This window comes from Ictidomys tridecemlineatus, chromosome 5 (genome assembly GCF_052094955.1).
Source record: "Ictidomys tridecemlineatus isolate mIctTri1 chromosome 5, mIctTri1.hap1, whole genome shotgun sequence".
In the NCBI taxonomy this organism is placed as follows: domain Eukaryota; kingdom Metazoa; phylum Chordata; class Mammalia; order Rodentia; family Sciuridae; genus Ictidomys; species Ictidomys tridecemlineatus.
Window position 1 is genome coordinate 106,413,549 of NC_135481.1, and position 144,179 is coordinate 106,557,727.

The following is a 144,179-nucleotide window of genomic DNA, read 5'->3' on the forward strand; positions in this document are numbered from 1 at the left end:
CTACAGCTACCACCCAGTTAATCCATTCAAGTGGATTAATACAGTGATTAGGTTAAGCCTCACCTAACCTGACTGTTTCACCTTTGAACAGTCTTGCATTGTTCACACATACTTTTTTTTTTTTTTGTAGGGCAGGGGCACCTCATCTAAACTATCATAAGGGACTACATTATTATGTATTCATTTATCCTTGATTACCTTTTAATGACCCAGTCTATAGTTAAAGCCAGTTTGGGGATTAAGGCTTCAACATATTAATTCTGGAGAGATGTAATTCAACTCATAGTAAATGATAAATATCAAGTTTCACATTCAAGACAACCCACTGTTTTCATGGATTTTGTAAGCTAACTCCAGCAAGCTTCTGTAAAAATTTATGTTATACATATGGATGAACAATTATGCTTGACATATAAAACATCCTCTTCTCAAATAATGAAACCAGCTATGAGATAAGCAACCAGTTTTATTTACTTACAACTCTGAGGAAAAACACTTCATAGACATTAGTATACAATAGTTTTTACTTATGTGTAGCAATCAGAAAGCTATAAAACTTGTTTTGGGTTCTTAAGACAACAGTCCAGTGCAAGCATGTAAGAATCTGAGCAAAGAAGAATGTGTACACAAGCCATAAGATAATTCAAGGTTTAATTACATAACTGATAAGAGTGATTTTTAATCTCTCAGTCTTGCATAACCAATGAGAATGGTTGTTCTTGTTCTCACAGGGAAAGGAGGAAAACCAAAAGGTAGTTTAATGTGTAGGTTACCCAAGGAGTGGTAAGAAAACTGGGGTATTTATCTTTCTGTCTCTCAAAGTGGAAGGCTGTTTCTAAAATAGTAGTGACCTGGAAATTCTGACCATCCTTCACATTGGTCTTGCAGGCTGGAGGAGCCAGAAAACATAGTCAGACAGAGAGACACAGGAATCCATAGATATGTTTGAGAAACTTCTCCAAGACCAATAGCACATAGAAACTGAGAAGGCACAGCATTTGCTGTAGCATTGAAGGAGAGTTCTAAATCAGTTTGTAAAAAAAAAAAAAAAGAGCCCTTATATTTAATTATAGACTCAAATTTTGCCTTATCTATATGTACAATTTGTGAAAATAAAATGTAATAATTTAGGATAAGTGAGAAATTATTTTATAATAATCACAGAACCAGATAGAATGTTACTGCTTTTAAAATTTATGCCCTGGTCACTGTTAAACAAGTTGTCACATATGCAACAGAACAAAACCATTCTTTAATATACTCATCATAACATGATGACATCTGCGTTTTACCCAGTAACGTTCTTGTTAGAAGCCTAAAACATTACACATGCCAAAACACAGTCCCAGACCATATTTTAATGCTGGATCACATTGTCATAATGTAAGTTGAGGCAGAAACTAAACATTAGTTTTCTGTGCTTTTTATTTTTTTTCCTTTTTTTTTGAATTGTTATAGTTTATTAATCCTCAAGAAAAACTTGCACAATCATCACAGAAGTCATCTCAGAACCTCTCCTCCTTTCACTTTTCCCAGCACCCATAGTTGTCTTCTCAGTCTCCCTCTTCATTTTGTTTTGTGTTCCTTTCACTCTTTTGTTGAAGTCTTAACTTCTCATACAGGCCCCTTTTTTCCTGTCTATGTCTGGTTTTATTTTTCTTTGCATGATCCAAGGAATCATGAATCATGCAAAGTCAGTTGTCTTGCCACCTCCAAATGGGTTCTGAATCCAAACACAAAGATGACATCGGGTGTGGTCTTTCATCTTTTGTCTCCATTTTTTTTTCTGAATTTCGGTCTTAGGTACTGTTGCCTTCCCAGGCTGAAGGCCACCAGTGACTATTTGTTTCCTCTGAGGTAGTCAGTTGGTTCTGAACTTTCCAGTCCACATCATTCCTGGGTCATTCATGACGGTCCTTCCTCAGCAAACAGGAAGAAAAAGACCTCATGCTTTAAAAGTACATGTTTACAGGTTAACTAGTGTTAGGAACTTTGATTTACCATTCCAAAATGTGAGTGGATTTTTCTTCGCTCCATTTAAAAGGGTCTGGAGAATGGTGTTTTAGAAACCAGAGAGGGGAAAAAAAATGAGATAAATTATATACATATTTTTTTTAAAAAAGAAGCATCAACAACAAAGAGAAGAATTCTTTCTAATCTTTTTCAGATCTTGAAATAGAACTTAAAAATCTAAAATACCATGCAGAGCTGAAAAGCATCAACATATGAAAAACAGAAGTGCATTGATTATAATTATTGGTATTGTTGTTCACGGAATACAGTTCTGATCTGGATTAATTACATGGAGATTTCAGACAGTGAAATCTGTGAGATAACAATATGAGAAAATGTCAGTGGAACAGCACGTGGCAGAACAGCCTGTGTGATCACACACAGCAGACATTCCATAGACGTGTGCTACATAAATATTTCCCAGGTTGCTCTGGACAGCAGTAATGTAAAATTTGAAAATCAGGTTTAGATTATATGCGTGTGGAAAAAAAAGTAGTGAATCAAGCCAAGTATTCAGAATCAGGGCACAAAAGGCAAAAGTTCCAGATAAGTAACACCCAGTTACAATAATGAGGTTTTGGACAAAAAGGTATAACAAAGAAACAAATAAATACATTTTGCAAAAGTCTTATAAATAAAACAAACCTATAAAAATAAAATGTTACCTAGTGGGAAAGTGGGTCAATTTCCTGTCAATGCAAAAACTAACATGAAAGACTAGATCATAATGCGGAATGGAAGTTCAAAGGGAAATAGAAGGAAAATCTGAAAAATTCTAAATTCACATGATTCTAAGTATTTGTCCGAAGCTCACATACAATCACAACTCCTTTTTTTTGAGAAAATATTCAAATTCATAACTCTCACTAAAATTAAAAACTGTTCTACATCACTAAGACTTGAAATAGATTGAAGAATCAACCAAAGGCAGAGTTACTAAGAGAAAACAAATATCCACCTCAAATATACTCTTTCCCGAAATGGGAGACATTGAGTAGAAATTTTTTTAAAAAATCACAAAATCATTTTCCATATAAACATGTGGCATACTACACTCTTCAGATACTCTGCAAAAGTGTATTTTTAAGGTCATAAAAAAGAGGAGTTTGGAGCACTAATGACAAAAAAATACATAAGAAGTATTAGTTATTCATCATGTATTCATTATATCATTTATCTTAATTTCTGTACTTGAAGAAAACCCCCTAAAACCATTATGTAAATGTTTTTCATGGGTCTGTACATGCTACATAGTAAAGCTGATCAGCTTATAGACCCAAGTTATGAACAATTTCAAGATCTTAATTTTTTGAATGGCTTGTACTTGATTGTTTTAAGACCTGTCTCAATTTTTCTCATTTTTAAATTTTCATTTGAGAATACTTTAACCATACATTAAGGTACATTTCAGTGTAATACAATTACTCCTTACATTTAGTTTCAACATATATTAATATTTTTACAGTCTTGTTTTATCTTTCTCTTTTTTTGCTTTTAAAAATCATCGGGTTATATTGTTAATATTTCACAAAAACAGACAACCACCATGTAACGGATAATGTTATGGGCCAACTTAGATGATCCATGGGGTGTTCATGTGTCTGGTATAATATTATTTATGGTGTGTCTATAAGGATGCTTCTGGAAGGCATTAGCATTTCAGGGTAGATAGAGTGTAGTATATTGCCCTCCTCAATCTGAGTTGGCATTACCCTAAATTTTGAAAGTTGAAATGGAAGAAAAGTTAGAGGAAAGTCCAATTCCGTCTGCCTGAGTGCTTGAGTTGGAACATTTGTCTCTCCTGTAGATACTCATTGTAATCATACCTGAGCTAAAATCTTTATCTTGGGTTTTCTGGCTTTCTGGCCCTGGGACTATATACAATTAGGTGTCTTGTGGGTTCCCAACTTGTACATGACATATGGTAGGACTTCTTGTCCTCCATAATCATGTGAGCCTATATATATGTATTTATGTTGTTTTAGTCAGCTTTTTCACTGCTGCAACTGACATATCTGACCAGAATAATTTTAAGGGAGGAAAAGTTTATTTGAGGGCTCACGATTTCAGATGTCTCAGTCCATAGAAAGCCGGCTCCATTCCTCTGGGCTCCAGTCGAAGCAGAACATGCTGAACATGGCAGAGTGAAGCACCTCACATCAAGATCAGGAAACAGAGAGAGACTCCACTTGCCAGATACAAATATATACCCCAAAGCCAAGCCCAAATCCCTTCCACTTCAGTTACCAGTTAATCCCATCAGGGATAAATTCACTGATTGGCTAAAGACTCTCATAACCCAATCATTTTTTTCTATGAACATTCTTGCATTATCTCACACATGAGCTTTTGGGGGACACCTCATATCTAAACTATAATATATGTATATGTTTATATACATAGATATATATGTGTTTGTGTGTGTGTATATGCACACCTATATAATTAATTTTTCTGGAGAACCATGGCTGATACATACATTAAATAAATATTTAGTTTAATCAATTATTAAAAACTAGCCACCTTTCTACCATTACTCATATCAGGATAGAAAAACCATGCAGTCATATTATTTGCTTTCCATATACTTCTTCCCCAAAAGAAATCCCTTCCTCCTAAGAGAAGCCATTTTCCATTTCCATAAATTGAAATATAATGACGTTTTTGCTTCTCTTTAAAATTTTATCATCAAGTTTTAACATTTTTGTTTTAGGTTTGTGTATTTCTAAAATATGGACTTAGATCTCTTTTAACATGTAGAGTATTATTTTTCCTTTGCAAAATAAAAAAATAATGAAGGGAACCACAGACTCTTCATTCTGTGGAGTTTTTCATGATTTTGTATTTTTCTCATTGCACTTCCAAGTTATATAGTATATAGCACAGACCACTGAAAAGGTCTAGAAATAATGCTAAGCCAGTAGCATTAAGGAACATTACTATCACTCAAATTATAATCTTGGAAGGTCATTTTAAACAAAATGACCCAGGCATCTGTAAAAAAATGAATAACTTTAACTTATGGTAATGAAGTATACAAGATGATCTTGAGCTAACTTTTGTTACTAAATTCCCAAGCAGCTACTGAGTACCACTAGACTGGCATAAACAGACTTCAGAGTCAACCTGAAATGTCTCTATGGAATTATATGAACATCTGCATAGATAATAATTCCAATAGATTTAAATCCATCAAATCTTCAAATTACATGAGTTCATGCTGCAACCTACTCCCCCAAAACCCCAATCAACAAACAAAATTTAGTGGATCCCTTTGAAATATGGTATAAAACCAACATTTTATTTTCACACTCAAAAATGAAAACAAAAAAAAACATCCTTTCTAAATGAATTGCACAATTCATAACCCTTCAGTAAATGTGAGGAAGTTCCTATTTTTAAAAGCACTTCAAAAATTGGAAGAAAAAGTTTCATTTGCAATAGGTTGCTTTGAGCATCAATAGTTCTAACCACCCACAAAACAGACAAAGAGACTCTGCATGCCACAGGATAAAGAATTCGCCATCTGTGAAATAGGCTTGTGAAAAAGGACTAAACCTCAATAATGATTAAGCATCTAGATTTAAAAGGTAAGTTACTGGGAATATTTAGGGCAGAGAAACATTCTTAATGCCGAAGAGCTGCCTCTTTGATGAAGACCCATCATTATCTTTGAATACTTTATCATAATGTCTTTAATATGAACTAATAATGACTTTCTTTTAGGGGATATTTTCAACAAACATAATACTTTGTTTCCTTTATACAAGTGATTTCATAGGCTACAATCCTCATGGAATGGCAATACATCCTCTAGGTGTGGTTGTAATGTAGCTAGCTCCATTGCTTCATCAGCTGTATTACTCACCAGCCCTTCAAAATGTTCTATTTGAATTAGTGCCATGTCTCAATGATAAATTACAACAGGTCATGGACCTCTGGAATCATACTTTATTAGTGGAAACTATGAATATTAAGTTAACAGATTTAATTGGTCTGATTTAATATCTGCTATAGTGATAAAGCAAAGGAAACCTGGTGTGAGAGTCTTGACCTCTCTTCTACCAAAATTTGTATTTGTCAGTCAGTGCAGATCATTGTCAATTAATCTCATGGACATGAAAGAAAAAGGAATAGGTTTCTCAAAATTGTCTATTTATAGATACATATTTTGTAGTGAATCAAAATTTTGGCTTAACCAGGTTTTTCCTAGTGCATTCATGCTGTTTGCTCTCTGTATCCACACAACCAAAAATGTAATCTTTAGTCTTTCTTTTAAAAAGACTAAATAATTAAAATAAAAATAAAGACTAAATAATACAAATAAAAATGATAATTATGATAATTTTAGGATCTGTATTCCAAAGTATGCAAAGTTATTATTCATAAGGAAAGATTTTATGATTTGTAAGAGCCAGTATTGCACACTAAAATTTTTAAGTTTTAAAGGAATAGAGGCATAAACATTTACACAGAATGAAAATATTAAAAAGAGTCATCTCAACTTCTTTCCTGTCTTAGTTTAGAAAAAGATGATGCAATCATATTTCAAACAAAGTCAATAGCTACATAAAATTTTATCCACAGGAACTGAGAAGATATCTTAATAATGAGCTATTTTTTATAAAAGTCAATGACAAATATACTTCATCTAGTGTAATGACCATTATCTTATAAATCCACAAATAAAACAAATTCTTCTTATTTAAAATATTAAGTAGGTGAACTATTATATAAAAACATATTAAGCTTGACACTTCTAATATTTAAATAACAAAAGAAAAATTCTAATTCTAATTTGTTTAAATTTAAATGCCAAAGAGCACTAGATAAAATTTTAAAAACAAAGGAGGAATTTCGTTCATGAAGGCCTAAGCAAAAATTATTTTTCTGGCAAGAAATACAAAATTGGAGGCTGTAGGGAATAACATTGACTAAATTATATTGCTACATAGTGTGCATGTATGACTAGGTAATAATGAATTCCACTATGATACATAAAATAAAATATACAAAAAATGGAAACTTTTTTGTCATTTTGACAGACAAGTACACTCATTCATACACACATTTACACACACACACACACACACACACACACATATACACATACAGCTATAAGACACACACAAAATTGTGACATTTCTAGGAAAACATGAAAACCCAGGTTTTAGAAAGGATGGAAATCAGGGAAGTGCTAGCCACTTTAACAAAAATTATAGGATATTCTTTTGGGAATCTTGCTCATCTGTGCAAATCCTTCTGTCTTCATATGCATTTTCATATGCCAGAGGGAATCTGATTGACTGTGGCTTACCACTTGATTTTCCTTTTTTAATGAAGGAGGTATTTCTTCTCTAATTAACAATTTAAAGAGCAGAGTATCATGATGCAAATGGTATACCATGTGCTCAACCTAACATGATGGATGTAATACACTCTAGATCCACATTGGAGACTCAGAGGTAGTTTTCCAGACGAAAAAAGTCATAATTTGATCAAATAGATTCTAAGAATTTTCATTAATAAAACTTCATTATGTATCCATCTTTATTTTTTCCCCATTGTACATTATCAAGCCCAAAATATATTGGCAATTATATCACATTGTCTTAACTTTTCATCTCTACATCTCCTTTCATTCAAAATGAGTTTCTCAACAAGTGTGACAAGAGTTCACATTCCTTTGTATTTTCACACCTGAAAGAACGCCATGTGACTATTAACCTTGGTAAATATATCTTTAATGAGTGACACCAATTTGTTATAAAATAAGAAAAATAAATAATAAGAACTAATTAAAAAACATTTTTAGTCATAGATGACACAATACCTTTTTTAATTTTATTTTTATATGGTATTGAGGATCAAACCCAGTGCTTCACATGTGTGAGGCAATCACTCTACCTCTGAGCTGCAACCCCAGCCCACTAAGAATTAATTTTAAGGTCTACTGTGATACAGTATTTAAGTACATACACCATTTCAGGTGTTCTTTTTGCATTAACTAACCACTCCATGGGTATTTGTGCTAGTGTTGTAACTTGTTTCAACCAATGGAATATGAAACAAATACTGCTTTCTTACTTCTTCCAAAGCTAAGTTATTGAAAAGATACCACTTCAAAGTTCTTTCTCCCTTTTGTGACACTTGCTTTGGTCACTATCCCATATCTTGTCAGGAAGACCAGGCCTAGGAACAGGACATCCATGCATAATCCTGGAACCAGCTCCAACCATGTCTCAGCTAACTGTCAAGCAAGAGCAAATGAGTCCAGCAAGCCATTTTGAGTCCTCCAGCCACATCCCCAGACATTGTGGAAGATATAAAATCATCACTAAACTGTTCTGAGTGTATTACCAAAGAAACCCCCAAAACTAATGAATTAGCCATTTACGTCACGAAGTTTATGATATTTTTTTACAATAATCAATAAATCCATCTATACTTGTAGGAAGATATTTATATAAATATTAAATATTAGGTAAATTTGTGTATCACCATGATTGTGCACATTAACTGGTAGAAAAAAGTTATAAAATATATGTAAAGCTCAAAAAGAAAGAAATTAATTACTAAGTAAATTGTAGGAACCCTTTAAAGATTAAGGAATTTTCTTGTGTTTGAGGCAATACATCTAATTACTATATGCATCTCTCTTGAGGTTCATGTGTTTTTTGTTGTTGTGGGATCCAATTATGTCTTTCTTGTATTCATTCATTTTTCCCTACCCACCTGGGCCATATAAAGTACACTATAATTGATTTCATACAACAACAGTTGAACTATTGCAGACTTATGCATATCCAATCTGACCTATCCTATTCTATCTAAAACACGCCTACTTCTTTAAAAGAAATCATCTTTTATCTGTGATCTACTCCTGTTATTTCATTAAAGATGCTATGACTTGGAGTTTTAAAAAAGTATTAAGTCTGTGTAATATATTATATTGAATGTTTACAAGATGAACTGACTGTTATGGTTTGGATCTAGAATTTTCCCAAAGGTTCAGATGAAGACATTGTCTCCAGTACAGCAATGTTCAGAGGGAGGGCTTTGAACAAATGATTGAATCATAAGAACCCTGGCCTTGGTGGACTAATTAATGGATTCATAGTTGGATAGAATTATTGCAGAAACCGTAGAAGGTAGAAACTGTAGGAAGTAGAAACTTGTTGGATGTATCAGGTCACAGGGCAGATGCCCTTAGAAGGTGTATATTGTCCTTAGTCCCTTCCTTGAGGACTCTTTGTTTCTGGTTCCTGGCTGCCAAGATGTGAGCATATTTTGTTTGACACATTTTATTGCTAGTAAATCCCAGGTTGGTTCCTGATGTCCACAGCTTCCTTTATGAAGTATTTACAAATAGTCTTAAACATGCCTTTCTGGTATCTCTCAAGGGATCAGGGTGTCTTACACATAGTTTAACAAATACGTGTGTGTGTGTGAGTGTGCATATATATGTGTTTGTGAAACATATACATACACACAAACACATATATGTGTATATGCATGTTTTAGCTTTCATAGGCCTCTGTGATTTTCGACCATCACTAAAAAATCAGTAGGGATGAAAGATTATATTGTAAAATCTCCCCACACTGTGGATTGTCATTTAAATTTACTCAGTGATTTGAATTCACACAGAGCATTTAAATGCTTTTTATTAATTTCTTCTCACATATTGTGTTTTAATAATATTCTTTTTAATACTTGTTTTAGCATAATAGTATGCACTCCAAATACATTCCAAATGCATAAGATCATTACACTAATAAATTTAAATTTCATTTAAAAATATCTTAAAAATGGATATGACATTTGCTGTTAAGTTATGAAGACTATCTGAAGAATTAATGGAAATTTTAGTGTTACCATTTGAGACATCCCTAACCTTTATTCACATTTTAAAGAATATTTCTGTACTTTTTAATCTTACAGTTACTGATATTAAATATGAAGACAACTTTAACACAAGAAAACATTATTAAATCTTTTTGAGCAAAATTCTACTTGACTGCTGAGTTTAATTTCATTTAAAATCTTAAAATGCAAAATTCAGTTGGAATTAAGGACTCAGTAAAGAGAATTCGCTCAATGGATCAAACAGATTACTTGTAAACATAGGCTTTCAATTTTCCAAATTTTCCATAATGCAATGGAATACTTCTGTTTTATTTCTTGTGTTATATATAAACATGAAGACTCCATTTATTGTGCTGGGTTACCCATCACCACCAACGGAAAGCCATGCATTAATTGATGTTATTTCTTTTAATCTTTCAAGTCTCATTCTAAGAAGGGATTCTAAACATTTAAAGAATTTTGCCACAAGCCCATATCTTGGCACATAATGGTTGATCAATGAAAATGGATGGATTAATCAGTGAGCATATTCACAGGAAACAATCCCCCAATGTGAAGAGTGAAATGTGTATGGGAAGTTCTTTGGTAACCTACTATATAACAATACTGATCCAAAGTTACAAATAGCTAATTCCTTATAGAATACACCAAACATCCGGAATGCAAATGGTGACATCTCCATTGTGTTTAATTTTGTGATTTAAAAAGACTTTAACAATCCACTGTTACAACTTATATGGTCACAAAACATTAATGATCTTCGATATACCAAGCAAATGTTTTTAATCATAATTGTCGTGCATCAAATTCACAGCCAGAATCCCCAAGATCAAAAAAAAAATTTGCACAATACAAATAATAACTTAAAATATACATACACACACATACACACACTCTCACACACACTTCTTACAGAACTGTGCTTGGGGAAACTCCATTTGTTGAGTGCCACTGAAGGCATATTTTGCTAAACTGCTGCTCCAGGTATTTTTGTTTGGAAAATCTATCACAGTAGGGCACAGCTGTTTATTGGATGAGCAGAAAAGAAAGATATGCTTGTGGCAACCAGAAAGGTTTAAGGTCTTTCAAGTTGTATAAAATGGACCTGCAGAAACGTTTAAGTGTTCTCAGGATGAAAAGTTTTGGAGCTGAAATGTGATATCAAACCAGTTGCAAAAAGTGTACAGCAGCCATCTCTTGAGGTCAAACCTGGTACCCAGATAATGCAAGAAAGCTTCAGGATACATAGCTTGTTGGTCTTGTCCCATATCGCCGCATAATCTGATCATGTGTGAATTTCACAAAAGATTCATACTGTTCTGCTAGTTTGGTGTTGAGGATTTGCTCATACTCCTCCCGAATTTTATCTTCATAGTCTTTTAAAAGCCTCTCACATATTATTCCAACTTGTCGAAGGGTAAAGGTGGGCTGGTCCTTCTTCATCCAGGAGGAACCTGGAGAACTAGGTGCTGTGAGTGCTGAGGAGTGAGGCTGGCTTTCTGAAGTACAAGCTTCACTCTGATTGAGAACAACTTCCAAATGTCTCCACCTCTGATAACGACTATATTCTTGCTTTATGTTCTGAAAAATTTGCTCGGGAGTTGGAAGGCACGCTGCTGGGCGGGGCGGGCTGCTGGAGAGTTGGCGGCGGCTCCGCGTCCAATTGTAACAGTGGATTGTTTTATGTGTAGGTATTATTGTTAAATACAGGGAGTGTTTCCAGGCACAGAATACGAATCATAAGTTAGGATGGACATTAGATGTGATTATGATGATATAGCAAAAGTCTTCGGTCCTAGATCTGCAAATGTGTTTTAAGAAGTTAGAACAAACTGGAGACAGGCCATTGACACATGGACTCTATCTAGTTGTGTTAGGAAAAAAAAAAAAATCTTTGACTCCAAGCCTTAAAATACCCCGTGGAGTCGCCGCTCACCTCATTCATACAATCAAAGAGCTCCCTGGACACTGAACCTCTAAAGGGAAACAGTCTCCTGGAGCAGAAGCATTGGGGTTTGCTCGGGAGCATAGTATAGGTGAGCAAGGGACTGGGCCAGGCCCCTGCAGCACTGCTACTTGGGAGGAACCACTTCACCTTTGTATTAGTTATTAAAAATACAATTCAGATTCTTTGGTCAGGTTCCCCCAAATTCTTCTGAGGTGTCCATGTTCAACTGCTTGAGCTTTGTTTTGGCAACCCCCTACCTGAAGTTGCTTATAGGCTGTTCTTCACCTCGTTTCCAAGGCTGCAGAGCAGAAAGTAGCCTCTGTTTTGAGGAGGTGGAGTTAAGTATACATTTATTTTTTTACTGTGACTTGTTCAGGACCACATTTTACAAAATACCTTGTTTCCTTTATTGTTTCTGGAAAGGAAAGTTCTATTAAAATTGTTTTAGTTTGAACATAGAATAGTTTTTTTAATTATGGCTTGTTTTGAAAATTTTTGAGTTTAATTCAAATGTATGCCAATACCTTCCAAAGTAAGGTAATATTCAGAGACAGTTGTTCTGATCAGATGGCTTAGAGAAATTTTTGGAATATTCACATTCGAAGGTTCCTCATTAATGAATGTCTGACTTAAATCTAACCAAAAACTGCAACATTATTCTTTGTACATTTTCATTATATAGTGTTAACAAGCTTAGTTGCAAATAAAATACTTAAGCTAAAAAAAGATAAAATAAAAAAAATAAAAAGACTTTAACATGAATGACAGTAGGCAGCATCTCATTGATATTTCCTAAATTTGTGCTATTAACAGGTGAACTGGCATATTCAGATAATGTGACAGTGCAGTCTCAAATAAAGGGTCAGCCAGCTTGTCCTGGCAAGGACCATGATACAACAAGGCTGCCTTGTAGTGGAACTCACTGTTCTCCTATACGCTAGAATATCTACATATGACAGGCTATTTGGTATTGCCGTAAAATATACATTGTGGTAAAATTTAAAAAGAGAGAAAAAGCAAAATGAAAGGAAGAGAGGGAAGTGAGCGAAGGCATGGGGATGGGTTGGAAAGGGAGAATTGAGAAGAAAAGGGGAGAAAGGAAGTAAGGAGAGGTAAGCTGAACATCATGGGGAAGGCTGCTCAGGTCATGTCAGGGTCAGGAAGCAGAGGGAAACAGAGAGAAGAGGCTGCAGGTAAGATACAGTCTCTTCCAGGGCAGATGCCCAGGGACCTACCTCCTTCAGTTATGCCCCGAGTCCCCGTAGTTACCACTCAGTCAGTCTGTTCAACCTAGGATGGAATAAGACCTAGCTCTCAAAATCCAATCATTTTGTCTCTTAACATTCCCACATCTACAGGACCTTTGGGGGAGGATATCTCATTCAAACAATAACATACCATTCAAAATTGTTATATTGTATATGAACTCAGATGATTTCTATATTTCCATCAAGAACTCTATGTCCCATCCCTCCATACATGACCTTAAATTGTAGGAGTTGATATCTTAACCATTGCAAAAGAAGACATAGAAATGTGTAGTGGATTGTGTTTTCTTTTTCATTAGGGTTTTTGGAGGATTGCCAATCTGCAACATTTGATATGTAGTCTTGCTTTAATAGAATTGAGTATGTTAGATGAACTTACACATATCTCTACTCAACCTATCAATAGATAAGTGGTGGTTAGTGTGGAAGACTTTAATGTAGAATAATTCCCTCTTATCAATAGGACATTTATTCCAAAAACCCCAGAGGATACCTAAAACCATGGATAGTACCAAACCCCATATATACTGTTTTCTCCTATATATACCAACCTATGATAAAGCTTAATTTGTAAGTTAGACACAGTACAGATTAATAACAATGATTAATAATAAAATGGAAATATATCAGTTTGTTATGTGAATGTGGTCTCTTTTTTCTCTCTCAAAATACGGATTTTGGTTGTTTTTGGAGAGTATATGCACACTGTATCTGGTTTTATCATGTTCTCTTCAGCGTTGCTGTGTAGTACCACAGTCCATCTATACTTCCATGTTCTATGATCTAATGATTCCTTTGGAGTTTTGTGAATGGTGGTTCAATTGGGCATATTTTCATAGAATGGCCTGGTTTTATCACAACTGAACATTTTTTGGGTCATATCTTTTCTTTTTTATTTCATTTTATTTAATTTATGTATTTATTTATTTTGGTATAGGAGATTGAACACAGGGGTGCTTAGCTACTTTCTAAATATTTTATTTAGAAACAGGATCTCACTTAGTTGCTTAGGGCCTCACTAAGTTGCTGGGACTGGCTTTGAAATTCACAATCCTTCAGCCTCATTCTCCTGAGCTACTTGGATTATAGGTATGCACCACTGTGCCAGGCAGAATAGATGGTATCTTTCCTTGTTAATCAACTTTTTTAACACTGCCAGAAATGTGGTATCAACTTCATCAGCAAATGAATGTTTTTTAATAATCATTTGGTTTTTCAATCCATACCTGTTTTTAAATACATGCAATCATTTTTTACAATAAATATTAGTAAGTACCTTGGTGTTATTCACTTTAGAGGATCTGTGGCTAAAGTCTTCATTGTAAACTAAATTTTTTTTTACACAAAATATTGCCATCAATTGAAAAATGTTTTCTGTTCATGCAGTTCACCCACAAATTCAATTCTTCTTCTATCTTAACTAAGCATTTGTTATGGTTCTGATGTGAGGAATCTCCCCAAAAGCTCATGTGTGAGAATCCAAGAAGGTGTAGAGGTGAAATGAATGGGTTATTCAAGCCTTAACCAAGTCAGTGAATTAATCCCTAATAAAGACTAACTGAGTAGTAACTGAAGGCAAGTAAGGTGTGATTGGAGGAGGTGGGCCCTGGGGGCATGGCTTTGTGGTACATATTTTGTATCTGACGAATGAAGTTCCTATCTGTTCCTGGGTCACCATGTGAGCTGCTTCTCTCTGCCACCTTCTTCCAATTTGATGTTCAGCCTCACCTGAATCCCTGAGGAGTTGAGCCACCTGTCTATGAACAGAGACCAGAAGCCCCCAAATAAACTTTCCTCTGCTAATTGTTCTTATCAGATCTTTTAGTCACAGTAGAGATGATAACTTTTGCATTTTTGCGGTACAATAGCAAAACTACCAAACATTTCTCTTTTCTTCATCACAGTTTCATAAACAGAAGATTAGCCTAACTGTAGATAACAACAACTTCAGAATAAGATATTTTTTTTCATGCCTCATTCAGTGAAGAACTTTTATTTTTCCACTTAAAGGAAGAACATTATGCTGCCCTTTTGTTTATCTAAATTGCCAGCATCTTGACTTAGTACCCTAAGTCATTATACAATAAAATAAAGGTCACTTGAACACAAACACCATAATATAGTGACAATGGATCTGGTAACAAAGACACTAACTAGGTGACTAAAATACAGCTAGCATACACAGTGTGGATACACTTGATGTTTCACATCATACATAGGACAGAAGCCAGAAAAAATTTTATCATCATACTCAGAGTAATGCATAATTTAACACTTTATTCATGGAGGTTTCTATGTAATATATTTTGGACAATAGTTGACCACAGGTAACTAAGCTGCATGATATGGAAGATTACAGTACATTTAAGTAAAATAGGTTATATATGTGTGTGTGTGAGAGGTAAGTAGAATATATATACACCTACATACATATATATTCATTTGCTATGTATCTAGTATTAAGAACACATTCAACACATATAACAGAAAAATCCAAATAATAAATATTATTTCCTTTCAAAAAAGGTTTGAAATAGCTACTCCATTTCAAAACTATCAGAGCATATATATTAGGGGCTTAAGCTCTGCATCTTTTCCTGCTTTATCATCCTTAGTACTTACATATTTAAAGTCAACTTAAAGTAATATAGTTCCTAGAGTCTTGGGAAACAGGTTTACTTCCTAAGAACAAAAAGAAAGAAGAAAGTAGAGTTAAAAGCCAGGCATAGCTGTGCATTCCTGTAATCCCAGCTACTCAGGAGGCTGAGACAGGAGGACGCTAAGTTCAAAGCCAGTTTTAGCAACTTAGTGAAACCCCTATCTCAAAATAAAATGATAAAAAGGGACTGGAGATGTAGATCCCTGGTAAAGCACCTTTGGATTCATTTTTCAGAACAAAAAAATATGAAAAATGTGATACAGAGAATGGATAAGTTGTCTACAACTCAATTATTTTTTTTTTAAATTTGAAGTAAAATTTACTTGAAATGTAATGAAATGTGGAGATTTGAATTTGTACAACTTCTTGAGCTCTGACACATGCAGAATATAAAACTATGGCTCCAAATACGAAATAGAGTATTTCTATCACTTCTTATAGTTTTCGAATGCTCTCTCTGCATCCATTTTTACGCCTGAATAGAGAACATCGTCCTCACTTCTTACTTTGTAGATTTAACTCAAAGTAAATTTTAGAGTTTCACATAAATTGTATCATATAGTAGGTATAAAGTATTTGGGTTTTTTTTATGTGTGTTGCATTTATTATCAGCATATTGCTTGTAAATACTGAAGTAGTTTTTCATTATATAAATATACCATGATGATAATCAGCATTTGGATTGTTTACATTTGTGGGCTATTATGAATAAAGTTGCAAAAAACATTTATCAACAAAGTTTTTTGTAGACATTTGGGTAAAAACCTAAGATTGGAATTGACAATCACAGTATATTTAATTTTATAAAAACTGCTAGTTTTCCAAAGTGATAGTAATATTTTATATTCCCATTTTACAATATACCCAGTGTTGCATATTCTTGCTTATATGTGGTTTGGAAAGTTTTAAAATTATACTTATGGCAGTATGACTCTCATAGTGATTTTAATTCCCATTTCCCTGATAATGTGATAGTAACTCTTATTCAACTTTTTTGTAAAGTGCTAGTCAATCTTTTGCAAGTTTTAAACTGATCTATTTGTACATTGAATTTCAGAATTTTGTAGTTATTTATGTTTTGTGGAATGAGCTTTGTTAGCAATGACAATTTCAAATACATTTTTAATAATATCTTTTAATTTTTAAGAAATTTAAGTTTGTAAGGCTAATGTAGTCTGTTCTAAACAAGCTTTGCTCATCACAAAATTATAAAACAGTTGTTCTATATTTCCTGTTGGAAGCTTTAGTCTTTACATATAGCTATTTTAGAATTCATTTGTCAAATTCTATAAAAAACAAAGTGTCTACTAGGATTTTATTGGGATTTACTTGAATCTGGTATCAATTTGGGGAATACTGACCTCTTAACAGCATTAAATTTTCCAATCAGCATATACCCAGCATATATCTTCATTTTTGTAGATCTTTAAAAATTTTTTCTCAACAATATATGTGCAACCAAGTATTAAGGAAGTTTTTTTTGTTCATTACCATGAGTTTGGCAATCATTAGGAGGGCCTCAGGCAGCTACCCTGACCACTTCCTGTCCAAGAATTGCACATAGGCAAACTAATCAGTGACAAGAATAACTCCAGGAAACAATGACCTTTGTTCTTGAGTGTTGAAGACCTGAAAAAAAGATGATAGGAACAGATGTGCATCTTCTGGCCCACCCACTGTAAGAAGGCACCAGCCAGTCCGTGAACACCCAATTGCCTAAGTAAGCACTCCTAATTTAGCTTCCCAGCAATACTGTCTTTGTGAGAGGAGTCCTACATCTTCTTGATCAGTCAGCTTTTATATTAACTTACTAAAACAAATTGTAGACTATGATTTTTGAATTTAAATTTTGGTCTTTGCATTTTGGTTAAATTGAATAAAGAGTTCTGCTAATTAGATTGAATTGTCCATGAGTGGGTAAACTAGAAATATTTTTTTTTTTAAATACTAGGCTAAAGAGAACAGATTTGAATATATTAAATGTACATGTGAATAAAGTAGTGGTGATTCTAAAGAATTCCAAGGATACCTACATGCAGTGGGAGATTACAGAGGTAATTATACATAGTATGCATATTTCTATGATGAATGGATATATGATTTAAGAACTAAAGCCAAGAAACTATTTGGGTCATGATTTATTTCACTCACCAATGACATAATATTTTTTAGAAATAAATTATTAATTTAATTATTTGCAAAGTGGAGTTGATGAGAGATAAAAGATGGTTGAAGGACCTGTAATGTCTTGTTGTAGCACTTGTGGGGAGTGCTTGTTAGCAAGGCCACCTGGGATGTAATTTCCTGATCTGTGTAATTGTGCTTAGAATATAGCTTAAATTATCCAAATGATCTCACATTGTGTGTGCTAAAGTACTTTGTGATGAAAATGGAAAAATTCGCCACCAAGTAGCTACCTATGTTCAAGTCCTGTCAAAGTCAGGTTGATCCACTCTGTTTTCCATTCCAAAGCTCAGTCCACCAACAGTAGCAAGATTTGAGATGTCAACCCATCTCCCACAGACTGTGGAATGAAATTTTACAAAGAGAAATTGAAACTGAGCATTAAGGATATATATATATATATATATATATATATATATATATATATATATATATATATAAATTTTTTCATTACCATAAGTATGATACTCAATAAGAGGGCCTGGTGCAGTCCCCCTCTCTTCTCTGTCTTAGAAATTTAATCAGTAAAAAGAATAACATGAGAAAATGATGACCTTTTTTCTTTAGAGATATAAAACTGAAACAAGGTGTGAGGATCACATGTGCATCATCTGGCCCACCCTCTTTGAGAAAGCACCCACCCACCCACCATCCTGCAATTCCCCATCACCCACTGTGAGAAGATGCCCACCCATTTGGGAATGCCCATCATCCACCTATATAAACCTCTTCTAAATTAGCTTCCTGGAAAGATGGACTTTGAGACAAAAGTCTTTCATCTTATCAACCATCTTTCCTTTCCAATAAAGTCAGCTTCCTGGCCTCTACCCCTTTGCTCTCAATTTCATTAGTCTGTAGTGTGGCCAGAAACCAGACTTGGGTCCAGTTACAACACATGTAGCATTTTAGTGTATGAAAATTGCATATGTATTTTGTCAAATGTATTGATATTCTTTAGGGATATCGGTTTTTATAGTTTAATTTTCTTGAAATGTTAGAAATATATTTTTATGACTCATTTTCTAAAAATGTTCACTTAAGATTGGATTGTTTTTCCTTAAATGTTTAATAGAATTTACTATTGAAGTCATAAAGACCCTGGATGTTTTGCTCTGAGATTTTGAATTATAAATTCCATTTATTTAATGACAATAATAAAGTTTTTCTATTTTTATCAATATCAATTTGAACAGATTTTCATCTTCAAGAATTTTTTTCCATTCTTTCTATGCTGTTGAATGAATTGCCACAAAGCTGTTTATAATATTTCCTTACAGACATTTAAATGTCCTTTGCCTCTCTAGTGATATCTTTCATTTCTAAAATTACTGGTAATTTGCTCTCTCTTTCTTATCTGTCTACTCCAGTTTAATACTACATTAACAATTTTGAAAAAGAACCAAACACTTATCTTTAAAAGGTTTTGTGTGTTTTTATATTTGTTTGTTTGATTACTTTAACAGGCCATTAAATTATCTTGGGGCCCTTTTGATGCCTGTCATTCATGGCTTTATTTTTTTAGGGCTAATGTAATCTATCACAATTTTCTCCTTTGTCCTTAATCAAAATGCCTGGCATTTATGATATGTCCACTGAAAGCCTGAGCTTCTCACAGAGTTCTCTATTTTCTGGCTGGGCCAGAATTCTGATGCCTCTGAGTCCTTTGCATCCTTTGGTGTCTCTACTTCGAACTCCACGGGGCCTATTCTCTGCTAAGCCCCATCCTGTTCATGCAGTAAATACCTTGGCTATGGACATACTCTGAACTTCCATGAAGACCCCTAGGCCTGCTCCTCTGCAGCGCTCTCCTCTCTGATACACTCCACCGACATTGAACACTTCAGCAGGTTGAAATCCCAGTTTCTGTTTCCACAGCTCAGCGAGCTACCTGAACTCCACTCTCTGCACCAAGATGAATTAAGAGCCCTACCCAGAGCTCCTGGGAAAATGCAGTCACCATCTTCTGTACTTCTTGTCTCTGAAAGATGACACTCCTGCTTTTCCTACTGTTCAAATCATTATAATTAAAATGAAGTCTGTCTGATAAATTTAAGAAAATATATATATCAGTTTGTGGTAGAAACGTTTTAGAGTTTCCAGTAGTCAGAGGGCAAGTCCAGAATCCACCGCTCAGCCATGGCCATAATAGACAACTCTGAAATGTTTTTTTTTTTTTTAAAGAGCTTTCCCAGAAGCACCAACTACAGCTTGTGCTTTCACATAACTAACCTCTCCTATCTGAGATGTAAATTTTTGCTTCAAATTTGACAGCCTATATTTCCCACTCCAAGATTATGTAAGACAAGCTCATGTATTTCATTATTTTTTCCCTTTCTGTGTAATTTATCATGAATCTGTTGTTTGCAACTACCTGTCTTTGCTTGAGAGACATTTCTAGCACTCCCAAAATGTTCTCTTCTAATACACTTGATATATTTAAGCATTATAAAATCCCATCAGACAATTTCTTTGTAATGTTTAACTCAATTAAGTATAATATATTTCCATCTTTTCCAATGATGCTACATAAATTTAATAAATGACATACACAATGTTCAATAAACTTATGGTACTAAAAATGCTACTCCTATATCAATAAAAGTTATAGCAAGAGAACAACACTGAATCTTCTTTAGAGTATGATAGGTAACAATTAAGCAAAAGTCTATTTTATTTGATTCATCTGTCTACTTTTACATAAATTTTATCAAAATAGGAGGACATGTCTTTTCTTCCTTACTGAATTTTAAATATTCTCCCCTTGTTTAGTAAAGGTAACAATGACTCTGTTGATGTGTGTAAAATCATGTATAAAATCCAATCACTAGAAATATCTAATATGCCACTGCCTGCCCAGCACTGAACACATTTCCACTGTTACAAAGATAAATTTTTTTAAAGTTAGTTTCTCTACTCCTTTTTAAAGAAATAAAAATGAATTTATAGTAAAAAAGTCTGTTTTAGTTAGTTTGCTTGTTTGTTTGTTTGTTTTGGTAACATGGATTGAACCCAGAGGTACTTAAATGCTGAACCACATCCCCAGCCTTTTAATTTTTCTTTTCTTTTCTTTTTTTTAAAATTTTTTTTGAGACAGGGTCTTGCTAAGTTGCTTAGGGTCTTGTTAAAAGTCTGTTTCTATTTCTATTCATCATAACAGTTACCATGAGAAAATAACTTTGAAAGGCCAAGATTGAGTATTATCAAATAAAACACCAGCTATTGTCACTTTATAGGGTTGATGTAAAAATCATATGAGGTAATATATAACATGTGAGGTCATTTGCAGAAAAGAAAAATACTTTTGATTGATTGGGTGTGTGTTATAGTGGCTGGCTCTGAGTTTTTCAATTTACATACATGTAATCTTAGCTTCATCATAATTCCTTCCTGAATACAAGAGGAGAATATGCCTAATAGAGATGGATTTATGCTGCCTTTGCCGTTTTTGTAATTTGCTATTGCAAAGAAACTTGGTATTAATATCTCCACAATAGGGGATGTTATAAATTTTGACTATCCACTCTGGGGGGAAAAGCTATGATATCATAATAAACTATAATTGTAAGTAATCCCTTTGAATATTCTTAGAAAACTGCCTATAATTACACAAAAGATCATAAGGCGCCTTGGGGCCTTTTACCAGCTGTTTCCTGTCATCATGTCAGTCCTTGGAATTAGAAAATTTTAGATTCGGATAGATTTGATCAGACAGGGGTATAGTGAAATAAATGTAGATTTTGATAGAGTTTTTCAGTGGTGACATGATGAATGTCATCCTTGCTATAAGATCTCTCCCAATTAGATTCCAGATAAAGTGTGACAGGTGAACTCAACTTACTGTGCTACAGCCCAACAATATATTTGAAAAGCATAATGTCTTTCCCAAATTGTATTTGATTTAAATATAAATTGAGAATAAAAAACAGTATTATTCCGAAAGTAATGAAAAATATTTAATGCAGATTATATTCCTAACCTGCCAGAATGAGACAGGACAATATGGACAATTAGAATAATTAGTTAATAATCTAAATTAATCCAGGTTTAAAAAATCAGAAAGGAGCTCAGAGGCAGAGAACACAGTATTGACAAACACATAACTACAGCTACCTCTGATTGCCATGTCCTACCAACTGTCACATGAGAATTTATGCACCCTTCAGGTGATTGAAGTTACTAAAATGAGCTTGTAGATCAACCCTTATTCCATCCCCTGAATCACTTTGGATCATCAATACCAATTCTTGGATGAAGGTTCTAATGGAAAAATGCCTGATACCTTAGGCCCTCCAGTATTTCTGACAAAAGTTGTATATGGGTGATATAAATAATTAGAGAGATTTGAGTTCAGTTGTTTTCAATAGACATTTCAGATGTGATTTTATTTTATACTTTATTTTTGCCTCTCTTAGATGCGCTTTAATATACTTTGTATTCTCAGTTAAATAGCACAAAATCAAATAATTTATTATTTAAAATAAAGAGCAGAGATTGTCAACTTCAGCCATGGCTTTATAGAGTATTGGAAGCCTATTATCTCACTATCCTTATGCATGTGAAAATTACTCATTAACAACTAAGAAAAAGTAGAAATTAGCCTGGATAGGCTATATAAACTAGTTTAATATGATTTCATTAAAATATAATTTGAAAGTCAAGGAAAATTAGTTCCTATAGGTCATACTCAAATAAATAATAACAAACATAACAATACCAGGCAAATAAATCTAATCCATTATTTGTGTAACTCCAGTGTCCAAATCATATAATGTACCTACATGAAATGTGTTTAGAAAATCAAAGTTCTATAGATGTTATTGAGATTTTTTACATTAATGTCTTGTCCACCACTGGGAAAATACTATTAGAACAAAACAAAATAAAAGTGATATTTTCTTATAATCAAATATTTTTATGGAATAATGAAAAGGCACATGAATCACTTAGGATGTGATTAAATATGAAATTCAATCAAGTAAATGAGGTAGGAATTGCAGAATCCAAACCTAGACAAGGACATGAACAGGGTACACATCCCGTGTAATCACACAGGCCCCATGATTAATAGGACATTGCTTTTGATTTAAAGTTCTGCTGTCATTATCTAAAATTCTTAGTAACTTTTGAAAAAGAGGCCCTAGGTTTTCATTTTGCCTTGGGATCCACATTTTTGTAACCAGTCCTGGGAGTGAACCTCCCAGCTGTGGGGACAATGATATCAACACCTTTAACAGAGTATTATTTGAGCATAAAACCAGCAACATAATCTACCCTGTTGACTATTAGTAAGGTCAATGGAACCCAACAGTGTTGCTGGCAGGAAATCAGGGGGGATCCCTGTTAATCACTTTTATGGTTGAATCTGTTTAAACAGGTATCGCCCAAAATATTTCACAATAAATTAATCATTTCTGGATTGGGGATGTGGCTCAAGCTGTAGCACGCTCACCTGGCATAAGCGGAGCACTGGGTATCTTGATCCTCAGCACTACATACAAATAACATAAAGATGTTGTGTCCACCGAAAACTAAAAAATAAATATTAAAAAAATTATCTATTTAAAAAAAATTAATCATTTTTTTAATAGTACCCTTCAAGTAGGGTGGGGGGTAATTTTAAAAATAAATAAGTTGCCAGAAGAATCAAAAGTATAAGAAAATTTTATATTTTTTAATTTAAATAAGGGTAATATTCAAGAGTGCTTCACCTGTGAGAGTTTAAACAGTCTTTTGATTTTAGTAAAAAAAATTAATTCAGGTTTGGAGTTGTAGTGCAAATTTTTATACAATATTGAAACATTTTTTTAAATCTAAGAATCACCATATTTATAAATCATTCACATTTAGATTCCTTCAAAGTAATTGTTATCATATGGTAGGTTTAGAAACAAAAAAAATAAAATAAAAAATAAACTAGGCATAAAAGTTTAAAAAACACACATTGTTTTCAATTTTTTAAATTTTATTAAATAATATATTATTTTAATAAAACAAAACCAACCCTTTGAAAAATCTTTCCTAAATACAAAAAAAAACCATAACATTATAAATTCTCATTAATAAATTCCAGGATGATGGAATAATGGTGTGCCTTCATACACTTATTCATTTAACAAATATTCATTCATCAGTGTACTATGTGTGCAATGGTGAAAAAAAATTGGATCTGATCATACTGTGATACCAGTAAGCTCTATTTGTTTGAAAAGTTACCAGAACCTGATTTATGAGCAGGGAAGATACGTCCCAGATTCCTAGGAACTGTCTAAGTAAAAAATGAAAAAAAAATTATCTCATATTGAACAGAGATTATTCAGAGATTATATCCATGTTGAATAGAAACTCGGGTTCTAATTTATGCCTGTTGTTCTGGGATAGTTACTAATAGCTCTCTTTATACACCCCAAATTTCAGAGGTAGATTATGTGGCTTGTTTAATGGTCCAATAATAAAGAATTCCAAGGAACTGGAGGTGCTCCAATGATGGAGCATTAAGTCAGTCACATTATTTAATTTAGCAAATTACACAATAGTACATACATAGGTTATAATAGTCCAGGAGATACTTTAAATTTATTATAGTCGCATTTAAAGGAGTAGAAAGAAGCAGGTAAAATAAATTATAATGACATGTTTTATGAAACCCAGTAGATACAAAGTAGTATCTTTCAAACATGTTGCACTAACCAGATTTAAATTCAGATTTTAATTCAATATCTGACCAGTGTGCCATATTGAACAGCACAGACTGAAGTTTTTCCTTGCCATGGTATCAACTTGTGGGACAAGTCTGGCACACAAATGTACCCTTATCAAAGTGGAAACACAAATCTTTATCTGTTGTCTTCCATTGATAGAAATCCTGCTCCACAAGGCCCTTTGAGGCTAAAATAATTAAATATGTTCTCATTTTGAGGCCCTTCACAAGCTTTACAGCATACACCAAATTCTAATGCAAGGTTTTCATGAGACTGGTTTCCATTCTAGTTAACAAGAAATATAAATTGCTTAGTATTCAAATAAACAAGGCTGAGAAGGTCTGCTGAGTGGATGAAGGTTGGCAAACTGGATTTTTCAACTTTGCTGCTGATTTCCACACAGAGCAGTGAGTGATTCATTATGGAACATTCTTTAGAAATCCCTTAAATCTATCCTTATAGTTATAGGAACACCAATGATATATGTTATATATCATTATGTACAACTTATACCAATGACCTTTTGTTTCTGCTCACAGTCAAACAGTTCTGGTTCCTGGGAATGCTGCTAAACGAAATGTTGCAGAAGTAGCTGATACAACAGGAACAACAGGCTCCAAATAAGGTTCAGAACGTATTCCAAGAGTCAGAGTGATCTAACTTCAGTCTCTCTGCTCATGCCCTGACCTGTGCAAGTGAGATCCTGGAGGGTGGCAAGTACCTCTGACAGGCTCTAGCTTTGCTTCACCGGCCTTCTCAAAACAAAATGTGAAAAACTACACACCTTTTAGGACTGCACACTGTGCATGTATGTCACAATGTGGTTCCATGATGCAAAGATCATTGGATTGAAAGTCTCAGAGAGTAAATTTTCATTTTCAACATTTACAATTGTTATTGTAAATTGTTCCATCAAAGGAAAATTAACAGCACAGATCTAGGACTAAACATAGGTAGAAACCAATATATACCAAGCATATTTAATTTTCTATTATTTCCTGAAATGTTAAAATTAACTAGCATTCTATTATGTATGCATTATTGTTAATATACAAAAGGGATTTTTGCCAAAGTATTTGAGAAACAACATTTTAAAGCAAAATAGACTGTATCTCTTTGTTTCAGATCCATATGTTCCAGATCTCGTATGTGGTGGTAGATAAGTCACATCCACTTTTGGACATGGGTTCCTCCTTTAGTAAAGTGAGAGTATTTTCAAATCCACATGATTGTAAGGGGGATTAAGTAAAATGTGCATGCACAAAATTTCCTTCAGGAAAGAAAACACAGATTTTTTTTGTGTGTGTCTCCTCTGGCTCCTCTACCATCTTCAGACAGGCAAATTTTTGTCATTGATATTGTTGAACAAATGGTTACTGAGCACTGAGTGTGTCTTGCCCTGGAAGATGGTGTTGTTAGAGAATGATCCAGCCTCTTTCTTTGAGGAGTAAGCATACAAATTTACCCATAAAACTGCAAGCTTTACATTCTCTACCAAAAATGATAAGTTACAGATTCTTCCCAGATCAATAAAAATTATGTCCTAATTAATGTACTAATATAATGTGAAGATCTGTTGTATTCACCACTCCTTCCAGCATGTCCTTCTCCTAATATTGGAATAGAGAGAGAAGCGTTCTGTTCTCCATCATTTGAAGTGGTTGTTTCAAGCAGTGACATCAGTTTTGGAACAATGATTTCCACAGAAATGCATTCAACATAACTCCAGGCCCTTCCTTGAAGGAAACTAAAAACCATCAAGAGTCTTTGCCTATCTCAGGATTCAAGGAGTAATTCCCACTTTTGCTGGAAAAATGCACACTGCTCAACAAGAGCAAGAAGAACCTATTCTCAGATGGAGTTTGTTAGCTCTTTGGGATCTCAGTGGACCAGCAGTCACCTGATTCCAATACCAGGAAATAAGATAAATTAAATGAAAGGAAATAATTTTTCAAAAATTAATGGGGAAAACCTCTGGGACTAGCAGAAGCCCCAATGTCCACAACTAAACATGAGAAAGGTCATGCAATGTCATTGGTTTTCACGATCAATCTCTCAGAGGTCTGCAGCTGGGCCATAGCCAATGTCACACATAAATATCTTCCTTGCATATTGGGACTCGGTATAAGATTTCACTTTGCAAACACAAAGACTGTGTTTCTGCAGTTTTTAAAAAAAATTGAAATCTGCAAGCCTAGGTAGAGATTTCTAAGTTTTCATCACAGTCTAAAAGTCAAAAGTTTTAACGATGAACTGGCAAACAGGAGCAGCCGAACCTTTTGACCAATCTTCTGTTGAACTGGTAATTATTCTTAACTTAGAATTAATGAGAGGAAATTATAAGCCCCTCATTAATCTAATTTACATCATTGTGAGAATGGTTTCAAGTGAATAAAAATACCCACCAGTGCATAGTCTTAACTGTGGAAAGCAGTTAGCTCTGGAAAGATAGGTATTCATTAAGCAAACATTTTTAGCCTGTCTATGCTGGAATTTCTCCAGGATGAGGTGTGACTTGTTCCTTAAGTCAAACTTAATTATTTAATGGGGCAATTAAAAACAGTGGATGTTTTAGATTATGATTTATGAGGTATGAAGTTACATTGCTATACAGCTACGTTATCTAGCAAGGCCTCTTTGTGTCCTTAAAGGGTGATTCAATTTTCTGGTGAATTCTCCAGCCAACACTGTGGAAGAGAACTTACTCTGCCTTCAGAAAACGGAAGACATTTCTTTTGAATACTGTTAAATGTTCATCTGTTTAGACTGTCAGTTTTATCTTTAGGCAGCAATAATCTCTCATATTTCAAAAATCTTAATTAAGCTACAGAAAATAAATGAGCTACATATTTCTGAGATGACAAGTTGAATGACAAATTTACTTTGAAGTTGAACTAAACACTAAACACTGACGATATGCAAAGCATTCTTACAAAAAGATATTCTCTGTAGAAAAACATGATAAAATATTGATCGACTTTTCATTTTAAATATTGAAACCCATTTTTCATAGAAGAGGGAAAACAAGCAACTAATAGCTTAGACACAACAGTCAAAAGAAGAGAAAACTGACACCTTTTTCTAGGTTTCCCATTTCATAGTACCCATTGCTTGTACTTTGAGTTCTAATTGATGCTTATACAGTGAAATAGAGGTGCTCAGTGAGGGTTGGAGAATTGGTGAAAGTCTTTTACAATGTATGCTTTATATATTTCACTTAACCAGCTTGAAAGACAACAAAATAAATCATCTCTTTTAATAATGAAATGAATGTGACTTTGATTCTCAGAATTCAGTGCAATTCTTTCTTTTCCACCAAAAGGTAATAGGGTTTCCATGTAGTTAAAGGCAATAGGGCTTCAATGTGTTCTAGATGCTCTGCTTGTATAAATTAAGCTAAATCTCACAGCGATATGAAGTGGGTCATATTATTATACCATTTTTACAAGTAGCAAAATTGAAACCAGGGGAGTTCTGGAAAATATCCCAAGAGAAATTCTGAGAACACTCATAACCATTGAGTATCGTTTACCACTAAGAATTCTGGGTACCAGGTACTGAAGAAACAGACTGCATTGCAGGAGCTGGCACTGGTGAAGCAACATTGCACAGCAAGATTTGAAAAGCTGTGCACTGCAGAAACCTGCTGAGCTAGCAAAACAAATCAAGAAAAATTAAAATCCTCCTCTCGCAAGTTTTCTGTTGTGCTGTTTACTGACAAAGCTTAACATTGTGCAGGTTAGTAAAGAAGTATATTAAATGAGCCCAACTAAATGTTCAAATAGTAGTAATGAACTAGGATAGATTTGCATAAAGTGAAAACTGGCCTAATCCTCAGTAGTGGTTTTTTGCTCATGCGTCTCTCAGTGACAGGTGTGACTACTTGGAATTTGGAGAATGATGGATTAATAGGATGTTTAGATTTTGAGGAAAGGAATTCTTTTTCTTTTTTATGATGTTAAAACTAGAGGATGTGGATGTAGGTCTGTCAAAAGCGATCTTACTTGACATAGGAAAAGAATCTGCCTATAAAAATAATAGCACAATCACAAACCAACTCTGTGAAAAGTCTGGAGAGGCAATGGTCTAAGGACACTTTGGGAGTCCCTGGATCTAGCCTTACCAAACTCACCAAACTATCTCTGAGGTTTCTAGACTGTCACATTTTTCCATTATTTGAGTTAAATTTCAGACATGTAAGCAAATATTGTTCTAACCCCAGAAAGTTGCTTTTTTACTTTGAGGTGTACTTTTATTGGACCATGCTCTAAGAGGCCAGTTGAAGAGGATACTCTTTGATGTCAAGAGAATGAGGTCTAAATTCTTCTTCATGCATTTGTTAATCTTTTTCTTAAGTGATTTTCAACTTCATCTTCTATAGAATGTGTTAAGCTCATTCATAGTGTTAGGGAAAACAATTGATTTTCAAAGAAATGTCACTTGATTCTTTTATTTTCATTTTTGTGTTCTTGTATTGAGAAGAAAAAAAAACTTATATAGTGGTGATATCGATCCCTGCTTCTCCATATTTAGAAGGTCAAACCATGCATGTGTAGGAGGTCGACTTAAAACAGAAGTGGGGGAAGGGAGATGCTTCTGCTTTGCCCTCACTTTTTCTTCACACAGTTCCTTCAATGTTTCCAGATGCTATCTTTAAACTATTTTGAAAGCTCTGACAACAAATGCACCCCCTTTTCCAGAGTCTTCAAAAATTGAAGAGTATTTGCCCCTAGATTTTCTCATTTTTGACAATAATCTTTTGAGCTATGCAAGATCAGGAATTAGAAGCTATGACAGTAAGGCTCAAGTTTGTGTACACCCTTTATTCTGAGGAGTTTATTGACTCTCCAAAGGTCAAACAATCCTGGAGAAGCCTTTTGACCTTTTGCCCTATTCCTGTCCACAGCAGACTGCATGATTTCCTCTCAAGATGCAGTCGATGTTTTCTTTGTCTTCCTGACTCCCAACCTCTGCCGTTGTGTGCTTTAATGTCATTACCACATGGCTTTTAAAGATGGCCAAACCTTTCTGCACAAACCCAGACACTTCTTGGAATTTTGGCCAACTCATTTGGTTTTTTTCCCTAATTTCCTTTGGTAAAGTTGCATATTGCAGGAGCTGAAAATCTAACTCAATATAAATATGATGTTGCTTTTTGTGTATTCAGCAAATAATATAAGCCAATAGAAACCTATTTCCTTTTGTGTAATTTACCAATTAGCATAAGCTCTATAAAGTTACTGTTTTCTCACTCTTCAGAGAGTCTAAAGGAAGGGTTTGGTTTTTAAGCATTCAGAATAGTTTCCCTTTACTATTTTCTTACTGTGTTTAAGATTGAAATGTTTTGACAACTATCTGATAGTGTTTTTCTTTGCAACTATGTATTAGCACCAACAAGTTTCTGGCTTTAAAGATAAGCAAAAAGTACTTACTGGATTCTTAAATAGTGATAAGAAAAGAAAAACAATAAAGACTGGAGAAACTCACGTGTTTTGTTTTGTTTTGTTCCCCCTCTCTGTCTCTTTTGTTGCTAGGAATATCCCACATAGTTCAAAGAAATTGCACAAGGTTGAAGAAGTATCGATGGCTGTTAAAAAATTCAGAAAGAAAAGCATTTGAAATGATATAAAGAAGACGATTTCAACATGAAAGGTGTAAATACAAGAAACACTTCTCAATCTCAACCTAGATATACGTCTAGAGAAGTTATGATCACACATTTTCTCTAACTTTCATTTCACACTATTGCATTTATAATTAAGTCAGATAAATGTGGTATTTTCCTTTGTTCTTATGCAGGCCCTTCTGGTGATTTTTATTGAACTGAAAGTTTTTCTCATTAACTATTTGGCAACTGAAGGATCTGCTACATATGATGGCATTTAGAATCTCATAAGAAAGTTGGTAGAGTTGAATTTTTCTGCAGCCTATGAGTTTCTATCACTTGTACTTTGGGAGTTCCGATCTACTTTTAATTTCTAAGATATGGAGGTTAAAATGTACTTTGCAGTGGACTTTCTTTTTCTGATCTAATAATCAGACCAAGTTTCCTAGACATTACTCTAATGCAAAGGACACTGAGAATTTTTTGAGATGTCAGTGAATGATGAAGCTTATAACATTAATAATTTCTAAAACTACAGAGTAAATTTAATATTATAATAGTGATTTCAAATTCCTTGGACAAAGCTTTCATCAAATCAAAGGTAATGTTATATTCACTGTTTAGGAAAAAAATATTTGAGACAATTTTTAAAGATAAAAGAGTAGACTTTATTTTAAAATGGCCATTATCATGGGGTTTTGTAGTATAGGAGAGACATTGCACTCAACTCCAAACACAACAGGGAAAGTGGGAATTTAGGGCCAAAGACCAGGATAGAAAGTTGGTGGATGGAAACTTTCTAAGAAACAGAGTAATTCTGGCTAAATGATCTTCCAGGACTTTTTCTCAAGCAGGCCAGGATGAGATAGAAGATATTTTTTCTCAAAGGCAGTTTGCTCTTTCTAAACTCATTAAGCAGGTTTTTTTTTCTAAAACTAGACAATGCAGAGATGCAAGGTCCAAAGGCCAAGGCCTCGAAGAGAGTTAAAAAGGACCAAACTTGAGTTTAGAAAAGGAAAGCACCTATTAATCAGGACACTCTTGCACTGGAAAGTCCCTCTTCGTTTCCACCAACTAAGATGGCCCAGGTCAGTCTTTCTTTATGTTTTTAAGTTAAATTTAGGGTAAGATAATTCTGAATGGCAATATAATTACTGCAGGCAATTTGGACAAATACCTATTCAAAGATGTTTTCTTTAATTAATTTATTTATTTATGTTGTTGTTGTTGTTTCTTTTTTTGTGTGATCATTTGTTTGGTTTCATTTGCAGAACAACATGGCAGACATAATGGGATGTGTTAATGTCATTCAGACATACAACTGATTATCAAAGACCTTACAGTCTATCAAGAACTAATAACTGCACATAGTTACATGTATTTATCTATCTATCTACATATATATGTATCTATTTAAAATACTACATATATAGCATTTACAAATATTTACGTGTGTGTATATCACATATACACATACACACATGTGCACACATATATATTTGCATACACACATGGTAAGAATCAGTTCTCTGGCTAGAAGGCAATCATGGGATTTTATCTGTAAGAGGTAATGTGGACAAGATGACCAGATTCGGTGATGTAAGACATTCCAGGCAGAGGAAGTCACAGGTTTAAATCAGGTAGGCAGGTTATTGTAATATGCTTCTGGGGGAGGATTAGATCATCCATTAGTTTCAATGTTCTAAAAGAACAGACTCTGTTTATCACCCTGTCTCTGTTGCCTAGTTATATGGCTCACTATCAATCTTTTATGTAATAAAGGAAGGTAGGGGAAAGGAGTAATCAGATTGGAACAGATTGTTGAAAGCACCAAATGCTCACCTAGAGTGTGGTTGGCATTTCAGGAGTCTCTGAAACATTTATGAGCAGGACAATGCTACAAAAACAATTTAAGTGAGAAAGATTTGTTTGAGAACAATGTGTCAGACAGGAAGATGTGTGGAGATGAGACAGGTGGTATCCACCAATGCAACATTTTGATGGAATAGAAAAGAAAATTACATAACAAAAGACCTCTAGGAGAAATCAGTAGGTCACTTTTAATTTAGAACAATGATTAGAAAATATTCAGAACATGCTTTTTTGTCCATGGAGGGAAAATGTAGTTTCAGGATTGAAAGGTAAACAATAGGCAAGGGTAATAGATATTTATTATGGGCTTAATATGTGCTTTCCAACACACATTCGTTGTTCAACTCAGCTAACCTTCAAAATCTCTATGAGTTTGATATTATCATAATCTTCACTTTTCAGAAGAAAAAGAATATGAAAGCTGTTCAAAATCTCACACAGGGAGAAACTGGAATAAGCCCTTGTGCAGGAACTCAGAGTAGAGAGATTACTCTATCTGTGTACTCCACTACTATCCACCTTCTCAGCTTGTTTTATGTAAAACCTCTGGGCATTTTTTTTTCTTCATCAGAAAATGATAAAATAAAACAAAGTTGCTTCTAACCCCCAATTAGATCAAATTTTCAATCATTCTTGAACTAATTCTAAAAGGTATGTTAGCCAGTTTTCCATTACTATGACAAGTATCTGAGATTTTAAAATTATAAAGAAGAAAGATTTAGTTATGTTCATAGTTCTATAGGTTCCAATCAATAATCGATTGACTCTGTTGCTTTGGATATGGGATGAGGTAGCATGTCATAGTTCACCTCATCAAGAGCCAGAGAGAAAAAGAGGAGTGAGGAGAGAGTTATATCAAACAATGCCCTTTAAGGACATGTCAATAACCACGTATAGACTCCCCACTATGTCCTGCTTCTCAAAGTTTCCATCTCCTCCCAGTAGAGCTTCCCTGGAGCCCATGTTTTCAATAGGACTTTTGGGGACATTCAAGATCCAAACTATATAGCATAGGGTCTAGGTGACAAAATTGTAATAGTAAATAAAAACAAACAAATAAATAAATGGAATCTTTAATATGACCCTTTATTCAATCCCAGTTGTGCAGAGTGAGCAATCTCATTAATCATCTTCAAACTCTCTCGGCTGCTTTATTCTGGATTTGAATAGAAAAAAGGTATGTTTTTTAAAACAGCGAACAAAGAACCAAACTTCGAAGAAAAAGAGAAGATAGAAAGATGTGGATAAAAGAAAATAAAGTAAGGAGGAGAAAAGAAGCAAGTGCCATAGGTACCAAATCTCAAAGCTCTGGCATAGCTCCACTCTACCAAGGTGAAAAGCCAGAGTCCAGGCAAGATCAAACTTATTACACAATGTAATATGATTAGCAAATGGCTTCTTGCCCCTTGTGAGTAATTATCAAGACTTATTTCACTCCTGTATTATCATTGCCTTTAGTATCATTATTGTTATTGCTGTTATCTCTTTTGTCCTCAGAGACCTCTCCAGATAAAAATGTTCCACTTCATTTCCCCCTTTACCCTACCTTGGTAGGTATTATGTTTCTTTTTCCTTCAAATGAACTTTTCCATTCATGCCAATTGAATGGATGCATTTTGAGGAAAGTATGGCTAAATCTGCATTTTTTTCTCCTCATTTTAAGAATTCTTGCTTATATATTTTGGGGGGCTAGGTCTTTCAGTTCAATCAAATCAAGATTTCTGCTTTTCAGGACAAAATTACTTTTTTAAATGTGAAAATAGAATTTAAGGCCTCCTAAAGATTCTTCCTTTTTCCTAGTATCCCCTCACCCAATATCTAAGGTTAGATTTCTCTCAGTTAAATACCTGTCATCTCAGGAAACTTCAACTGTTTGGGAACAATTGAGATCATGGGTGAAGACTGAGTCATTTACTGTCCACCCTGCTGATGACTCCTCTGTTGAACAAACACTTCCTCATCCCTGGGGATCTTGTCAGCCTAAAAGAACCCCATCCCAAGACCAGCCTGTTTAAACAGACCAAGATCCCCCTAGAGATACAAATGGCTGGATCCCTCACCCCAGTACCAGTTAACTTGGAAGGATCACCTCAGATTTCCAGTTCAATCCTGCTCCACTTTCTTCTTTGGCAGGTGCTGTTCCTCAGAGCAGTTTCCAATAAATCTGCGCACATATTTCTGGCTTGGATTGTTTTCCTGGCCAAACTGACCAGCAAACTTTGAGGATTTGGAACTATCTCTAAAGTTTCTGGTTTACATTTGTTTCTGAGGCTAAAACCACAGCGATCCAATGCCACATAGGAAAAGGGGGTGGTCTCACTGCAAAGTACCAGTAGACTTTGAAAAGAAAAGCCTCCAGAGGTTGAGTGATATTATAGGATAAGCATGCTTGCTTATTCCAAATGAGATCCTGAAAGGTGCCAGATCATATGAAACAGGTTTGAAATACAAGCAATTTTAATGCTTACTCATCATTAGTGCAATATTCCATAAAACAAGAATTGAATATATTAGATGCATGAGTTGAGCCTATTTAAGAGTAAGGTGCAAACGAACACTCCCAATGTGCTTTGATTGATCCTGTTTGCTGAACTCAAAAAATATAACCTCAGAGTGCACCCAAAGATACCTTGAACTTTTGTGAGTTTCATCATGAGGTTTCAATTAATTTTGCAAAAATCTTTTTTTTTTTCCTTTCAGGTAAAAAAATATGAATGTCTGTACTGCAGAGAAGTTGCAGTCATTGGAGCACTGTTGATAACAGATACAGTCAGTCTGGTTTCAAGCTGAATTTTAAAGATGACCTCAAAATATTAATCCCACTATATTCTTCCATGAATAAGACCACTGGAAATTTGATTCCTCTGTCCTTGTTGGAACCCTATAGATACATGACCTTTATAAGAGTAAAAGACTTTTGAATTCAAAAGCAAAGAAAATGAGAACCTGTGTTTCATGATCCTTACCTATTGCCATATGTTGGTCCCTCTTTTGAGGAGCCCTATCTTGCTATTTCTAGGCTCTCTCAATGACCAATTCAAAGAAGACTTTCCATTACCATTCATCAAGGTGAAGCCTTGTGTCATTTTTAAAATTCACTAAGAAGAGTAATCAATTGAAAACACAAACTTTCAAAGTCACGAAGATATATGGGGGACTTTTTAAATAACATGTACATGTATAGATCATATTGACTTAGGAAGATGTTCTGACATTCTTCAGAATTGTAAGATTCAAGATTCACCTGGCTTCATTTCAACATTCAGGAATGAAGAAAATGCATTTTATGATGCTGTTTTACCACAATCATTTAATCAGTTGAATCATTTTATCTTATCCAGATCTATATCTCAGTATGTGTACACACATGGAATAACCTAAGAATTTCAGAACGGTAACTGAGTTTGTATATAGCGGATAAGATTGTAGTGAATCATGCATATATTTTTAGCCCACCTTAAAACTTTAAAATGTGTAATATTAACATCAAGTTACTGGGTTTTCTCCTACAAATACCCCTAGCATTCCTGCACTTCCCCTTTCCCTCATCCTAGACTAATTATTTTTAGATCTGGCCTTTTCTAAAGAAAATAAGCAAATGTGGGTGAGGCTGTATAGAAAGGGATTTTATATAAAACAGACATCCTATATTTTCAGGGAAAGGAATCTCAACATCTTTGGAGTTGCTCAAAAGACATACTAATCTTTAAAAAATGAGAAAAAGGGCGGTCATAGAATAAAGGGAGAAAATAGGCAAATGTCAGTTCCATTTGCTAAACCTGATGAGGCTGAGCTGGATCTGAGCAGAAACTAAGAGAAAGAAGCCCCAACCTGCACATGGAGGGCAACCTCGTCACCCAGGGCCTGCTTAGGGAGGGCGTCCTCAGTCCTCTTATCATCTTGGGAGTCCCTCTGTGCCACTCCACATGGGGATTACAGCTGATAAGTTATGACATGCAACCAGTGGAAACCCAGTCAGCCGGGAAGGGCATCGCCTCTTCTGGCGTGTGCATCCACATTATTTTGGCATTCATCATTATCATTTAAATGTAATCTCACCTTCGAAGAAAAAAAAATCCCCCTATTTGCCCCCGACTTAATCCTGACAAGATAATTGAAATAACATATTAAGACTTCTCATTAAGAGGCCCCAGGTATTAGAAGTGCCAGCGTGACAGAATGGAAACACCGTGTGCCTCCCTTGATGCCGTCACCTCATTAAACTCTGTGCACACACAGAGGAAAGCAGGACTACGGATCCCGGTTCAGAGAGGAAGGAGCCAGCTTATGTCCACATCGCTGAGCACCTAGGAGAGGACCATGACACCCAGCCCAAGCTACAGTGGTTCCCCTTCCTTATCAAGAACAGATATGGCAGACAAAGCAGAACCAAGACCCAGTGGGGGCAATGGTGCTAATATAAGGTAAAACCCATTAAAATTGACCCTTAGCTAAAATACCAACATTCTAGAAGTTGGTCCTTCCTCTGTGAATGATGATATTAATAATAATAATAATAATAATAATAATAATAATAATAATATAAACTCCCTCCTTTCTCCTCACAGGTGAAGTGACAATCTGTGATAGTCTCTTACTCACCACTACACGGTGGGATCCTCTAACCTGGGTTCTCACCCACCAGGACCTGATGATTACATGCCAGCTCTCTAGACTAAATCAAGAGAAGGATGGGTGCTCATTTCACACAAGAAGCCATCTGAAGCCACAAAAATCTTTCCTCTTGCTGGTGGAGCAAGTCTGGGATCACGTTTAATATCTTTTGGTTGCTCAATCATTACTAGGATGACATTTCAATGTCCTCTCAGTGTAAAGTCTTCAGAGGGAATTCAGTGGTTTTCTAACCTAGTAACAACTCTTCAAAGATGCTTCTTCTTCTTCTTCTTTTTTCAATAAGCATGCACAAAACTAACTTTCTCATATTCCCATTCCTATTCAGAGGTCTATTTATAGAGACCTTTTCATAAAATAAAAAATACTCAGAGAGCAAATAACTAATATGTATTGAGTGCCTTTTCTGCATAAGAGGCCACAGTGAAAGTTAGTATCACTCAAAAGGACAAAGCAACTCCAAGTGGTTAAGGAAGAATGAAAAGAACTACATACATTTATCATATTAAAAAATTATGCACTTTATATTCCCTTAAAAGTTAAAGGCCCTGTAATGGTTTGAATTGTGTCCCCTAAAAAGATAAGATAAATTCTTAACTCCCAGTACCTTTTATGGGACCTCATTTGAATATAGGTTCATTGTAGAGGTAACTGGTTAAGAAGAAGTCACACTGAAGTAAGAAGGTCTTTTACACCAACATGACTGATATCTTTATAAGAAAAAGTCAAGACACAAATACAAAGAGAGGGGAGATTGCCCCAGGGAGTCTATAGATTTCAGAGGGACCAGGAACCTAACTCCTTAACTTCAGACAGCTAGGCTCCACACCTGGGAAACCACAGATTTTTGTTGTTTTAAGCTAGCCTTTTTGTGGATTTTTGTTATGGTCGTCCCCAAAGTGCTGAAACACAGCCCAGGGCTCAAACTCTATCTCCATTTCTCTCAGCCCTTGATAACATAGCTAGTCTCACTATGTTAAATACCAGCTTTGTTTCAATGGCGCCTAATGGTGTATCTCCAGGGAAGTACCTGCTTCTAAAATCTCACTACCTACTCTGCATTTTCAGCTGCATGGGCAAGAAGTAGCTCAACCAGTAGAGAGCCATAATGGAACTGCTCTTCTTCTTCCCCAGGTCTGGTCTTGTAGCAGTCCCATTCAAGATGTCCAATCTGTAAGAGAACACTGTTGGCTATAACCTCACAATATTTACAGATTCCATTATTTTCTCACCACCTTCTCTTTTGCACTCTGGTTCAAGTTCCCGCTATCCACTATTTGAACACACAAGAGAAATATAAATGGTGCCCCTGCTTCTAACTATTGGTCCTACAGTATATTCCCATCACAATATTCAGATTGACCACCCTCAGCCACCAAATAGATATTTCAGTTTAGTTGAACCAGTTATGTACAGAAGGACTATACGTCAGCATAATAGAGTCTACGGATTATCAACCCACAGCCAACATCATACTGAATGAGAAAAAGGCGAAAACCTTTCCTCTAACACCAGGAACAAGACAAAGTGTCCATTCTCACCATTCTTCTTCAACACAGTAACCTGAAGTTTTAGCCAGAACAATTAGGAAAGAGAAAGAAATAAGACATACATATAGGAAGAAAATAAAATTATTCCTGTTTGTAGATAATATGATTCTCTCTATATAGCAAAACCTAAAGACTTCACCAAAATACTATTAGAACTGATAAATTCAGTAAGGTAGCAGTATACGCAACCAATGTACACAAACCAGCTGCTTTTCTATATAAACCAATAACAAATTTGCTGAGAAAGAAATCATGAAAGTCATCCCATGCACCTTAGCTACAAAACAAACAAACAAAAAAAAACAACCTAGGTATAGATAAACTTAACCAAATTATTAAAAGACCTCCTCAGTGAAAATTATTAAATACTGATGAAAAAGAAACTGAAGAAAACACAAAAAGCTGGAAAGAATCCAATATTCATGGATCAGAATAAATATTATTCAAATGTCCAAAGGGATTTACAGAGCCAATGAAATCCCCATCAAAATAACAATGACAATTTTCAAAAACAAAAGAAACAATACTAAAATTCATACCAAAACACAAAGACCCTGAACAGTTGAAAAAACCTAGACAAAAGAAAGAAGCTGGAGGGACCACAATACCTGATTTCAAAATAGCGTGGTATTGGCATAAAAACAGACAGACAAGTGAAACTGAAGTGATATCCCAAATGACTACAGAAAACTGATTCTTGATGAAAATGCCAAAAACACTGGAGAAGCATACATTGGACAGCTCTTAAATAAATACTGCTGGAAAAACTAGATACTAAGTGAAGAGGTAAGTTCCAGAGACCCCAGTGCTTGTTCAGAATCATAATCAGGAGGAAAATTTATGTTTCCAATCACCAATTTAATGTGTAGTTTCCCACTCAAATATATATATATTATAAATCTCACAAATATTCCAAGTCACTAGAGTATGTTTAATACTTGTAAAAGATTCATATCTAGTCCCATTTCATTGGGTCTATCCCTACAGTAGACTTTTTTTAATATAATTCCAATTTACTTTAGGCTCAGGAACATGATTAACTCTGTATAATATAATCTGAATGGAAGTGACTCTTGCAATTTCCAAACCCAAGTTTAAGAGTTATGTTACCCTTTAGCCATCTCTCATGTCCCCTTTACTATAGGAATGCCAACATGCAAGATAAGCCATCCCACTTTCTAAATGCCAGCCTGAAAGATACGGAATAGACCCCAAGCTGGTCCAAAATCAATAGGAAATGTAAATGGAATGAATTTTTACATTTGTCAGAAAAGCTAAATAATAGACTATGTAAACTACTATTATTGTTGTTATTATTTTAGTGCTTTCTATCCACCAGGTGTTTAGCAAACTTCTTTTTTCACAACATTATGGAAAAGATGTGATAAATTATATTTCTCAGGAAACTTAACTACATGGAAATCATGCAGTCTAAAGCCACCCAAAAGTGGCAGAGTCAACATTTATCACAAAGGTTCTCTGATCCTTAAATATAAGCACTGGATCTTCCTTTTAACATAATATGCTAATTAAAAATATTAATGAAAAGTATCCTAAAGAATAAATAGCTGGTTTAGGTATTGGTCATTCAGATGTGGTATAAATACAAATACCAACATATGATATCTTTATTGTCCTCTGCCAGATTTTCCAAAGAAATTCATACAGTTCCTACAAAAAGGCTTTAAGTAATCACACAAGTCCAGGCAACAGCTCTCAGCTTGGGTGGCCATGGATTTCGGCTGTTTGTTTTACAATATGTTAGAACATTGCCAGCTAACATTTTTAAACATTTTCTTTCCCTTTTAGTCAAACCAATTCCAAATGTTTAAAATGCTAAATTGTGGGAAGAACTAAGAGTAACCAGAAATAGAGATTTTTTTTTTCTTTTATGTAACATAAACATTTCAGAGAAAAGCAAGATTCATCTCACTTTACTGGGGAAGAGAAGAAGGCAAACCATTACCCATCCCAGACATCTTGGTTTAGAAACCACAGATTTTCTTAACCTTTTCAAGATGTCTTTAAAGGTTGGGCAGATAGATCTATGAAATAGGCCAAAGTTCCGATGGAAAGTGGCCTGAGTCTACATCAATTAGAAAACCCTTTAGTTGTAGTAACAGGAAGACAGCTGTTTTGATTATGTTATTGGCCCTGATTTTTATGCTTCACGGTATCTATGCCCTTTGCCATATGATAATGTTCTTACCTCTTCATTAGATGTTTTCCTCTTCTGCTTTTTTTTTTTTTTTTTGTGTGTGTGTGTGTTTTTAATCTTGTACGTCTGCTCTAAATGTGCCCAGGCTAGCAGGCTTATGCCAGGAGGTGGCTGAGAAACATGAGGAAACATGTGCCACCCTCAGCCAAACCCAGCCTAGATTAGCTCACCTTTGGCTCACCGACATGCTCTTGAGATAAATAAATACTGATTACTGTTTTCCTCCTAGGTATTGTCATTGTTTTTATGAAACAGTACATAAAAAGTAAACTAATGCAAGGTAGCTTCAGGAAAAAGAAAAAAAAGGATGCATAATGTTCGAGTAGGGAAGTAGTTCACAAAATTAAAGAAATAAAAAGAACAGTGAGCCTAGGAAAGCTTCAAGGCCACAAGCTGAATTGCAGCAGTAAATTTAATGGACTTTCTCTATAAGGCATATTATTAATGTGCCTCAGTTCTCAAATCTCTGCCTCTTTCATTCATAGCTTCTCACAAGGATTCTTCTGAGAGGGATATCAGCAAGATTGTACAACATGAACTTTCAGACATGTCCCCTGACAAATTCACTGAATCAGCAATAGCCCATACATGAGATACCTTCATCAGAAATTCAGAATCACAGTTTAAGATTAAAACACATGTACAGAAGTACAGAAATGAAAAAGATGCATTGGTCAGATTGGAAGCACCACTTTATTCTACCCAGGTCATCCCTCCCTGAAGCCTGTGCAGCACAGGACCAAGTGAAGTCCCCTTTCCTAAGACCTTTGGAAAAGACCTTGAAGTGAGAGCCTAAGTTCACTGTGGAGTCAGACTTCAGCTCATCTGATGGACTCTTAAGCATTGCTCTACCCCTTTATCCCTGCGCCTGAACAAACTGAAGTTTTAAGCCTGCACCAATTTTAAAATCAGAATACATGGGACTTCCTGTGAAACCAGACTCCAGACCATCACCTGTAGACCTAGGTTCAGTCCTGCCCTAGTGGGTCCCAGTGATAGGACAGTTCCATGAATCCAGGCACCAAGGTAAGCCACCTGGGGAATTCACAGTAGGCCTGGCCATATGTGCTGCCAGTCACCTAGAATCTCTGGACAGGCTGTCTGACCAAAGCCAGTTGATGAGGACCAGAAAAGATGACTACTTCTTCAAGGATGCAGATACCAATGCAAACATGTGATAATTATGAAGGATAAGAGATACATGAGAGATTACCCAAGAAACAAAATAAAATACCAGCAATGTATCATAAAGAACCCCAGCAATGCCAAAAACATAAGAAAATACACACACACATTCATTTTATATAGTTTGTATGTGTGTGTGTGTAAAATAGATAGAGAGAGAGAGAGAGAGAGAGAGAGAGAGAGAGAGAGAGAGAGAGGAGAGATTTTAGGAACTGTCTGAAAACCTTTTCAAAATAGTTTACTTAAGATGAGTGGTGAACTTAAAGAGAACAGTGACATAACTAAAAGAAAATAATATGTTAACAAATCTGAAGTCAACATATTTAAATATGTTAACAAATTTAAAAACTCTGGAGCTGTAGTACACCAGGATCAAAATTAAAATTCAATAAAGTACTTCGACAGCATACTCCATAAGGCCAAGAAAAGAATCAGTAAGCTTGGAGACACATCATTTGAAATAATCCAGTTAGAGGAATAAAATACAAAAGAGAGTGAATGAAGCCTTCAAGGACTTACTTAATAGATACCTTGAAGCAGAACAATATATACACTATGAAGGCCACAGAGGGAACAGGAAAAGAAAAACAAAAGCACTAAGGTTATTTAAAGAAAAGTGACAGAACAATGTTCAAACCTGGGGTGAGAAATGAACATCCAGATCCATGAACCCTAAGGATCTCTAAACCTATTGAACATAAAGAAGTCTTCACTAAGAAACATTTAATAAAATTTGACAGAAACTAAAGACAAGGTACTTTCAAAGCAGAAAGAGAAAACGTATTTGTCACATATAGGTAACATCCATGATACTATCAACCAAAAATACTTTCTATAGTAAAGCTCTCCATGGGAATGAAGGAGAGGTGGGTTTCCACAGATAAACAAGCTGAGGAGGTTCATCACCATTAAATATTCCTCACAAGAAATGTTACAGGGGTTCTGTAAATTGCAACACAAAAACATTAATTAGCGACAAAAAAAAGATGAAAGAATAAAACTCACTGGGAAAGGTAAATATGTAGTCAAATTAACCATACTTTATTTCAGGCCAAGTGCAGTGGCACATGCCTACAATCCTAGTGGCTTGGGAGGCTGAGGCAGGAGGATCATGAGTTCAAAGCTAGCCTCAGCAAATGCAAGGTGCTAAGAAATTCAATGAAACCCCCTCTCTAAATAAAAATACAAATAGGACCATGAATATGACTCAATGGTTGAGTGCCCCTGAGTTTAATCCCTGGTGACTACCCCCCAAAATAATACTTCATTTCAATGAAAGTAGCACACAAATCACTTTAAACTCTAGCATAACAGTGAAAAGACAAAAGTATTAAAAATTAACCACAGAGACTATAATGTAAAAATAACTAAACAATAAGATGTATCCCATGCTTGAATAATTATAACAAAATGGATTATACTGTTCTCATTAGCTGAAAATAATAAAAAAATAAAAAGAACTGTGAAGGATGTGATTGTTCCATGATTCTTTTCTAAAGAGGAAAATAAAAAGATTTAAATTGTGATATCAAAATAAAACAGAAAGGGGTGGAAATAGAACTAAAGACAGTGTTTGTATATGCAATAAATTTTGTTTTTAATCAACTGTGATAGCCACATGTGTGTGGAAATTAACCTGCTCCTAAATAAAGGAAAAAAATCAAAAGAGAAATAAAAGCTAATATGAGACAAAGGAAAATGGAAACCCAGCATCTCAAAACTATGGGACACAGAAGTAGTTGTAAGAGTGAAGTTTATAATAATAACTGTCCATATTGAATAAAATAGGAACAACCTACCTTTTATACCTTATATCTAGGGGAAAAAAAGAAATTCCAAAGTGAGCAGAAGGAAGTAAATAATGATTGAAGCAGAAATAATGACTCATAATCCCAGTAGTTTGGGAAGCTGGAGCAGGAGGATACTGAGTTCAAACCAGCCTCATAAAAACCAAAGCACTAAGCAACTCAGTGAGACCCTGTCTCTAAATACAATACAAAATAGGGCTGGGGATGTGGCTCAGTGGCTGAGTGCCCCTGAGTTCAATCCCCAGTTACCAACCCCACCAAAAAAAAAAAAAAAAAAACAGAAAAGTGATGAAGCTGGGAACTAGTCTTCTCAAAAAATAAATTTTACCAAACCTTGGATAAACTAATTGAGAAAAATAGAAGCTTTAAATAAATAAAATTATAAATGAAAGAGGATGTATTGCAAAAGATACCCCAAAATGATTATCCAAATTCCAATTGTATTTTTCATTGAAATATAAAAACTTATATAAAACAACAACAGACTCAAAATAGTAAAACAACAACAACAACAACAACAACAACAACAAAAACGTCCTTAGAAAGAAGAACAAAGCTAGAGGCACCATACCTCCTTATCTCAAATTATATCCCAAAGTTACAGTAGTCAAAACAAGGTGATACTGGTATAAAAATGGACGTATGGAGTAATGAAACACTAGGTCAAGGTCAGAAATAAACACACACATATACATAACTTACTTCTAGGGCACCAGGGTTATAAACTGCAGAGGATGGTCTTTTCAATAAATGCTCCTAGGAAAACTTGATATTCGCATGCAAAGGAATGAAGGTGAACTCTTATACCATCCACACAAATCAACTCAAAATGGATTAAGGACTTGAAGTAAGACCTGAAACCATAACATTTCTAGAAGAAAACATAGGAGGAAATTCCTTGACTTGGGTTTCACCAGTGAGGTTTTTGAAGATGACATCAAAGCACAGGTAACAAGAGCAAAAATTAGCAAATGAAATTGCATACAACTGAAAAGCTCCTACGCATTTAAGTAAACAACAAAATAAAAAACAAATGACAAGCTGGGGAAAAATATTTTGAAATAAAATATCTTATAAAATATCTGATATCTAAAATGCATAAGCAACTAATATAATTCACAAAGGATCTCTGAGATTCTAGTCCATAAAATAATTTTAGCAACTGTCACAATTTCCCAGCTGTTCATTCTTTGAAGAATCCACTTCCAATATGAGAGAATAGTGAGAACATCTTTGATAAGGCATTGCCCTAAAGCAAATTGTGTCCATCATTATCATATCCATATGAACTAATTCCATATGAAAGTGCCTGTATAAAATATTATAGCCCATAGTGGATCTGGATCTAGTGTTATTTGAACTACCCTTTGTATGTAAAAATGAATAACTTTTTCTCTGTGATTGTTAGAATCGAGGTACTCTACTAAGAACATTAACAAAATAATTAATTCTTGGAGGAAACTAAAAGGAAGGAGTTTTTATTATCTCCATTTTTCAGAAAAAAAAAGTATTTGAGGCATAGAGAATTTCATTTGTTCATGATGTAATAGCTAGTAAATAGCAGAGTCAGAATCAAATACACATTTTCTAAAGAAGAAAGCAAGACTTATATTTAAATAATAACAACAAACATCAAAATGGAGCTATTTATAAAGGAGAAATGGTGCTTTTGATGGACTTTTATGAACCAGGTTGACCCATTAGTGAGTACATTGGGTTCGAACTTTCCTACTGACTAATAATAACAAAGTTACAGGAAATTACATTCTACAGTATAAACTAGGGAAGAAATTAGCATTTCAAAGCTTATGTGTGTCTGGAAGGTAAATTGCCAGAACAGATCTACACCGTGCTGCACAAGCTGCTGATTGACATTCAGAGAAATAAACAAGTACCCGTGATTCTGGGAGGCTTCTTGCATCACTATCCCAGCCAAGACATCCTCTTCATCTTTCCCACAATTCTTCCTCTCCACTCTTTCAACTTCCAATCCAAGCTTCCCCACGTTCTTGAAAGATTAATCTCACATTATGCTGAATCAATGTGGATCGCTTATTCTGCAGTCTATTGTATACTGGTTTTATGTGTTTTTTTTAATGTAGTATAACTAATAACTGTATAACTCATTTTGTAAAGTACTTACCCTCACGTTTCCTCATTTAAATTCTCTAGGCATTCTATCGAAGTACATATGGAAAAGTGATACTTTCATTTTATAGGTGAGAAAATATTCCATAAACCATCCTTTTATGAAGTGGTAGCAATATGCTTTTGTGAGCACACATCCTAATAAACTAACAACATCAGTAATAATCCAGGACTACTCTTTGCCTTCCGTCCTGCTGTGCCTAACACAATTCCCCTGACCTAAACCCTGATCCTTTTTTTCATCAAAATTTAAAATCTCTTTAAATGCATGTTTTTACATACATGATTATCTAAACAGCTTCAGGATATGACACTTAATTCCAGGGAGTACACTATACCTCCACTCTTTTAGTTTTAGCCTAATTTCAACATTAAGGATGGTATTCAGTAAACAGTGTCCTTAACACTTTTAAGAAGCTACAAAGACACTTGATTACTAGAGTGAGGTAGTTTTGCAAGTCACCTACTTCAAAACAAAGCTCACATCTGATTGCATGTGTTCTGGTTATTTTTAAAAAGTGTAGGTGCTTTATGGTTCACATCAAGCAGATACTTTATCTGATTGATCAGTAGAGTATCAATCTGTCATCTGGTCTATAGAAAAACAGAGCAATATATCTGTTGTGAACATTAGTCCTGTGCCCCTGTGGTCGTTGAACTCCAAAGCTATTTCTAAGAATGCAATTCACATCTGAGGCATGCAGACATTATAAAGCAAAGTGTATCTTGACAAACAATTCATGTTCTTGGCCAATATTCCTGACTAAAGGTTTCATCTGTTTCACTGTTCTTCCCCTGATACCATATTCACATGCACTGCTGTCTGTCCTCATTCCTCATGTGAGGAATTTTATGTATTTGATTCTGACTCTGCTATTTACTAGCTCACTACCTCTCACAAGGGCATGGCAATGGGAGGCCCCCCATTGTATTCTGGCCAGATGCCACTTTGAGGCTGCTGTGCAGGCAGAATACCTCAAGAATGCCTTCAAATGTGCTTGTTCCTCATTACTTTCCTTAGAAAAGTTATCAAATGTTTTTTTTCTTAATAAGAATAGATCTAAATCTTTATTGAAGAATATGCCCAGTCATTACCTTAAAAAAACACATATTGTTAGGAAATTTAAAAAATATATATATTTAGTTTAGCTCATGTCTATCCAAATGGTGACTAAAGTTGATAATGTAAATTGCAGTAAGACAAGAAATTTGTTATTAGCATATGCTCTGCTGCTATGATGAGCACTAAATCCCATTCACTCCATGCAGGCAGGGTAAGATGAAATAGATAGGAGGTCTGAGTCCCTTCACTCTTTCCAAAAGAGTATAGGCAACAAGTTTTGCTGGTTGTATGGAAAAATGAAGAAGGAGTCACGCTTCTGGAGATTGCCTTCTGAGACCTGACCAACCTGAAGATAAAGAGTTTAACTGGTTAGAGTCCTCAGGCCTAGGAGTCAGCAGCCTTTTCTGAGTCTGAATCGAAAGACACCAGCTTTTGATTTTGTCCAGGGTAAGGTTGGGTGGATCTTGATCTCCTCCCCTTCCTTCTCCTTCTCCTCTTCTTCTTTCTCCTCCTCCTTTCCTTCCTCCTGCTTCCCCTCTTTCTCCCTTTAAGTATTATTAGCTATTGGGAAACCCAGATATGGTGCTAAATATAATCTATTCTCTTTTATCACCAAGGTTTAAAGTAATTGATATTTAATTCATAAAGTAACTCTGAGACATTGTTCACCTTTGCAATGGCGGATTTGGATAAGTTGTGATGCAATGAAAGAACAAAAAACTGTAGACCAGTCTCCATAGCTTTATCTTTACACACGCATCTATGACCCCATCTATGCTTAGCCCAGTGCCTACCTCGTGTTGGGGTTAACACAAGTCAGAGCCTGGGAAAGCTTCTTGTTCCTGGCAGTGAGATAAGAAGAACTTTAAAGAATGTGATAATGAGGGAAATGGAGAGGGGAAACTGGCCACTTCCTTTGTCTTCAGTCTTGTAAAGTCCAAGTTTGTACTCATAAACCTCGGAAGAAACTCAACTGCACAGGACATACGCAACCTGTGTTCCCGTAGCTTGTAAACACGGGTGGCCCCCCATTGTATTCTGGCCAGCTGCCACCAAAGAGCACATGAAATCAAGTGTCCAGACCCTCTCTAGTGAGTCCTCCAAGTTCTTTTTTGGGATCAGTAAACAAGTGCCGGTGGGGCTTGTGCAGCCCTGTGATTGAACAACTTGTCATTTTGGAGTAAGAATCAATCATATGGTAACAGAACATTTTGTAAATGTAATGATGATTATAGCAAGTATAATCTGACATGTATTTTTCCTATCAATTTTAACAATTTTTTTTTTCAAAAAACTCAACAATTCACTTTTAGGAAACTACATATTTACCTACATCTCTTGGGACTCTTTCTTTTTAATCTCTTTCCTTTTTTTTTTTTTTTTTAGGCTTGAATATTTGGCTTTGACAGCAAGTTTGTGCCTTCTAGTTTCATTTTTTAAATTCTCGCTTGAAGGCATTTGTCTATGTGATTATAAAAAAATTGCATTACCTGTCCTGGGATCATCAGGTTTTCTGGAAGCATTTTGTTTTATTTGATTTTACTTTTCTTTGAGAACATGAGGGCTTTTGATCAGCTTTCAGTAATTTCTTTTTTCAATGAAATTTATGGCTTAAATAAAATGAGCTCACCCAGTGGGTGCTGTACAAGTAGTTTCCTGTGAATTCTCATGGCCAATTACTTTCAATGTACCAAGAGATCATAAATCTTGAAGGCCATGAAAGTACTTCTTTTCAAGGCATGCTACAGTCCTTTTAAATTCCAAGGTAGCTAGTCTTTACCTAACTAACATTATAAAAGTTCATTTTACTTACCTTATTTTATTTTTTATCCTAAATGATTTCATAGTTTCTGAGCATTGTTTGATGGAGAGCAGCAAATCTTTAAATCTTCTTGAAAACAGAAACATTTTGGAGAGTGAGCTCTAGCCAAACTCTGCTTTCTAAATATCTGCAGCCTCCCTCCTTCAACCCAGCTCCTATCCTGTTTTCTCTACCATAGGATTTCAGTCCCAGTGAGGGAGTATAACTCAGAGAGGGAGAGAGTAATGAAAGGAGAAAACAGAAAAAAGAAAAAACAAACAAACAAAAATCAGTTCATTTCCTGAGTTGTATATATAGTCAAGGTTTATCAACAAGTAGAGAATGCATTTATTTTTAAAAGCATATATTTTGTTTTCTAAAACAAGAATACATACATTTTAAATCAATGTGTAGTTTTAATGTAGTAGAGTTCCATTTTCTCCAAAAAGACTTTTGAAAGGAAGGTAGCTGAAAGATGATGTCTTAATTTTGAGGAAATACATATTCACATTCTACTTTTCCCCTACATCTATCCCAAAACTATTGTAGGTAGAATAATAATGCATGTGCTTTTTGCTGGAAAGCCAAATTCACTATTTATGTCATTCCTGACATTGAACTGGGAACATCATCCTTAGGAAGAAAACATTAAAAACATGAATGCAGTAAGTGACATGAAGCTCCTCTAGTAATTGGGGCGGGAGAGAATCTTTGGTTAAAATCATCACAAAGAAGGTGTCACTCTTCTCCAAGGAAACTTCTCCCAGAGTAGGAGGCTGTGTACAAGACATTTTCTTCTTGTATGTTCTGTGTTCCTTTGTCTCAGGGTTGTAACTGAGATCATTTAAATTCTTATCCCTAGTCAGTGCTGTTTTTGTTACAGGGAACTGAACTCAGAAAATCAAAGTCACACCCGAAATATTGAGCAAGTATTAACTGGAATAGCCCCAGAGAGTACTTCAGCAGGGAACCAGGGCATAAGGGCTGTTTTGTAAGAGTAAATCACTTGTCTTAAAATTTGTAGTGTCCGAAAAGAAATCAAAAGAGTAATAAAAAAAAAACATCCTTTAATGAGTAATTACACTTGGTGAAATAGTATCTAAGGATCCATTGAAATATGTAGACAAGAGAATATGATCAAAGATTTTGCATAAAAAGTTATTAACTATCTTAAAAGATGAGCTTCACAATATTATAAATATTTAAAAGGCATTTTGAGAGGAAAGTTTCAGTCTCAGGGTAGGCTGCAGGCATGAAATAACCCAAAGGCAGCAATTATCCCTCTATCCTTATTTACTTCATTTCTACTTAATCAGTTATATGGTGGCAATTAATTTCCAGTTTTCCAATGAGGATTATTTAAGGATTTGCTTTTTAGTCATCATTTACATAGATAACTCTATGGTACCTAGTACAAAATGTGATTCTAAAACTTCTCAATAGTGGGAGTACATTTATGATCCTTTTTAATGTGCAACATTAAAAATAATTTCCTTCTAAGTAAAGGGTATGGAAAATGCTATGAGCGGTTATAGGCTTGTCACTAAAGGAATGAAAAATAGCACACCAGTAACTCTTTATTTATTCAAATTTTTGTTGGCTTGTTTTGATTTATCTTTAGGGGTGGATGGGTTGGGGCTCTTGGGTGGCAATTGAAACCTAGGTATTATGTGTATGGTTGTTGGAGCCACTTTACTAGTACTAAAGTAATTATTCAATAGTGACTAGAGCAACCAGTTGTTGTTCTCTCTAGACTTAAGGTGAACAGTTCATGAAAATAATAACTCCATGGAATAAAGGAAGGAGGATAGAAAAACAAGCTAGAAAACAAGCATGGTTCTCACATCTGGCCTCTGGAGCTGTTCTGCTGTGTTTGGCCGCCAGTTGAGAATCAATCTGGAATCCGACTGGCTAAACTATGAACTGCCAGAGTCAAGACTGCTCCATTCACTGTGCACACAAATGGGCTATGTGCTGGCTAACAGCACTCCTTCCAGCATAAGAAGGTGGAAAGATTCTGGACCAATGGGGAGGGAGTTGTTCATGTTCACACATACCATCCTATGTCTGTATATAAATTGCCACCTTATATATCATATGCTGTGACAGCAACATAATGAATAAAAAAATAATACTTTGCCATTCCAAGGTGCATGCACATCTGCTGTCTTAGTTCACATTCTAGAATGTTATTGTGGGCAACACATGGTGACTGCTAAATTTGAAATAAATGAATGTGCCAAAGGAAAATGGAGGACCTGTTTCTCAATTCTTACAGATGCTGTTAGAAGCACAGGGAGCCTTCCCCAAGAGAAACTTTAAATTAGACAATAAAGTGATTGTTTAAAAAAATCTGAGAAAGGAAATTCCCAACTTTCAACTGTATCATGGTCTCAGTGGCCACTATGAATGTGAATTATACTGATTGCCCTTGAAATGTGTTGGATCTTACCCAATTCTTTGGCTTGCAAAACTAGAATGAAATTGTATTTGTGTATCTTAAAGAATCTTGATTCTCCCCATGCTGCCTGAACCATGGTTGACTCCCTGCTCTGAATAAGCATTGTTCCAACCCTTAGGTTTCATTGTGAGTAGTTGACATAAGGCACTCTTGCTATAAAACTTATATATAAATGGTAGGTGATTGAAAATAAGCAAAATAGTTATTCCAAAGTGTAGTGAGGAAACTGTATATTAGAAGAGAAAGCAAAACGAGAAATAAAATGTTCCAGAAATGGAGTCTTGATTGTATGGACCAAGCAGTATCTTTAACCTTGACGGTAAATAAAACCAAGAAAAGGACTAGAAGATAAAGAAGGTAAGTAGAAATGAGTTCTGAAAAATGAACTTTTGAGTTTTAAATATATAGGATGTAAAAATGAGGAGAATCTAGAAAAAGACATAGGGAAAGAGTAAGAAAGATAAGTATATGAATCAATTTGGGCTAAGGGATGCCCAAATAAATGCTAAATAATTTTTCTGGATGTATTAATAAAGCTGTCTTTGTAAGATATTAGCATTTTAATTAGTAGACAGAGTAAGAATCACCCTCACTAATGTGAGTGGACACAGTCTCATCTGTAAATAATCTGAGTAAAGCAAAACATGGAGGAGTGACTAATTGCTCCCTCTGTGTGATCTAGGATATCTATCTTCTATCCTTAGACATCAGCACCTTTGGTTCTTGAGCCTTTGACCTCTGGACTCAGGCAAAAAATTCACCATAGCTTTCTTTCTTCTCAAGCTTCTGACTTGAACTACATTACACCACTATCTTCCTGATTCTCCAGCATATTGATGAATGACCCCAGGATTTCTCAGTCTCCATCAGTACATGATCCAATTCACATAATAAATTTATTGGTTCTGTTTTTCTAGAGATTCTTGACTAACACAATAAGGCAGGCAAGGTGGAAGAAGGACAGTGTGATACCCTGAAAATCCAAGGAAAAATGTATATAAGGACGAGGCAGTGATTGTCTGTTTTAAATATCATGGAAATGTGAAATATAATGAGCACCACAATAAAAAAGTATTTGATTTATTCATTATTTCTCTATGATCACTCCATGACATCAGAAAAAAGATAAAAGTATAAAACAGAATATAGTTCAATAATAATTTTGCTAAACTTTTCATATTTTTATAGATTCATATGGTCTTGCACTTCTATCAACACGTGTTTTAGTGTTCCCTGATAGAACCAATATCATTATCTGACTAGCTATCTATTTATCTATCTTTCTCTTACCTATATATCTTTCTATCTGTGACCTACAAAAGACCATCTGCAAGCTATACACCCTGAGATGCAGACAGCTTAACTTAGTCCAAGTTCAAATCCTCAGAACCAAGGAAATCAATGATGTGCTTTTGTGACTGAAACCAAAGCCCATGCACTGAGTTGGGTGAGGCACTGATGTAAGTCCTGGAACCCCAGACTAGAGAACCCAGGGTCCTGAAATCCAAGGTTGGAGAAGAGTGTATCTCACTTTCAGGAGAGAGAGAAGAAGATGCTTTCCTGTTTTTTCCTTTACCATCCAGGCCCCCAGCCATTTGGATGGTGCCTCCCCACACTGAAGACAACTCTTCTCTACTCAGTCCACTAGCTCACATGTTTCCTCTAGAAACACCCACAGAGATGAACTCAAAAGTGATGCTTTACCAGTTTTCTAGGTATTGATAATACAGGGCAACCACACTAACATCTGAAATTAACTATTTCAGTATGTAACCCTATTTTATTTTTGTCACTTGCCTCTTTTCCTCTGGAGGCAGAAAAGACTATTGACACTCATTTTCATTTATTCCAAACCTGTAATGTACCTTGGACAAGGTTCAGTGCTCACTTGTGCTGATTTACTAAAGAAAGAAGAAAAGAGGGAGGGGTTGAGATGGGAAAGGAGCAAAATAGGAAGAGAAAGGGGAGGGGTCAAGAAGAAAGATAGAGAAGGAGGAAAAATAGATTTGCCCATTAAAGTAGGCATTCAGCCAATATACATATACAACATTTAAACATCTGGAGAATTCTTTGCGGAAACCAGGAATGAAAATTTGAGGAGTATCCACGCTGAAAAACTGTCCTCATTATCAGAAAATTAACATTGTTGTCTACTTTATAAGAATTCCCTGCTAATGCAACAATTATTCAAAGGTCAATCTATGGGTTCTTCAAAAATCCCTTCAGCACTCGGAAGAGGGAGTGTTTCTTATCAAATAAGTAAGTTTATTTGGGAAAAAAAAACTTTTCATTTTAACTTAAATTGATTTACTGCCTTTATTCTGGAAATATAATTTAAATTCTTCTCCTGAAAGAAAATAGGAAAGTTATACTTTCAATGAAACTAGCAAGTAGGTGAAAAATTACCAACAATGCTCAAGAAGAATGAAACAAAATTCAAACAAATTTCCTGAAAGGATTTAGTAGGAAACTCTCTGTCTTTTGTGTCTCATCTTCCCACTATTCCTCTCAATTCTCCTACTACCTGATAGAAGAATTTCTCCATAAAACTCAATAAGCCATCTTTCCATTTTTTTCTTGTACAAATTATTAATTATAATTGTACAAATTAAAAATTAATAAATGCCTGTACTAGCCAAGATACTGTATTCAAGATGACAGTGTTTAAATTTTAAATATCTGAAAATTCTTTTGTTAAGATACAGATAATACCGTTCATGATATTTCTACCTAGCATGGGTTTATATGGACTGGTTACAGCATGAGATTTAGAGAAGTGAGAATAAAGGACAAATAAAATTCAAGGTTTTATAATCTCTTCAATGCTCATTCAGCAAATATTTCTTGAACATACATGCCATGCTCAGCCTTTTCCTACCCAAAGGAAACAAAAAGTTGTCCAAGCTCTATGGAAGATACCAGGGATTTAAATATGAAAGCATCATTTATAGTTTGACCCTCTTCATCATCATCAACTTCCTCATCAACAGCATCATCACAACTGGTAGTATTTATTCATCACTTATTTTGTATTAAGCATTGTGTAACTTACGTGAAAACATTTTCAATTTCTCCACATCTCCCACTTTATGAATAAGAAAGCTAAAGCCTAGAGAAATGGAGTTTATGTGGATGAGGTTCCCTTTGCTGTAAATGGAGCTGGAATTCTAATCTAGGCAGTTGGAGACAGATTCTGTACTCTTCATGACGTGACATCGCTTTCAAAGATGAGAATGAATTTGAAGTCAGATAGACCTATTTATAAATCCCACCTCTGCCACTTATTACAGTTCTAGATAGAAAATGTAGTCTCTAAGATATTTTTATCCATAAAATGGGGATGAAAATATTTTCTTCTGTAATTGTTTTGAGAAGTAAATATAAATGAATTGCAAAGGACATACCATGGTATCTGACACAGGGAAGCTATTCAGAATATTGACTATTGTCACCATTTTTGTGAATGGTATATATAGCCTGATTGTCAAAGTGAGCTCTGAATTGGTCACTATTTTTACAAAAACATGAATCAGTTCTCCAAAAATTTCAGAGCTGAATAGAAGGTCGTCAGACTGAGTTCTCACATTCTCCAGCAATCCATTTTCTCTAGGAATTCAAATCCTGGCATGAAATGTATTTATTTCATGAAATCCTTCCTTCACACGAAAGTGACGAATTCTGACTACTTTAAATTTAAATGGGCTGATATATTGATTTATAATTGCTCCTGTACAATTTCTCTGTGTAAAATTATTTTCAAGAAATGAATGTTAACAAGTCTCCTTTAGAAACATCACATCTGGATTCTCTTAAATTGGCAAAGCGGGAAGATATTTCAAGTGGAGAGGAATTTTATTATGTTATGTACGCACAACACTTCGTCAGAAATTGTAGGAGAGAGGAACACAAGAATAGCACACAGTCTATTCTCAATAGATTTTACAATCTATTATGAGGGAATAAAATAAATATGACTAATATAAGATTGAAAGGCAGCTGTCATAGGAGATCCCAAAATGGGAAAACCTTTGGTCATCGTAAAATCATCCGCTCTACAGCAGAAAGTGCCTGGATTTTAAAGCCTTAGGAGTTTGCATTCAAACCCTGACATAAGTATTATTTATGACATGATTTTGGCAAGTCACACACCGTCTCTGACCCTATAAATTTGTGTCTGAGAGATGAAAAGTGTGAAATTTTCATTTACCATCGATGTGTTGATAAAATAACATCAAATGAGAAAACAGATTGGAAAACACCTTGCCCATTACCTAGCACACTTAACAGTACTCAATGAATTAGCAGTTTCTCCCTTTCTCCTCTAATTAAAACAAACAACAAATAAAAAGAAGTTGATGCTATAAATAATTTCAAACGATTGACTTATTAAGGACTCATTTTTCTGGGCTTTCTGAACTCCCATTCAGGCATAACAGCAATGCAAAGGTACTATGTACTAAACAGGAATTTGCTCTCTAACCCTGAACACTTTTGGAGGCTCACTAAAAAAAAGAACAACCATATGAAAAATACATTCATATCTTCTAAAAAATTCCTATCAAAGACATTTTCTTTTATGTCACTCAAAGGATTTTAAATTAATGTTCACCTTTAAATTATATATAGAATCTGATGCCAAGAAAGTGTCTGCTTGGCAGAACTGAAGTACTTCTCTTTATTTGGCCAGAAAATTATTTGAACAATGGTGACTCCACAAGTGGTAACCATGGAGGACGGTCACCTTCCACTCCCATCTCCAGGACCTGTGTCCACCCTTCAAAACACCAGCATTCTAGAAACAGTCATGCTGATAGTTCCTGGTGTGGAAAATGTTTCATCAACATCATCCGAAGGTTGAAGAAAATTATTTTTGGAATCTTGTCCAGCAGATTGACCTGTAACAAACAATGGAGGTGAAACACTGTATTTCCTAAACAAATACAATTGCACTGAAAAAAAAATAACACTAACGACATTTTGTGACAAGGCCAAACTCACACTGCCTCACTGAGGAATTCAGTTTCCAGCACATGAACTTTGGAGGCAGTGATGGTTGGGGAGGCCTAATGAGAGAAATTTGGGTCACTGGGGTGGAGCCTTCTGAAAAGGTTGATGCCTTTCTCAGAAAAATGGATTAGATGTTGTGAGGGTTTGTTCCTTTTTTCTCACTTTTGTAAGTATGAGCTTGGCATTGCACATGTCAGCATGATGAGCTTGAACTTTCTCTAAAACCATGATCCCAAATAAGCTTTATCTCTATAAATTATCCCATCTCAATTATTGTGTTATAGCAACAGAACATAAACTAAGACAATCTGATGTGGCATATGTACTCATTGCTCCCCAACCAGAAAATCACCCTGAATATTGTACCACACATGAGAAAATTCTAGAGTCAAAAGTGGATACAAATCAAGTTTCTACTCTTCCCCCACTTGTAGGAAGCTGGCAAGATTTTTTTTTTCACTGTAGAATGTTTTTCTGGTTAGTGTCAGCATCAAATTACATGGAATTCTTAGTTTTCTAAGTTCTCTTTCTCAAAACAACAATGAAGCTGGGCTTTGGAGGGAAAATCCAGAATACTGCTTAGCTTCCTTTTCTTCTTCTTCCCCATGCCAGTGCTGAACATTAAAATCTTTGGTTATCTCAGCACTCAGTAAAAGTGGATAATGTGGTGCACACCTGTAGTCCCAGAGACTCAGGAGTCTAAGGCAGGAGGATCACAAGTTCTAGATCGGCCTGGGTAACTTAGCAAGACTCTGTTTTTGTTTTTTTTTAAAAAAAAAAAAGTTTTAAAAGATTGGAGTTGTAGGTCAGTGGGAGAGAACCCTTGGGTTCAATCCCCAGTACAATAAAAACAAAACAAAAAGTTACTATGACACTCATTTAAGTAGCATCTTGGTTCATATTCCTGTATAATTTCCTACTTATTTTTAAGTCATTTAGGAACTAAATGAGTCCTTCCTTATGAGAAGCCATTTTAAATAATTTTTAGCCAGATTAAATTGAAATATACAAGAGACAGAAACTGAAGATGATTACTAGAAATTTAGAGTGAGAAATATGTTAGAGGTCATCTAATATAATCTTCCGCTTGATTTATGGGTTCTTTCTAAAATCTCTTTAGTTCGTGGAGGAAAAGTCCCCATCAACTACTTTATTCCTTGCCCCCCACAGAGCATGAAATGCACTGCCCTATGCACAATGGACTCTCAATAGATACTTCTGACAATTGTGGAAATATATAGTACATAACCTTGTGGGATTCAACTTGTCAGTGCCTATTGAAGAATATAAATCATTTCCCATGCTGAGCCTTCGCCTTTATAAACTGCAGAATAAAGCTCAAGCCAGGAGTGGAAGCACCTTCTCAGAATTTACTGGATCATGGATGTTGTATATCAAGAACAGTAATGTTACTATAATATAGTAATCTTGGTGTTAATATGATATAGTTCTGCTAATAAAATTTAAGAAGTTTTAGGAAAAAAAAGTTTTTATCACTGGATAGAGGACATTTTACTACATCTGATTTGGCATTTTAGGAGATATTTCCCAGAAATTCTTGCAGTCCACTCATGAAAAACTAAAGGAATATGTCTGACCTCTATTAAATAAGAAATTTCATATAAGACTAAAATTGATTCTCTCTGTGTCAACTTTTGAACAGCAAAAAATTGCATTGAACAATGTCTAAGAAAATGAGGATAGTGAAGTGGGGTTTAAAAAGAAAAATGACAACCAAAGACTGGATTCAAAAGGGATACTTTTCATTATAAAATAATAATAATGAGTACAGAATAATGTATTTATTCTAGTCTATCAATAATAATTGGTACAAAAACTGGCACAAGCCTTAACAAAAACACTAGAATACCAACAAGACTTAGCATAGACATCATCCTAACTTCTATATGTGATAAATTGAGGCATACTTGTATAAAGGGAATATGGGTGTTAGGGTTTAGATTCAGCGGTGTCCCATAATACCTCCTGTGTTAATTCAGAGATATTCAGAGGTAGTTTATTGAGTTATGAGAGTTGTGACCTAATCAGCCCCCCTGAATGGACTGGGTGGTAACTGTAGGAGGGTGAGCATGGTAGAGGAGGTAGGTCTCTAGGACTGTGCCCTGGAAGGGTTCATAGTTCCTAAAGCTCCTTTCTCTCTCTCTCTCTCTGCTTCCTCTCCACCAAGAGTGGAGCAGTGTCCCTCGACCACACTCTTCCACCATAGTGTTCTGCCTCCTCTAGGGCACAGAGAAATGGAAACAATAGACCATGGACTGAACCTCTAAACCTCTAAATTATGAACACAAATAAACTTTTCCTCCTCTAAGTAGTTTAGTTCTTGTCAAGTATCTTGATCACAGATGTAAAAACTGACTAACACAATGAGTGACCACCCTTTCTGTATCTTCAGTTCCATGTACAAAACCCATAGCAATTGAATACAGAATTCTTATAAGAATGTATTTGCATCTCTGAGGTGCTTAGTACAAAGTAGATTGCCTTTTGTGACTATATGGATAAAATATCCATTTTTATAGGCATTAAGTTATATTGTGCTTATTTTGGCCCTTGATTCAGTGGAAATGATGAACTACTATAGTAAGATCTAACCTTAAGATTTTCCTCAGGACCCAGACAAAGGACTCAATTATAGATTCCAAATGCATCAATAATTTATAGTGTTTTGCTATTGAGAAGTATCAAGTAATCGTATTTATTTTTCTCCCACAAATACAGAATTAGACTCTTCTCTATTAATTGAATGACCTTGGGCAAATTAAATCTTCCTGGGCTTTATCTTCTTATCTGCAAAGTACAGAAAACAATATTGATACAGATATTTGTTGGAAGGGTTAAAACATAATGCATTTACAGTGTCAATTGGCCCATTTTCAAAACATAACAAATATTAGTTAGCTGCATTAATATTATTAAAGGTTTGTTTTTTTTTTTGTGTGTGTGTGTGTGGTGCTGGGGATTGAACCTAGGGTGTGAGGCAAGCACTCTACCAACCGAGCAATATCCCAAGCCCAATATTATTAAATTTTAAATGAGGTTTCTCTTTGAACTGTACACTTAATATTATGTGTGTAGATATGATTGGCACTATTTTAGCTGTTATTAAACAATTTTGGAAAATAATTAAACTTGATCTAGATGTGAGAGTTTATAAAATTTAAGGAGCTGGGGATTTAGTTTAGTGGATGAACATGTTCTTAACAGGCCTGAGCTCTGGGTTTAATCCCCAGCACCAAAGAATAATAATAACAATAATAATTTATAGTTGTTGGAAGTCAATCCTCCACCTTCAAATATCAGCCATTTCTGAATATATATGTTCATATATATATATATTTTTTCCAACACATATTCGATATATAAATATGTATATTCCACTGATTATAGTGCTAGCATATTAAATATTCAAAGAAAAAAATCTGAGTTAAACTTCCAGAACTGTCATTTCCTCCTTTTCTCATGATCTCAATTTCATGATTTGTAAAATAAGGATGGTCATGTTTAGTCTAAATATCAGAGAGAGATTTTTGAAGATTGAAGCAGATGATACAAGTAAAATTACTCTGAAAATGTGCAATATTCCTACACATGTAGATTCCTATTATTAATCAAAATGGACAGGTTAATACCTATAATTTGAGTTTACATGTAAACATTTCTATTTATCCAAATTAGATAATTCACAAGACTGTTTCCTTTTCTTTTTATTCCTCTAATCAACATGTCATTTATTGATCAATCTAAATATGAAAGGAACAATTGCAATGTGAAATTTTATGTGCAATGGAGAATTTAATGCAAATAAAACAACTATAAATCAAATTGTAAAATTATATGCTATATAATAATAAAATGGATGAGATAGACTCTACATAGATATGGCAAGATATGCATCCTGTAGTATAAGATATACAGAGTGTAACCCCCTTTATGTAAACACATGCTCACAGAAAATGTCCAGGAGGACTATAGACCAAATGTCAATAGTGATTATTTTTAGTGTAAAGTTTAAGAGCATTTTACTACACATCTAAAAATATATAGCCAGATTTCTTTGTATATAATTTTTTTGAACTATAATCAGAGGGAAAATATTGTAAATGTAGGCTCCTTGAAAATACTTGTAAAACTTTTAAAACTAGAGAACTCAAAGATAAGAAGAGCCCTTTATTTCAAAAGATAGTAACAAAGCTTCTCTGTCCTTGGCACAGCCGAGAGGATGGAACTGTAGCTGAGGGTACAGGTCAATGCTAGCCCAACATTGGCCTGTACCCTCTTCTCAGGGAAAGAAACAATCTGTGAGGTGAACAGAGAGCCTACATCCTGGGAGCAAATTTTTACCCTTCACACATCAGATAGAGCACTAATCTCTAGGGTATATAAAGAACTCAAAAAGCTAAGCACCAAAAAACCAAATAGCCCAATCAACAAATGGGCCAAGGAGCTGAACAGATACTTCTCAGAAGAGGATTTATAATCAATCAACAAATATATGAAAAAATGTTCATCATCTCTAGCAATTAGAGAAATGCAAATCAAAACTACTCTAAGATATCATCTGACTCCAGTAATAACAGCAGCTATTATGAAGACAAATAACAATAAGTGTTGGCGAGGATGTGGGGAAAAAGGTACACTCATACATTGCTAGTGAGACTGCAAATTGGTGCAGCCAATATGAAAAGCAGTATGGAGATTCCTTGGAAATTTGGGAATGGAATCACCATTTGACCCAGCTGTCCCTCTCTTCAGACTATACCTAAAGGACTACATACTACAGGGACACAGCCACATCAATGTTTATAGCAGCACAATTCACAATAGCTAAACTGTGGAACCAATCTAGATGCCCTTCAGTGGATGAATACATTAAAAAATGTGGCATATATACACAATGGAATTTTACTCAGCAATAAAAGAGAATAAAATCATGGCATTTGTAGGTAAATGGATGGAATTGGAGAAGATAATGCTAAGTAATCAAATGACAAATATTTTCTCTGATATAGGGAGACTGACTCATAGTAAGGTAGGGATGTGGGCCATGGGAGGAATAGATAAGTTATAGATAGGGAAGAGGGGTGGGAGGGAAAGGAAGGGGGCTGGGGATTAGCAAGGATGGTGGAATGTGACAGAAATCATTGTCCAAAATACATATATGAAGACACAAATTGGTGTCAAAATACTTTATATACAAACAGAGATATGAAAAATTATGGTATATATGTGTAATAAGATTTGTAATGCATTCTGCTGTCATTTTTTTTAACTAAAAAGAAAAGAAAATCTGAGTTCTGTGTTCTCCAAGACAGAGCTGGAACAATTGAATTGGGTTCCCCCTAAATGACACAATAGATTCCTTATAAGTTTGTCTTCCAGAAAAAAAAAAATGGAAATTCTTTTGTTCATCATTCTTTACATTATTACTAAAATAATAATGGAAAGTTTACGCAAGTGATAATTGCATTTCTTATTTGTATATTTCTTTGAAATTAATGAAGACTGCTTTCACATATAAACTGCTTGTCACAGTGTCATAAGAAAAAGACACATCTTTATGGAGCACTTATGAAGTGGTCATTAAATTCGAAACATGAACACAAATGAAATCTTTATTCTCAAAGCACCAGTGGTGCTTAGCAGGGTGCGCTATCTCCTTGCTACATGGTAATGTAAAACAAATCTTGGGCTTTTTATGTTGTCACCAGGATCAAGGTTGTCATTGGATTTTAGGGCCAGGACTGAAGAAATCTAGAAGTCCTATGTGCACCAAACAGTCCAATGTAATACATTTCCCCCCAACCAATGGCAAAAATAACCTTCCAGTTACTGTTAAAAAAAAAATAACTTCATGGTATTGCCATATTCTGCAGATTTTCTCAAAATATTATGTTACTGAATGGCTTTGCGAAATTTGTAGAAGTTTGCTTTCTGTCAGGTCAAAATATGTTCTTCCTGATAGATTTTGTCTTCTAATATCATTTTACCAGCATAAGAAGAAAGAAAGAGAGAGAAATGAAAGAAGGAACAAAGGAAGGAAGGAAGGAGGGAGGGAGGGAGGGAAGGAGGAAGAATGGAAGCTTCTAGGGAGGGAAGACAGAGAAAAGAAAACACATAGTGGAGAAGAAGAGAGGAAAGGGGTGAGAGAGAAACAGGTTGAACTAAATTAAATATAAAAATATAAAAGAGAAGAAGAATATTAACTCCACATTTCTACATATTTTTTTTTCTTTTCTTTTTTAAACTCAGGGACATTTAACTTCTGAGCCACATCCCCAGTTTGTTTGTTTGTTTATTATATTGAAATAGTGTCTCACTAAGTTGCAAAAGGACTCAATAAATCACTGAGGAGCCTTGAATTTGCAATCCTCCTACCTCAGCCTGCTGAGTTGCTGGGATTACAAGCCTGGCAGTCCACATCATTTCAAATGAATGTCCCTGTCTACCTTCTTCATTTAAACCCTCTCACACTATTGATGATGAGCTCTGTCAATAGAAAAGTTACTCGCCTGGAAATTGATGTGTTTCATCACCAGCATAGACATTAAATACTCAGGTAAGTGGCTTAATGTTGCTAAGAATTCCTAAAATGAGAAATGGGGTGAATGACTGCCCATAAGATGCTGATAGTCCTTTCTGTCTCTCATGCCTCTGTTTCTCATAAGAATCCACAGTCCTCAGATGTCCAGGACTCTGAAGCTTCCCTCATGTTCCCAAATATTTCTCACTTAAACAAGAGGAAGGACCAGGACCTAGCAGCTGAAATCAGTGCAATTATCACTGAGAAGAAGTTGGTTTGGGTTGGATTGTATTTACCCCTTACCTTGAGTTTTAATTTTCTTTCATTTCCTGTGACTTTCTTAATGTATGGAAATCCCATTAGCAGAATTATCACACATAGAGGTTCAATAAAAATAAGTTTTCCCTGATTGAAATAGAGTCAGACTAAAAGATTCCAAAGAGAAGGCACAACTTGAAAAATTATATTTTATATGGACTGTTAGGGTCAAACATTTGCCATTCCAGAAGAAATCTGTAGCTATTTTTATATTGGTACATTGAATTAATTCTTCTAAAAGTTTACATGTGGGCAAAATAATTATTGATACACACCAAATCAAATTTGTTGTCAAATACCCACTGAAGTAATGCAGAATGCCCATGGTTGCAGTTTTCAAGATTCACTTTTCTTCCTGATATCTCCTTGCTCCAGTGCTATTCAAGGAAATGTATAATTTGTTTTATGGTTTATTACCAATCCAGTCATAAATATCTCTCCATCTCACCCTACTTGCCTCACCTTGCTTCAACCTGCTGAGTATTTCCTGCAATCTGTTTTATTTGTCATGAACAATTGGCAAATGAGATCACTAATTAGTCTGTGCATTAATTACTTTTCCATCTGTGTTCCCTTTTAGAGAAGTAGGTACAGTGATGGTAGCTAATTAAGACTAAAGATGGTCCATTGATCTCCAGTACTTGGGTCTCTTTCTCATTCCCATGCCCTTTGTTGCCAGGTAGGTGTGGGAGAAGCAGAGCTTGAAAGTACTTTTATTCAATCCCATTCAAGTAAGTCTTCACTCCTTGCGTACATGAAGCAGGCATTGTTATGCAGAGTTAAAGATAGATACAGATGATGAGATAAGTTTAATATGAATGTGGATGTCAAGCAATAATTCTACATAATTTTTTTAAATATTTATTTTTAGGGTTTTTTTTAGGTGGGCACTATATCTTTATTTTTTATTTTTATTTGGTGTTGAGGATCAAACTCAGCGCCCAGTGCATGCCAGGTGAGCGCGCTACTGCTTGAGCCACATCTCCAGCCCAATTCTATATAATTTAAAGAAGCAAAATATAAACAGCAATAAAATTGTATGACTTGTTTATTTTAATAGTTTTTCTTTGAGTAATAAATACATTTCAGACTGAAATAGAAGTACAGATTTGGATTTTGAAAACGATTAAAGGACTAACTATCTGTACCTACATTTTCCATCATCTGAAGTCTAGATGTTCAGCTTTCTCAGAAAGGAATGTGTGAGTGTGTATGTGTGTGTGTGTGTGTGTGTGTGTGTGTGTGTGTGTGTAAAATAAGAGGGAAATGGCTGAAATAAACTGATTTTTAAAAATTTGTTAATGTCCCCACTTAAAAAGAAAAAAAAATACATGATCATGGCAAACACTCTAACAAGATAATTGTAAATTGTCAATAACGTTGTTATCATTCTTCCTCTACTAGCGTACTTTGGAGTACAAGTTGCTTAAGTGTCACATGTACCTTCCAGAACTTTTCCTGATTTACCAAATGAGATGACAGATAAGTCAAGAGAAAGATAGAGATAGAGACATGCACACACCAAGGTAAACACATGTATGTACATGTTGTAAAAACTGCATCAGCCAAAGACCACTAGGAATAAACACGCACTCTTAACAAATTCAAATTTCTTTACCTTAAGCATGAAGGGTAGGCACTTTCGAGTAGCAACATCTGCCACTTGACATGGGAGAGGAGGGCCAAGTCTCATGATTAGGTGGGCTCCCAGTGAAAAATTCAAAGAAAGATGTATAGGAAAAGGGATCAGTTCTAGAAAATTTACTTTGTCTGAGATGGGATCAGAAGAGAGATTATTAAGGCACTAAGAGCTGCCAGGAGATGTGGTATGACACCACTGGACATCCCCAGGCAGGTCTGAGCAACACTAGGCAGAAGCAGCAGGTACTCAAGGAGGGTGTTGCTGTGGCATTTCTTACTGAATACCAAGGCTTTGGGGCCTTGGGAGAAACGGTGTTTCCTGGTAACTTGGCTGCAGATTCCCTCTGCATCTGTCTCCTCACCCAGGCTAATGTAACAGCAGGAGTGCTTTTTCCTGTTTCAACCAAGCAGATTTTCATCACTCCTTCAGTTCCAGAATTTTATTCTTGCAATATATAGATATTGAAGTAAATAGATTTGTAGATAGATAGGTAAATAGGTAGATTTATAGTTCATATATATAAAGTATACTATATATGTAGTTTTCACTTACAAACAAGGAAATTAGAAAATACACATACTTTTTTTTTGCAATTATCTGTTTATATTTAGCAGTCTGAATTTACTCTTCTTTGTCAATACATAAATGTCTGTGGCTATTTTTAATGGCTATTTAGTATTTGTGAGTAATTTAACCTGCTTTCCATTTTATATCAAATTGCTTATAATTTTAAATGAGATAAATATGTATACTTAAATCATTCTAATATATAATCATTCTAATATGTATACATACACAATATATGCATGTTCTCAAACACTTCAGTATGTAGTTTTAAATTATAAATTTCTAGATAAAAATTGCTAAGTGAAAGAATATGCATTTCAAATTTTGATTATCATCAAAAAATGCTGGTTTTTTATGATAATTAAAAATACCCCTCATATTCCCACCAAAATTGTATGGGTTTGGCCCTTTTTCCATATGCTCACCAATATTAGATTTCATAAATTCTTAAATTTTTGGCAATCTGATAGGAGGAACTGACATTTCCTCACTGTAATTTGGATTCTCCCAACTGCTAGGACATTTACCATCTTTTTTGTGTGTTTATTGTGCAATTTTTTTGCATGTTTTTTTCAATCACTTCCCTTTCACATCTCACTAATTAAAACTGAATTTTACAGACATAATTCAGTAACCTCATTATTACTTGAGCAGCTTAGAAATGTAAATGTTCAAGTAAGAGGATCTCAGGGTGAACCCAGCAATTCTGCTTAGGTGGTTTGTCTTTTACTGGCTGCAATCCAGGGGACGATCACTATGAGGGATGCCAGGATCAACATATTCAAGGTTTAGTCTCATAGTGAACCTGGGTACAAACTCAATTCCTCCATTATATAGTGGTCTTAATTCAAGTTATCTTTATATGAGAGGGCAGCAAAGGATAAAATAAGGACACATAAATACTGCTTTGGTGGTAAAATATTTGAATTATTTTAACTGCAGATACTATTTTGTATGCAATTTTATACACATAATAGACACTGCAAAGATCTCAAAGCAAAGCTACTTTATATAAGCTGTGTTTTAAATTATCTATATAAATGACTGGCCCTGGTTCTCTTTCAGTTTCTCATAGCTCTAGATTATTTCTTCTTTCTTTCTTTTGTGAATTCATATCAAAGAAACTAGAAAACTCTGATGATATTTGGTATGTAACCTTCAAACACGTTTGAATTAAACAAAATCTTCTATCCCGAATTAAAAATTTTAAAAATCCTTCCTTTGTGGAACTTGTAATTGAGAGAAATTACTGTCATATATTTTGTGCTTCATTAATTCTCCAACATTGAACAATATTAGCATCTTGAACCAACATTAAGTATATAACTTATTATTCTTAATCTATATTTCCTTCAAGTAGTATTTTCACTTAACTTATAACCTTGCATTTTTTTTTAATTTGGCCCACATTTATCACAATCATTAAATTATAAAAGTGTAAAATAAAATTTAGCTCTCTCATTAGTTCAGGATTCACTGTATTTGCCATCTCAGATTGTAAATATGCAGAATTACCTTCAGAACTTCATGTGTTTCTTGACTTGTTTTTACATTAGTCTGCCATTTCATTCCAATTTTAGACAACCCTTTTAACCTTGAAGTTAGCTAGATGGCAATTAAACTCAGCAAACCCTTATTGAATATTATCTGCATTGATAAGGGGGGGTGATTATCAAAGAAAGCTATGTCTACTCTCAACTATTCTATACTTTTTTATGAAAGAGCATTAAACTAAGAATATTTCAAATTTAAATATTGAACCCAGGCATCCATTAAAGTGATCTATGTGGCAAATTATTGCAGCTGATCAAAGGGAAGAAAGGATGGCTATGAGGTGATGGGTTTAGTGAGGAGCTCCTAGTTCTCCTGGGATGGTTGTTAAGTAGAAAGACCTGAGAGGAACAAGATGTATAAGGTGTTCATTTATGAGATAGTTGGAGATAAATTGGGGTACATTGAATGAAGTTAAGTATTTACACTGTCATTTAATAAGAAAAGAATACCACTAAACTTAGACAAACCTAGGTTTAAACCAAGAATTTTTCTTTTTAGCTAAGTAACGTTAAGATTTAACATTTTAAATCTCAGCTCTCTCATGTGAAAAAAAATTTAAACACATATGTGGATATGCAGCTCTCTTACCCTACCAGTGGGAGCATAATTAGCATAACCACTTAAAAATCTGGCAAAATCTACTAAAGTTGAATATATGCAGTCTCCTGAACCAGCAATTCTTCTAGTTTATGTACACTCAAAGCAAATACTTCTGTATGTTCAAAAGGAGTATCTGAAATACAACAATATATGAAGCAATACTATCAATAATAGCTAGAAGTTGGAGACAGTAAATAAGTAGAATAGATTACCAAATCACGGTGCATTATTACAGTGGAATATTACACAACAATGAGAATGAATAAACAATACTAAAGCCACAATATGCCAAATCATGCATTAATCTCAGGGACACATTAAAAGAAGTCAGATGTAAAATCATACCCTTTATTAATCCACTTAGGTAAAGTTCAAAAGTTCACTCCACACATACACACACATACAAAAAAAATCACTGTCAGGAGTTAGATATCAGGAATGTGATTGTGCTAACATTAAGGGTAGTTTTGGTAGGGGCTTGAACAGTCTTCTGAGACTCTGGTAACATTCTGTGATCTGTTGTGGATTCTAATCACATAGATGTGCTCACTTTTCAAAAAGACATTAGACTACACTTATCATCGTACACATTTCAGATTGCATACATATTTTATTAAGATTTGCATTAAAGACATTTATTTTATATATCTGTTCTGGAGATTTGTAGCAATCATTTTAAATGCTGCTATCATTTTTCTATCATTCCTTATCAGATATATGGGAACACAAGATCAGTTAAAAGAAATCACTTCGACAAATCAGTAATCAGTATTCTTGGGTGTATATTCCAGAGAAATAAGGAATCCTGTTTACATCAAAACCTGTACAATGATGTTGTTTGCAGCATTAATCTCATATTAGGCCCAAACGACTGCAGACAATGTTAATAATTCAGATACTTTCAGTAGGAGAACATTTAGACCAACAGTGGATTGCTATCCTGCAGTAAAAGGAAGCTATGCAATAATTTTTGCAAATAGTGTGTGTGTGTGTGTGTGTGTGTGTGTGTGTGCACTTGTGGGAGTTAATGATTGAAACTAGTGCATTGCACATGGTAGGCAAGGGTTCTACCACTCAGCTACATCACAGCCCTGGGAAGATTAATGGAATTATATGCTAAATAGGGGGTAGCTAATATCAAAATGTCAAAGAGTGTATGTATATACTTATATAGCATTCTTGAAATGACAAAATTAGAGAAATGGATAACAGATAAGTTGTTTCAGGAGTTAGAAATGGGTGTGTGGGGTTCAAAATGGAGATGGATATGGTAATAGGACAGCGTTCTGAGAAATGCTTAAGGTGATGAATGATGCTTTATACTGGCTACAATGTCAGGTACACGAACCTTCAATGATAAAACACAGGTGTACACACAAACACATTGGGGTTGGGGGATAGAAAGAGAGAGAGAGAGAGAGAGAGAGAGAAATAAAACTGAGAAAATCTGAAGGAGGCACCCAATTGTGTCTAAATTGGCATCCTGTTTATGGTATTATGCTATAATCTTGCCTAATGTTACTATCAGGGAAAACTGAATAAAGTATATATGGGGCCTCTTGGGTAGATTTCTTACGAGGACAAGTGTAATTTTCCCAAAACAGAGAGTTTAAAATTTTTGAGAGCAAAAAGGTGATCCAGAACTTGACAATATTTTAACCTTGTGCTAGACTGAAAGGAAAACGTTTTCAGTGAGTGAGATCCCTCCTTTAAACAAAGTGTATGAGTCAATGTGACCAATAAAAATTGCATAACCCAAGCAGGACCCAAATAACTATGAATGTTAAGAGTTCTGAAGTTGTACTTCTATACTTTTTACAAACCTAAAAGAAGATTGTGTGTTTGTCTTGGTGTGTGACTTTGGGTATATGTGGGTCAGTCTGGTTATTAAGGAAGCACAAAAGGAACCAAAAAATATTTTGGGGACTACCAGACCTGTCCTAAGAAGTGGATTACTGACCAGGCAACATAAATATGCCCAAACCACCTGGCAACCATATCCCTTCCAAGAACAGGGTGACTTAATTTAGCTATTTCTTTTCTTTTTAATTTTCTTTTAATTGGTTCTAATTAGTTATACATGACAGTAGAATGCATTTTGACACACTGTACATAAAGAGAGCACAATTTCTCCTGTCTCTGATTAAACATGGTGTAGTCACACTGGTAGTATAGTCATATATGTATGTAATAATGTCTGTGGAATGAGAGAGACATTAATTTAGCTTTTGAAAGATAAAAAAGCAGTAAATACTTGTAGAAAAATTGGGAAAATAAGAAACAGAAAATATGTTTCAATTGGAATTATAAACACTATCTTTTATAACATTTTGTTATAGTCTTTCCTAACTACCAATTTCATTTTGAATAGACTGCCCTTCTTCCCTTGTTCTACAGCAAATATTTTCTCTGACATGGAATTGATTTTTGTTGTTGTTGTTGTTGTTGTTGTTATTAGAGGATGAACTCAAGGAAGCTTTACCACTGAACGACTATCCCAGTACTTCTTAAATTTTATCTATATATCTATCTATTAATTTATTTCAGACAGTGTCTTGCTAAGTGTCTGAGGGTCTTATGAAATTCCTTAGGCTGGCCTTGAACTTGTGATTCTCCTGCCTGGGCTTCCCCAATCTCTAGGGCACACAACAGAGTGCCTGGTTTTGAAATTTATTTTTTTTAAGTTATTTGAACTAGTTATATGTTGAATCTTTTTTACAGAAGTACCAGGATTAACTGTTTGCATATTTCTGGAAGTCTAATGTAATACTTCATTTTTTTTCCTAGTACTGGTAATCAAACAAAGGGATACTCTACCACTGAGATGCATCCACTGCCTTCTCCACTTTTAATCTTTGTGGCTAAATTGTTGAGGCTGACACTCAAACTTGCAACCCTCCTGTCTCAGCCTGTAGAGTTGCTAAGATTACTGGCATGTGGTGTCATGCCCAATCCCATGATTTAAGTGTAGGTTGCACATAATGACTCAGGACACATGAAACCACATGTAATCTAGTATCCTGGTTGAAATCCTGAAACAGAAAAAAAGATGGTAGTTTAAAACTGAAGAAATCTGAATGAAGTGTGGACTTTAGTTAATAATGATGTGACAATATTGCTTCATTCATTGTGACAAACATATATATGTATTTAAGATGCTATTAAAAGGGAAACTGGATGTAGGTTATATGGACTTTCTGTGCTATCTTTTTTTTTAATGGACAAATAACTTTATTTTATTTATTTTTATTTATGTGGTGCCAAGGATTGAACCCAGTGCCTCACACATGTGAGGCAAGTGCTGTACCACTGAGCCACAGCCCCAGCCCTTTCTGTGCTATCTTTACAGTTATTCTTTAGACCTAAACCAAAAGCTTGCTTAAAAAATAATATAATGAAGACCTTTGTGAAATAAATATTTTACAGAATTTTGTTTCCTTAAAATATTGCTAGAAAGAACATTACTTGTTCTTGAAGTTTGAAATATTTTCATCTCTTGATGCATGTTAACAACTTATTTTTCAAAACTCTGTACTTCCATACAAATTGTATGCATACCCTTATTATCACAACTATGATGCATGTTTGCTTTGTAAGTAACAGCAACAAAATATTACTCTTTTCTGTGTCTTTAGCGAAATAAATAATACTTCTGGTTATTAAGAAGGAAAGTTACCTTTTCAGGCTGGGTAGCAATTGATAAAAATATTTCTTGAACATTTGTATTTCATAATCTATGTACCGAATTTTTCTTTTCTATTTCTCATGTTTTTATTTTTTTAAATCTCTCCAAACGTATTCAGACTATTAACTTGTTAGCCTCTTTGTTGCAATAGTTAAATCCTTTTGGATTTCCCAAAGAAAAAATTCTTGTCATTTACAAGTAATGATGATGTTGAAGTCTTATAATATTACCCATAAATATTATTTCATTATCCTTGCTTATTACATTGCATTTATTCTAAGATACTCCTCACTTAACTTCTAATTGCATTTATGGAACTTTTGGAAATACCATAGTCTTAAATTTGTATATAGATTAATTTATACAAGTTTTCTTTTGTGTTTTCTGATTATACAACCATACTTCATTTTTAATTCAGATAAGTTTTTCCTTATTTAATTTTAACTGCTTTGATTTTATTTATTATATTATGCATGTAATTTGTTTATCTGCATATAACTTGTGGAAATTTTCATTAAAAGATTCAGCAAAATTAAGATCGTCATTTTTAAATAAAACTTTTTTAAATAAAACTTTTTCATGCTGAATCCATCTCCTGATTTGTTACACAATGGGTTCATATTTTTATCCGTTTTGTGAATATTTTATTTGTTAGGTCTATGGATTTTTATTTTAATGCTGAAATGTCTTAATTGTTATAGCTTCATTATAAATATATGTAACTGGTGTTAGATAATGTAGTTCCGTGTGTGCTAGCTTTTATACAATAGTCTTTATTCTTTACAATTTCTGATAATTATTTTTCTAAATGACTCATAAATTCATATTGTCAAGTTAAAAAGTCACACTATGATTTTTATGAGATTTGCATGAAATCTAAAAAGGGAAGGATTGGTTTATCATATTCAATTTCCCATCTGTGGACTTGATATGTCTCTCCATTTTTAAGTCTTCTTTTTCATCTCTCAGCAAAAAATATTCAGATTAGTTCAGTTCAGAAAAGTTCCTAAGATCTCTTCCAAGCATTTTTGTAGCTGCTGCTGCTATGAGTGAATTTTTTTCCCGCATTATGTTCACCAACCTATTATAGGTGATATAAGACACTTTTTGAGTTTTGTACCTTTAATAATTATTGTAGAAAAAGCCAGATTTGTCTTAATTCCAACAGTTGGATTCTTTGGGGCATCCCTCTGCCAAAGAAAAAAAACTTATATACAACCAACGATGATATTAAAGTTTTCCTTGATATTAGCCATGAATATTATTTCAGTCATCTATTTTTATAACAGTGGACATCCTTTGTCTGATGTTAATGGAGTTGCTGCTATATATTCACCACTATACATGATCCTTTATTTCACTTCAGTAATTGTATTGAAATGCTTTCTATAATTTTCTCTTCCCCAGAAAGATAGTACAGCACAGGAATCCAACATATTGCTAGAATTTGAAAAAAACACACTCTGAAAATGTCTTTTAATCTATTACTGTCAAAGAGTTTCCAGTTCTTTGCTCATATTTTAGTAGCAAAAGCACATTTTGGCCCTTTTTGTCTACGTAGATTGATCTTCCTTGTTTAGTCCCTGAACTTCCTTCAAGGCTGCATTCTGCATGATCTCCAGAAAATCTTCTTTTAGATATACTATGCCTCTCAACCGGTCCAAGACTAGATCCCTTCCTGAGAAGAACATATTCTAAACACCTCAGAAATAGATCTAAAGCTGTAACACGGATTCTGAAATTGTTTATGTATCTGCTCTTAACTCAGAACCTCTTCAAAGGAAACGGATTTCATATCTTCCTACTGCATAATTCCAGAGACAACCCACAGTGCTGAGGAAAACATCCTTAAATTGTTTCTGGATCAAAATGATATCCTGATGTTAATTTGTTAGAATTGTAAAGGTGAATAATAGATAGCATGTTCTTTTTCCATGTGTCTCTACTAAATATCAGTAATTATAATTTGTCCTTCTCTTATAGCTTGTATCCCAAGTTCTTACATTTATAAAAGAAGTTCCTACTGGTTTCATACTTACTATATTACTATGGGTTTTGAAAAAACAATAGAACCTTCATAACAAACCTATATGTGTAATGTTATGATTTAGATTTTATAGATGTGGAAATGTACTCAGCAGAAATTAGTGCGTTAGAAAGCTCAGAGTTAAACCCAATATGTTTCTAAATGTAAAGCCAAAGGCCAGCCTGTAATTCTTCTACTGTATACTCCTCCACTACAGTAAAACAAGTGTTACTATTCCCAAGCAAATGACTGTTTCTGGTCCATTGTATAAACTAGGTCAGCAATGACACTTCCAGACTGAAGTCTAAAGATAACCTCTGGAGTCTTGAACATGAAGGTGCATAGGTCAGAAGCAGGGGAAACCCCACATTCTGGATGTCCTTTGGAATTGTATAGAAGTTGTCATCTACTGAGATCCAAGAAAAAAGCTGAAATAACATGTTCAGCTGGAGATTTATCACACATCATTTATCATTTGTAAGACTAAGTATTGGCTCCGAGAATTACAAAGAATTTTTTAGTCTTAAAATGAATTTTCCATTTTTAAGATTTTCTCTTCAATCTGAAGAGGCATGTAATTATTAAAACAAACTGAATTATATTGTCATTCTAAAACATGAAGTAGAAATCCTTATTAGGTCTTCTAAAATCACTATTTCACTTGTGAGAAATCAGAGTTTGTCAGACTGTATTCCTACAAACTCAGAGTCTGAGGCTGATCAGGTCATGCTAAAGAAATTTATGCCTATTCCTGACCCACAGCTAATCTGTTTTGGGGCTAAATTACCATGAGGAGTGAGATTTTTCTATTTCAACTGATCTTTGTTACATTGATAGTCTCAATTTAATCTCATTTATGCATCCTAAATCTTTATAGAAGGAGTTCAGTTTTCTCCTGATTAATTAACTTTAAAAAACTTGAAATACTGCTGTTTTTCAAATCTGTGTTTCATTTAGATTTTTAATTTTTCACTGAATAACCTTCTTTATTCACAGTGTCTCCTTTAACACTTCCTAGGGTTTGACAGAACTTTGTTGAAATTTTAAATCTTTGCTCAGATATTTTATTCTATCTATTCCTTAGGGTGAAAAATGAGGATAATACTGCTCTTGAGGCCATTTCAGTTCATTTCATCTCTAGTGCACACTGTTCTTCTGTTTTACATGTGCTGCCTTTCCTACTTTTGTACCCAGATGACATCTACGATCATGCTACGTGCTTAGTTATTACCCCTGACCTGGCAGAGAACACTCATCAGAACAAAAGATTTGTCACGCTGAATCAGATTCCTGTTCAGTCCCAGCCAGCCTTGTCTCACTTAGTGAAGCTAAGTGGTATTTTATCTTGGCAAAAATGAGGCTCCAGGAATACTGGATATCTTTAAATATGCACAAGACTGTCACATAATTTCTAGAAAAAAGCTTACCCCATGATTTGGGAGTGCTGGTCAAGACACAAGGGAAGCCATTATTATTTGATAATAGGGAAGAACAATAATAGCTATAAAAGTATGCATTGGGCTGGCTACCTCTGAAAATACAATTAATCATCTCTGAAGTTCCAGCCTGCTTGGAAAGTCTACTTTTCTGAGATCCGCCTATGTCAGTTTAGACTGTGAGATAATCTGAATAGGGCTTCTGACTTCCGCTTGTATGTGCTTGCCTGTGTTTCCCCATTTTCTCTAACTGCAGATAAGATGTTTCCATTTGGTAGAGAACCCAGTTGTTGCAACCCATGTTTCTTTTTACCTATGTGCATATTTCTTTCTAGGTAAAGGCCTCAGCCCCTACTTGGTTCTTGAGCTCACTTCATAAATCAATGGCTGTTAAGTGGATGAGCTAGTGAGATTGGCCAAGACCAGTCCATACCTGTGGCGGAGGAGAAAGGGGTGAAAATATGATAAAGAAACTCCTGGCTCCGTGTGCCAGGGAAAGAGGATGCCAAGAAGGTGAAAACTTCATGAACCAACACAGAGAGACCAGAGTAAGATCAGTTGGTATTTTAGGACAGCCCAATAATTCAGGAGCTCTATTGGCATTTAATTTCAGGTGACTTAACTTTGATGAAGCATCCTACAAAACAAACTTTCTCATTGCCTATCAGATACAAGTCACTGCCAGAAACACTTAATAAAATTAGTCTGAAACACTTCTGCTTGAGAATGAATTGCTATCTTTATTTAAACTCTTTTTAAAACTGCTTTCAAGTTTTTGTCTCTCTGTGTGTCTTGCACATGTGGGATGTGGGCCTATGAATGAGAACTCACTCTGGGCTACAGTGTTATTCAGACATACTGACCCTAGGCCAAGAGAGGAGGAAAAAACATGTGAGACATCTGATTATTTTGGTTTTTCTCCACCAGGAAACACAGCACTTTGCTTTCAAATTAACAAATAATTAATCAAGACATGACACTATTTGCAAGAGTTTAGGGCTCTGGCTGACGTTTGCTAGATTGAGAATTGGAAGTGACTCTGTACTACAAAGCTTGACTTGGATGTCCCAAGGTTTCTGGTAAGTGGCCAGGCTGAGAGAGGGACAAAGTGGTTGGGGAGGGGGGCACAGAAAGAAAGCTGTGAGGAGTTTTCAGCAGAGCCGTTTTTAACTGACTAGCTTTTAACAAACTGTTAAAGGGGACTGTTTTGAAGGAAGTTCCAATTAGCTTTTGATGAAAAGTGCCAAAGTTTATATTTAAGAAACACAAGAGAGCTACCAAATGTGTTAATACTTTCAAAGGTATCAGGGAAACATCAGGCATATGGGATGGGGGTGGACCACTTTATTTTTATGACTGATAATGGTGTCAGCAAAACACAGGGAGATTGTGAATGGAAAAACCAGTTACACAAGAATCATGATTTATTTACAACATTTGGATCCAGTTCCTAATATGGGAAATTGGGAATCCATTAAAATATTATCTTTTATACTTGGCAATAGACAAATACATAAAGCTGATAATGTTCTTTTTCTTGGTATTTACTAATATTTTTATATTCCTATGTTTGTTGTAAGTGGGAGGTGGATGGAGATGGGTATCAGGAATACAATGTACACAGGTGATCCTTAGCATTTATTTGCTTATTCATTTTTATAAAGTTCCAATAAATAATATTTTTTTCTTTATATGAAGGCAGAAATTCCATGGTATTACTTGTGATTTTGTTGCAAGAAGAAAGGGTTTGGGTTGTTGGTTTAGAAGATGTATGCTAATCATCCTGAACTGTCTATATAAGCAATATTTTTAAATGTCTGTTTTTTAAAGTGATAAACTTAACATCCTTCAGGTAAGATTCCCACCGGAGCTTTAATATATCATATTTTTTCAATAGCAGTGAGCCTTTAAAAATGACTTCAAAATACATTTAAGAGAGAGTCATGTACAAAATTTATCAATGGTTTTTCTCTTGGTATTTTGCACTGGTCTGACCCAGGTTACCCAAGACTTCACCCTTCTATTGCAGGGTAACTTGGAAGTCTCTGGAGAGGTGGCTTTTGTGTGGATCAGAACGTACTCTATATCAAAGCTGCCAAACACAGTTTCAGTGATCCTAGGGCTTCATTCTACTAGAAAGCATGTGAAGAAAAGCTTAATTCATAGCCTCAGTAGTGTGAAGGGCTCAGGGGAATACTGTGGCTCATGCCAGTCCTTCTGACCTGTAGCTGAACTTAATTTGAGAAAACAGACTAAATATGGCCTATGGTACAACATTTGTGATTGGGCAATGATGATGACATGTTCCTTGAGCCATTTTTGTTTTGTTTTGTTTTCATTTTTGCCGTTCATATTATGTTGAAGTTTTGATACTCTCTTATCATCAAATGAGAACTCATAAAATTGCCATTAGTTGAAAACTCCTGTAAAACTTAAAGAAATGAATCCCTAATATAAAAGACTAACTAAAATTTGCCTGAATATTTTGCCATAGTTCATTGTACTTGAATTCAAATTAGTAAAAATATTCTCAGCCTCCAGGAAACTTTCTATTCTAATTTGGGTTCTCCAGAGAAATAGAAACAATAGGATATGTATGTGTCTTATATATGCATAAAGAGATTTATTAAAAGAAATTGACTTATGTGATTACAAAAGGGTGACAGGTTCCAAGATCTGCAGGGTGAATTGGCAGGCTGGAGACACAAGAGAGCCAATAGTGCATTTCCTATAAACAAATTAACAGACTTCAGACCCAACAAGAACCACTGTTTCAGTTCAAGTTCCAAGGTAAGAAAAAGCCAGTATTGCAGCTCCAGAGAGATCAGGCAGGAGCAATTCCCTGTCACTTAAGAAAGAATCAGACTTTTTGCTTCAACTGCTTAGATGGGGCCCACTTACATTAGGGAGAATAATCAGCTTTACTCAGTGTACCGATTTAAATATTTTTCTCATTTAAAACACACCTAACAAAAACATTCAGAATAATGTTTGATCAACTATCTGGTCACTCCATATCTCAATTAGGTCAACACATAAAATTAGACATTACACTTTCTTTGTTTTCATACATAAACACACCCTAACACACACTTAAACACTTTTTTTATGCTATCTCCTTTTTTTCATATCTTTTGTGAGAGTTAGCTATATTACTGTATGGAGTTGTATTCTGTTCAGTCTCACTTGTGAATATAATTCTACTTTGTGCAAGTTTAACAAAATATGTTTATCATACTACTATTTATGAGCATTTAGTGAGTTTGCAACTTGTGCTGCTACTCCTACATTCCCTTGGTTAGCATCTACATAGATTCCCAGTGGGCATGTACTTAGAAATGAAATTCCTGGGTTATAGGATGTATATATGATAAGCATTAATAGATTTTCTATTTACAGACCATTTAGACCAAGCATACTGGATGATTAGTGGAATTCTCAGGGTGTTTCAGTTTTTACTGCCCAGTCTTTTTATCAAGAAAATATATACATGTGCATAATCTCAAAGTTTAGAGGAAAATATTTACCTCTGTGCACTATCCATTTCTTTTGCATAAAGTCCTGTGATTCTAAAGTCAATGGGCTAATGCCCTTGTTGGAAGTTATTAGACACTGATCTCATATGTTCAGCCAGATATATTACTGATGTTAGGCTCTTTGTCTTCCTTTGTATACTATGATTGGGTTGTGGTTTATTCCCCAACAGTTTGTGTGCTGGAAGCTTGGTCCCCAGTGTAGTGGTGGGACCTTTAATAAGATGGCTGTGTGTATGGTCTTTAAATTGGGGCATGTGCTAAGACGACATTATGGGACCTCTGTCTTGCTATGCCTGCATTGTGTGTGGTCTCTCACATAAATGCTTACACCATGATGCACCCTCATTGAGCCTTAGAGACCAAACCAGTAGACCTGCCCAGTCTTAATCTTTCAGTCTCCAAACCTATGTGCTAAATAAACCTCTAAAAGGCATCTAGCACCAAGTTATTTTGTGATTATGTTGAAAAAGAGTCTAACACAAAAACATTGATACTGTAAGTTAGGCAAACACCTGTAAATGTGGAAGTAGCTTTGGAATTGGGCAAAGAACAGAGACAGGAAGAGTTTGGAGGAACAAGCTAAACCAGGCCTAGAATGCTGAGTAGAGCACAATGAAAGATTCTGCTGAGGACTTAGAAGATGAAGAGACTAGGGAAATAATCTCTGATGGAAATGAAAATTATATTGGAAATTGGAACAAAAGCCATCATTGTTATGAAGTTAAAAAGAATTTTGCTGTCATTGTCCGTGCTCTGGCCTAATTTAAAGGTGATGGAATTGTTTATTGGTTTGAATGAATTTCAAAACAACAAAGCATTCAGGCTGTGGCATAGGCATTATTGACTATTCTTCATCATATTTGCAGTGAGATTTGGGAACAAAAGAAAGCAGAGACGAAAGATTTGAAAAATTTGTGTGCTACCTAGGAAAAGTGAAGTAAAACATGAGAGTGTCTCTAAGAAACTGCTTACTCAAGAGATTAGCATGCATAGAAGAGAGCCAGGTGTTTACATCAGGACAATTGGAAAAATGCCTTGTTGGCATTTCAGAATCCTTAATTCATCAGAAGTCCAGAGACCTTGAGGGCAGAATTATTTCCTTGGAACCCTGTGTGGTTTTCTCAGTTCACCACCCAAACCTGTCTCAGGATGTGTGTCCCTGCTCTCGGGCAGTGAACACCCATCTTTAGCCATGGTTCAGGAAGGTCAGCTCATGACAGCAGCAGACTTTGGTCACCCTGTGATGCAGATTTTGCAGGCTTGCAGATAATGAAAACTATGGAATCATGGCTGCATTCACCAAAGTTTTCAGAGCAAGCCAGGTAAAACATTGCCCCTGCAGAAATCTCCATGGGGGCAGTACCTACAGGACTTGTGGAAGTGGAGCCCTAGTAAGGACCCTAGAGAAGTACAATTATCAGCAATATGCCCACATGAGAAAGACTTAGATATCAGTTACAGCCTGAGAAAACATCCATATGGCTGACAACTAATGAATCCTAGTGGTGAGTTTTAACTCCAAGATTGCAAAAGCCCCAGCATACTGTTTACTTATTTCAAATAAAGAACTTATAGGACTCAATGGAGAGGGTTTGGATATTTTATTACTCTGTGGCGGATGGACAAGAAAAAATGGAGGGCCATCTGTACTTACAAGTAGGGGAAACATACAGCATAAGTTGCATGCCTAATGCACAGATGGGTTTCTTCAGATGTTTTACAAGTGCATTCTTTTACTTTACAACTAAGGTTGCTCTGTTTTTGACCTCCATCTAAAGACTGGAGCAGGGAAGTGGCCGGCTTCCCTTCTCTGTTCTCTCTGTTATCACATTCTTTGGAGTTCTTATCTCACTGCTGGGAACAACAAGTTTTCTGGGCACAGACTCATGTTTATCCCAATAGTGGGACTGTCCAAGGCCTTGGGAGCCCACCCCTCACTGACATGCTCACAAGATTCTGAATGTGGAGCTTTAGGAGTCATGTCAGCTGTGCTGAGTTTCAGTCTTGCTTAGAGTCAATTTCTCCTTTCCCTTTGCTAAGCCCTCTTCTCCCTTGTATAGGAATGTTCACCCTGTGCCTGTCCCACCACTGAATATTGGAAGTAAGTACTGTTTTTGAATTTGCAGGGGTTCATAGACGAATGAATCTGACTAGTGTCACAGAAGAGACTCTGGACGCAGACTTTTAAGACTTTGGGATTCCTGGGCATAAAATGATTGCATTTTACTTTATGAGATAAATGAATCTTGGGAGTCAGAGCAGAATTCTGTGACCTCGAAGTCACATGACTCCCAAAGGCACATGTAGTAAAGAATTGGTTCCAGTGTTGTGGTGGGTGAGGGACCTTTAATGAGAGGGGTTCAGTGGGAGGACTTTAAGTCAATTGGAGACATGTCCCTAGAAGAGATTGGGGACCCAAGTCTTGCTGCAGCATCCTGTTTATAACTTGATCTCTCACTCCTACAAATGCTTCTTCTATGATTTCATCTGCTGTATGGACCCCCTAGGATCCACCCAATTTTGGACTTTCAGTCTCTAAAACTGAACTAAATTAACTTCTTTTCTTCATAAAAGTTTCCCAGTATTTTGTTATAGTAATGACAAACAGGCTGATAAATTGACTAATTCAATCTAATTATTTTTCTTTTTCCCCTACTGCTTGAAGAATTCAAAATGTACCTACATACTATTTGTTGTAGAATATTTAAGAGAGATATAAAACAAAAAGTTAAAAATCATCTGTGAATTTTCTAAGTTATAGATTTAATCAATCATCTTGAAAATGCTTATAGCCAAGGGATATCCTTTGCCTTAAATATACTTTTAGTTCTGCAGCATAGACCTTTATGTTCTGATTTCTGCCTCAGTCTTTCCTTTTTGTATCCTCATTCCTAGAAGCCACTCTGATTTGCAGGGCTATATTACGCTAGTTCCCATTCTGGGTAAGGAAAAGCAACTTTCCTGCCTATGCTTGGGAAGGGGTATTATGATCCTCATTGTATACAGGAGAAAAGAAGGAGAAAATAAATTAAAAAATAAATAAATAAAGCTACTAACCATCATCACACAAAATATTCAAGTCCCAACCTGCATATGTCTTTCCCTACTGAGTTATTAAACTCCCATGCCTTGCTCCCTATTCTCTCTGTGATATCCCACAATTGGGTAAGAGGTTTACCCCACACATACCAGCAATCATCTGTGTACAGGATCTGAACACATTTACTTGCTTCCTTAAGGGGCAACCGCCATTTGATTTTAAGCTGCTTGAGGATCAGCTCTGACTTTTTCCCTGAGAGATCTAAAATAACGCCAAGAAAACCATTCATAGTCTCACTTCCTAGTTTTATTCCCTATACGCTATTTACTTTCTGAAAATTGTATCAATTATGCCTTTGTGTAGTTGTTTACACTCTCTCTTTAGATATGCAGGCTCAGAATCACTGAGGCTTTGCTGCCTTACCTGCCACTGTTTTCCCAGCACTCACGAGTGTGCTGAGAACACAGAGAAAACTCATAATAAATAATTTAAGTGAATAAGTAATGGGCACTGATACATAAAATGAGAAATGCACTATGTAAATTCACATTTGAGCTCGTTAACAAGGCCTTTTACTCATCTTCATGTAGGTTTAAGTAAATCATTGATGGGATGAGATCTGCACATTTGTTTTCTTTTTCCACAAAGAAATAGACATTAGTTTCCCTGCTTTTCAAAGGCCATACTGAATGCTTGTTTTTGCAAGTCTGAGATTTAAGATTTTTCTTTGGCATTAAAACAGTATTTATTAGATTAATTTTTTTTGAATGATGCCCATTGGGAAGTTGTATTATTTAGCTTGGGCTGCCATAAAGCACCACTGACTGGATTGCTTAAAAATAGAAATTCATTTTGTCATAGTTTGGAGGCTAGAATTCCAGATTGAGCAAGGTTGGCTTTGGTAAGGGCTCTCTTACAGGGTTGCAGTTGACTGCCTTCTCAATACCTCCTGGTATGGTCTTGCCTTGGTGAGTACCCATGGAGAATGAGTGAGCTCTCTGCTGTCTCTTAAAAGAATATTAATTTTATTGAATAAGACCCCACCTTTATGAGTCCCCCTCATTTAAACTCAACTACCTCTTTATGTGCCCTGCCTTTAGTTATATTAGGCATTAGGGGTTGTTGCGTTAGGGAAACTTCTCTCTCTTTTACTGTTGAGATTCAGTCTGAATCTCCATGTGAACTGACAGTCTACAGATTAACAGAAAGAAAAGCACACAATTTTATTCCATGCATGAGACATTTCAGGAAAGGAAAGGTCTGGAAACTTATAGAGAATGAGTAAATGATTTTTAGGGGATATGAAGGTGCTTAAAGATAGACAACAACTTGGATTAAAGTGTGTCTGCCCTTTGAGTGTAGTTTTTTACTTCAGTCTCTTTTTTTCTGTGATATGAGTTTACTCTTCTGTGATTGAGAAAATACCAGGGAATAGAAGGCAATTGTGCTCCTTATTGTAGATCAAGTCTTTAGGTGGATAAGGGAACTTGAGAGAAAAGTTTATTGCAGCATCTGCTGATTCCCAGGTACCTTTTCTTTAAGATGATCAACAAATGAAAAGCCATATTTTAAGGCCACATTCCCTGATTCCTTTGGGGTTCAACACAAGAACTGGGGCAGGACACAATTCAGTAATGGTGGAAGGCACACTATTGAAATCTGTCAGACATTCCAATTATGATAAAATCCTACTCCTTTGAGCTTGGTGCAAGTGTTTCATATAAAGATCTTCTCCGAGGCGCTTTTGGAGGATTTTTGACAAGGCAGGATTTTGACAAGGATTTTTGACAATTCCCTCCAAACTCATCTGTTTCAAGGTCTGCTGCATGTCTACCCTTTGCCTCAAATCACTAAGTAAGGTGGGAGGCAGAACTTGTGGACTTCAATGAAAGACAGAGATTTAATAGACCCCAGGAAATTAGCCATTTCTACCATGCAATAGAGAAAATGATGAAGTAGACATTTCTTAATGGCAAGGCATAACTGATCTCCCTGGATTTGCTAAGTGAGACCATAAAAGTTTGATAAACAACAACAATAATAATAACAATAATAATAATGCTGAAATCATTACTTTATTTGAAGCATTATGCAGCTAATAACATCTATTTAGAAAGTCAAGATTGTAAAGAAAAACAACACTGACACCTATTTTTTAGCAATACAATATCATTGCATTGCATTATGATCATCTCTATTTTATGACAAAGTTATTTATCCCAACTTTGCTTTCCAGCCAATAAACCAAGGCCAAAATAATTTTGCATCATCTCCCCCTCACCTTAAGGATATAAGAAAAGTAAAATAAGATAAAAGTATTTCAGCAAACATACATTGTCTGCTTATTTTCTACCAATTTATTTTTTCAGTAGAATTTTCATAAACATAATTCTAATTGTTTTTAGTTATATAAAGTATATATAAAGTCTACTTTTTATTGGAATAATATTACATTCTTTTCCAGATTTTCAGTACCAGCACACATTGGAGATAAGATGGGTTTGGTTCCAGATAACTGCAATAAAACAAATGTTGCAATGAAGTGAGTCACGTGGATTTTTTAGTTTCTCCTGCATATATACACCATGTTTATATGATGCTGTAGTCTAAAAGTGTTCAATAATATAATGCCTAAAAACTCAATATACATACCTTAATTTAAAAATACTTCATTGCTAAAAAAGGTTGATGATAACCCGAAAATTCCGTTGGTAATACTATTTCACTGGTCATTTCAACACTATTCACAGAATCTTCCCCAAGAGCGGATTCCATCTTCAGAAACTGCTTTCTTTGCTTATTTTTTAGAATCCATTTCTCATCTGTCAACATTTAATCTTGAGAAAACAGAAAGTAAGACCTTCAGTCTCCATTCATAATTCTAGGTCTCTTATTTTTTCCCGCATCTACAATTACTTCCTTCATTGAAGTTTTGAACTCCTAAGATTTATCCTTATGAGTTGGAATCAAATTTCTCATACTCTCATTAATGTTGATATTTTGACCTCCTGCCATGTAGCGCAAATGTCCTCAATGGTATCATAAATGTTGGATTATTTTCAGAAGGCTTTCAATTTATTTCACTTACATTCATCAAAAGAATTACTATCTATGGAAGCTATGGCTATGCAAATTGTGTTTCTTAAATAATAAGACTTGAAAGACAAAATTACTTCTTGATTAAGATGGGTGTGCTGGTATATGCCTGTAATCCCAGTGAGTTGGAAGGCTGAGGCAGGAAGATCTCAAGTTCACGGGCAATTTAATGAACTCTGTTTTAAATAAAAAATAAAAATTACTGATGGTGTAGCTTAGTGGTAGAGCACCCCTATACTGCAATATAAGACAAACATAATAATAACAATAAAAACAACAACTCCTTGATCCATGTGCTGTGTTAGCAGACATGAAAACAACACTAATTTCATCATGTGATTCCATCAGAGGTTTTGGAAAACTGTGTGCATTGTCAATGAGCAGTAACATTTTGAAAGAAATATTTTTTACTGACCAGTATTTGGGCTTAATATATTCAGTAAACTGTATTTTAAACAGATTTTTTTTTCATCCAAGCTTTGTTGCTTCATTATAAAGCATAGGCAGAGTAGATTCAGTATGATTTTTATTGGCTCTAGGAGTCTAGAAGTGGTAAATGAGCATCATCTTCAACTTAAAGTCAGTAGCTTCTTCATTAGCCCCTAACAGCAGAATCAGCCTGTCCTTGAAACTTTAAAGCCAGACATTGGCTTCTCCTTTCTTGCTATGAAAGTCCTAGATGACATATGCTGTAGTTGTTATATAAAATATCTCCCAATGGCATAGGTGTTGAAAGTTTGTTTCTCAGCCATGACACTGTTGGGGTTGGGTACCAGTGGAGCCTTTAGGATGTGGGCCCCAGTGGGAGGATTTATGTCATGTCCCTGAAGAAGATTGGGGGACCCTGTTCTCTCTCTCTCTTCACTTCCCAGCTACTATAAGGTGAGTGGCTGTCCCGCACCATGCTGAATTATAGTATGTTATCACAGATACGAAAACACTATGGCCAATCAGTCATGGAGTAAAAACTCTGAACCAAAATATAAGTTGATTATTCAGGTATGGTTACAGTAATAAAATGGCTAACAGAAAATCGATACTGAGGAATGAGTTTGTTGCTGCAAGGACATTGAGATGATTTGGGGAAACCTTTGAAAATGGTCTTTGAAAGGAACTTAGAAGAGTTTGAGAAGCAGGCTGGAGCAATTTTAGAATGGTGTAAGCAGTGTTTAATGGCTGATTCTGGTGAGGACTCAGAAGATCAGACTGATAGAAATTCAGAGAGTGGGGCCAGAGTAATGAGATTTCAGATGGAAATGAGAACTCTATCGGGAATCGGACTAAGGGCCACTCAGTTACATCATGGAAAAGAATATGGCTGTACTGTACCTGAGTCCCAAGACTTTTTGGGACACTGATCTTCAAGGCCATGGACTAGTTTATCTGGCAAAGAAATATTAAGGCAGCACAGCATTTAGGAAGTGATATGAGTATTACTAGCTGTTTTTAACCTAGATTTACTATAAGAATCAGAAGTAAAGAGGAACAGGGCAGAAAAATGGGAAAACTTTCAGTTAGTCAAGAAAAGAAGTATGTGTGAAGATGTGACTAAGGATGGTGCAGTTGCTAAAGAGATTAGAATATTTAAAAAGAGACCCAGTACTTTCCATTAGGATAGTAGGAAAAGATGCCTTGAGGGCATCTCAGAGATCATAAGACCCCACCTATCTCAGGATTTTTGGAAGTTCAAATTTATTTCAAAGACTTTCCTGGGAAGTCTTTTGAGAAAATAGTCCTAGAGCATCCTGCTTTCCCAGGACCGCCTTGGGGACCACTTGGCCGCAAAGCAGACAGAGGATGTTTTAGCAGCACCCAGATATAGCTCCCCTTGGAGACAGAGCTGGGGTTCATGTGATGGTGGTTTTGAAGACGTGCAGAATGCAACAGTTAATGAAAGCTTCCACCAAGATTGAAAAGAAAGCCTGCGAGGTCAGGCAATGTGTGGCAGGTTCAGAGTGCCTGCAAACATCTCCTCATTGGCGTGAAGTTGTGTAAGTAAGTCAAATTTGTAACAAAGACACCAAAGAGGAAAAAAAAATGGCAGCATCATGGAACATCTGATGAAAGAAATCAGATGAGCTCTTTCTATAGAGAGCTTGCAAAGACAGATTAAGAGTCATATTAGCCACAACTAACGAAGCCACAGGTATTGGGCTGCCTGTGCCCTTAGGAGGACCCATCCTACCATATTGTGCCCTGGATGCCAGACACAGAGTTTTAGAATTTAATGTTCTGCTGGGTTTCCATATTGCTTTCATCCTGTTCCAACTTTGCAAGTTTCCTATCTCTTCCTTTTGGAATGAGAACATTAACCCCATTATCATTATATAAGGAAATATGTAACTTTTCTTCTGACTTTTACAGTGACTCTCAGTCAAGTTTATAAACTTTGAATTTTGAGCAATGCTGTAATAGCTAAGATTTTGGAGGATTCTTGGCGATGGACTGAATTAATTTTGAACTGTGAGATGCACATGCTTTATTCTGTTTCTGAAATGACCACTAGAAACCCATCTGTTAAAGGCTTGGTCTCTAAGGTTGTGGGACCCTGTTTCTCTCTCTCTCTCTCTCTCTCTCTCTCTCTCTCTCTCTCTCTCTCTCTCTCTCTCGATGTTGGCTGCCATGAGGGGAGTAGCCTTCCTCCTCTATGCACTCCCTCTATGAGGTACTGTGCCACTATAGGCCCAAAGCAATGCAGCCAATCAATCATGGACTGAAACCTCCAAAGCTATGAGCCAAAATAAACCTTTCCTTTTTGTGAGTTGACTTATATGTCATATCTGCAACACTAATGGAAAGTTGATTAACATAGCATACTTTTCCAAGATAAGATATTTGATTTACATTAGACTGGTTGTTTAGTATGGCCACCTTCATCAATTTTCTTGCCTAATTCCTTGTGGATAATTTACTGCTGCTCCTATCATTTTCTGATTCACCTTGTACTTCTACGTTATTGAGCTGATGTCTTTCCTTAAATCTCATGAATCAATATCTGCTAGCTTCAAATTTTTCTTTTGCTTCAATTTCATAGAATTGCAGAGACTACGTAGTGCCTTTCACTAGATTAGGCTTTGACTCAAGAAAGTGTTGTGGTTGATTTGATCATCTATGAAGCCCACCAAAACTTTATCAATATTAGCAATAATATTGTTTCACTTTCTTATCATTTTTTATGTTCACTGGGGAAAAGTTTTCATTTTCTTCCAGAACTTTTTCTTCACATTCATAATTGGACCATTTGATTCAATAAGTGGATGCTTTGCCACTGAGTGACATCCCCAGCTCTTTTTATTATTTTGAAACAGGATCTTACTAAGTTGCAAGGGCTTCACCAAGTTGCTGAGGCTGGCCTTGAACTTGTGATCCTCTTGGCTCAACCTCCTGAACCACTGGGATTACCCCTATGCCCTGTCATTTATAGTTTTTGATATAAAGTTAGAGACATGTTAACACTTAGAGGCCATATGAGACTATTCATTGGCCTAATTTTATTATTATTGTGTCTCAGGGAATAGAGACTCTGAGAGAACAGATGGTTGGTCAGTGGACCAGTCAGAAGGCATGCGACATTTGTCAATTAAGTTCAGAGGCCACTGCTCACACATCACCAAAAAAGATTTAATAAAATTAAAAATTTTGAAATATTGTAAGAGTTGACATTTTTCCATGGGAAAAAAATGGCCATTTTTAGCAAGCACAATATCTACAAAGCACAGTAAAGTTAAACACAATAGAAGGAGGATATATTTATAATACTAAATTCATATTGAATCTAAATCTAAATGTTTGGTGTCCATTTAATCATTTATACATCCTCGGAATTTTGCATTTCTATTATTCATCTGAGTTTCTGACACTAAACTGAACAATTTTTAAGCATTTGGTACTGTATTAAGATTTTTGAAAGTGCTTTCTGGTCCTTATATTCGTGTCAATTGGTTGGAGAAGGTACTCATTCATTTACAAGGCACTAAAAAAAGTTCATATTGAGGTATAAATAAAGTAACAATCAAAGAGTTGTGATGTATCATAATAATAGAAAAAGTCTGCACAGCTGAAGTGATATTCCAGCTCAGTCCTGAAGGAAAAATAAGTTTGTTTTCTATTTCAAATTTTGGACGATGGGTGTTGTTGGTGGATGGTATTTCAATGAGGATTCTTGAAAGCGAATGGCTTACAGGGAACCAAAAGTGATTGAAAGGGCTAAAAGTGGAGTCTGAATGAGTGGGCAGTGGCAGATGAGATTTGTAAGAGACCAGAATATGCCACCCCAAAATATGACTGTAGCAGACCAGAATATACCACCCAAAATATGTCTATTTTCTATAAGGATTATTTTGAGCTCATTATTTTAAGAAACTGCAGATACAGGATAAGCTCTGAGAATAGAGTAGAAGTTACCCTTTTGTCAAAGAAATTTACATTTACAAGGGAAATCTCCATTTAAAAAAAAAATCTTTTCCTCTTTGTATAAGGGAAAAAGAATGAGTAGATCATGGGAAAGTTAACAACTCAGAAGGTAGGGATGAAAATCAGCACAAACAACCTTACTCTTATCGGCTATGCTTTTCCTAGGTACATCCCAATGACTGGCTTCCCCAGACAGTGTTTCATCAGACAGTGGGATAAAGTACGAAACAAAGCCACCTCTCTGACGTGTTCTCATTTCTCTGGGTGTCTCCCATGTATACAGTAAGTATACATGTTTTTAAACTTAAGCTTGTATTTCTCCTTTAGTCTTTGATAAGTGGAGTCCATACCAATCAAGAAATAAGAGAAATAGGGATAAAATGATTTATTTTCTTTTTCTGTGGTTTCCATCGGTAATAAGTGGCCAAGTTCTGAAGGATCTTAATGCTACAGTAATGAGTTTACATTTTTCCAAAAGAAATAATAATTGATGGTTTGTCAAGTGAGAATAATCACCCGTGCTTCATATAATCTTTAAAGACAAAAACATAAAATTTTGGTTACTTGCAGGCTTGCAGGAAGAAGAAATTAGAGGAAAAAAACTCAAGGGGTAAGAATGATCCTTCAAATGAGAGAAAATAAAGACTAGGTATTCTAAATATAAGAAATATAGAGATACTAAAATAACTGCCAGAGGAACTGGTATTCTTAGAATTACTTCCCCCCCAAAAAAAAATTGTAAAAGAGTCACAATGTGGATAGTCCCATATCCACATCCACTACTAAATACCTGGGACCAGCAACTCTCACTCTCAGCCTTTATCAGAATCTCCTAGAAGCATTGCTACAACTCAGCATGCTGGACTCTACGCCTCTGGGTAGTCTATGGTGGCCACCTGAAAATTTGTCTCATTAAAAGGTACCTAAGTGATACTGATAGTGCTGCTGTAGGGACCACACTTTGAGAAATTATAAATTAAAAAAAGAAAAGGAAAATTGTATCCTTCTATGAAAACATCATGATGAAGTAGGGCAGTTTTAACAGGCTTTTAAAATAGAACAAAATAATAAGAGCACAAATAGTTTTTAAAAACGAGGGATTTATTAAGAGAATAAAATAGCCAAGACTGAATGGTATGTGTAATAATCAAATTAATGTCATACTACAATATTTAAAGAAAGGAAAAATATAAGCACTCATTCTTTTGAAACAAAAAGTCTGTTTCTATTTATGTATGTATACATGAATAGATTCATGGAATCAACAAAAGTGTGGAAAGTTATATTCTAAATTGTCAGGGGTAGTTGTCTTTGATATAGAGGAGCCATGAGTTATCATTACTATTTTCTTGATATGTATTTTCCTACTATGTCAATAAATATAACTCATTTGGAGTTAACAAAGTTATTTTTAATATTCATGCAGGTATGCATTTGACTTGATGACTTCTTTTGGCAGGGAGGGAAGCAAAAAACCAACACCTGACATCATAATTGCTAACTTATCAGGAAATAGAAAGAAAAATCAATTTCATTGACTAAATATTGCCGCAAAGGAGGGAATATGTAGCTGTGCTCATTACCTACCACTTTAGGAGCACAGAAAGTTCTGATCCAACAAGGAATCCCCTCTTTGAGTTTAACTGACCTTCCATCTAAGCAACCAGGGAATGTCATCAGGGACAAGATCACTAAATAACTACTTACATTATATAACATGATGAGGGGTTTATATAATGTCCAGAGGAAAGGAGCAAAGGCATACTGAATAGGAAAACTAATTTTTGAAGAAAGAGAGATAGATGCATGGGAAAGAGAGGGGAAAGGACAAAAAAGAGAGAAAAAAGAAATCCTGGGGGAGATTTAAGATTCGTGTGGCACTTCAAATAATGTTAGCTTTACTTTCACCCAAGATTGAATTTAGCTGCCAAAAATGAATCTACTATTTCTTTCTTTCGTCCTTTTTTTTTTTTTCTCCCACAATAGCATTAAATTTATTTCAACAGGCTGTCTGAGCTACTAAGTTTTGTTAGGAGCTGATGAAAATCCATCATCAGCCAATGACAGACTCTGCCTTTCCCTCACTCCAATTTAAGAGCTGAGCACAAACAGCCACAGTACTCCTGTCAAGAGTCAGGCATGTCAATGGCAAGTCTTCCTCTGGTAAGATTAAAGTTGGCCCCTGTTCCTACATCCTGGAATCACCCATCAAGAAACCTGCTCTCTTGTCACCTTTCTGAATGAAGAGCTATTCTTTCCATCAGACAAGTGCAGTAATATCCCCAAAGAACCAGATACATTGGCACTGTGATCTCGCCCATCCCCACAGGCTAATCAGAACTAGCTTTGATCTGACTGAGACCAGAGGGCAGTGAGGAAGAATGATTACTGCCTGTGACTCATTACTGAACTGCACCTTTCCTGGTATGCAATCAGATCTTCAGCAGGGATTTCCCCCAAGTGCTACATTCTTCTGCTCACCATTGTCACTGTAAGGCATTAGTGTAGTCTGCTTTTTGTCATCTATATCAAAATGAAGCCTTTGTACCACCAGTTTTAAAAAAAACTTAGGTTGTGTTAGGCTGAAAACTGAGCGCCAACTGCTATGCACTAAATCTGACTCTAAAGATAGGGACAGAGAATCCAGAATTCACAAATATACCCAGGAAATTCTGCTACACAGGTAAGTTCTATATACTGCTGACTAGTGGTTAAGAATCTGAATTTCCAATCCAGACAACTATGCAGCTTTCCTGTTTTGTAAATTTGGAAAATTTTCTCTCTTCAAAGTTCCATTTCCTCATCTATAAACCAGGGGAGGAATACCTGATTTCTTACAAAAATTGTTGGGAGTCAAACATTTGTAAATCTCTGCAGCACATGGCAAGTGTTAGTTATTATTTAATGTCATGGTAGTAATTTTTATGCGTATGGCACCTTGATTAAAAAAATGAATTTTAGATTAAATATGAAATGAAATTTTTTTATATCTGTAGCTTCTAAGAGACCAGTAAAAGTTGTTTTTTTTTTAAATAAATGTATTGATTGTAATCTTAATTTGTGATAGGTATGTCCTAAATCCTCATTAGACAGCTATGAATAAGTAAGTTCCTTAAACTCATATTACTTCCCAACTAGAGAAGAAACCAAATAAAATATACACAGATAATGGAATAATTTTAGATATTGGTAATTCTTCAGAGAAAATAAAGCAGATATTTGAGATTTCTCCAAAGAAGAAAATAAAGCCAATTTTTAAGCTAAGTGATTGATAACTTTGGACAAGGTAGCTCCAACCTTTCTCAAAGGAGGTAACATTTGAACAAAGCCTGAACAATGAGAAGAAAGCAACCATGTGGGTGAAGCTCTTTACTCCACACGGTCACCATGGTTCCTTACTGGTGACGTGACCTTGACCATATGGTAAATCAGGCTTTCGCACTGTACAATGACTACTAGCCCCATCCATACGCTATTGTGTGGAAGTGAGTATTTAGGTCCAGCTCACTTTCTTGCAGATATTTTATGGTAGATGAAACCTCATTCAAATGGCAAATAGGCAAGAATAGTTGGAAAGGAAAAGTATACAGCTATAGGATACAATTCTCACTCTGAAATACTCTTGGGATTATCTTAAGTTTTGGTAAAGACCTTGACCTCATTATCATTATCAAACATGAGACAAGCGGCTTCCTGATCCCCTTGAGGTTTGCTAAAATGGAAATCCTTGTCATTCTTAGAACTTCCTTATTTCTTCCTGTCAATCTGAGTGAAATGATATATTCTTCCTGCTTTGCACTTATTGTAGGCATGTTTGGATAAACCAAAGACACGGTATTTGCCACAAATGCACATCACCTGCACGAATAGCAGAAACCAGATCAAACTTGGGTCACGAGAGAACTGAGTAAAATTCACACAAACCAAAGTCTAGCTGTCAATATGATTCTAGCTGTTCTTTCTTAGCCCAATATAATTCTGAAATATTTTGAATAGATCATTTTTTTCTCAGATATTATATCACATTTTAAAAGTACTATATTTGGTCAGTGGTTCTCAAACTTTATAGTGTCGGGGAATCCCCTAGAGGGATTATTATAGCAGATTCTTGAGTCACACACAGAGCTCCTAATTCATTTATTTCTGAGTTGGGACCCAAGAAATTGAATTCTAACAAGTTCTCAGGTGATGTTAATGCTGCTAGTGCAAGGATTGCTCCTTAATCACCTACATGCTAGATGAATTATTTGATTCTAATTCTTCTTTAATTTAAAAACAAAATTGATTTTATTGTTCTTATCAATTAAAATTTTCATAGGTTATAGTGTGGAAAAAGACATGTCTGTATGACTGGATGAGATGGAAGAGTGGAGGTGGTAAAAACCCAATAGCTCAGCCTTAATTTGGGGCAACTTCTAGGGACGACCCAGCTCACTTTGGGATCAGCTGGACCTATATAGCAACTGTTTTCCTTTTCAACTTTTCCCTGTCCCCAAAATATCTTCCCTTATTCTCCAAAGGTGTTACTCTTGACAATACACCTAAGTAGACCACCTGCATAAATATATCCAATTCTGCCTCACCCATGGGAAATAAAACCTGATCAACACCTGAATTTGTGGTGACAGTTCTGTGTGTGTTCCGTGATTTGGTTGTAGGGTTGCACAAGCAGATACTGAATTCTTGCAACCCTCAAAGGCTGCAGTTGATTTCAGTCAGCGACTACACACACTCATGCTCACAGATAAACCTAGCCTGAGTCAAAACAGACGAAGAATTCAAGATGGCAGCATTATTTTTACTCCTATTATATCTCCTGATGAAACAAAATAAATTTAGCATAGGACTATCAATTACTTCTTCCTACTGCTGACTTTACACTTTGTAAAAATTTGCCTACTTTAACAGTTCTCTTTGTTTTTTTTTTTTTTTTAAAGAAAATTTGTGGAACACTTTAAAATAATGCACCATGCAAATGGATAGATTTTTTTAAAAAATCATTTTAAAAATGATTTTAACACACTAAGCAATTTCTGGTGTACAAAATGCCTCCCCCAGTACATACACTTAATTCTTCATGCAGATGGAGGGCTTAGCGTGTGTTTCTAAGTTGCATTCATATTCATAGCTTTTCAAAGACGTTTTTGGTCTATTAAAATTCTGTTTCAGACACCAGTCAGTGTGACCTGTGTGTGACCACAAACCTCCCTAGAGGAGAAGCTCACCTCTGCCGCTCTTTCCTCGTTTTTCATTTTTTTCCCTGAAATCAAGTGTCACATCTGTCACCACTTGGCCCAGTCTACTGTGCTAATTAACTTATAAATTATGTCCATGTGGCATTGCCTCTCTCCTGTGGGGAAGGCCTATTTGTTTGTTATGCTACATTGGAACAGGGTTAAAAAGGGCCACCAATTTTGCATAAACAACAACCTAATTGTATGGACACTAGAGAGCGTGTACTGTGTTTCTGTGTATTCCCTACTGTGTTTTTCCATAACTGAGGGTCTGCGTGTATTCCTTGAATGATTTGAACAGTCAAGAGAGGTGTCTGAATATATCATATAGGGCAGTTTAGGAGGCAAAATAAGTCAGCTATGAGACCACAGGAAACATGTACCTCTTATGATTTGGGGAACAGGATTTTGACAGTACTTTTTTCCTCTTTATACCACCAAAATATGAGCACTCTTTGGCCAATCCTTCAGCACATCCCTCTGGATTGCTCAGTAATGATCTGACTGAGGCACTGAACATTGAATATTGAAGAATAACTAGTGCTTTTTTTTCCCAAAGGGACAGATTTGAAGCATTGAAATTCCATTCTTCACCAAGGCATTGCTATAAGATAGTGGTTTGTGAGAAGCAAGAAATCAAGTGATTTAATTTATTTTGCTGTTCTGTTCCAACCTATATGCCTTTATATATTTTAGCCAAGCATTCACATGAACCTCCTGCATATTTTCTATGGCAATCATTAACCTGAATCTACAAATGGACAGTTGGATCCTGAAGGTTGACATCTGGAGAAAGAGCAGGTAACCCTTTCATCAGCCCCCTAAAATATGATAAATATTTTCTAAAGTGCAGAAAGTCCAGCTTTCCTCTCCAAATTGCACTCAACGTCACACTTGCTTAGAAAGCTAACTATGAAATTCCAGAAAAGGAAAATGCTGAATCTTCCTCAAAATGACTTTTTATTATAATTCATAAGCAGTTATTAAAAACTAATAACTTTTAGTTCTAACACACACTCTGGAAAAAAGTAAGCATAAGGAACTATAATTAGAATTATACTGTAATAGAAAAAAGCATATTATACTGATTTTGATACACCAATAATACTCAGTGAATCCAGGCAGTATTTCAGAAACAATAACTAAAATGAAAATATTCAAAGAGCCTGCCTAAATTTGGATTTGATTATAATTTATTTAAGAACAAAGTCTTTTCCCAGTCCTGATATTTTTCAAACTTTGTTGGATGAATCTTTTAAGAAAAGATTAATATATGTGAAGATAAATATTCATCATGTCTAATTCTGAAACACAGTCATATTTGACAAAGTTTTTATCAGTTGAAGTTGACTATTGAAAGTAATCCCTAAATCTAGACATGATAATTCGTAACCAGTACCCAACTGACTTAACAAATTCTTATCTGAGATATAGCACATAAAAACATTAAAGATGGTGCAGCAGGAATATCTAAGCTATGTCAGAACCAGCTATCTAGACAAAGATGAGTCACCTGAGCACTAAGCTTCAATCTCATTTCAAAATTGAGAATAATAATAGCCACTTTAAGTTCATTGACTTACTGGAGAAATTAATATACTGTATTTGAAATATTGAGTCAATAGGTAAGAAATTATAATAATACAAGTCTCAACTAATCCCCCAATGTTATAATTTTCAAAGTAGAGAATTTTATCATCTGAGTAAGAATATCCTGTAAATTTTTTACTTTTGGGCATTCCTGACATGCACAATATTTCTTTGCAATCATATTTCTCTACTCTAAAGATTTGCCCTATTTAACAGTAAGTAACCCTGATGATCTTGATGAGTTAGTGGTAAATGAGGCAGTAAGATTTGATCTTCAATGATAATTGAAGAGAATTTGAAATTGACCTTATTTCAGAAATTATATAAACCCTAGAACTCTCAATATTTTAACATCTTGATGACTTTGAAAACATTGAATCTAATTACCCCCACCAAAGAAACTCATCAATATATTATTTTCCTAATAATCATGTTTGCACTGAAATGAAGTGTCTGCAAGACTTTATAGACTTGATTTTTGCAGTTTCCCATGAGACTATAAGCATTCTAAAATAGAAAGCTTAAAAAAATAAAATAAAAAATGCAAAACAAATACTCAAGTGCTTAACAACAACTACTATCTTAAAGTCAAGATCAGTATACGTTAGAGAAAATCTTAAATTATTAAACGGTTGATGAAGCCCAACTACGCTGTTTTTTAGTATACTGATTAACTTGAAAATATCCTTAAGTGGAAGATTTTTGGAGCATCATTTAATTAGAATTAAAGAATGATGCTGATTTTACCAGGTTGTCCAAGGAAACTGTCAGGTGTGGGCCATCAAAATAAGTGAATTTGTCCTGTGAAATATGAGTGAATTTTAGGACGGAATTGTTCCTGTTAGCTTGCTTACTTATAATACGTTGGATCATGGTGAATCCCTGAGATTTGAAGACAAGGGATAAATAAGTACTCTTATTCTTTCATTTTTTTTTTTTGTTTTTAAAACACCTATTCCTAATTACCATCATCTTCCTGATTAAATAGTTCCTATGGTATTTGGCCTGGGACAGTATGGTTATCAAAGGGACAAACCTGTTTACATGGAGAAGGTGAACACAAACTAACAGGATGTCACTTTGCTCACAGAACTGTGAATCTTGGTAGATTTTTGTTAGACTCGTAGCTAAGCAATTATACACAGATTTACAACCTTGACAGAATAGCTACCAGATATCATTTAGAATCACTTGCTAGACTCATTTATTTATTATAGATTTAGGACTAGAAATAAATGATAACCATAAGTAAATTTTGTTTTCTTCTTCAGACTCAGCACAACAGAGGTCTTCAGGAATGTGGCATGGGTGGAGACTGACACTGATCACTAAGGTGATCATAATATTACCTGTCACAGTTTTTTATGATAAATAAGTCAGGCAACATATTTAAAGGGTTGAGTAATATTAGCTCAAATCATTATTTACAATTCAATCCTGTTTTAACAATGCACTGTACTGTAGCTGTGCTGCTCTTTGAACTGTCTGTATGGGTTAGGAAAACATTCTAGAAGCAGACACACCCAGGCTTTGAAATCTGACTTTGCTACTGACTACTTTTCTGATGTTACCAGGCTATTTTAATCTCAGGTCTTACCAGAACCTATTGTGCAGCCGAAACGAAAGACTTAGTGTGATTGATTAACAGAGTTACTTGTTTGAGAAGCTCTCAATACATCCTCTCAGCCTGCCATCATTGGCATTATCTGTGTCTTCCTCATACAAACATAAATCATATGCTTTTGACAGAGAACAGAAAGGGTATGTTTTATAAATCAATATATGAAACCTAACAGATGCCAAAGACTCAAGAAAAGATAATATTTCAAAAGAGTCACTTCAACCAGTAGTTGTATAATTGTAACCTGTAGTTGTACAATATTTCAAAAGAGTCACTTCAACCTGTAGTTGTGTAAGATGCTGGATCCCTCTTTAGAAAAACTATAAGACAAAGATGTCCATGATTTTCATTATCTATTCCTTTCCCTTCATTTACGTTAGGTATCTAGGTCCTTTTGATTATTTAATTCTTCCTCCAGAAAAAAAAAGTGATTTGATCACCTACTTCATCAGGAGGTATAATAATGACAGAATTTATACTATGAACATGCCCCAACTAAGCCCAAAGTTTCTAATTCTTATGTTGTAACTTGGGTTGTTTGCAAAGTAGCTTGGGAGGTATTACAGCACTGAAGTCATTGGGATAGCAGTCTTGTGCTTTGATGTAGGGTAATCTCAATTCACAGCTTTATATAGAAAGTTTTGAATACATTATGTGTTTGTCCTTAGTAACAGTTCCCAAAGTAAACCTATTCCACCGAGTCTCTTGTAATAATAGGTAGACGAGGAGGTGTAAGAGGAAGTTGGTGGATAAGACTATGAAGGAATATTACTCAAGAGGAGAACAAACAGGTTGTCTTGGTGGGTTTTTTTCCCCTCCTTACATTCTGTTTCTCTGCCTGGTACTCCAGTATGATCACTGATGCACCAACAGTTATAAAATAATTCTGAGGCTTGAAGTCACATATGAAAAAACAAAAAATGAAAAGACAGTAAAAAGTTGCCTGGATGTGGAGCTACCATACCTACCCTTGACTGCATACCTAGAGTTCCTGTAACATGAGATGGAAATGAATGTCTATTTTATTCAAGGGACTGCTATTCTGAATTCTAGGAGTCAACACAACTCCCTACTAATGTAAGAATTTGTCTATGTGCACCTTGTGATATCACTACTGCAGCTGACTGGGATGGAAAACATAAAGACCTAATCACAAAGGATAGAGACTGAGCTACAGTGGCTATGCAAATAAGACACAGCATCAAGGGGTCTAATCAGTTTCACATGGCTTAGTTATCTAGACAGATGCAAGTATGCAGAAAATTGGCTGGCAGTAGAAATGTGAGTGTATGCAAAAAGCCTGCTGCCAAAGGATGAAAGCTCTCTTAGGTGTGGTGGATGAAAGAAGGCCACAAATTATTTGAGATATCTCCCTTTGAGAAAAGGGGTCTATATGTCCTCTCGAGTCTAGGCACACTTTGTGACTACCTTAACAGAACAGGGCAGAAGGGATGCCTTGCAGTTGCAGGCCTCAGCCTTTAGAGACAGGTAGTCTTCCCTCCTAGCATATTTTTTCTTACTTAGGACACTTGTGAAAGATGTCCTAGGATCTCATGGGGGAGCCTGCAATCAGGTAGAGAGGGAGAGGGCTCAGCTCAGCCCTGGTGCCAGGCAGCCATCATGGTGATGTTATCATGTGTGACAGTAAGCAGTGCTATCTTGGACTTCCAGTCCAGCTCAGGTGTGAGCTGCAAATCAAGAAAGACCATGTGGAGAGGAATTGTCTTGCCAAACCCCACACAAATTCCTGTCCTCATGACATATAATAAAATGATTGCCTTCTTAAGCCACTAAGATGGGGGGGGCATTTTTATGTAGTATCAGAAAATTGGAACATGGGGCAAAAAAAACAGCAAGAACCGAGTCTCAAAACAGAACACTGACTGGCTCTCACTGAGAAGACCAGAGAACGAATCAAAATAACTTGGTGGTGTAGTCTTTCTTCTTTCTTTCTTTCTTTCTTTCTTTCTTTCTTTCTTTCTTTCTTTCTTTCTTTCTTTCTTTCTTTCTTTCTTTCTTTCTTTCTTTCCTTCCTTCCTTCCTTCCTTCCTTCCTTCCTTCCTTCTTTCTTTCTTTCTTTCTTTCTTCTCTCTTTTTTTTTCTTTTTTGTCAGCTGAATTAGAGCAATTCATTTCAGTCATGGGAATATGATATGTATCTTTTTTTTTCCCAGTTCATTAGCCTAAAATGCACAGCAGCCTAGAACAAGGGAGGTATGTATAAGCAAGTGTGCAAGAAAAATGCCAGAACCCAAGATACGAAATCAGGATCTGAGAATATGACAGTGGCAAGCTCCACAATGGGTGGATGAATGGAAAGTCTATAAGAAATAGCTGAGAAGATGAGATAGGCCTGAGGAGGCCAAGGGAAACTTTTGAGCAAATTTAGCTACAGGTTCCAGAAAATAAGGGAGAAAGGCAACTCGTTAGGTATGAAAGGTGGAATGTACCAGCAAATTAAATATTCAGGTAAAATTTACATTAGTGATATTTAATCAATCTTGGCAGCAATAAAGCCTTTTAATTTCATTTCAGTCTTTGACAAAGGGCTAATTAGGGTTCTAGTGTTGGATAGGCTTCTTCCACTTAATAAATCTAAGCCTTGATTTTCTCATCTACAGCACCTACCTCAAAAATATAATAAATTCAGAATAATAGTTCTTGGCCAATACATAGCACACATTAAATACCCAATGAACATTAGCTTTATAAAAGAAATAATGGCATTCAAAGGGGCATGGGAAGAATGGCCCAGAATAGAGAGGCACTGATTTTTTTTTTTTTTTTTTTTTTTTTTGTAGAGAAAAGGGAAGGAGAGATTTGAGGAGACTAAGCCAGTGAATTGAGAGAAGCAGAGATGGGGCAACCAGGGGAGCTAACTGCATTCCCTGCCCTTGTGTCCTAGACCTCCCAGACTCTCCTATTGCTCATTCCTGAAGGAATTGTTCAGACTCCTGAGAAACACAGGAACAGAACTGAATATGAAGGATCTCAGTGTCTATATCTGGTGATTCCTGAAACAAGGTAGAGAGAGGAGCTCTTCTATGGCTTCTATTTAGCATCTGTTTAAGAGATTAACTCTAGGGAAGAAAGAAGGACATTTAGTAGCAGTTAGGGTAGACTCAGTGGAACCCTCAAAAACTGGGAGAATAAACACCAAATTAAGGACCTCATTTTTTTTTTTTTCATTACAGCCTTGAAAAGAATATTGGGCATAGGCTGCGGGTAAAGCATATGGACTAAGGCTGCTCAGGGCTTCTTAAGAATATGAAAGGCTTTCCATCTGGGTGCAGAGATGATCCACAATGGCCTATTAATGAAAGCTACTTTTTAAAAAGCAATACTATTATATGAACATAAGATTTGGGGCCATTTTTATGTAGTATCAGAAAATTGGAACATGGGGCAAATAAACCAGCAAGAGCTAAGTTTCAAGACAGAACATTGAATCTCACTTGAGAGACCAGAGAAATAGTCAAAATAACTTGATGGTATTATTCTGCTTCATCAGCTGAATGAAAGAGGAGTATTTTACATAACTTCAAGGCTCATAAGTAGAGAAATTTGAAGATGGAAAGCCATCAGGAAGCCAGACAACACCTCCCATTCCTGACCTTTTCTCTGTCCACCTACTTTATGCCTCTTCCTGTGTTCTAGTTTAGTTCAAATTTCATTTCTATGTCTTCTGCTTGATACATGAGTTGCCTCTGATTCTCAAACCTACTTACCCATGAAAAAGAATAAAATACACACCCACACACACACAATGGACTCAACTCTGCAAGGTGAACAGTTCTCAGAGAGAGAGAGAACACTCATGAGTTGAGAGTTGTGCTTAAACAACACAACATGTGCTTACATAACACTCCATTGTACCATGATGAACACAACCTACCATTTAAGGGTATGAGTCACATTGTATGTGTGATATCTTCGCACTTAAGTGTACGTGAAAGTGAAATCACAAAAACAAGCTCAACAATGTTTGGTTCATGTTATTTTTTTTGATTGCATTCTGGAGCTGTACAAAATGTCCAAATTATTCCATGATTCTATTGACTTATGATGAATGATCATCCTCTCAAACACTTTTGGACTTTTAATTTTCTTCATCGGAACAAATTTTTACACTACAGTTATTATTTTTTTCATATTTTTTAAGGGAAGGATTAAATTAGAAAATGTGAGGAAACTCTTGTTGTAATTCAACTTTATGTACCTTTAATGTAATCTGTAGGTAGGAATCAGTATTTGTAATTTTCTTTCCCGTATTAAAAGGCTCATGTGTAATTGGAAGCCACTTCAATATCAGTCTAAAAGAATAGTAATAGTCCATTTGTAAGAATGTCTTATTTTTCTCAAAATCCAAATCACTTCTATTACTTCTATGTGCTTACTGCTGTGCTGGTAAGGAGCGGGATTCCAGAGCTAGTCACTTCATTCTTATGAGGTTCTGCAAATCCCCAGAGAGTTGTTACCTTTGGAACCCAAGATGGTATTATTCTGTTTCATCAGCTGAATGAAAGAGGAGTGTTTTACATAACTTCAAGGCTGATAAGTAGACAAGAAGTTGTCCCAGTGAATCAGCATTAGTCTTTTATTTAGAATAGCAACATTGCATATGTCACTTGGGACTTTCTTGTGTTTCTGTGCATGCAATTGTCGAAATTCATTGCCTTTCCTTGTTCTGACAATTGAGTTAGAAATTACCCAAGCACACATTTGGAGAGAGATTATACAAGACGATTCATGTGTAGTGTAACGATTTGATAACAGAAATGTTTCTGTTATTTGGAAACTCTAATGATGTTTCCAACTATGATGAATATGTGCAATCGAAAAGTTCATTTTTTTTTATTCGTGTGGTAACTTTCAGTGTATTAATTCAGCTACCTGAGACTCTGGCAGCTGTGAGAAGTTGGAGAATTCTGGATAAAGAACAATGGATGAAGCACCATTTCATGTTATATTTACCTATCAGCTATCACATTACTCTCTTCTTGATAATACCTGAGTCTTTTTTACTTCCCCTTCTGGATTTTAGATGCTTTAGTTGGTTCATGTCTAAGGGACAGGAAGGCTGAAATGTGAAACCCCACCCTGTACACTCTGTCCTTTTCCGTTCTTTAACTAGGAGGGGAAGCTGGAAACTTCAGTAACACCGTGTTTCAATTATTTTTATTTTAGACCACATGGGCAGAGACTGCTCACCACTGTTTGACAGGATGTTGCTGTGTCCTCTTGGTAGGGGTCCACTGCTCTTCAAAGAAAGAGAATTGGATTCTTTTGACTCAAAAAAAAAAAAAAATGTCAGCCACCCACATGCAGGCAACACCTCACAGGGATACATGTCTGGATGAGAACTTTAGAATGAAGCTTGCTTTTCAATTATTTTCTCTTGTTGAAGAGCAAAATATATTATTATATGTGCTTTCCAGGAGCTCACCTCTTAACATTATGAATGCTGTAGAGCCATTAGTTTTCTTATCTAAAAACTCCAAAGTCAAGAGTAGTTGGGAACTCAGAATTTCTCAGATTGTGTACTCTGCATATTCCATAATATACCAAAGAGATCTTGGTAGGGCCAGAGTAAAGGATATTCATAATTCTGCAGCAAAATATGAGCCCAGTCATATTAAAAAAGAGAGTCAAAGATTTAAAACACACATCAAGTCAAATTTCTACAAAAATTAGTTCAGAAGAGATCAGATTTTGCCTTTAACTAGACTGTAAAAGTCTGTGTTCAGATGTGTTTGGATTCTAAAATTACAAGAAAGAGATTGTGAACCCATAGTTGTGTTTCAAGTCTATTGCAGGTGATTATAAACATGGAAATAGTGACTGCTTGAATGAATGAGTATGTAAATGAATGATCTTTCCCTTATAGTGTAGAAAATCAAGAGGACAAAATATTTTGTGATTTAATAGGAAGGTTTACATGTATAAGCAGGTTCTAAAGGCAAAATAGTCCCAAAGGCAGTAATTCATTTTCATAACCCATTACTGTAAACAGCATTTGAGACCAGGGTACTTACTCATCTTCACATTTCATATTAGATCCAGTATATCTTGAACTAACTTCTATCTCTGACTACATTTCTAACATTTTTCCTTAAACTTTTTAACAACCTTTAAATACAGTTACATTTCCACCCAAGAAGATGTGAAATGTAGGAAAATGAATGGTTCTGAGTGCAGCTATTCTTCTGCAAATGTTATTGATTTTGAAGAGATTTCCCCCCAGTGTTTAGTTGTAAGAAATGTCTTTGGTTTACGAAGTTTGAAAGTTCATAACATCCTTTGCAATTCTTTCATTTGAAGAGCATTCCACACAATTAAGGAGAAGTTATGCTTTGGAGATTGATTTCATTGTTTGTTGGATAGAATTCAGAGAATGAACATGTCAAGAGCATGCTGGAATCACTTATATGTGTTCTCTTCACCCCAGAGAATTCTCTTATGTTATAAAATTGTCTTTCACACCTTTCTCCCAGCCTATCCACCGGGAGAGCTCTTCCAGGGATCTTCTATCTCCTGGCTTGCCCAGAACCACCTTGGATTACATATCTTGTATCACCTGTTTATTAAATGTGCTCTCACCCACTCTTAAAATAGAATCATAGTTTAGATAAAAATTATATAGTCACTTGATTAATTTAAATTTTCACATCTTTCCCATAAATTCATGCCTTCTTTTAACTTTTTCTTTTCTTTCATTTTTTTGGGCTATAGATAAACACAATATCCTTATTTTGTTTATTTTTACATAGTGCTGAGGATCAAACCCAGTGCCTCACATGTGAGAGACAAGCACTCTATCACTGAGCCACACCCCAGCCCTCACTGAGCCACAACCCCAGCCCTCTTAACTTTACTAGGGTGTCACATGTTGGATATTACTGGTTTATGTGACTATATTAAAGTCTATTTTCTAACAATACCTAGCCTCCTATGGAATGGGTTCATAAGTAATTTTAATTGTTTCATAAACTATATTCCTCTTCCCTTTGGGGGGGAACTCTTCACTTGCAAGATGTTTTAAAATATGTTTTTACCATTTACCAAAGTTCTGCACTGAATCATTATTTTTCCCATAAATACAAGGCCACAGGCATTCCAATCAGCATATGTGTAAGTTCAGTGTGACACAAGAATTGAACACTCCCAAAAGGTTTGTACTGCACGGCCACATGAAAGGCATCTTCTTTCCCAACAACCAGCCTGTTCCAGTATCCTCAGAGTCTGCCAAGATGAATAGAGGTAGGAAAGCCATGTGGTCACACTAAGCCTATTTATTAAGGAGTAGAATGGAGAGGAAGAAGTGCTGGGAAAATGGGAGAGACAATGCTGTCCTGATGCTGATACAATACGGGAACTTTTCCTATTTCCCCCTCTAGGAAGAGAGCAAGAATTAGTGAAACAGATTGATGTCTCTGCTTTTATCTACAGAATTTACGATGTGTTTTCTAGTGTGAAATGAATAAAGCATTCAAGGAGAGATGGAGGGGTCCGTAGTTCAGGTATATTTCTTTATTTTTAAAAGAAAAAAAAAACATTATATGTCACTAGATGGCTTCAATCACTACATCCACATTTTGTCATTAAAACTGGAAAATGAACCCATTGGCTAAAGTTCTTGGCTCCCAGAAACACATCCATTTACTACTAAACAGATTAATCCCCTTACCTGGAGTGGGAGACAGAAAGATTAACTATATGGAATTTGCTGTTACAGCCAGCAGAATGAGGCTTTGTCCAAAAGAAGGGAGTTTCCTCAACATGGACGCTCTATGGAAATATTCCAGACCTCCATGCTCCACATTCAAAGCCAGTAGGATTTGCAGACGAGTGCCGGCTAGTAATACCTACAATTCCATTAGGTTTAGTGGATAAAACCAACACTATCCAAATTCCTTGTGAATCTTAAACATTTTCATGAATATCATAGCCACCAAAGCACCAAAAAGAATGATTCAACAAAGCAAAAGCACTCCTACGAAAAAAGAGCATGTCTTTGGTTTGTTTCTAAAATAGATGCAAAAAATAATGGCCCAACTGTCCTGGTTTCCCAAGAATCAAGCATTTATACCTGGACAGTATGATAGATTAGTGATATATTGACTGGGCTTTGCTAACTCAAAATCAGGATTGATGGTTTGTCAAATATGAGTTTATAAGTAGAATAAAAAATGAGGGGTTAAGCAAGAAAATTCCAGACATATGTTGACCTGAGATCCTTCAGTCTAAATAAGTCATTTTTTTTTAAAGGGAGGAAACTGAGGTAAACAAAGTAGTTACTTACAGACGAGGCTGGAACTAGTTCCCGTTCTGCTCTACATTATTCCAGAGGGGAAATAATATCCAAGTGCCAATGTCATGAATACATCAAGTAATCAGAACACCAGGGAGAAGAAAACAATGTTCACAGTCAGGGGAAAGGCAAAGGTAGCTCCTGGCTGTAAATACAAGAGAGAGAAATAGAAGAGGATGATTTTCTCCTCAGACTCAGCAGGGAAATTATCTAAGAGGAAGCCAAAAGCATGCAAATGTGATTGGGTGCTGAATGCAAAGGATTTTGAAAGAGCCTGAGTAGGAGCCAGTGGCTGGGGTCTTAATGAGCTCCGGGTGGATTCTGCAGGGCTAGGGGAACAGGAAAGGAAAAGTGTTCAGGGCTGCTCAAACAATTGCTGGGGCTGTGAAGTATCCGAGGAGTTCCACAGACACAAAAGGGCTCATCATTTGATGTTCGCTTTTCCAATTCTGCGAAAACTAAAAGCACTTCTGTGGGAAGGCATGCCTCCCACCCCTTTCCTTTTAGTAATTCTTGTGGAAAGTTCATTTCCCGTCACTCCCTTTTAGCACCAGAAATATTCTGCATCGTAACATATTGATGACATTCTACTCATATTTTCTGAGTAGAGAGCAGGCTTTGAATGTGTCTTTTTAGGTGTTTTCATGTTGGGGCTCAGTTATTTGGAATTACAGAAACACCAAGTGAGAAGGTTACTAGCTTAGAGACCAGTAGCCTAATAATTCTCAGCCAAGGGTGAGTTTGCCTCTGCCCTTGAACATTGGAGAGTCTGGGGGTATTTTAGAGAATCACATTTGAGTGGGACTTTCATTAGTGTACGGTGGTCAAGGCCAGGCAGTCTGTTAAACACCCCATAAGCATCACACAGCATCTTCCAAAAAGTATGACCCTGAGTGACAAGAGTGTCTAGCCTGGGAAATCCTTCTGAATGATTTTGTCTTATTCAGTGTAGGGACACTAAGGAGATCAAGGGAGGCAGGATGTTGAGCCCAAGATTGAACACTTGGTCTCCTGACTCCCTTCCTGATGCTCTTTCATGGGGTTATTGAAATTATTGCATTTTTTTGTTAATGCTGAAGATTGATTCTGATTTTCTATCTATAATTTTCAATATTTCTAAAAGAAACAAACTCCATTCCATTCTCTCAAATTAGTTAAGCAACTCTGAAAAATGATTCATTTGCCTTAAAAAAATAAGAAATATTAAGGGGATTGAGTTATATACTGTGCACTCGTTGGTTTCTCATGAGCCACTGAAGGAGAATAAAGAAGGGATCATTGGGTAATTTTCAGTTCTATGACAAATAATATATACACAAAATATAGAGTGAGCTTTCTCCAATTTAGATTTTAGAAATAAAATCTCACTCTTTCAAAGCAATAGTGGGGAATGTTGACTTTAAGTCAATTCCCTTGTTTTTTTTTTTTTTTTTCCCCTTCCTTAACAAATTGCTTCTAAGGCACTGGATCATTCCCTCCTATCTCTTCTTTTTGGCTTTCTGTGCAGGGAAGATAAATATACAAGTTCCCATCACTGGAACTTTAATAACCCCTGTTCCTTGGCCTGCCTGCAGCCCTAAAACTGCATGAGTCAGCAGATGTTCAAAAAAGACAATCTCAATAAAAATTTACTCTTACAAGTTTCAGAAGATTTTAGTCCTGGATAGAAATTTTGGGGATCTGGATGACCTTGTGCCTTGTACTTTGAACTTCATCACAGTCATCTGCATCTAAAAACACCCATCTTGAAGAGCCAGGAACATGGATTAAGCACAGTGGAGCACATTTCCATGTTTCCTGACCTCTCATGGTCCAGGTCCCTCCCAGGTATCAACTTGTTGAATTTACAAAGGGAATGATTTCTGTTTTCTTTATGAGGTAGCTCCTGAGTATCTTCTAAATTTTTTGCTTAAAGGGATATATGGGGCCTAGATTTTAGCCTTATTTCAGCTTTAATACAAACATATTAATCATTCACCTAAAATATATGTCCCTAAGAAGTCTAATGATTAATAATATTTAATAATTAAGTGTTACTTAATTATAATTAAATATTATCTTCCACAACATGTCATCTACTCCAATATCTTCCCCAATATGTCATCATCAATATGTCACCTACCACATAGCAGTGCTCAAGTATTATTTACTACATGAATAAATCTAAATGTTCCAATTCCCATTGGGACCCTAAAGAACAAGATAGAAGAATGTTAACCTATGAATATTTAATTCAAGAACAACTTTTGCAAGTATTTGGAGTGCAATTAAATAGTTCCTGAAATGAATAATACTAATTTAAAAAATGGAATTCTGAATCTTTGGTTTCCAGTATAAGACACTGATTGTTTGCAGAGTTAAAAGCCTTAAGCCGTGACAGACTAATTATTACCTTTTGTCATTTGGAAAGCATTGCATTGTAGGTGAGTTCAATCATCACCTTTGGAATGTGACCCTGGCCATTTCCTTCCTCCTTCCTTCATCAGGTCAATGTGCAGTGGCATCACAGAGCCTGGAGTCAGGTTGCCTTAGTTCAGTGCTAGTTCTGCCCCTTAAGAGTTGTTTCCACCTGATAAAATGCATAATTCCTTTTGTAGGTAAGTTCTTGATCAAGTGGTGATAGACAATGGATATCTAGGACATCAATTTTCTGTATGGATATTAAATGAGTTAGTATGGCTAAAGCACACAGAATAATACATGGCACACAAATTATGGCATTAACCATAATTCTCAATCCATTATGCATGGTGTTCCCACAGATGCACAAACAACTAATTCCTAGGATGTTCCCAAATTTAGTTTTTGAAATCCATGGGGGTTACTTAAGGCTCCTTCCCACTTTTTTTTTCCTCAGCGCCTTGCTCATTGTGGAAAATACTGCCCCAGTCTTCCAACATAATATTAAGCTCCTATAGGCCAGCTACTGCTCTAGGAGCTGAGAATTCTGAAGAAATTGTTGCAAAAAATACACCCTGGTGAAGTTACCAGTAAATGGAAGGGACAGGAAATTCAATGGACAGAAACAATGAGATGCAACAAGTTTAAATGGAAAGTGTGGCTTTGGTCTCTCTGGGCTACTATAACAATAGAGCAAAGATTGGGAAACTCACAGAAAATTTTCTCCCAATTTGGGAGGCTGAGAAGTCTGAGCTCAGAAGAACCTCGTAGTTGGGTTCTAGTGAGAATCTGTTTTCTGATTTGCACATGGCCCTTTTCTTGTCCTGGCATTGCACAGAAGACAGTGGAAAGAAGAAGCGATTGTTCTTGTATCTCTTCTTAAAAGGACACTAATCCCATTCATGAGGAATCCCCCCTCAGAATCGAATGGCCTCCCATAGGGTCCACTTCTAGATTCCATCACATTGTGGATTAGGCTTCAACAAACAAATTCGAAGAGGACATAAACTCAGTCTATAGCAAGTATAAAATATACATGAAAATGAATATGGCACTACTGGAGAGAGCGACAGGTTACCTGCTAGCCCAGTTGGTTGTTGCAGGTTTGCATGGAAGCCTGTGGAATGCTGGCATGAACGTAAAGAATAGGAGGGTTGCAAGGAGGGATGGAGGAGAGCCAGACACAACTTTTGCAAAGGAGGTAGCAGTTGGATTAGCAGAAGGTGGAAAGGAAGTGATCAGTGCAGTTTCTTAGTTTTCTTGAAGGTGAGAGCTTTGAAGAGGGGGAGCTTCTTTGGGAGGAATTAACTGCATATGTTAATCCCCAGATTTAAGAGAGAGCATGACCCATTTCAAAAACCAAATTCTTATCTTTAAGGTGCCATGAACTTGGTAAGAATGTGCTAGAAATAAATATTATTCAATGTATGTTGTTGTTTTTATGTTATTTTCAAATTTTTGAACCACAGCATACATTTATCTATTCCATCACTCATCACTTTCTCATTCAGTAGAATCCACATGAGTTTATCCTTTCAAATATTCACAAACCAAAAACTGCTTTGGACATTGCCAGTTATATATACACCCTAATGATCGCACATTGCTTGTCACAAGTCTTGCTTACAATCAGAATGTCTTTAACACTTTTAAGGCAGAATGCATGATTTTAATGTATATAGAATAATATTAGTGATTCTTTGGTTTCCAATATTTTGAGCATATATTTACATTTGTTGCTTTAACTCAATTATTTATATGTGGAAGTTGAACAGCTTCTATTGAAATTCAGGTAAAAACATTAAAGAGATAGGTATACATGGTTACATAGTCTGAATGGTAATTTATCATAGCATATGAATTGATCATACCTATATTTCTAACCTATGAAAATTCTGATTTATTTGAAATACTATTCTATTTAAATTGCATGATATGGCATATGATAAGACATTCCTCTACACACAAAATAACATTTTATTTCAAGGCTGCTTGATCTTTCTGAAGGGTTTTATTCAATAATGAGGGATCCACATTTTAAGGAATTATTCAAGTGTGTGAAGTTATTTTATCAGTCAAGATCCAATTGAGAGTGAAAGACTTCCATTTTTAAAAAAGTATAATATAAAAAAATATTAATTTTGCTGGAGGGGTAATTATAATGTTTTGGAGAAAAGCTCTCAAGAATACTCAAAGACTGAGAGTCCTCAATAGAGGAACAACCGGAAAGGCAGAATTAGGGGCAGAGAAGGGTCCTCAACAGTGAGATTCAAAACTCATTGTAGAAGGTATGATTACAGTGCATGGAATGATGAAGAAGTTACTCAGACCCAGACCAGAACTGGACCAGACATCAGGGAAGTACCAAACATCTTTTAGAGGTGTAGGAAGTAATAAGACTAAAGGAGTGAACCCAGAGGTCTCCAGAAGTCAGTTTACCTGCAGGATGTCACAAGGCCTGGGGTGCATGCTGGCTATTTTGAGAGAACTAAAGGGAGGGGATTGGCAGGCTTGATCATGGACTTCAAGCTAGAAAAGAGCATGCCTTAGAAAAGAGCATCTTTGGCTTGGTGTAAAAGAGCATCTTTGGCTTGGCTCAGATAAAACAGAAAATCTAAGACCTTACTTTTAATATAAAAGTTATGCTTATTCATGACCCTTGACATGTTCATTTTTCTTAATGAACACTAAACCACATTTGTAACATGAAGGCTGATATAACTTGCTGGTATTCATTGGAGGAAGATATAATGGAGAATGAGAATGGCAGGGGCAAGGTGGTAGCTGGGATTGACAAGGGCCACAATGCATCTGCACACAAGTTCTGTGTGGTTTTCTTAGCCACACTGGTTGTAATCACTGATCAAACCACAATACTCTGGCATGAATATTTTTTTTTCAGTTATCATTATTGAGGTTTGAAAGAAGCAAGGTCCTTTTCAAAAGGCAAGGAGATGCAAATGCCTGGGAAGGAATCTCACCAGCAATATCTGGAACATGGGAGGTGGGTATTACAAATATCCTCGTTATTAATATTTTTTATTTCAAATCACTTAGAGTTCTGATTTTCCTTATTGCCATCAAAGTATTCTGAGCTATTCAATGTTTATTTAAGCAAGATTTTGCTGCAGAATTGTGCAATCGACCAAAGACTGGACACACCCGGACATAAATTCCTCAAATAACAAACTGCTTAGGTTGTTTGTCCAGGAAAAGCCTGCAGAATCCACGCAAGGATGGTTTGAAATCTGCTTTTCAATAGTGGACATGCACAGAAGCAGCCAGGTCATCCAGCTGATGACCTTCCGAAGCCTCAAGCTCAAAATCCCCCAGGCAGAAAGAGATAACTCCCCACCCCACCAAATTAACAGGTGAACTGTGAAGAGGGTGATCACTGTCTACACTGCACAAAACCCTGGACTTTCCCCTCCTACCCAAGCCTTAAGCTGTGTCTACCTTCAAGTTTCCCCATAGTAATGGAAGGCAGACCCAGCTTGCAACTCCAGGGCTCCAGGCCCACTGATCACAATCAAGACCCTTGTTTCTGTAAAAACAGTGCCAGAGGACTGGTCTCTATGACTGCTGAGAAGCAAGCCCATGCACAATTGTCCCACCTTTAGATACAATTATATACTTCTTTCATTAACTTTCTTCTTCTGTTCTTTGTTTTTCCACTTTTAAGCTCATTCCTCTAACTCTCCCCTTTCTAATTTAAAACAGAATTTCTAATTTAAAACGGAATGAATACTTAAATGTAAGTAAATCTAAATATGTAAATATTTAAAAACATTTAAACTAAATATTTCAATAACATTGCAATGATTATTGCAGGAAATTATTTTGAAACACTTCACACCTACTAATTTATTTAAGTTTCATAAAAACCTCACAAAATGGATGCTTTAATTATCTGTTTAACATATAAAGGAACTGAGGCACAGAAGATTAGCCCAAGTTACATAGCAACTAAGATGATCCAGGTTGGATCTGAGTTTGGTTAACTTTGGCTATGCAATCATTGCTCCTAATGACAGAATATCACCACTTTGAGAGTCTAGTAAATGAAACAGTTGTGACATTATCACAAAATCTGATGATAAAATCTTGTTTTTAAACATTCTACATCAAAGAATCTAATTATCAAATAGTTGGCTTTTCTAAATATATCTCTATGATTATAATTTGGAACACAGCACTTATCTGAAAATTTAAATGAAACCAAATATCAGGTCATAAGTTATTCATTGGCACAGATTAAGCTAGCTAGCTTCCTTTTTTCTTCCTTTCTTTTCTTTCAATTTTGAACATCATTTAATCTGCATTTGTGAAAAGATTTAGGTTTAGCACATTGAGTGTGTCTTGGTCAGCTTGGTTATTTAATGTTTTATTTTATTTTATGTTTTAAAGGGGGATCTCAATGGAAATTGTAAAAATTGTTAGATTAGACCAGCCACTGGGATGCTTCAATTCTTTCTTTAAAAGGATATTACTGAGGATGGGCATCCTTTGGTCATATACAATCATACAGTGAAATGATCTGCATACCTGTGTGTGTGTCATTTCTAAAAGAAAAAGTAGAAAGTAAAAATTAGCCGACTTAATCTTGATATGCACAAAGGGCAATTGGAAGACTGAATAATTAAGTAAAATGAATGAAATTGCTCAGGCAGTCAATACTCTGTGCGCGCCTTGTTCGAGGAATGAGGGCAGAGTGGAAATGAAGGCTGAAATGAAACTTCTCAGCTGGTATATTAAATCTTACTCAAGAAATTTGTAAATTTGCATTTCCACAGTGGGAACAGCTCATGCTCAGTAAGCAAGTTGATATAGGACAATCGTCACACTAACAATTCATAGAAGAGACCAGTGGCAGAGGTCAGCCTCATACCTTTCTTATTAAGCGAGGCAATGTTGTATAATAGCCTGGGATCCTTTCATTTTAAGCAAGAGAATAATCACTAAACAACCGAGGTCTAAAAAAAATAAAAGCCATGGAACAGACAGATATTACTGAATAGCTGGCCACTTCCTTTCTAAAATGAATAATTGCAGGCTTTTATTGGTTTAGTTTTCATCTGCTTGAGAACACTTCCCCCTTCTTTTTGGTAGGTTTGTTTGTTTTAAGACCAGCACCGCAGGGAGAACAGCAAAACACAGCTTTTCTGAAAAGTCTTTTGTGTCTGTTCATCTTGGCCGAAGAATTAATCCCAGACCTGACTGTTTATACGACAATGTTGATATCTGATTCTGTCACTCAAAAGAAAATAGGAAACTTTCTCTTGACATCAGTAATTCTCTTTCTCCCTGGCTTGGGTAAGATACAGACCTTATTCTAAATTCTATTCCTTCATAGGGAAGAATGGTTATGTATGATGATTTAAAATTCATATATTATTAACCGATCTTTGATTGTTTATTTGAAAATTCTTCAAAACCAGGTGAATTTTAAACCAAAAACTTCTCAATCTGGTCTTCTAATAACCTTTTATATTTCAAACTCTTTTGTCTGTTATGCACATTTTGTACTTCTATTTCTTTTCTTATTCATCCTGCTTCTAAACTCCTCCATCTGTGCTACTTGAAGTTCCTTTACTTTTAACAGAAGGCTACTTTTGACATACTAATATTATGAGCATTTTTGTAAAGAATAAATATGCAAATAAACAAGTATATCTTATCCTGCAGTGTCTTTTTACTTCATTAGTCACATTTAAAATTATAAAAATTAGGTTCAAAAATTACCAGATTCCATTGCCAAAAATGCATGAAGACAGCATATGAATCTGGAGCCACGTTGAGAAATATCTTACAAAATTTATGTTTAAAGAAAATGTTTGGAGAAACAAGGCTGTACTTAATCTATGAGTGCCCAGATTTGCTTCTTCATAAAATGCATGACTATTTTATCTAAGTGGAGGCCTCAGAAAATTTTGTGAACAGTAGTATAAAAAGACTTTTTAATGTATCAAATGTTACATAGAGCAAAAAAAAAGTTTTAAAAAGTGTCCAGAGTACTTGCTATGTATAATCTCCATGTACATATTTCACTTATAAATAGATGTCAATAGAAGGTTCTTTGAGTTTTATCTAAGCATCATAGTAAATTTCTCTGCACATTAGAGAATGTTTATGCTTTCTCACAATTACCAGCTTCTTTTCAGATTATAAGCCCCTAGAGTTCAAATAAAATATCAAGTCACATATTTAAGAATAGATCATAGTAAATTATCAACAATATTTGTGGAAGGAATAAAAATTTTTCTGACTTTAATCAAGACTTTCTGTATTTCTCTCTAACTTCCTTTATGTTCTGCCATGAAAGTACTGTTCATGTGTATGCTATTTAGGATTAGCCATATGTGTTAGTGATGTATCATGTTTTCATCAGAAAAATGAATGGAAGGATGAAATTTAGGAAAGTAGTTCAGAATAGAAATAATGATTTATCATTTGATGCATGGTGGGGCTGTTAAGAACAAAGACTTTGGATAAATTTAGCAAAGTTTGTTTATTTGAGCAAAGGACAATTCATGAATTAGGCAGTACTCAAAATGAAAAGAGGTTCAGAGACCATATCCTCACAACAGGAGCAGTAAACTGTTTAAGGCTGACATAGGAAAAAAGAAAGAAAGAAAAAAAAATTACTCCATTGATTTCTGAAAGGTGCTTACCGTATTTGTGTATGATCTAGTGAGAAGTGCCTAGTTAGAGGTCAGCTGGCAATTTCTGATCAGCTCACCTTAAATTCTGTTTTACTTTTTATACTGGGCTTTAGTCTGCTTACTTAGGAAACCAGGATGCTAGAGCCATCTCAGCCTAATAGCATTCCCATTAAAATTTTTTAACAGTATATTGCAGATACTTGTTAAACAAATGCTCAATGATTGCTAATAGATTTGGGTACCTTTAAAAAGCTGTTGACAGTTGCTCTTCACACTTCTTACTCCAACCTTTGTGCACATTTGCTAAGCTTATGCTACAAAATAGGAGGAGGTTACATTGTAATAAGTCTTAAGGAAGATTTGTTCCAGTGGAGGAAAAAGGAAGAGGTTCTCTCTAGGAAGCACAACTTTGGCTTCTTCTTCCCTTGGTGCTCTGTGTGCTCAGAGTTTTTCTTATGTTTTCTGGCCTTTTTGATGACCCCCTATGGTTAGCTCACCCAACCTGGAGCACCCGATCCTCTGATGTTCTAGGTTCCTGACTGTGTTCCTGAGCCCTGAGCAACTGATACACAGACTGCCTTCTGACCTCTGCCTACTATTTGCCACAGTTTGTTCTCCAGACTAATCATCCTTAAAGACTGGCTTTCCAAAGTGCACACGTGGAACCTGAGAGTACTCTGTCTCTGATGGTAAATCATACTAATGGGACCCCTCCTTTTCCATGCTTTCTCTCCTCCCCCAAATCTCCCAGGCATATGATAGTGTCTATTTTGCAATCCTTTACTAGGACTTGACTATGCCTTGGTCACACAGAAGTAACTCCGCGACCTAGCATAAGCATATTATACCTAGCATAAGCACCTTCATAGAGCTGTAAGAATGTTTTCCAGATTAAAGAATGAGGGTAATAAGGAAGGCTAAAGAACGGGTATTATTTAGACTAGGAATGTAATGTCTGAGGGACAATTTCATAATGGTCTCCAATTATGCCGACAGTTCTATTAGCATCTTCGTGCTGCAAATTGCAGCCAGCTGTTTTTAATCTCTACCGAGGACGGAAATCATGAATACGAACATCAATAATAGTACAAGATATCAGGGGTAACCATAAAGAGGAGTTTCCTGATGGGATTTGCTTATAGCAGTCTCAATGCAAACAAAATATGGGGGAAAACTCATTGAGTCTCATATCGTAGATTTCTTTGGGGAGAATTGGAATATTAAACCGTGAATGATTCAGATTTTCAACTGGTTCACAGTAACAATGTTCAAACTCATCTGCTTTCCAGGTGGAAAGAATAAAGACTGAAGTTGACATGGACACTCTGATCTTCACCATCATCTCCTTCCATTTTTCTATCATCACAATACACGTCCCTCTTTGTAGATTGTCTTTACTTTTCTGTTTCAAGTAACTGTGATGAGTCTATAAGGGTTGGACATGACAAGGCATCTGTTTTTGGCAACAGTTAACATGGAGCTTATATTGTTGTGCATCATATCACAAAAGAATAATTTAAAAGAAAAGTGTCGTGCCATTATTTTTTTATTTCACTTATCCATTCCCAAGATAGTCTGGCTCCAAAGAAAGCATAGGTTGTCAGTCACTGTGCCAGAAATGCCAATTAAAAATGACACTGTAAAAAATCATAATAAAAAGAAAAAAACACTGTATTAAATTGTGATGCCATCCTTTAATAACCTGAACTGAAATATTTTCCTATCAATTTTTACCCTCTAAGAATTTATCAACATTGATTAGAAGCTTAACTCCATTGAGGAAGAAAACATAAAACTCTTCACTTTTTAGGCATCTTAGGTAATTGGGTGGAAGCCATATAAATGAGACTGATAAAAGACAGATTAACATCAATGACAACGACAACAACAACAACAACAAAGACAAATTTATTTAACCTAGGATTTACATGACACAGGGAACTTTATAAGTCCTCAAACTGGTTAATGTCGTGTTTTTAAGCCAGGTGTGATGAGGAATGAAGAGTCATGGAAAATCCATATGACAAGAAAACAGAAAACAGAGGCTAGGATTAGTGAAAGGGGGATGCTGGGCAGGGCTTGGAACCCCTTCATCCTCAGAGACTAGCCTGCCCCTACCCACCTGCTTCATGGGAGAAGGAGAAAGACAGAGTCCCACCTTGAACCTGCTGATCCTCACATTCTGTGGCTTAAAATATTAAGATGCCAAAGCCCCCTAGATTGGGTTAGTGTGTTCTCAAATCTGTCCCATGTTGGCTGAACTTTCCATAAGTCCTGTTCTTCTGGCATTTTAATACTTTTCTTCAACTCATGTGAACTCAGAAAGACTTTACTAAGAGAGTTTATGGTGATCTATTATCTAGCTCTCATAGCATCTGATAACGAATCTACGTATGTGTCTATTTTTCCTTCAAAATTACCCATAAAGTGGCACTGAGATCACATTCAGAAATCAGGAAAACGTCTTTCCCTAAGTAACCTGAAAAGCATGATCCATGAGGCTGGATATGCACCTGTCTAGGACAAGGTTCTGGGTAGGTGAGGGTCCTCTCCTAGGAGCACATGGGAGCAGCAGATAGCTTCCTATTCCTATCAGAAGTATCGCTTTGATTTTGACAAAATTCTGATTAAATCTAATATTATCAGAAAGTTTTCTCACTCTTTATCTCTTTCGTAGCTACCTAATACATATTTATGGATGAAAGGATGGTGTTATGGTCTGAAAGTGTCCTCTGATTTTCATAGGATGTAAATCACCTCTGGCTGATGAATACAATTAGTGACTTTATAAAAGAGATCAAAGAGAGTGACTTTTTCTTTTTGCCCTTCTGGCTTCATTCTTCAGGGGACACAGTGTTTATGCCCTCTAGAAGATGCATCTTGGAAGCAGGCACTGGGCCTTCTTCAAACACCAAATCTCACAGCATCCTAATCTTGAGTCAGTCTCCAGAAATCTGAGAAATAAATTTCGATTGTTTATAAATTACGCAGCCTCAGGGATTCCATATATACATACATAGACAAGACTGATGAATTTCCTTGTCCAAATATAACCACAAATTGAAGGAATGGTTGCTATCTTGTAATGTCCACCTACCTTGCATTTGCCAGACTGGATCACAAGTTTGACTCTTCTGGGTTTAGGGTAGACCCTTTGTTCCTGTATCTAAAGTGCCATCCTGTTGTTCAGAATGCTTCAATCTGGGTCAGTTTTCCCTTTTGCTTCCTTTTCTACAAAACACCTCTTTTAAGTCAACTTTAGCTATTCACCTTTTTTTTTCGGGGAGTGGAGGGACCAGGGATTGAACTCAGGGGCACTTAACAACTGAACCATACCCCAGCCCTTTGTATTTATTTATTTATTTTTATTTTTGAGACAGGGCCTCTCTAAATTGCTTAGTACCTCGTTAATTTGCTGAGGCTTACTTCGAATTTGCAATCCTCCTGCCTCATCCTCTTAAATTGTTGGGATGCCAGGTGTGTACTATTATACCTGGCCAGCCAGTCACTCTTAAAGACTTAGGCCAAGACTGGAGAATGGTTGTGACTTTGGGGGAATTTTAGACTTAAGGCAATACTGAGGCACCTTTTCAAACTCACTGAATTGTATTATCTCTAAGATCTTTCTCTACTCTGTTAATTATTAAAGCAAACCAACAATTAGAGCCATAGTTCTCAAAATTGGGCTGGTCTCAAAGCTTAATAAGCTTCCTAGATAATTCTGATGCACACCAGAGTTTAAGAAACTGAAATTAAGGAACTTGCCATCAATCATGAGTTGGCCTTCTTTGAAACAGCTGGATTTAACAGAAAGTAGTGTGGAAAGTTGTATCACAGTGCTTGAGGATGCACTAGCATTATCTGTCAGAAATCACCACTCTTTTGCTTCAGTTGGGCATTGCAAAAATTTCCATCACTCTTGTATTCAAGTCCATAAATGTTTGTCTACATCCTGAGCCCAACTCTGAATGTTATAAGGAACTCAGTGTTCTCTGTAACCTCTTGGGCTTAAGCAAGAACCACTCATCCTAGATAGTATGCTTTCCTGCATTTTATTTGGTCAGCTATTAGACTTCTTCCAGGAGCAAGATTTATGAAATGTACAAATAAACAGTGTAAAATATACAATTTGTAATGGCTTCAACAATATGATATTTGGTCCCTGGCAAAAATCAAGTTTTAAATAAAAATCAGTAATTATTGCATACCTTCACTGTCACTGTATGCAGCCTTGAATCGTATAAAATGTACAACCTTGTGTGATGCAGTTACTAAAGATAATAAAAAGATAAATGGCACTTTTACCAATAAATCACAATCAGAACTTCATACAACAAAGGAAGACCTGGCAGAAATAATGCAAGTGTTTTATAAAATCATTTAAATAAATATGAATGACTGAATGAATGAATGAACATAATTGGTAAATTGATGGTATAGATAATGCTATAGAAGTTTAGGTTTAGGAAAGAGCATTTTAGACTGATATGATTCCAGAAATCATTCTGAGAAAGGCAAACCTTTTGAGGGAGGCAGATTCTAATATTATATTTTGATTCAAATTGATAGTCACACTAGTGAAAATTAGGCTGATTTCTTATAGTGTTTACATATAATTGGTAGAAAATGACCACTTAATATTTGAATGTAAGGGTATTTAAGCAGAGGGTCAAAGAACTGCAAAGATGGGGCTTTTATTGTTTTGTTTTTGTTTTCTACTGCAACATTTTCTTTTCTTTATTTTGTGTTTGGGTTAACTCACTCTGGCAGAGTAAACATTCTAAAAACATCGTTTGTCAAAGTTCACAACAAAACCTTCCTACATAAACCAATGGAGGGAGACAAGACAGTAATGGGCCTGTTGTTTCACTAAAAGTCATTTTACACTTGTAAAGAAAGTCACTCCAATTCGCTTAATGACCTTTGGCAAAATAACATCTTGAATCATTTTCACTTAAGTGTGTGTCTCCTAATGTGGGAACTGAACGGAAATGTTATGGTTCCAAAAATGCCCATTTTTACCTGCTGAACACACCCACTACACACAGAAATATAGTAAAAAAAAAAAAAGAATAAAAGGAAAAGAAAAATGAAACCGCAGCACTCTAGCAGCTGTTGCTGTTTTCTGGCTAATGGGCCTTATTTAGAGGAAAAAGTAGCAATTCTATTCTCAACTCTGCATGTGTGTAGGGCGGATTAAAAAAAAAAAATGTCAGGCCCAGGAAAATACCATTATATCCTCCTCTGCCTGTTTAGTATAAAGAGGCATTTTTCCTCCCACCTTGCTCTACAAAAATAGAAAGACCTGTCTGGGGGAGACAGAAATTAAACTCCCAGACTGAGAAGTAGGCTTTGCTGGCCACATGGGAGGAGCTTGGATGACTTACTGAATATTCCACATTTTCAGCACACAAAACATCACTTACTGCAGTTATGTGATTGCCAAATTAAGTCATTAAACACCAAGGTACTTATCATGGGTTAATTACATCTTGAGGATATATTTAAAACAACAAAAAAGAGCCCAGCAGGAAACAGGAATCCTTCCCATTACAAGGCTCCTTCATAATGGAAAGGTATCCAAGTGGGCAGGTAATGAGAGACATGGGGCTGAAGGTCAGGTCAGACTGAAAAAGCCTTGACACCCAGATTTTGATCCCGTAGACCCCACTTATAGTGCCAGGACATCCATGGCATATGCGTGTGGGTCACTAAGAATGCACAGGGCTGAGAAGATGTTCCAGAAAGATGTGAACAACCATCCAATCACAAATCTGAATGCATTTGCTACCATTCCCATGGAACTCTAATCACTGAAAAGTTACACATTCAAAAAGATACCTCTGCATGGGAAACTTAGGCTTCAAAGATTTTTAAAAATGTGGTTTTGAAAAATATCAATGATATCACTTCAAGGTAACTAAAGAGAAAATTTCTCCAAAATGTTCAATCAATGATATACATGCATCCAAAAATATGTGTGCATGCATGCTACTCACAGGTATCCATATATATAATCACATATAGGCAAAATGGTATAGATGGACCAATATTTAAGAGTTACCCAAATCTTGAAAATTGTTACCAATTACTGAAGAATAACCTTATATATCAACATGAACATCATCAAAACCTCTTTAATTTTATAACTGTTACATAAGAAATTTTACACACAAACACACATACACACACACACACACATTAAGCTTTGCTCAGAGAAGTTATGGTGGCATATTTTTTAAAGAGAACTTCTGATATATATGTTTTTATAGAAACAAAACTTCACTATCGGATGGCCATAGCAAATGCACTGTATTATGTCAAATTAAATAAGAATATGTTGAACACCTAAAGCACTATTACCTATTCATTAAATAGGGATCACACTTACAGTTGTAGGTGGTTATGAAAATAAGACCAATGTCACATGTCCACCCATAAAAAGAAAAACAAAGCAAAACAAGGTAGGTATTTAGATAGAAAAGTCATCTGCTTTAGGAGAGATAATGAAAAGTGAAAAAATTTTGACATCTTGTAATATCTTGTAAGTTGCTCTATATCTCTAGTCATTGGAAAGTAGATTACTTCAATATTTTTAGTTTGAAGATATATAAATTTTAAAGTAAAATCTGTTTAGGATAAAATGAGCTCTGACCAGAGAGTCAGCAGATCTAAATTCTAGGTCAACCTGTCTCTTGCCAGCTCTGTTTGAAATCCATTCAATACGAACTTTACTTAGTTTTCACATCTCTTAAACAAGTCACCTAGCTCTGCCCTTTCCTTGTTTGCTCCTCAAGTATCTGCAGTTCTGAACATCACACACACACACACACACACACACACACACACACACACACACGCACACACACACACACACACACACGCACACACACACACCTATAAGTCACGACTTACAGGGACTGACTAAATGATATGGTCCCTACCCTTGAGATCTTGTAGCGCTCATAACAAAATTGATGTATACAATATCCAAGAAAATATGTAGCTGGACATTCTATTGTCCAAGTATTTCATTCTATAGGCATTGTACTTTTCAAAAGTGACTTCAAAAAGGTGTCCCGTTTAGTACAGGAGAATAGCGGGAGGTCTGTCCAAACAAATATTCTATACAGCAAGGCAAACACAAGCACAGAAGTTGGGACAAGCTGTAGTCGGGGAGTGACTTAGCAACATAAGCTCCACATTGGAGAATGTGAAAACTCACCTGGCCCAAATCAGGTACAACCTGGTGCATACAGTCCATTCTGGTCCCATATCGTGTTCATAACAAAATCTAGAAATACTTGGCTTTTAAATCCACTCTTTAATTGTAGGTGAAACAAGCATTGAGAATATTTTAAATATGGGTAAAATTGGGCAGGACCGCACACTGATGAGGTCTTGGGAAATGAGGACTTTCATAGTGCTGGTGGAATTCTAGGAAATCCTATTCTGAAAAGCATGTCATAAAATATATCAAGATTCTTAAAAGTGTTTATATCCTTTAACTCAGTTAATTCTATACTGAGAGTTTGTTCCTAAAGGAAAAAAGCTCAAGTTATATAAAAAAGGGTTAAGTGCAAGGATGTTTATGGCAATTATTATAATACATGAAAATAATATTACATCCATGACGATGGGTATTGATTTCACAAATTATAATAGTCCTGTATTGAATCTTACGCATAGTCAATAAAATGTTTTATAACTAGTACAGTACATTTTCATATCAATTAAAAATATATTAATTTATGTCTATATGTAAATGCACAAACTTTAGAAAAGTTGTACAATCACGTACATTTGTAATATTAACAGCTATTAACTCTAAAAAGTAGGTTGTAAATGTTTTGTTTCTTCTGTTTTCATACTTTAGTTATTATGCAATAAGTCCTACTATTTGTGTACTAACCTTTTCTAAAAGTGAATGCACCCATCAAGATATTTGTAACCTATCTATAAATGAGAAAAAAAAATAAACTCTGATTTTTAGGTAAATAAAAATGCCATATGCAACTCGTTTGGTGGTGTTGACCTTATTTCTCAATCCTGGCATTTAAATGGTTTTTATTCCTGGGCTTCCTGTTTTCCTATTCAGTCTCCCCTCTCTGGACTGTTTTTTCGTCTCCCATACTAACCCTGGCTTCTCTCCTGACCCTCATGTATGGATGTGTCTTTAGGTTCTGCTTTGATCCATGTGACTTACTGCTCCCACTTTTCCCTTTAGATTTCAGCTACTAACCCATGTGTGTTAATGTAGCCCTACCTTTTATCTTCAGATGAACCTGCAAGACATGTCCACCTGATGTCCCAAAATGACTGAAATTCTATTTGTGGACTCTGAATTAGTCAGTATACTCCAGAAAGCTGATCTTCCTTCCTGATTCTACTTTTTTTTTTTTGTCCATGACTCCATAATTCAAAATCTGAACTAGAAACCTGGAAGCCGTCACTGACTACACCCTCTGTCTTAACCCTGCCTACTTCTAATCAATCATGGGTCCTGCTGACTTTTCCTCCTAAATATTTCTGGAATCTATCACCCTCACTCTGTTCCTAAGTACGACTGTCCTGGATCAGCTCACATCATCACTTCTTGGAGCCACTCACAGCAGCAGCTTCCTATCTGGTCTTCATGTCTGTAGGCTGTCTTCTCAAGTTCTTTCTACAATGAGCTGCCAGAAGATGATGATGCCACAGCCACCAGGCTGAAGAATTCACTCACTCCTCTGCTTTAAATTGTCCAAAGGCTGCTGGATGGAGTTTGCAGGCTTTTTCCCATCATGCTTTCACTTTTTGAGAACTTCATCCGAAGTTCAAACCCACACATGTCCTGACCTCCATTATCTAGCCACTTAGTGTACTTATTTTCATTTCTATCTACAGGTTCATTTGGAAGCTGATTCCTACTTACCTGTTGGGACTTAACCTGGTAAGACCTCATGTTAGGCAGAAAGTGTGACTGACTCATCAGACAACCAGCAGTGTGCTGGCGCCAGCTCTCATGAGCTCATGAGAAACCACGATTCACCTTTTAGGAATTTTATGAGCCAGTCATTAAACCCAGTCATTCATAAAATTAATAAATGTAAATTTATGATTAAATAAATTATATTAAAAGCAAAAGTAAAATATACTTACGTACATCACTTCCTAATTAATTCTTGCATTGTATCTTTTTTTATGCAGTTGAGATTATTTGTGCCTATTAGATTTTTATGGTCAATGAGAACATAGCTTCCTAATTGCACATTCAGCGGCATTATACTGTAGTGTGAAATTGGCCATGGGGGAGTGCATGTATTGACATCACTGAAATCAGCCAGAGCTACAGATCAAAGTTTGATTTGTTGTTTTATGGATTGTTTAGGCTTAAAAATGTGATGGGTAAGATTAAAATATCGCAGATTAAACTTTAAAACTATATCTATAGACATTGCTTTGAGAATAACACAAAAAAATTCAAGAAGTACCATTTAAGAATTTTTAAAAATACATATTTTCCTAAAAGAAAAGAAGTTACTGATGTCATTGACCAGTGAAGGAAACACCAACATACATCTTTCGCCTGAGTGAAAACATTAACCAATACTTACACCCGACCTTTTCTTAGCATCAAATTGTTAGAATTTAGCCTAAGCAATAGTATATATTTTGTTATTTAAAAAATATGAACTTTTCCTCTTTTACATTACACAATATTTTATCATAAACTTGGAGATGAAGATGCCCGCATTTGTCACAGAGACCTCACTGTCAAACATTTACTGACACAACACTGTCTAGCATCCTCCTCTCTATGGGTGGCAATAGCCATCACTGGGTTTGCATCCTCTTTTCTTCTCCAAATCTTTTCACTGCATATGATCCTGGACTGGGTGAGACCTTGGTGTCTACCTCTCACTAGACTGTTATCCTTTTGAAATAAATATATGGCTACTCATCTTTGTCTCCAGTGTCCCATCCCGTAACTGGCACACAGTCAGTGCTTGCAATCTGGCCAGTGGAAAAAAATGAGCCATGTAAAAAGAATCCATAGGCCAAAGTTAGAAAAAAATACACCCCAAATATTAATATTAATTATTTTCTCCCTCTCTATTATGTGAAGATAGGTCTATTCTTAACACTCATCAAACTTCACAATTTTGAAGTAAATCCATGGTTGGCATCTACAGTGTCATAACTGGATAAGTATTCCTCACTGCTGGGCCACCTAACTTTCTTCTTTGACTCTGTTTCCTTTTCTATAAAAATTTCTGTTTTCCTTGGATATGCTATTTGTTTAATGTTTTGCAACTCGGTCCTGGAGTCAAGCCTGAGGACAAAAACCACATGCCAAAGAAGATCAACAAAACAATTGACTGGGGGTGTCTGATTGGCTGTGCATTCCCTGATGCTACAGTTCTTCTGTGGGGGAGAAGGACTTCCTTCACTCTCTGTTGTTCAGTGTTTCTGTTATATGCAATTGCATCTCCTCCTAACCTCCTACATTGTAATTTTTCCTTAATTATTTTTTGTCTCCCTCTGTTTCTTGTATCTCTCCAGCATAGCTCTATGCTCTCTCTAATTTCCTCGTTCTGCTTTATGATCATCAGTTCCTGAAGCCAATGAAACCTGTGTGCAAACAACCACATTATCATATTTTCTTGAAAAATCAGGTAACTTCTCAAAGCCTGTACTTTTTCATAAATCAAGTATGAATGTTTATATTTACCCCAAAGTCTTATTCAGAGGTTTAAATGGTAATATACATTAAAATAGATTTGTATGTCTGCTTATTTACTTATTTATTGTGTTAGAGAATGAACACAAGGGTGCTCTACCACTGAGCTATATCTTTACCTTTTTTATTTTTATTATTATTTTAAAACGTTTGACACAGGGTCTTTCTATGTCACCAAAGGCTGACCTCAAAATTGCAATCCTCCTGTTTCAGCCTCCAGAGTCACTAGGATTACAGGTTTTCTCCATCACAGGGAGTCAGTGTACTCTTACTAAGCAGAAAGGTAGAGAATATGGTAGCCAGAATTAGTCGAACTAGCAGCCACTGTAGTAAAGGTCATGTGAGCATGAATAATGACCCTAGGAAGACTACCTTTCCTCTAGGATTATCAATACCCACTGATTCAACAACCTTACTGATCTCTTTACCTTGACATATGCATAATGAATATCCGCCATACATACACTTTTTCTTCATTTAATTTTCTCTGTTCTCTGTTTCTTCCCTTACTTTTTCAATTTTGGAAGTCTCCAATACAATCCCATGTGCCCAACCACATAACCCTTTATTAAATCCTTTTCTTTAATTTCCTGGGTCCTGAAGATATCTTTTGGCTTCTCAAAATCCCATCAAATCAGAGTATTCATATGAGCAAAATGGATTGGAGACTTGAAAATATGACCTTTCTCAGTTCAACTCTGATCATGCATGTCAGATGCAGAGTGAAGAGAGTTGATATCTTTTATTAGTTGACATTAAGGTTTATTTTCAGACAGCCACCTTGTGACTGTAAGTAATAAGCTCAAGGGCTTTTAAGCAACCTGATCATAATATAGCAGAGCAACGGTGAGAGCTGGCAAGAAAGAATGAAATAAATGTTAAAATATAAGAAATTATATTAATATAATAATGAATGAGATGGTTTTGCACAAGTAAAGAACTGGGTTATTTTATTTGTCACGAGACATTTAAAATTTCATTCCACTTCTACCTTAAAATCAAATATAATACACAGGACTTAAAGAAAAGTGGACTTGTTTTATATTGTTGCTTTTTGTCATTTCTCAACTAAAGGCTTCTAGAGAAGATGTGTTCCACTCTCATGTCAATTTTGTGGGTGGGTTCCCTTGTAGATCCCCAATTTATATTTCATTACATGTTGGAGTTTCAGGGTTTGTCACCCTGTCTTATACAGCCAGACCCTATCCTAAGCAATTACATAAGATACCCAGAATTAAATCAAAGAAGGAAATAGGGAAGTCCATATGCTTTCCTTGTAAAAGAAAATACCCTTGGGTGGGTAGAGTAGTGTTCAGGGCAAAACTAACATAAGCAACCAGGATGTCAGATCTTACTATTTAGCACCTTCTGCATACCAGTCACTGAAATAGCTAATCTGTTGGTATCTTTTACACAGTTCTCCCCAAAATAAGATGCAGGAATGTTGTTCCCATTTTATTGGTGAGAAAATTGAGTTTCAGAATGGATAAATAACCCAAGTCATCAAAACTGTGTTTAGAGCTTTACTTAGAATCTGAATTGTTTAGAAATAGTACAAATTATGTCTAAAACACTTCCAAAAGTAGCTGAAGTATTATTCAAGTCAAACACTGCTATCTGTCTATCTCAACAAAAATAAGAAAAAGTAGAAATGCTGACATAGTAGTATGTCCATAAGGCAACCATCTAGCATGTTCAAAGAAAGACAAACTTGGGGCCTGAAACTAATTTCTGTCTTCCTTTCCAAAGAAAACAAGCAGGCCATTCAAAGGCTAGAGGAAAATTACATCTAGGACTTGATTAAAAATAACTTAAGATTTTTTCTAACTCACATTCTAATTTGTGTCCCTAAGGTTTAAATGTTCTATAAATGATACAATTCCCAATTACACACATTTCCTTAATATCATCAATGGTATTTAACAAAGAGGAAAATATCAGAAACAAAACAACTGTACAGAGAAACCCTAAAGTGTTGAGTGTTTATTTGAATGTAACTCAAACTGGAAATATTTCAAGATTTGCCTTTATCTTAAGTGCTGATATTTGCTGTTTGACTTTTCTATGTTTTAGAAAAATTCAAAGAGATGTCAATTTTATTTTATTTACTTCTGGTAAAACTTGGGGAGAAAATCCTTGCTGCTTATAAAGGCACTTGAGCAGCTGATAAAGAGTCTACACCAATTCAATCCAGAGCTCACAAATTTTCTTATGCAATAGAAAAGATGGAAGAAGTTTAGGATCTGAGTTGAAGACTGTATATTTTAATTTTTGGAACATCCATCCATTGTGAATGAAAACAGAAGTCCCATTTTCTCTAGTTCAACTAAAATGGTTTCTCACAAAGATTCTGGGATAATATTAACATCTTCTGTCTTATGTAAATTAGAAGTTAATGAACATAAAAACCATTAGTCTTCACTTATGTTCTATAATTGAATCAATGCAATTGATTTTTAGAGTTCAGAGACACTCCATGTTTCAGTAAAGCATATAGAAGCTTTTAAGACACCGACTTAGCGTCATAAACAAGCCCATCAGTTTGATAAGAATTCCCAGAAGAAATGGAAAGACAGATTGCACTGAGGTTGGAATTCTGCATGACCTGGAATCCTGCTTTTCTCTTAACCTCATTTTTGACCTATGGAGGAAAGTGGTGAATTATGCCAAACGGAGTATAATGAGAGTCACATGTTCAAGTTACATAAAGTCTCCATCCTTCCATTAAAACCACACACAGAAACAATTGCACACATGCTCATGCATGCTCAATAACTTGTGTAAAGCAAGTTGAATTTTCACTCGAGTCTGAGGAGAAATGATATGGAGTTATGTTCAGTGGGATCCAGTAACTGAATAAAAGCTCTCGCTGCTCCCCCGCTGGGGCTTCTGGGAGCTCTGCACTTACCTCACAGTGGTAAGAGCCATGTGGTCACATCCCATAAAGTCATCACTTTCCAGGGTCATCAGATATATGGAGGAAAGGCCAAGAAGTCTTCTCACGGCAGTCTTTAACCAGAAAGTCAACAGCAGCGCCCCATCAATTTTGTTAGGTAAAAAAGAAAGACTCAGTGTCCTTTTTCCTAGTCAAAGGTGTCCAATGAATGAAGTTCCACTTGAACTAATAAAAAAAAAATGCACTGGATAATCTGATTTCTAGTTTTCTTTTGGAATGGATGCAATTTAATTTTATCATACAGGTACCATTTCTCTGACTTTTAATTGTCAAAAAATATCAATTCACAATTTTAATCATGGCATAAGCTCAGATTCCTAACTCACTCCCTCTCCCAGCTCTGCATTCATGTGGCTCCGTAGTAGAAAGGGCAACAATGAGTCACACTTACAGTGCTTGACCATCCGACCTTCTCAGAACAACTACAAATTCAAGAAGCTTTCATTTCTGTATATTCTATATTATTTACATCAGAACCTGATCCTGATGAAGAACAGAATTAAAAAAAATAATAAAAATATTTCTCTATAGGGAAAACCTATATTATCCTATCAATAAAAATGATATATGTATGTATATATCTATGTTACATTGACTGAATTATAAAATATAGATTATGTATTTGACATATACTTATTGTTTTCCTCCTGTAACTGTTTTATTCAAAGTGAAGAGTTTCACCAATGTCAACATTTATTACTCAGTTTTCATTTTGTTTACTAATTAGGGTCTTATATTTTGAGACACAACTTACAAGGTAACCCCAAAGACGGTCTCCCTAGAAGAATGGGGAAAGGAAAGAAATCGATTATGTCAAATACATAAGCCTGGCAAAAGTTAACATTTCACTATCTGCTTTCCCATGGATTCTGACACTGTCTGGAGCATTCACATGCACACCAAATTCCAAAGTCAACACTCCAAGATTGGCTCAACCTTCCCAACCCATCAGCCCTTGGTGTCTGTTACAGCCAGGTACTCCTGTGCATCTTGGATTTAAACTGCACGTTGTTGTTTTTCTTTCATTTCTGGCCACTGCCCAAAGCTAAGCAGCAGGTGCTGTCTCAAGAATGTCACCCTCTAATAAAACTATTGTAACATAACACAGAGACAACGGAGTTCTCCTTCGATATACTTTGCTTTTCTTGACAGATTGCATTCCAAATAAGACAAAGTCTCAAAGCTCAAAGCAGAACACTGTACGTTTTATCATTCAAAAAACCCCCACTCATGTTAGTTTTGCTTGGGCAATGAACCCCAGTGCTGGGTGACAGGAGTTAAGACAGCAACTGCCAATAGCTGCACATCCCCAATGTGTACAGTCCCGAGGAGGACTGTGCAGGCAGGGTTCTCCAAACGCAGTTGTTTATGCTCTTTGGTGCATAATAGAATGACACCTTCATTACCTTCTTAAGTGGGCTATGTGGGAATGATATAAAGCAAAAACAGTTTCAAGGGTGTGTGAGCAATTTAAGTGATTCAAGTGGTTGAAGAGAGCACAAGAGCAGAAAAGTGAAATTATGTAACTAAAAGAATCAGAACCAGGACAGTAACAACTTGGAGATTAGATGACATTACTTCAGGCTCTTAAGGTTTGGGGTTTAAGGACTAGATTGTGGGTTATCAAAGCTATACTTAAAAACTAAGCAGTGTGTGTTTTTGTAATGTTCTTGTTGGGCTCTGACTTAAAAACAGAAAGTGAATGTTGCAGGAAAAGGTAAGTAGTTGGATCATTTGTCTTAGATTTCATATTCTGGCAAACTATATGACAGTGCATATACCAGACAAAGAGAGTTCCAAAACCTACAGGCAGGGATTTTATTCTCAATTAAAACACTGGCCTGAATTATTTTGAATTTCTTTAGTTGCATTTGGAAGAAGATCCTCTTTGGGCCTGCGCAAGGACGTAACAAAGAATCCAGTAATGCCCCAAAGAGATAGGTATTTTACACAGATACAGAAATACCTTAGGTCAGATCATGAGTACTGAAGGGATTACATAAAATAAAAGATCTTAAAGCATGGCCTAAAGGAGGTGAGAATGCCATCATTACCTCCTAAACTTCTGTGAATGATGTTACTACTTTTGCTTTCAATGGATAAAAAATAAATTAAGCAAGAATTGCAATGCACATTTGTTAAAAGTCAACTTCTTAAGCATCTGCGCTTCAGCTAGACTGAGGACTTGCTATCCTCCAACATATTAGATCAGATAGCTCACTGATCCTCCAACTCAGTAAAATAATTAGCTTGACATTTTAAAATAAAAAAGTTTAGATTAGAGCAAGTAGTAAATAGCTCCAGGTTATACAAATTAAGAGGTATAGAACCAGGCTTTATATTTCTGTCTCTCTGACTAAAAAAAATCATATTTTTTTGCATTATACAACACTCATTTTAGCAGAAAATAAGTATGTTAAGTTTTCCTCCTAAATATACTGTCATACAGTTCTACTCATTGCTTAAACTCATTCCTTAGAGTTTTTTTTAATTGAACTAAATTAAGCTGAATAAAAAATCAGGGTTGAATCTGAGCTAGTTTGGGGATTGAATGAAAATGAAAATCTTGCCAAATTGAACAGCCTACTCTAAACCTGGGCAGTAAGTTTACAGCACAGATTGAGCCTTTGAAGATTCAAGATTCCTTGTATTTGACAAGATGTGACGTCCTGTTCAGAAGTAGGAAGACATGTAAAAGAATTCTGTGGCCATCAGAAGGCTCACAAACAGAACAATGTCAGATAGTTTTTTACATATTATGTGAAGTCTATACAGACTTCTAAAATTGATGTCATTCATTCAATATCCTTTCACAATCCCTCTTTCTCCTAATTATTTCCTATTGGAAATTTCATACATATATTTATCCATAAATATTCTTTTAAAAAAATCAATGCACAGACAGAATAGAATTAAACAAATTAAGGTATATAAAGAGAACTTTATAAGAAATAGGATGCATGTATGAAGAAGTAAATATGGGATGTGTGTGTGTGTGTGCGCACACACACACACACACACACACACACAAGCACATAAGACATCTGATAAGGCGCCAACTCAGATCATTCTCTTTGTTCTGTATTTAAATTTGGACATCCCTTAATTTTAGCTATGTTTCTTAAATTCTTTGGTTTGACAAATTAGGCTTCGTGTCCTATGACAACAGCTTTTCTCAAGAGATTTCTGGTACTTTCTGATTCTGGTTGGACTGGAAATACCACAAAAACAACTTTCCTTATGGTATTTTGGCACTTCGACCATCAGGACCAGATGGTACACAGAAGTGCAGAGGAAGCATTGGGTATGAATAATGATACATTTTTTAAAAAAATCATTCAGTCTTCTCTAACTTTATTGCATTTCAGATGAAGGTTCATGCCAATTTACAGTGATCTGAACATATTCATCCATTTCCAATGAAGGAAACTTGAATGGCAGGGTAAAACAATGTGCCCCATAAGACTTAATCCCCAGCAATTTTATTTTAATGACAGAGAGGCAGAGCCCAAAAATATGGTCTTCAGAAGAAAGTGTAGAAAGTTACAAATGAATTACAAAATTTGACAATCAAGTTTGAAATAAAGAAGGAGACATTATCTTCACCAAAGACAGTCACAGGGTGTGACTGTGGGTGAGCACTCAATTCAATCACAGATGTGCCCCCAAATGCTTCCCATCTAGGGTGCAATATATGCTGAAATAGAGACAGAGAGTAATACAACCCGGGTCTTAATTGTTATGTGTTATTCTTATACAAAGGAGGTTGAAATGTTGCATTTTATGTTGCTGTTTTTCTTTGTCTGTCAGTACATTTTCCTCATCATTCTATCTCAGGAAATAGAGCAGGAATAATATGAAAAACTCACCAGTGACTATCCTCACCATTCATAAAAAAATTGACAATAGAAAAATAGTTAACCTCTTATTCAATTGGTGCCTAGGTGAAAATGTTGAAAAGATCTTTAAAAGATAGTCATCAGGAAACAAGATTTAAGATGCAATTAAAGCAAACCAAAACAATAAACTATAAGCGTGATAGTAGCTAAACTACTTTTTCCTAAAATTTTTCCTTTAGAAATTAAGAGAAATGCTGGGATTAACAAAATCAAACAAGTTCTCTTGACTTTTATTTATAATAGAAAAAGTGCGCATCAAGATTCTCCAAGAGAATGATAAACTAGGTTGATTTTCCAAATATTATTAGTCCATTAAACCAGTTTTCCAGAAAGTTTCTGGCATAGCATAATTAGTAAGGATTAGAAGGAAAACTGGGTTCAAGATCATACGCCTATTTCATACAGCTATATATTAAAAAGGCAGCATATTTATAAACTCTTAACAAATAAGCATTCAGTCAAATTGTTCACTTATGAATTGTGCATGTTGCTTTAGTAAGGCTTGTTATAAAATTAATAAATCAGGATTAAATCTGAAAGATACAATTATTTTGTATTCTCTGACAGATGTCTGAGTACAAGGAAATGTCAAAAATTCATCTATTCATATTTATCATCAATAAAACCAAATAGAAAGATCCTGTATGCCATTGTTATATTATTTTAGCTCAAATGTTTTTTGCCAATTACCTTTCATGTTTGACTTTGGACCTCCCCAGTATTTCAGTTACTTAACACTGTTGCAAATGAGTGGAAAATATGGATTCTTGTCTATCTCTCTCTCTCTCTCTCTTTTTTAAACTTTTGTCATGATAAAGGAAATGTATAACCTGCTAATAGAGGGTTCCCTTGTCATGATCTTTGTTATGACAAAAGAGAGGTTCCATGAATACAGATTATCCAAGTGACTGAATAATCTAAAAGAAAAAACATTTCACTCTGAAATTTGCCTTTTAACTTTGCATTATATAAAAACAAAACTAACAAAGTAAGTATTTCTCATAGTCTAAAATAAAATAGAAAAACATATCTGAAAACTTCAAAATTAACTATTTGCAGAATCCTTAGTCCTATATAATGAGAATTCAGTTCTATCTCCATTTAGGATAATAAGGAGATCTATAAATACATTCAGTTGTTTCATATTCTCTGATAAAATTACATTGAACCATGATTGTTGGAATTATGTTGAAAACAACAATTTTATTTCAGACAGAATTCAGTTTAATAAAGTAATTCCTTTTTTTCCTGGCAACTTCCCAAAGATATAAACCCCCCAAAAGTCAGTAGAATTTGTACAATTCTGTTGGAGGGAAAAAACATCACTACAGGTGAAGATTGTGTCTTTGATGATCTTAATAACAGCTTCAAGGCCTCCTCCATTTACATGTCAATTTCTATGGTTGGACAAGACAGAACTTGAGGTCTCATTCTCTTGAGACTTGGACATGGCATTAATATTAGAAATATCTCTAACAAGGTTCTCCACCTCAAAACTATTGACATCTAAGTATGGACAATTGCGGGGGCCATCTTGTATTTGAGAGCATCCTTGGTCTCTACTCACTAGGTGCCACCAATACTCCCTTGAACCAGTTGTAATCATAAAAATGTTCCCCAGACATTGCCAGTGTCAACTGGAGAGAAAACCTGCCCCCATTTTGGAACCACTGGTTTAATAAGTTGTCTCTTCTGGACATAAATTTAGAAAGAATTTAGTTATGAAGCTCTGGAAAGAATTCCTGTGTGCTTCCTGTTCTCTTGGAATTTACAGAAAAAGAAGTTCCTAAGGGTGCCTTAGAAGCAATATAGACTTTGTCTCTTACTGATCTTGTGTTCAAGATTTGATTGTCTCTAGCTTACAATTTCATCTACAGACAATATGAATTTTCCACAATACCCCTGCACATTGTAAAGATCCCTAAGAAAACAGAAATTGTTTTCTTTCTGAATAACAGTGCCTTTCTAATGGGTAATTTCCTTGCCCTCTAGGTCTTTGGACAGATTTATGGATTTTTAAAATGTATTATTTGTACCTATTTTAAAGTTATAAATAGATTATAGTCAACAGTCAGTAGTCAACTTTGATCACATGTGGGTCAAAGCGCATGTTTTTCGTGAGGCCTTTAAGATCTTCTGTGTCAAGACCTTGCTAACCCACATCTTCATCTCTTTCAACGCCTTGTCTTACAAATCACACTCCAAAAAACACTGGGAGGCAGCTCAGGCCATGCCCCACTCTCTGCCTTACACCTTAGTGCCTTTGTTCTCTCCATTCCCTTCTCTTAGGGAAATATTCTTTATTCACTTTCCATTGCTTAGCTGAATTCTGAACAAATTCTTAATTAATTAAAAGTAAGTGTCTCCCCTCCACAAACTTTATTAGAGATCTGGACTCATGCATACATGTCTTATGAACAGGGTAGAAAGGAACTCTTGATCAAGAGTGCCTATAAACCTTGAAGTATGATTTGAATGCAGGACATGAACTCAAGTAGTATGTTTATGTGAATTTTAAGTATTTGCTTTAAATTGCATATAATTTAAGTGCTTTCTATATAAGTTCTTTTGGATGCGAATTGGGATGCTTTGATGGTTTCCAGTGTGGAAATATGTAGGTCAATACTTCGAAGATTGTTTAGTTTTCAGGAAAAAAAATTGTGGCAGATAATTTCATAGTTGTGTTTAAAAAGTAACAACAAAGGAAGAGACCCACTAAACAACCACCGTCATTTGACATCACCAGAATGATGATCTACAAGATATGGAGCATGGGTAAATCAGATGTAATTTCTAATTTTCTCTGTGTTTACTTATTGTAATTCTGGAATTTAATGGTAAATTACACATATATAACATCTGTGGTCATTTAAACCATTGGCTGCTTTTGTTTTCTTTGTCTAATTTGAGTATTTGGATGTTTTGTAAACAATATGATTACCCTGCAGCAATTGGGTGACCAAACCAATGAAGGTTGTTTTTTTGCAACAGGGAGGGTGGCGTGGGGGTATATGAGCTACTTCTAAGAGGTGAACAGGGGTACGTGACTATTTTTCCATCTGTTCTTTAGTGATTTACAGATTCCATGAAGTTAAAGAGAAGCTATTGAATGTGACAGAATTCCCTGAGCTGCACTATAAACAGCAGGGAAAGCCACCTGCTACTCTCCAACTTGTGTTACATCAAAGCAGCCTTTATGGCTCACCCTATTGGCTGACATTAGGTCTCCAATGGCAAATGCCTTCTCCCTTCTAGAAAAAGAAATTAGCAGGCCCCGAACCACTGAAGAATTGCAAAATGGAATGTGAATTTTGGGTGGAAGGGCAAGATAATTTTCTTGTTTTTGTTCATATATGTTCCATTTTATTCATTAATGCTTCAGAATTTTATCAACTCTTTTTTTTCTAATTTACTCTGTTTTCTTTTTAGAAGCTGTATCCTCTCTGTCTTTTACATCTAAGGTCTCATAGAGTACCAAAAGATATTGTTGAATGATAATAAGAAAAAAAAGGATGAAAAATATTTTAAGATGATACAGTGGTAGCAATATGTGGTAGCAATTTCTATTTCCTATAACTTTAAAGATATAGAAAAGGGGTTTGGGTTTTGATTTCTATTTTCTTTATTTTGGTTTTTCATTCCCTTTTTTTTTTAAATTTGGGAGCACTGACCTTATTTACCAAGAAATACAACAGAAAACTTGGAAGCTGCAATTATATATGACTTCTGGACCTGATAGTCCATCAAGAAGGGTGTTCAACTTCTCATAGGTGCTGTCTGCACACTTCCTTCAGCCGGGTCCCCATTTACTGAGGGATGACCTGGCCACCAGGGTAGAAGTAGCTTAAGAGAATCTTCCTCTGAACAGTTCTGAGTCATTTCTTCCTTGACAAATTGATCAACTATGGCAACAATTACAGAGATTTAGGGTGACTTGCTTATTTCCATGATGTAAAGCCAATATGAAACAGTTTTAAAACATACAAGCTCTATTAATGCATGCATGACTTATGTCTTCCCAGTTACAAGTTTTGCAAGACCCCTTTAAGACTATGATGGCATAAGCCACATGTAATTTAATATTTATAATCACCCTGACTGTGGTTGTTTTGTTTGCAAAGTTAATAAACAAATTTCCTGCCAATGAAATTTAAGCAGCAGATATACTTTCCTCGGTGGTAGGTGAGGCTCACTAAGTCGTAAAGAGCTAAAGCCCCTCTTTATCATGAGTGCCTGACACCCAGCTTGCAGAATACAGGTTATATTCATGGGAGGAGTGAGTTAATGAATAAATAAATATATATGCATTATAATCATTCATACAGTCATGCTTTGGTGCCTTAATAGCCTATCTCCAATATTCCATGTAAATCTAAACCTTTGCAACTCTCCATCTACTGAGAATTGGAATCTTAACAGAGACATGTCAGCCTGCACATGCTTCTGCCAAGTTCAAATCATCCAGACCCCTAGAAGGAAATACAGCTTTGTCTATGTCACAGACATTCTTCTGAATTCCTGAGCTGCCTCAGAACTGGCAGGGCTTGCCTGAGGCTGTATATCTGCCTGAAGACACTTTGACAGAATTGCAGAGGTAGCTGAAGAGGCAGGAGTGTTGGAGGTTTCCTGGCAGCGTGATGTGGGAGAAACTTGCACAGCACCTGCCCTGCAGCCCAGCAAACGTGAAACTTTGCAGAGGTGTGTGCATGAGTGGCTGGGCAACCAAATGAGTCTGCATTTAAAGGAAGGGAAGCAGCAACAGCCACAAGAATCTCGAACCCAATAAAGGCAATTAAGGAAACTTCATTTTAAGAGAACAATTAAACACACTAAGTGGACATTTCATTATTGGACTTGGAAGTGAACTGTGTGTCTGGCAGCCTCTAGGGTGATTGTGAAATAGCCCAAAATACACATAGCCAGTAATTGAAAAAGAGAAGGTCAAGGGAGGCTTTTGTCATTCTTGAAAGAAGTCTTCACTTTGCAGTTTGGGAGTTTACAAAAGTGGTCCCAGGAGAGGAAATGAGTGGTCCACTCCTCAAAATTGCTTCACCTACAGCCAGTGGCCAAGGGTCAGAATAAAAAGAGATGGTCTATTACAAAAAAAAAAAAAAAAGAAAGAAAGAAAAAAGGATCTGATACCCCTTAGGGCACTAAATATCAGAGGGAAGGAGGAAGGAAGAGAGAGAGAAAAAAAAATGAGAATAAACTGATTTTGCAAAGTGCACTTTTTCTAAGTGCACTAATTCTTGCCCTGTGAATAAAACCAGTCATAAAACTGTACTATTTCTCAGTGTCAGGCTCCTTGAATATATTTATTTGTTCTTAGTGATCTACTCTGAACATTCCATGCAGCCAAGAAATAAATTGAGTCTTGCCAATGAGTTTTCTTGTCTTTTAGTGTCTTTAATTAAAAAGGATGTCTAGGGAGAACAAATTCTCCCCGCCTGCTTACAGATCCGCTCTCTCAACACAGTCAGACACTTGAATGTTTAACCCCATACTAAGCTGTGGATTTCAGGTCATGTGTTTCTCCAGCAAGAAAGTGTCCAGTTCCTGAACTAATCTGGGCCTTGGCTGAAGCCCCTGCACCCCATGGAGAAGTTCTGGTGTTTGGAATGTCTGCTGACATGAAGACCTCCTGCACCTGGGACAGCACAGGGGGCACATGCAGAGGAACAATGAACACAGGATGACAGGAACTGAGTGGGACTGAGGAGTGATCATCCCCAGCAGCAGTGCTTATCTGCAAACACTCCGAAGACCCTTGTCACCTGAAAATGCCCTCTGTCCTCTTTGAAGAAGGAAATGCTGTCACAACCTATTAGTCACAGAAGCAGTCCCTTGGAATTAGTATGTTTAATACATTAACTGGTAATTAATAGGAAAAAAAGTGGAATTACCCTTTGATCCTCCAATGCCACTTGTCAAGAAATGGTCCTACTGATATGGCCAGGAAAATGCTCAAAAGTATATGTCAAGGATGTTTATTGCAACTTTGTGATCTCGAAAGGCTAGAAAGCAAAACTGACCATCAGCAGAAGGCTGGTTAATTAAATTATAACACCTCGTGGAGGGAAGTATTATGAAGTCATTAAGAAAGCCAGATAGGAGCCCCACAGCTGCTGATAAAGAATGACCTCATTTTTTAGTTTAAAAAACGTGCAAAATAATGTGTAAGGATATATGTAAATCTGATAGATAGATAGATAGATAGATAGATAGATAGATAGATAGATAGATGTAGATCCAACACAATTAATACCTTTGTCCTCTGAGGAAAAAAAATGAGATAGGAGTGAGGATTTCCATTTTTAGACCCTCTGTATTTGTATTTTTAATGTTTTTGTTATGTACATATATGTTTTAAAAGTACAGATTTAGTAGTAAGACTGGCCTTATGAGTATAGAGGAGTGGAGACTAGTTTGGAAGGTCAGTGCTATGTCACAGTTGGAAGATTTTGACCTTGAATTCCAGTCTCCCCTTGCAGAATTATGTACTAAGACTCTCTGGGCTTTAGTTTCCTCATCTATAATATGCATTGGATGAAAAATATCTATTTTTCTCTGGACCCTGAAAATAAATTAAACTTTCATTATTGGAGGTGAATCATCTCACATTATTTATCACTTAGCTATTTTTTTTTTCTGAGAGAGGTTATGAAGACTTAAATTCTCTAAGCTTTAACCTCCTCCTTTCTGAAACTGGCTTTTATTCTAACCTAGCTCACACAGTTCTTGTCAGGATTAGATGAAATAATGCATGGAGAGCATACCCGTTTCTTACACAGGTTCACTTACTACATAAATATTAATGATCATTATCATTTTCAGGGATGAGGACCTACTATTAAGGATAAGAGCTTAGGCAAAACACACATCTATAGACACCAACACAGAAGGCTTATCTCAGGCAATCATAATTGGTAGCTGCAGGGTTACTTACAACACAAAGTCCCTCTATTTTTCTTTAGTCTCTAACCTACATGAAAATTGTATTAGCTGAATTCTCGCTTTTCATTCAAGCCATCCATCATTTTTCTGTCTAATTTCTTTTTCTCTATTTTCCCCTTATTTAACTCCCACAAATATATATATATATATAATTATATATAATATAAATATATATAATTTAAGTATATACTATATATATATATTCTACATTCATTAAATATTACAACTGACATTGTAAATATATTATGTTGTCTTAGACTAAAGGCAAGGGATTCATGTAAGCCCCAATTAGTAGGAGTGAAGGACATGGGGAGAGTGAATAGAAATATGATGGAATTGCCTACCACTGCATAGGACTTATTTCCCTACACTCTGAGATCATCCACCAAGAACCTGCAATGACTGTCTCAGTGCCATCTAACTAGGGACTTTGGGGGCTCTATCTCTCATGATTGAAGGTTCTTAACTCACGGATGCTGTGTACTTCCCATTCCCTGCAAACGCAGCCCAGAGTGGAGTGTCACAATGTCCACCTCCAGCATCAACAGAAAAATTCAGGAGAGACAGGTGAGAAGTTTCTATGTAGACAGGAAGCAAGGAGCCTTCAGGTTACAAATGTGTAGAGGAAAACTAACAGCTGTGTTGATCTAGCCACCATGACGCCAGGTAGACCGAGACATACATAACCCTGAGAGGATGTGAAACAGCTCCAAGATATTCTGTAAGAATCTCCGCATTTCTCTCTAGTCACTCATGCCATTCATAATACAGTCCTCCTATAATAAAGAATGGCATGTCCTCCACTTTTGTGAACACAGGGTGTCCTGATTTATCTAAGGAATAACCTGCAAGTCTAATCTGTTTCTGAGTTTGCTCTCTCATGGGAAATTCTCAAATACCTCATGGTATTTGTCTCCTGACCCTCTGGGGAAAGACTGAAGGAATAGCCACTGTGTATATTTGCAGAGGCACTGTAAAGCCTTCCCTTTCCCAAAGGACTCATCTTTTCTTTAATCTGTCAGTTTTGAGACTCCAAACAGACTTGGATCTATAAACTAGATGGGAGGTGGAAAAGTTTTACCCTGACAGTGGAATGGGAACTTCTACTTGGCAATTATTGATTTCTTTCAATTATAAAAGGAGGGTAGCATTCTAATAGACTATCTTTTTTACATTAGGAAAACTCTGACCTATTAAATATCATCACAATTCCTTGAGAGTCATAGTCTCCTTCTGCCATAGAGACATGCTGTCCATATCAGTAATTATGTATCTGATTGTCAAGTGTTGCCATTTGTCCCCTGTCATTCAGGAATCCCGTCATCCCCATTAAAAGCAGCAAGACCAATGCATGATTGCCTCTTCTATTGTTTCAGTCTGCAAAGAAAAGCCACCACTGTTTTTCTCAAAGATATATGTACCCCACCAAAAGATTACTTATTACCTTAGTGAAGGAAGTATCTTCTGGAATCTCCTGTATAGTAGAGTTGGGTGGAAAATTTTATAAATCTTAGATAGCCCATCAATTCTGACTCCTTTCCCAACACTGCATCAAGAAAGAGCTGATCTTTTTACCCATTTATTTAGGGTGACAATCAAGTCCAAGCTCTGAGTAGTTGTTCCATCAGAAGGTTAGATGTTTTTGACACAATACTGAATCTGTAGCCACAGGTAAGTTTATCTATGACACGTCACTCTCCTCCATTCAGCCTTATTTTCCATCCTATCTAGACCAGTGCCCTCAAGATCCATTCTGGAGCCTGAGTCGATACTGGAGAGCACATATTAGATGTGACCTATAATTTCTTTCAAGTGTAAGAAATTTCCTTCTGGAGCACCAAAAGTAGTCCCCTGCCTATGCCTTGCTAAGACCCAACACTACCTATCAGACTGGTATCAAAGAGTCAAGGTAAGGGCAGATCTATGATAAAAAAGCTCAAAACTGTAAATCATCCACTTCAAAACAGATCTCAAAACATGAGGAGGTAACTCTCTCTTGGCAAAGGGAAGAATCTGAGTACACCAAATCAGATGATTTGGAGAAATCCAGATTTCAAGACTCTCAGTTTCAACCACTCAGATACCCTCAGCCCAGGTTTCAGAGACCCAACCTTTTCAAATGATTTCTGATCTGTGGAGTGTGAGTATTTTGCCTCTTTAACAATTCTACCATCCTTATATTTCATTAACTTCCAGATTCCACTAGAAAAAAATTCACCCCATAATACCTTACCACCCAGTCCCCCTCCCCAAATACACAGACTTACACTTGCAGGTTGCAGGTGCATGGTTCTTGAACTGGGTCCATGGTGACTCATGCCTCAGGGTACTTAGTAAGGTCATCCTCTATCCCAATGTCTGGAACTGAAGATTTTCCTGGAATGAGAGACTTCCAGTGCCAAAAGCTGGAAAGTTCTGTGCAAATCAGGATAAGTTGGTCTCCCTATTGCAAGGACAGCCAGATGGCAAATGAGCTGTAGCTTCTTGAAGTTGACCAGAGATCACACAGATCTGACCAGTTCAGCATCAGCTAGAACAAAGACTGGTGAAACCTAAGCTGTGAAGTGACACATAAAAAACACCTGACATGGTATTTTAATTTTTCCCAGAAAATTGATTCAGCCATTAAATAATATGGTCTTATGTTCAATACATCTATCTTCTTTTATTAAACTCTTGCTTTATTCCATCCAGGAAAATCAGATTCTTAATCCATAGTATATTAAAAAATTTCTCTGTGCCTTTCTTCAATTGGTGTGAACTTTTTTGTTCTTTTGCTTAATTTGTGGTAGATTAAACTATGATAAGAAATATTTAAAGCTATTTTTCATGGCAATTGTAAGATAATATTATAGTGTGTTGTGTCATTCTGATTGAATATTATAAATGACTTTTCTATTAAAAGGGGGAAAAAGGTCATGGCAAATGTAACCAGAAAAAAAAAATGTAATGCCAGGGAAGCATTACATAGCAGAGTGGAGGGTGCACACTGATCCCTTCCTTGTAGGACTATGGCTGAAATTACAGGGTGTTTTATGTGCTCATAAGTGAAGTCCTTTGAAGGTTTCATAGAACAGATCATATATGATTTGCAACATTTGGCACAACATTTGCTCTGTGCTGGAAATCTTATAAATGTGCTAGGCTCTCAAGAGTGAGTTCTGTCTTTCCAGAGCAGGAAGTAAGCCTACCTGGAATTTGGAGAGGTTAGGAAGCACTCGGGGATTGGTATTCAATACTAGTTCCCCTTGGGTTTCTAAAGCACAATGATATTAACTAGCATTTTTCATTATCTTTTCTTTCCTAATTTTTTTTCCTTTGTATATTTTATTTGTTTGAGAAACTAGGCTGGATTGGGGTTGGATATGTAAGGAAAATGGAGTCTGATAGAAATAGACTACTTGTCTACTTTCCTAACCAGGCACATTAATTCCTCAAAATCATCATCAGTTTTATATATGTTTTAGAGGTGAGATCGATGGTTTTAAAAGCCCTTATTGTTTCTTTTGACTTCAAATGTTCTTTGTTATATGAACAACAAAAAAATTCATAATAACCACTAACACATCTTCAAAGCTAGAGGCAGCTGGGTGTTACACAAAGAGCACAAGATCAAGTGCGCGTGGTGGATTGGATTGAGTTTCTCAAAAGGATTTGATGAAGTTCTGGCACCTGTGAACATAACCTTCTAGGAAATGGGGTGTTCTCAGATGGCATCAAGTTAAGGTAACTTCAGAATGAATGAATGGTGGGGCCTAAATCCAATGCCAGGTGTTCTCATAAAAAGGCCACATGAAGATATGGGAACAGGGAGATATGCACAGAAAAGGCCATGGGACAGAAGTTGAGACGAGAGTGATGCTGCTGCAGGCCAAGAGGCACCAAAGATAGCCACAGCCAAGAAGCTAGGAAAGAGGCATGTGACCCAGTGTCCTATGAGACCCAGAAGGAACTAATCCTGCTGATTCTTTAGTTTTTGAGTTCCAGTCTTCACAACCAAGAGAAAATAAATCTATGATACTTTAAGCCACTCATTTATCGTATTTCATTACGGCAGCCCTATGAAAATAAATCTAAGCCCTAAAGCCCTGGATGCTACTAAAATACCTGCTATTGAACAGCAATGGAACCTTGGGTAAATCCCTCCAGAAACCTCTGGTCCACCTGCACAGAGACGGAGCTGCTTTTTCAGTTCTTTTCTTTCTTTCTTTTTTTTTTTCCACTCTGTAATTTTGAACATACACAAACACATACACAAATGAATCTGTGCATAGCTTGTCTTTTCCGTTGGAAAATCTGAAACATTAAAATATACAATAGACATGTATATAGACAGTTCCTGACTATAACTCTCAGAATACAAACTCTACTGGTATAGGAAAATTGACTATTTTATTCATTGTTTCCATAGGCTCTTGAACATTTATTTTGTTTTGAGAGAATAAATGTACCAATGAATGATTGAATCTGTGTTCAAACAATTTCCTTTTTAGGGACTATTGACTCTGTGACTCTCCCAAATCTGTCACAGTAGTAGTTGACAAAGTTCTTAGACATAAGGCTAAAGAAAAGTTTCCTTAAAAATAAAATTCAAGAATAATATCCAGGACTTTATTCCATCATGTCAAATGATCCTGCCTTTGTAATGACATTTTTACCCAGTTTCTGAAGTAAATATATTCTTAATTTATTCTGAACAAGGAAGGTAAATAGATGCTCAAGGAGTATTTCTGCTAAGCATTGATGACAACAGAACAAAATTAGTTTGTAAAAAACACCTCCTCATAAAAACATCACTAATTTCTAAGCAGGTAGCTGCAGTTCCATAATAGTTACCCACTCCATGTTTGAAACATGCCTAAGCAAAACACATAGAAGCTCACCTGGAGTCTAAGCACAGTTTCAGTTGGAAACTGTGTTCTGCTTCTAAAACAAAAACTACTCAAGAAAGGCCTGCTGGATGGCATGCAGTCCACCAAGAGTTTAGGAGAGAAATCTATCAGTCAAATGTGTTCAGTTTGTAAAAGGAGACAGACAGGAAGCACTGACAGTGGCTACTAATTATTAGGTGCTGGTGTAGCCACATCCAGTTCCATGGTCATACACAGAAGGAGGGCATGCACTCTAAGCTCTCTCTAAGACCCTTGAGCAAATTCTGTTTATTTAACTCCAACCCCAAACCCCTGTTCCAGAAATTGAATTGGATTGCAGCCTAGTTTAGGCAGGTATAACATTCTCCCTATATGTTCATGTTTGTAGAAATGGCTTTCTTCCCAAACCCCAGGCTTTGGGCACATGGGCTATAGTCCCACTCATAAGTAAATGCTTTTTATGCTGTTTCCCCCGGAAGGATGGTAAGGACAGAGCAGGCCCTCCCCTGTCATCTC

The 144,179-nt window shown here is 35.7% G+C and overlaps 2 long non-coding RNA genes across 3 annotated transcripts; one reads left to right on the forward strand and one right to left on the reverse strand.

Moving 5' to 3' along the window:
- Positions 1-62,395: 62,395 nt before the first annotated feature.
- LOC144377907 (uncharacterized) lies at positions 62,396-111,479 on the forward strand. Of its 2 annotated transcripts, none has more exons than XR_013439184.1 (4): positions 62,396-62,566; positions 88,609-88,725; positions 94,374-94,478; positions 110,501-111,479. It is a non-coding gene; the product is annotated as an uncharacterized LOC144377907 (long non-coding RNA). The 2 variants fall into 2 exon arrangements; XR_013439185.1 differs by lacking the exon at positions 62,396-62,566 and adding an exon at positions 79,850-79,995.
- A 4,670-nt stretch (positions 111,480-116,149) lies between these two features.
- LOC144377908 (uncharacterized) lies at positions 116,150-128,411 on the reverse strand. Its single transcript, XR_013439186.1, has 2 exons — positions 127,892-128,411; positions 116,150-117,214 (listed from the first exon to the last, which is right to left on the reverse strand). It is a non-coding gene; the product is annotated as an uncharacterized LOC144377908 (long non-coding RNA).
- Between the last annotated feature and the right edge of the window lie 15,768 nt (positions 128,412-144,179).